We start from the raw sequence: 144,179 nt of genomic DNA on the forward strand, positions 1-144,179 counted from the left end.
TCTTGTCAATGATCTCAAGGCAGCTGGGGCCATAGTCACCAAGAAAACACACTACGCTGTGAAGAACTGAAATCCTGCAATGCCCGCAAGGTCCCCCTTCTCAAGAAAGCACATGTACAGCCCGTCTGAAGTTTGCTTATGAACATCTGAATGATTCAGTGGAGAACTGGGTGAAAGTGTTGTGGTCAGATGAGACCAAAATCGAGCTCTTTGACATCAACTCAACTCGCTGTGTTTGGAGGAGGAGGAATGCTGCCTATGACCCCAAGAACACCATCCCCACCGTCAAACATGGAGGTGGAAACATTATGCTTTGGGGGTGTTTATCTTCTATGGGGACAGGACAACACCAAAAGGATGATGGACGGGGCCATGTACCATCAAATCTTGAGTGAGAACCTCCTTCCCTCAGCCAGGGCATTGACAATGGTTAATCCAGCATGACAATGACCCAAAACACAGGACCAAGGCAACAAAGGAGTGGCTCAAGAAAAAGCACATTAAGGTCCTGGAGTGGCCTAGCCAGTCTCCAGACCTTAATCCCATAGAAAATATGTGGAGGGAGCTGAAGGTACGAGTGACCAAACGTCAGCCATCGAAACCTTGGGTCTGGAAAGAGGAGTGGGACAAAATCCCTCCTGAGATGTGTGCAAAGCTGGTGGCCAACTACAAGAAACGTCTGACCTCTGATTGCCAACAAGGGTTTTGCCACCAAGTATCAAGTCATGTTTTGCGAAGGGGTCAAATACTTATTTCACTCATTAAAATGCGCTTTTCTGGATTTTTTGTTGTTGTTGTTATTCTGTCTCTCACTGTTAAAATAAACCTACCATTAAAATTGTAGACTGATCATTTCTTTGTCAGTGGGCAAACATAGAAAATCAGCAGAGGATCAAATATTTTTTTCCCCCTCACTGTATGTATATCTCCCTTCTCCAATCCCCTAGACCAGGCGTGTCCAAAGTCCGGCCCGTGGCCCAATCGCAGCCTGCGTTCTGGTTTTGAACAGCCTGCCTGGACATATATATATCTTTTGTGGCCCCCAACGATCTCCTAGCACCGGGGCCACAAAAGATATATATGCTGGCTGCCTTGGAGGGACAGCGAGGAGGCGGGACGAGTGCCGTACACACAGGAGTATCTCCTGTTTACACGACAGCCTCTGTAATAGGAAGTCTCATCTCCGGCGCTGCCATTGGACGACTGTTCTACCCATCAAAAGAGGCGGGGCTTTCAATTAAAAAGGCCACGAGAAAAAAACAGTAGTTTTTCCTGTATCTAATATTTTGGCGCTCATCCCGCCCCCTCCCTGTCCCCTCCAATTCTGCAGATGGTTGGGCGTCAATCAAGCTGCACTGATGGCAATGGTGGGTGCTGCATTCCTGGCAATGGGGGTGCTGCATTCATGGCAATGGTGGGAGCTGCATTCATGGCAATGGTGGGGCTGCATTCATGGCAATGTTGGATGCTGCATTCATGGCAGTGGGGGTGCTGCATTTATGGCAGTGGGGGTGCTGCATTCCTGGCAATGGTGGGGCTGCATTCCTGGTAATGGTGGGGCTGCATTCATGGCAATGTTGGGTGCTGCATTCATGGCAGTGGGGGTGCTGCATTTATGGCAGTGGGGGTGCTGCATTCCTGGCAATGGTGGGTGCTGCATTCCTGGCAATGGTGGGGCTGCATTCCTGGTAATGGTGGGGCTGCATTCATGGCAATGTTGGGTGCTGCATTCATGGCAGTGGGGGTGCTGCATTTATGGCAGTGGGGGTGCTGCATTCCTGGCAATGGTGGGTGCTGCATTCCTGGCAATGGTGGGGCTGCATTCCTGGTAATGGTGGGGCTGCATTCATGGCAATGTTGGGTGCTGCATTCATGGCAGTGGGGGTGCTGCATTTATGGCAGTGGGGGTGCTGCATTCCTGGCAATGGTGGGGCTGAATTTGTGGCAATGGTGGGGCTGCATTCATGGCAATGTTGGGTGCTGCATTCATGGCAGTGGGGGTGCTGCATTTATGGCAGTGGGGGTGCTGCATTCATGGCAATGGTGGGTGCTGCATTCCTGGCAATGGTGGGGCTGAATTTGTGGCAATGGTGGGGCTGCATTTATGGCAATGTTGGGTGCTGCATTCATAGCCATGTTAGGTGCTGCATTCCTGGCAATGGTGGGTGCTGCATTCCTGGCAGTGGGGGGGGGGGGTGCTGCATTAATGGCAATGGGGGTGCTGCATTGATGGAAATAGGGGGTGCTGCACTGATTGCAATGGAGGTGCTGCATTCATGCAAATGGGGGTGCTGCATTCCTGACAATGGGGGTGCTGCATTCATGGCAATAGAGGTGCTGCATTCATGGCAATGGGGGTACTGATGGAAATGGGGGTTCTGCATTCCTGGCAATGGTGGATGCTGCATTTATGGCAATGGTGGGGCTGCAGTTTTTTTTCCTTGAAACTTCCCTCTTAAAGTGAAGTTGCGTGTTATACACCAATAAATACGGTATATCCAAAAAACACGCCCGAGCTCATCTCTTCACCACACACAGCCACAAAGGCAAGAGAATTCTCGTTGGGCGGTGTACTAGCGCTCGAACGAACACACTTAGACCGAATTTTAATGGTTCAAAGAATGTCAGGTTAAATGGTCGGCCCTCACACATGTTCACTTCCTCAAATCTGGCCCTCTTTGAATAAAGTTTGGACACCCCTACCTTAGACAAAAAAATGAGCAGTTAACCCGTGCCGCTCATTTTTACCCAGATTTTGGCTCACATTCACATCACATTCACATCACATTCACGATCCCATTCCGATGTCCGCTATTGGCTCAAGAACACAAATCTCTGTGAAGCACGCTATTCCAAAAACGACAAGAAAACAGAAATTTATAAAGTTTATTAGTAATCAGAAGATGGAAATTGTGGCGTGGTTACGTGGCCTGCATGAGACGGACGGATTTCTCCAGCTGTTGGGTTGGTCGCGGTAATGAAATCTCCGGCATGGCGTATTTTTGGTGTATTTTTTGGGGGACGCGCCGTACACAGGACATGAAATAGCTGAGCTTTCATTCAGTAAAAGCGATGATCTATTACCGCCCAGCGCTGTTATTGTAACCCGGCGTTTAGGCGTTGAATGGCCTAATCCTTTTTTAATGACTCCCAGTGTATCCCCCCCCCCCCAAAAAAAAAATCCCGAGCCCAAGTTAACCAAGACGCTCGCCCCCCCTGCTGTTTTAAGGCACGCCCCCGCTGGCGAAGGACGGGGGACGCTGAAAGTGAAATCCATGACGTGTTTAAGAAAACAGCCTCGGTGCCAATCCTCGCAGGACAGCTGGAAGAGGTCGTAGCGAAGTTATATTAATCATCGACTCGCTCCTACCGTTCCCGGCGGGGGGAGGGGGGGACTCCACGCCTTTCGCCAAGCCAGGTTCACAGTCTCTTATTACACATGGAAAAAAAAAAGAAGGGAATTAGACGCGCGGCTAGGCCGTCTCGGAACTCCGCTTCCTTCTCCCGCCTCCGCTGGACAGCACCGCCGTCTTCTTCTGCTGGACCTGCGGAGAGAAATGATTATTCAGAGAACGGTCCGATCTGCTCTGCACAGAGCAACCTTCGCGGTGAATTACCGATATGTTACCGCGCCGAACCTCACTTCTTCCCAGACCATTTATATATAAAAAAAGAATATTTGCCGTGAAGATAGTCAAAGTTATATTGCGGCCATGCTGGTTTAATGAGTGGTGGGCACGGCGCTGCGTTCTGCGTTCAGTTACGCTTGTTTTCCAGCCTGATCCCATGCAATGAAGGAGTTTTCAAGACCCTTAGAGACCCTTAGACTCCTTTCAGACAAGGTGGACCCCGTCCATCCGCCTGCTCAGCGGGGGATCTCTGCACTCAGTGCTGGGACAAGGTCATCTAGACCCCCCCCCACCACCACCAAGATGCATGAGCAATATGTGTCAGCAGTGGCGTCGCTAGGGGGTGGCTTTTGGGGCTATAGCCCCGAATCTTGGGCCCATAGTCCAGAGTCACTGCAGGGGTCCCCAAGGGGAGGCGATGCTCTCTGGAGACCCTGATGTAAGTGGGGGGGGGCTCTCTGGGGACTCTGATTTTAAGGGGAGGCTCTCTGGGGACCCTGATTTAAGGGGGAGGCTCTCTGGGGACTCTGATGTAAGAGGGGCTCTCTGGGGACCCTGATGTAAGAAGGCTCTCTCTGGGGACCCTGATGTAAGGAGGAGGCTTTCTTGGGACCCTGATATAAGGTGGGGCTCTCTGGGGACCCTGATTTAAGGAGGAGGCTCCCTGGGAACCCTGATGTAAGGAGGAGGCTCTCTGGGTTTCCTGATTTAAGGAGGAGGCTCTCTGGGGACCCTGATGTAAAAAGGCTCTCTCTGGGGACCCTGATGTAAGGTGGGGATCTCTGGGGACCCTGATACAAGGGGCAGGCTCTCTGGGGACCCTGATTTTAAGGGGGAGGCTTTCTGGGGACCCTCATTTAAGGAGGAGGCTCTCTAGGGACCCTGATGTAAGAAGGGGCTCTCTGGGACCCTGATGTGAGGAGGAGGCTCTCTGGGAACTCTGATGTAAGAAGGGGCTCTCTGGGGACCCTGATACAAGGTGGGGCTCTCTGGGGACCCTGATACAAGGCGGAGGCTCTCTAGGGACCCGTATTTTAAGGGGGAGGCTTTCTGGGGAACCTGATTTAAGGGGGAGGCTCTCTGGGGACCCTGATGTAAGGAGGAGGCTCTCTGGGGACCCTGATGTAGGAAGGGACACTCTGGGGACCCTGATGTAAGGAGGAGGCTCTCTGGGGACTCTGATGTAAGGTGGGGCTCTCTGGGGACCCTGATTTAAGGGGGAGGCTCTCTGGGGACCCTGAAGTAAGAAGGGGCTCTCTAGGGACCCTGATGTAAGCTGGGGCTCTCTGGGGACCCTGATGTAAGGAGGAGGCTCTATGGGGACCCTGATGTAAGGTGGGGCTCTCTGGTGACCCTGATGTAAGGGGGAGGCTCTCTGGGGACCCTGATGTAAGGGGGAGGCTCTCTGGGGACCCTGATGTAAGGGGGAGGCTCTCTGGGGACCCTGATGTAAGGGGGAGGCTCTCTGGGGACCCTGATGTAAGGGGGAGGCTCTCTGGGGATCCTGATGTAAGGGGGAGGCTCTCTGCGGACCCTGATGTAAGGGGGAGGCTCTCTGCGGACCCTGATGTAAGGGGGAGGCTCTCTGGGGACCTTGATGCAAGGGGGAGGCTCTCTGGGGATATATACACACACAAGTGCATTACTGTATATACATGTGTATGTCCGCCCAAGTGTATGACTTTCTTTACTACACTGCTATGGGCTCTAGCCCCAGATCTTTTGTAGACCTAGCAATGCCCCTGTGTGTCAGCAAACCCTCCCCAAAATAAAAATTGAGCACTAATCTGCATTCTTACACTCTAAGCATACATTTTCCCCGTACAAATGCTCCCCTAATGAAATCCCCCTCCCAGCACAAATCTTTGCCCCCCCATCCCCCAAATCCTCCCAACACTAATGCTCCTCCCACTAAAAAAAAGTCACCCCTCCTAGTACAAATCCACTACCCCTGAAATTTCCCCTACACATCCTCCCCCCCCTCACTCCAAATCCCCCCTCCCCAAAAAAATTGAGCACTAATCTGCATGCTTACCCTCTAAGCATAAATTTCCCCAGTACAATGTACCCTCCCCGCCATCAAGTCCCCCTCCCAGCACAAATCTTTGCCCCCCCATCCCCCAAAACTAATGCCCCTCCCCCAAAAAGTCACCCCTTCTAGTACAAATCCTCTACCCCTCAAATTTACCCTCCAAGTACACATTTTCTTCCCCCCTCTCCAAATCCCCCCCTAGCACATATCCCCCCCCCCCCAAACAAAATTTTCCCTCCTAACACAATTTTCCACCCCCCTTTACCATACCACCTCTTCTAGCACAAACCCCCCTCCTAGTACAAATGCTCTTCCCCCAAGGTCATCTAGAGCCCAGGGCGGACATGCCAAACTATGTCCCCCAAGATGTATGAGTATTATCAGAACCCCCCCCCCCCAAAAAAAACAAATCTGCATGCTTACCCTCTATGCATACATTTTCCAAATACAAACCTGCCCCCGCCTAATGAAATCCCCTCCCAGCACAAATCTTTGCCCCCTATTCCCCCAAATCCTTCCAACACGAAAAGAAATTGAGCACTAATCTGCATTCTTACCCTCTAAGCATACATTTCCCCCCATATAAATTCTCCCCCTAATAAAATCCCCACCCCAGCACAAATCTTCACCCCCACCAATGAAATCCCCCTCCCAGCACAAATCTTTGCTCTCCCATCCCCCAAATCTCCCCAACACTAATGCCCCTCCCCCAAAAAAGTTACCCTTTCTAGCACAGATCCTCTACCCGTCAAATTTACCCTCCAAGTACACATCCTCTCCCCCCAGACTCCAAATTCCCCCTCCTAGCACAAATCCCCCCCAAACAAAAATGTCCCCTCCTAACGCAATTCACCATATCACCTCTTCTAGCCCAAACAACCAAATCCTCCTCCTAGTACAAATTCTCTTCCCCATACCCCCTTCCAACATAAATTCCCCTAAATCACCACTCCTAGCAAATCTTGCCCCCTGCCCCCCCATAAATTGCCCCTCCCACCACAAATCTCCTTCCCCTCAATCTCGCAGTGCCCCCTCCCCCCACCTCACATAAAACCACAGTGCCCAGGGCAGCCACCCCTCTTGCCCACCCCTTGTCCTGACCCTGTCTGTGCTGATCCCACAGTGAGCAGGTGGATGACACATCCGCTATACCGCTACGTCGATTCGTGCACTAGCTTCTGTGGCCAGAGGGGGGAGCCAATCAGCGGGTCACCGCTAGGGTTGCCACCTCATCCCTTTAAAACCGAACACATATTAATTGCACAGTTTCTGTGGCTGATTAGGGTAATAATTAAACTCACTTGGTGCCTTATCTGCATGAAATTAGCCACAGAACCTGTGTAATTCATATGTGTTCGGGTTTAAAGGGATGAGGTGGCAACTCTAGTCACCGCCCGCGATCGTTCCCAGCAGAGACAGAGCGGGGATTTGCCGAAGTAAACAAGGCAGATCTCCGTTCTGACAGAGGATTACACTGAGATCTTGTCTTTCTTCTGTGCAGGGAAGACTGATCTCTGTGTTATCCCAGGCAGCCCATCCCCCCATGCAGTTAGTAAACACACCCAGGAATCTATCCCATAGTTTGTAGGCTCTGTAACTTTTGCGCAAACCAATCAATATACGCATATTGGGGGTTTTTTTGCCAAAAATATGTAGCAGAACACATGTTGACCTAAATTGATGAAAAATTTGATTTCTTTTTAATTCTTTTTTTACTGGGTATGTTTTATAGCAGAAAAATAAAAAAAAAAATTTGTTTTTTTTGTTTGATTTTTTTTTTTTTTTTTAATTTAGGGTCTTTTTTAGTTTATAGTGCAAGAGATAAAAACCGCAGAGGTGATCAAATACCGCCAAAAAAAAGCTTTTTTCATTTTTTTTTTTTTTTACTGGATATGTTATATAGCAGGAGGTAACATTTTTTTTTTTTTTTTCAAAATTGTCGGGTTTCTTTTTGTTTATAACGCAAAAAAATAAAAACCGCTGAGGTGATTAAATACCACCAAAAAAAGCTCTATTTGTGGGGGGGGGGGGGTGAGTTTGTAGACACGATAACTTTTGCGTAAGACAATCAATATACACTTATTGGGATTTTTTTTTTTTTACCATAAATATATTTATATATATATATAGCAGAATACATATTGGCCAAAATTGATGAAGAAATTAAATTTTTTTATTGGATATGTTTTATAGCTTGAGGTAACATTTTTTTTTTTCAAAATTGTCAGGTTTTTTTTGTTTATAGCGCAAAAAATAAAAACCACAGAGGTGATCAAATACCACAAAAAAAAGCTCTATTTGTGGGGCCGGAAAAGGAGTTTGTAGACGCGATAACTTTTGCGTAAAACAATCAATATACACTTATTATTAATTATTTTTATTTTTTTTACCAAAAATATGTAGCAGAATACACTTGGTCTAAATTGATGAATAAATTCCATTTTTTTCATATTTTTTTTTATTAGATATGTTATATAGCAGGAGGAAATTTTTTTTATTTTTTTTTCAAAATTGTCGGTCTTTTTTTTGTTTATAGTGCAAAAAATAAAAAACCGAAGAGGTGATAAAAATACCACCAAAAGAAATCTCTATTTGTTGAAGGGGGGGGGGGGGGTGTCAATTTTATTCGGGTACAGCGTAATTGTCAGTTAAAGCAACGTAGTGCCTTATCGCAAGAAATGGTCTGGTCATTAAGGGGGTGAATCCTTTCGGTCCATAAGTAATAAATAATAAGTAATAATAAGTAATAATCGGTCCATAAGCGCAGTAATAAATAGCAAAAAAATAAAAAATGCCCTGGTCATAAAGGGGGGGGGGGGGTAAAACCTTTCCGGAGATCAAGTGGTTATTATTACGCATTGCACAGTGCGCATGTTGCAGTGTGAAAACAAAGCAAATGGTGCCATCTAGTGTTAGTTTTGTAGAAAGCAAGGAATCAGAACTTCTATAGAAGGACAGAGTAGGCGCTCCTTTTTGCCAAGCTACCGGAATAAACTGGGAAACTTTTCCCCCGGGCACGCAGCTTTTATTTCACTGGACTGTCACTTGTCTGCCCTGATCAACCGGGGCTTATACATCTGCTGTCATAAAGCTAGTAATTGGTTCATTGTTTTCACTCCTTTTTTCTTTTGTTTTTGCTTTTTGTTTCTTTATTATTTTTAGTTTTGCATCTAACAAAATGGAGGTCAACTTCCTTGACATCGGAGAGGCCCTCTACGTCACCAAAAGGGCCACACATTCAATTCAATGAATATTCAGTATCGAGTCCGGGAGGCACACCAGAGGATATAATTAACCGCTTCAGCCCCCGGAAGATTTTACCCCCCTTCCTGACCAGAGCACTTTTTGCAATTCAGCACTGCGCCCACTTTAACTGACAGTTGCGCGGTCCTGCGGCGCTGTACCCAAACAAAATGGACGTCCTTTTTTTCACACAAATAGAGCTTTCTTTTGGTGGTATTTGATCACCTCTGTGGTTTTTATTTTTTGCGCTTTAACCACTTGCTTACTGGGCATTTAACCACTTTCAGACCGGACCAATTTGCTGGTCAAAGACCCGACTCCTTTTTGCGATTCGGCACTGCGACGCTTTAACTGACAATTGCGCGGTCGTGCGACGTGGCTCCCAAACAAAATTGACGTCCTTTTTTTCCCACAAATAGAGCTTTCTTTTGGTGGTATTTGATCACCCCTGCGGTTTTTATTTTTTGCGCTATAACCAAAAATTTTTCCCTCAGTTTAGTCCTATACGTAGTCTTCTACATATTTTTGGTTAAAAAAATCGCAATAAGCGATTATTGATTGGTTTGCGCAAAAGTTATAGCGTTTACAAAATAGGGGATAGTTTTATAGCATTTTTATTAATAATTTTTTATTATTTTTTTTTTTTACTAGTAATGGCGGCGATCAGCGATTTTTATTGTGACTGCGACATTGTCGGGGACCCATCGGACATTTTTGACACATTTTTGGGACCATTGTCATTTATACAGTAATCACTGCTATATAAATGCAGTGATTCCTGTGTAAATGACACTGGCAGTGAAGGGGTTAACCAGTGGGTGGCAGTGTAGGGGTTAAGTGTTCCTAGGGGTGTGTTACTAACTGTGTGGGGGTTGGGCTTTCATTTAGTGAACACTGATCTCTGCTCCAATCACATGGAGCAGAGATCAGCGTCACTAGTTGCTAGGCAGAATGGAGAAATGTTGTTTACACAGCATTTCCTCCATTCGGCCTCTCCGTGAGACGATCGCGGGGATGCCCGCGGCGATCGAGTCCGCGGGTCCTGCGACCGGACTCACGGGGGTCCCGACCAGCGCGGGAGCGCGCCGGCGGCGGCGCGCTCCCGATGGCAGGGCGGCATTGAATATTGGACGTACCTGTACGCCAATATGCCTGCCCGTGCCATTCTGTCGACGTACATCGTCGTGCGCTGGTCGGGAAGTGGTTAAAGCCCCACCCCCCCCCCCCCCTGTCCAGACCAATTTTCAGCTTTCAGCGCTGTTGTACTTTGAATGACAATTGTGCGGTCATGCTACACTGTACCCAAATGAAATTTTTAGCATTTTTTTTCCCACAAATAAAGCTTTCTTTTGGTGGTATTTAATCGCCTTTGCGGTTTTTATTTTTTGTTTAAAAAAAATTAAAAACAACATTTATTTTTATTTTTAAATTTTATTTTTTTAGATTTTGTTATAAAATTTTGCAAACAGGTAACTTTTCTCCTTCATTGACATATGCTGATGAGGCTGCACTGATGGGCACGGATGGGTGGCACTGAAGGGCATTGGTGGTGGGCACTGAGAAGTGGCACTAATAGGTGGCACTGATAGCTGGCAGTAATGGGCACTGATAGGTGGCACTAATAGCTGGCAGTGATGGGCACTGATGGGTGGCAATGATGGGCACTGATAGGTTAAACTGAAAGGCAGCACTGCTAGGTAGCACTGATGAGGCACTGATTGGTACCACTGGTGGGCATTGATAGGTGGCACTTGTGGGCATTAATAGGTGGCAGTGGTGGGCAATGGCAGGTGGCACTTGCAGGCACAGGGGAGGAGGCAGATGGGCCTCCTTCCTCTTCGGGGAACGATGTCCCTTGCACAGAAGCCAGTGATCTGCTTTTTTTCTCTACTCATGCTGCCAGCGTGAGGAGACAAAAAATCCAATTACTGAGCTTTTGTTTACACACGTGATCAGCTGTCATTGGCTGACAGCTGATCACGTGGTAAGGGGTCGGGATCGCCCCCCCCCCCCCCCTTACTCGGATCGGTGATCACCCGAGTCTCGGTGACTCAGTGGTCACAGGAAAAAAATAGTTTTTTTAATATATTTTTGGGGTATATTTATTATAACAAAAAGTTTAAAAAAAGCTTTTTTTTTCAAGATTGTCTCTCTTTTTTTGTCCTCCCCTTTGCAGGGGCACGGGGAGCGCGCAAAGGGGAGGAGAAAAAAAGAGCGACAATCTTGAAAAAAAAAAACAATTTTTTTGACTTTTTGCTATAATAAATATCCCCCAAAAATGTATATATATATATATATATATATATATATATATAAAAAAAAATCCTTAGTTTAGACTGATATGTATTGTGCATATTTTTGTTAAAAAAAAAAAAAAAAAATCTCAATAAGCCTATATTGATTGGTTTGCACAAAAATTATAGCGTCTATCAAATAGGGGATAGTTTTATGGCATTTTTATTATTAATTCATTTTTTTATTAGTAATGGCGGCGATCTGCGATTTTTTTTATCATGACTGCGACATTATGGCGGACACATCAACGCTATTTTGGGACCATTGTCACTTATACAGCGATCAGTGCTATAAACATGCACTGATTACTGTGTAAACAGCACTGGCAGGAAAGGGGTTGAACACTAGGGGGGCGATCAGGGTGTTAAGTGTGTCCTAGGGAGGTGTTCTAACTGTGGGAAGGAATGGGCTACCTAGGACATGACAGATCACTGCTTCCGATGACAGGGAGCGGGGATTTCTGTCACTAGGCAGAACGGGGAAATGCCTTGTTTACCTTGGCATCTCCCCGTTCTAACACTCCACACCGCAATCGTGGGCCGCTGGCAAACATTGAGTTCCCGGGACCCGCGGGCACGCCCGGAAGGCGGCAAATTTAAAGGGACGTACCTGTACGCCCATTTGTCTGCCTGTGCCATTCTACCGACGTATATGTGTGTGTGTGTGGAGGTCGGCAAGCGGTTAATGCAAGGGCTTTACAACCCCTTTAACATCAGGGGCAATCAAAGGGTTAAATGTGTTCCTAGACCAGTGATGGCGAACCTTGGCATCCCAGATGTTTTGGAACTACATTTCCCATGATGCTCCTGCACTCTGTTGTGTAGTTAAGCATCATGTAAAGTGTAGTTCCAAAGCATCTGGGGGTGCCAAGGTTCCCCATCACTGCCCTAGGGGATGCTTTCTAACTGTGTGGGGGATGGACTGACTGGGAGAACACAGAGATCTGTATTCTTGCTTAGCAGGAACACAAGATCTCCATGTTCTCCCCTGTCAGAACGGTTATCTGCCTTGTTTACATAGCAGATCGCCGTTCTGCTTCTCTGGGGAACGATCGGCGGGTTTTCCCCTGTAGGAGCATACTTTAAATAAGAAGAATCGGGAACCACATCAAAAAAATAAATAAATATGGTGATCATGCAAGGAAACACTCACTTCTGCCATTGCTTCCTCCAGCTGCATGAGCTCCTCATAGTGATCCCTTGCTTCCTGTAGAGGGCGCACCATCGCCTCCTCTATCTGTGGGAAAAGCTGCCAAAAGAAGCGACAGAGTTGTAGTGTGCACAGACAGAACAGGAATGTTTAATGAGGCTGGGACAAATACAGTGCTCCCTCTGGTGGTTAATGTACAAATCTAAATATTTAGTGTCATAATAAAAACATGGAACAGCAAACATTTATACATGCGCCGCATCAAATGTTACCATACTTTTTCTTTTTTTTCTTTTTTCTTTTTTTTTTTTCTCTTTAATGTGGTTGTAAACACGTCATTTGGTGGTAAATGGATATCTCCTGGTTTTATTATTATTATTTTTTTATTATCAAAGGAAAACTGGCCTAAAATAGTAAAACAAAATCATTTTTTTTAAAAATGTTGCTGTATATATCTTGTTACTTCCATAACCTACCACCAAAAAACAACCCAAAATAAATTCTCCCACTCCCGACGATCGCAGCGATACCACATATGTGTATGTTATTTGTACCCGTAAATACGGCCCAGAAACGACTGTGCGCGTTTTTCTTTCTTTTATCCTGCCGGAAACCCCCCCCCCCCGACATTTACTGACACCGATACTAATTTAACCACTTCCCGACCGGCGCACGCCGATGTACGTCGGCAGAATGGCACGAACAGGCAAATTGGCGTACCTGTACGTCCATTTAAAATTGCCGCCGTGCCATCGCGCGCGTGCCGGTCGGGACCCCCGTGAGTCCGGTCGCGGGTCCCACGCACTCGATCGCCGCGGGGGTACCCGCGATCGTCTCACGGGGAGGCTGAACGGGGAGATGTGGAAGTAAACAGCATCTCCCCGTTCTGCCTAGCAACAAGTGACACTGATCTCTGTGATTGGAGCATAGATCAGTGTTCACTAACACACAGCCACGCCCCCCCCCCCCCCCCACAGCTAGTAACCCGCCTTAGTTAACCCCTTCACTTCCTGTGTCATTTACACAGGAATCAATGCAATTTTATAGCACTGATTGCTGTATAAATGACAACGGTCCAAAAAATGTGTCAAAAATGTCCGACGTGTCCACCATAATGTCGCAGTCACGATAAAAATTGCTGATCGCCGCCATTACTAGCAAAAAAAAAAATTATTAATAAAAATGACATAAAACCATCCCCTATTTTGTAAACGCTATAACTTTTGCGTAAACCAATCAATAATCGCTTATTGCGATTTTTTTTTACCAAAAATATGTAAAAATATGTAGAAGAATACATATCAGGGAAAAAAATGTTTTTTTATATATTTTTGGGGGATATTTATAGGCTTGAGCCGAGTGAGGGAACGCTGGCCCACACTCAGCTCCATAACATTGGATGATGGAAGCGACGTCAAACGTCACTTCTGCCCAATGAATTGAAAGGGAAATTTTTTTTTTAAGACATTTATTTATTTACTTATTTATTTTATTGCATTTAAGTGTAAATATGAGATCTGAGGTCTTTTTGACAATAAAGAGGTCCTGTCAAACGTCACTTCCGCCCAAAGAATTGAAAGGGGACTTTTTTTATTTTTTTTAAAAGACATTTTTTTTTTTTATTATTGCATTTAAATGTAGATGCGAGATCTGATGTCTTTTTGACCCCACAGCTCACATTAAAGAGGTCCTGTCATGCTTTTTTTTTCTATTACAAGGGATGTTTACATTCCTTGTAATAGGAAAGAAGTGACCCCAATTTATTTATTTTTTATAAAAGGACAGTGTAAAAATAAAAAATAAAAAGTAAAATAAATACGAAAGAAAAAAAATGAAAGCACCTCGTCCCGCTGAGCTCAGGAGCAGAAGCGAACGCGTATACGTAAGTCGCACCCACATATGAAAACGGAGTTCAAACCACACATGTGAGGTATCGCCGTGATCGTTAGAGCGAGAGCAATAATTCTAGCCCTAGAATCTGTAACTCAAAACTGGTAACCTGCAGACATTTTTAAACGTCACCTATGGAGATTTAAGGGTCAAAGTTTGTCGCCATTCCACGAGCGGGCGCAATTTTGAAGCGTAACATGTTGGGTACCAATTTACTAGGCGTAACATTATCTTTCATATCATCAAAAAAAAATTTTTTTAATCCAAAAAAGTGTATTTTTCCCCCAAAAAAGCGCTTGTAAAACCGCTGCGCAAATACAGTGTGTATTGTAATACTGAAAGTATTGAAAGTAATGGCCGCCATTTTATTCTCTGAAAAAAATGATATATAATGTTTGGGGGTTCTAAGTAGTTTTCTAGAAAAAAAAATGTTTAAAAAAAAAATAAAATCTGAGTCTCCCAATGACACAGTCCCCCATTATATAGTCTTCTCATCTCATCAGAGCCCCCCAATCACACAGGGCCCCTGTAGGCAGGTGCAGTCTGATGTCTCAACTGCAGGTGGCGCTCAACCACAGTGGCAAAGAAGATGGGGAGGATGTTATGGGGAATATGGTTCCTCCATGATTTCCTGAATGGATGCCCATGTGACCCTGGTGGCCATCTCGGGCTTGGCAGAGTCTATTTAAGACCCCGGCCCCTGGTGCACATTCAGGTGCAGGTAGTGTAGCAATGGGTCATGGACAGTATTAGTGGCCAAGAGATCCCAGAAAGGTGAAAGCTTAGGGCTTGCAATCTCCTTAGACAACTTCCAGTTTGGGCACGAGACGGCCAGGCCACATTCTGCCCATCCAGACAAGACGCTGGCAGTTCAGTTGAAAGTTAAATTCCTCCAGACCTGCTCCATCTACCGCGCTTCTGGAGCCAAAAATGTAGCTCTGTGATGGGGAAAATCTGTGATGGGGGGGGAGGGCTCTGATCTGATGAGAGGACTATATGATCTGGGACTGTGTCATGGAGAGACTCTGATGTGATGAGAGGACTATATGATCTGGGACTGTGTCATGGAGAGACTCTGATGTGATGAGAGGACTATATGATCTGGGACTGTGTCATGGAGAGACTCTGATGTGATGAGGGGGGGGGGGGGCTGGTGAACAGGGAAGTCTTTAACTCCTTCCCATAACAGTACGCATATATGCCTTTTATTAATTAGGCCTTTTTCCTTTTTTTTATATACATCTTTGTCTTTGCGCAGGGAGCACGCCACCAGGAGTCCTGTATTAACGACCAGGACCCGGAACTCCTGGTCCCGGGTCACCTGATCACTGTGATAGCTTCTGAATGGATATCACAGTGATCAATCACCGTGAAGCCCGCCCCTGTGTTTCCTTTTCTGTGAAGGGAGAGGAAAGATACACTGTGTGTGTGTCTCTCTCCCCCTTGCTTTCTCCCCTCTCTCTATCCCCATCCCCCTCTCTACCCCCCCTCTTCCTCTCTTTCTCCCCCTCCCCTCTATCCTCTCCCTCTCCCCCCTCTCTATCCTCTCTCTCTCTCTCTCTCTCTCTCTCTCTCTCTCTCTCTCCCTTTCCCCCTCCCTCTCTCTCTCCCCCTCCCCTCTCTCTCTCCCCCTCCCCTCTCTCTCCCTTTCCCCTCTCTCTCCCCTCTTCCTCTCCCCTCTCTCTCTCCCCCTCCCCTTCCTCTCTCCCCCCTTGTTCTCTCACCCCCACTCTCTCTCTTCCTCTCTCCCCCCTTTCTCTCTCTGTCCCTCTTTCTCTCTTTCTTTCTCTCTCTCTTTCTCTCTTTCCCCCTCTCCCACCCCTCTCTCTTTCCCTCTCTCCCGCAGCACTCTCTCACCCCCTACTCTCTCTCTCTTCCTCTCTCTCTCCCCCCTCGCTTTCTCACCCACCGACTCTCTTTCTCTTCCTCTCTCTCCCCATCCCCCCTCTCTCTCTCTCTCCCTCCTCTTCCTCTCTCCCCCCTTTCTCTCTCTGTCCCTCTCTCTTTCTCCCTCTCCCCCTCTCTCACCCCTCTCTCTCTCCCTCTCTCCCGCAGTGCTCTCTCACCCCCCTACTCTCTCTCTCTTCCTCTCTCTTTCCCCCCTCGCTTTCTCACCCCCCTACTCTCTCTCTCTCTCCCCCCACTCTCTTCCTCTCTCCCCCCTCTCTCTCTCTTCTTCTCTCTCCCCTTTCTCTCTCTGTCCCTCTCTCTCCCCCCTCTCTCTCTTCCTCCCACCTCTCTCCCCCTCTCCCCCCCTCGCTCTCTCACCCCCTACTCTCTCTCTCTCCCTCTCTCTCCCCCCTTCTCTCTCTCTTTCACCCTCTCCCTCTCTTTCTCCCTCCCCATCTCCCTTTTTTTTGGGTTGTTCTTTGGTGGTAGGTTATAGTAGTAAAAATCAGGAGATATCCATTACCATTTACCACCAAATGAAAGCCCAATTTGTCCTGAAACAAACAAGGTATAATCCACCTGGATGCACAAAGTAGTTGTGATAAGATGTACAGTTTTACTAACACGTGTCAAGGTTGCAAAATTGTGCTTAAGCATTAACATGTTTTACCCTTAGGTGTACACATTCAGGTTAAAAACAACACATTCAGGTTAAAATAGGGGGGGGGGGGGAGGCAAAACAAAAGTTGTATACTGTAGATATAATTTTTTTTTTTATATATATAAATACCGATTTCCCCTTTTTTATAAGTGATCACATCCCCTCTGTTCTCAGCTGCATAAGAGGAGAAGCAGCAGCACACTGAACATGCCAGTAATTGGCTGTGCAGCAGGGGCGTGTTAGGACTAGTCTGATCATTGGAAGAGAGCAGGCTGTGTTCCCAGGACAGCTAGAGAACTGACCATGGTGTGCTCTCCTGCTTAGTATGGTCAATTTTTTATAGGAAAGCAGGGGGACTGGTAGGAACACCAGGGATTTCACATAAAGGAAGCAATACAAAGAGAACAGGAGTCTTTCTCATACAAGTACATGGTTCAGCAGTCACATATCAGGAATATGAAGTGCTGGGGTAACAAACACTTTAATGTATAGGGATATCTCTGATGAGATGGGAAGACTCTTACATGATGGTGGGAGGGGGGACTCAGGTGGGGAGTGTGGGTTCTGATGTTCATTTTATCAACTAGGTTGTCCTTGTTGTTCCCATCAAAACGTCCTATCTTTTTTAATTTGATCAGAACCAGAAAAGACTTAATGAAAAGCAACGTTCCTAGAAAAGACTTAGGAGCACAGGAAGGTTGGTTTGGGTGAGGTTGTGTTTGTGCTCGTGGCCCCCTGGTTAGGAAACCTGGATTTGGACAATCATATCAAAGAAATCCGTTGTATCCACCTAATCTGATCGGTGCACTTCTCTCATACCTTCATCATCGTCTCAAACAAGGGAAGCAGCACGAACTTGATGAATCCAATCTGGGCTTTGGGTTTGGTGACTGTATCTCGGTCCATAAACGGTGTGACCGGAAGACCCTCCATTTTCTCACGATCGCTCTGAAAAAACAGATCATACTACTGATTCTAAATCTGATGCACTGCCTGATGACTGGGTGTCCCGTATGACCCAATTATACCTATAATACAACCAACTCTACTGTACCCGGGGTCATTTTGGGAGGTGCTGTTTGTGACCTTGTCCCTGGACTAAGGATGGAAGTTTCCAGTAGACATGTGCATGCATTTTCGTCCGAATTCCGGGTATTTTCATTATCGTTTTAACAAACGAAAACGAACGTGCAGAATCCGAAAATATCCGACATAAAAAAATGCTTTATTTTCGTTTTTTGTTGTGACAACAGTTTGATATGGATAGGAGATTCGACATGACTCTGACAATAGCGATCTGTGTCCATAGAACCTGTGGTCGAATGTGCCTAACCTTAGCTCTATTAGTCCAAGATTATTCTACATAGAGAGAAAAGATTCGACATTATAGAGACAATAGCAAAAAAGGTTGAATGTGCCTAACCTAACTCTATTAGTCCAAGATTATTCGACATAGAGAGAAAAGATTCGACATAGAGAGAAAAGATTTGACATCGAGAGAAAAGGTTCGACATAGAGAGAAAAGATTCGACATAGAGAGAAAAGATTCGACATAGAGAGAAAAGATTCAACATAGAGAGAAAAGATTCGACATTATAGAGACAATAGCAAAAAAGGTTGAATGTGCCTAACCTAACTCTATTAGTCCAAGATTATTCGACATAGAGAGAAAAGATTCGACATAGAGAGAAAAGATTCAACATAGAGAGAAAAGATTCGACATTTTAGAGACAATAGCAAAAAAGGTCGAATGTGCCTAACCTAACTCTATTAGTCCAAGATTATTCGACATAGAGAGAGAATATTCGACATGAAGATTCGACGAGGCAGTCGCCACGAGCGGACATTTATGGTCAAATGCTCCGCCCATAGAAGAATTCTAATGTTGGTTGACTAGTAATAATAATTAATAAATATAATTATTACTAGTGTCATACAACATTAGAATTCTACTATAGCTTGTAGGTGGAACATTTGTCTGGAAATGTACGATTGCGGCGTCGTACAGTTTAGCTGCTCCGTCGAATCTTCTTAGAACATTCGATAGACACCATAAGCCTTCAATGACAGATTCGACCTTAATTATTTTGGATTTTTGGACAAATGCATTTTTTAACTAAATAAATAAAAACAAATTTCGGTAGTAACTAAATAAATGTATTTTTCGGACGAAAACAAAATTCCTGAAACAAAATATTTCAGTGTGCACATGTCTAGTTTCCAGTGAAGAATGTGTGACCAGAGGAGTGCACTGACCTCGTGGAAGACACTAAGGGTTGGTTCACACTGGGACAACTTGTCAGGCGACTTAGCCGCCTGACAAGTTGCATCCCGTTCTGTACAATGGAACCGTTCTAATCTGAGCAACACAAGTCGCTCCGACTTAGAAAAAGATTCCTGTACGACTTTGGGGGGCGACTTGCATTGACTTCTATAGAGAAGTCATTTTGCAGGTCGCCGCAGCGGTCGTGTGCAGGTCGCCTGAGGCAGTCGCGCTGCAAGTTGTGCTGCCTCAGTGTGAACCGGCACTTAGAGGGTGGGGGGATTTACTAAAACTGGAGCACTCAGAATCTGGTGGAGCTGTGCATGGTAGCCAATCAGCTTCTAACTTCAGCTTCTTCAATTAAGCTTTAACACTAAAACCTGGAAGCTGATTTGGTTTCTATGCAGAGCTGCAAAAGATTTTGCACCCTCCAGGACAATGCTAAACAGCATACCGCGTCTATGACAACAGCATGGCTTTGTAATAGAAGAGTCCAGGTGCTTAAATGACCTGCCTACAGTCCAGACCTTTCACCAACTGAAAATACTTGGCAAATCTTGAAAACGCAAAAAATACGACAAAGAAGACCCAGGCCCGTTGAACAGTTAGAATCCTATATCAGGCAACATTCCTCTACCAAAACTCCAGGAAACTGGTCTCCTCAGTTCCCAGATGTTTACAGTGTTGGTAAAAGAAGAGGGGATGCTACACCGTGCCCCACCCCAACTTTTTTGAGACATGTTGCTGCCATCAATTTCAAAATCTTATTTTTTTTGTAAAATGGTCCATTTTCTCAGTTTAAATATTTGATATGTTTCTATTGTGAATAAAATACAGTGGAACCTTGGTTAACAAGTAACGCGTGTAATGAGTGTTTTGAAAGACGAGGTTTGAGAGTGCTGTCTCACAAAACGAGCAGAATTCAAGCTAATGGGGTGTGCAGTACCGCATTTGGCCAGAGCTGCGGTGGCACCGGTGACACGCGGAACGGTTGGGAGCCGTTCATAAATACTCGGAATCACTCGGAAACACTCGGAAATACTCAGTTCCCGAGTGTTTCAGAGGCTTTCCAAGTTCAGCCGAGCTGTCCCCGAGTATTTTCGAGGCTCTCCTCTGGCCACATGCGGTATTGCATGCAATAGAAGTCAATGTGGAACAAATTATCTTTGTTTCCGTTGACTTCTATGGGGAAACTCGGTTTTATATGCGAGTGGTTTGGATTACAAGCATTCTCCTGGAACGGATTATGCTTGTAATCCAAGGTTCCACTATATAGGTTTATGAGATTTGCAAATCATCTGTTTTTATGTAGATTTTACACAGCGCCCCCATTTTTTCTGGAATCAGGGTCGTATGACCAATGTTAGGAGAGGGTGGAGTCATTCCTGAGACCTCTGCAATCTTGAACTTCAACTTGCGGGCGCTCACTTTTTCCCACCCGCCATTTCTATCCACATGTACTGTGCTTTTATAATATAAACTGTCCTTTAAAGCGTAACTCCACTTTTGTTGAGAAAAAAAAAACATTCACCTCTGGGTGATCTCTGTACATTGCAAGGATTATAACAAACTTTGTAGCAGATTCCTACCTTTTGTTATGCTGAAGAAATCCCTGTGTGTTTGTCTGTGTCTCTGTACTGAGTGGGTCTAATGGGAGTGGCTTCATAATTAACTGTCAGGTGTGAAGCTACAGAGCACTAATGAGGAAATCTGCTGGGCCTGCATCCCTTTAGACGGGTTCCTATTGAAAGTATCTCTCAAAAAATTGCATTTTTGTTGCAAGGGATGCCTGAAATCTGATTTGTATCTTAGGCAGACTTCTGGGAAAATTGGTGAGCCAATCACACAAGCAGGAAATTATGTTTCTGGGAAGTGGTCAGTACACATTCTGTGTACAGGACAAGTCCAGGTGGCCATATTGCAATGTACTCTCAGAAAATTACATTGGCTGCAGATTGAAAAGGAAAGGTCATTTTTAACAACATTCAATTACAAAATGATAAGTGTCGCAATCATATGCACTATATTTTTTCTTTATTTGCTATTTTTTTTTCCCTACGAAAGTGGAGTTACCCTTTAAGGTTTGTCATTATGTCTTTGCATGTGACAGTGTCATGATGTGACATCCAGCTACACAGATATGGCCCAGTTCCCGATGCATGCAGAGTCCTTGGTGCAGCTTCTGTGCTCTGCAGAAGATTGGACTGACCTGCATAAAGTACTCCTCCAGCAGACAGTCCACCCAGGGCTCAGCCACCTCCGATGGACGCACCTCATTGGAGATATCGCAGCATTTTATCAGCATCATCTGCAGCTGAGGGGGAGGAAAGAGTGACATGGAATGTCAGAAGGCCTCCATGATTAAATAGCTTCAACCCTTACAAGGTCCTTGATAGAAGATCGCTTCTACTGCCAGCTTCCTTCAACACTGACCAGCCTAAGAACCTGCACTAGCTCCTCTTTCACATGGGTTTGCCAAGATGACCGTACTCCCGCGGTTCTCAACCCTGTCCTCAAGTACCCCCAACAGGCCATATTTTGGAAATTTCTCTTAGATAAAATAGCTGTCGAAAATACCAAGCCATTGACTCTGCTGACCAGCTTTATGGAGATGCTGATTTCATTTTCCAGCAGGACTTGGCAACAGCCCACACAGCCAAAATTACCAATACCTGGTCACATGATCATGGCAGTGGCGGCCCGTGTACTGAGGCAGCCGCCCCCCCTCCTTCCCTGCCGTTGCCCCTCTATCCATCTATCCTCTATCCATGCGCCCAGCCCCTTTCAGGACGCCAGACTCATGGACTCCTATGGCGGGAGCTGGAGGGGGTGTTTTTTTTTAAGCAGCTGATTAGAGCCAGAGGCTCTAATAGGCTTAAAAAAGGGTGGGCTATGGGCACCCTGATCCCACCCAATTGCGTGACCATAGCAAATAAATTTTTTTATATTTTCACGCTACAATGCCTCCCTGCCAATCAGGAGGCAGGTCAGTGAGACCTGTTTCCCGATTGGCCAAAGCGCCGGGAGATCCTATTGGATGCCCAGTGCTTTGGCGGAAGAGGAGACACAGAGAGCGGAGGAAGCATGAGGAACAGACTCCTCCGCTGCTGCCGCTGCTGCCCGCACTGGAGGAGAGCCTGAGCTGGGTAAGTGCCATACCTCCTACATTTTGCTGTGTGTGCTTTCAGTGCCAGGAGCCGTGAGCCCGCGGGGTGGGGTGCTATCAGAGCCGTGAGCCCCACGCTAGGGGGCGTGGGGTGGTGTCAGAGCCGTCAACCGCAGAGGGGGAAGGAGGAGTGTGCTGTCAAGAGCCGCCAGCCATGGATGGGGAAGGAGGGAGGGTTGTCCTGTCAGAGCCGCAATCCCGAGGGGAGGCGGAATGCTGTCAGATCCGCAAGTGGGGAGGGGAGGGGTATATTTGGTATATACCAAATGCTGACCTATATATATATATCCTATCTGTAATGTTGATCTATATACCCAAGGCTGACCTATATACCCTATCTTTAATGCTGATCTATATACCCAATGCTGACATATATACCCTATCTGTAATGCTGATCTATATACCATCTGTAATTCTGAAGTATATACCTTATCTGTAATGCTGATCTATATACTATCTGTAATTCTGATGTACAGTATATACCCTATCTGTAATGCTGATCTATATACCCAAGGCTGACGTATATACTCTAGCTGTAATGCTGATCTATATACCCAAGGCTGACCTGTATACCCTATCTGTAATGCTGATCTATATACCCAAGGTTGACGTATATATACCCTATCTGTAATGCTGATCTATATACCATCTGTAATTCTGATATATATATATATACCTTATCTGTAAGGCTGATCTATATACCTTATCTGTAATGCTGATCTATATACTATCTGTAATTCTGATGTATATACCCTATCTGTAATGTTGATCTATATACCCAATCCTGACGTATATACCCTATCTGTAATGCTGATCTATATACCATCTGTAATTCTGATGTATATACCTTATCTGTAATGCTGATCTATATACCCTATCTGTAATGCTGATCTATATACCCAAGGCTGACATATATACTCTATCTGTAAAGCTGATCTATATACCCAATGCTGACGTATATATCCTATTTGTAATGTTGATCTATATACCCAATGCTGACGTATATATCCTATTTGTAATGCTGATCTATATACCCAATGCTGACATATATACCCTATCTGCAATGCTGATCTATATACCCCATCTGTAATTCTGATGTATATACCCTATCTGTAATGCTGATCTATATAGCCAAGGCTGACGTATATACTCTATCTGTAAAGCTGATCTATATACCCAATGCTGACATATATACACTATTTGTAATCGTGATCTATATACCCAAGGCTGACCTACATACCCTATCTGTATCCCACTGTTTGGCCACACCCACATTTTTGCAGGTTACTGTCCCCTTGAGGTGTCCCTCATTCTCAAGTTCTAAAGTTGGGAGGTATGCTATAGGTACCAAACGCTGCCCAAGCTTTGCTTCCATAAACCCCCCAGGTTTGTAGTTTTAGACCTTGTATTAGTCCATATTTGACTCCTAGGTTCTAGATAACCCAAACTCACAGTTTTCACATGGTCCTCGTTGGAGAAGTCAAAGTTGGACACAGTCTGTCTAAAGGACTCCAGAATATCTCCATGTTTTGCCATGTCTGTTGCTAGGATCAAACAGATGATTGCCTGCCAGGAAGGGAATGGATGAGAGGTTCAAAAGTTATTCGTTTTGTATTAAGGTGGATCTCCACCTGACACGACATGTTGCCTACCATCCAACCCTTCTCCCCTCTGCTGCAAAAACTGGTCATTCTTTTTTTTTTTCCCTTAATTTTTATTTTTTTTCATACAATAAAGTTCTGGTCTGCCCCCCCCCCCCCCCATGTGCACGCCTAGGCACATGATGCGCACTTTGCCCGTTCTGCCTCCTGGGATAGATGGTGTCACATATCCCAGGAGGCACAGTCCTCCATTGGGAAATGAGGAGGGGGGACATCATCGGGAAGCCACCAGCTTAACTTGAAAGAGCTGGCAGCTTGCCAATGTCGTCACAGAAAAAGATGGCAGCACAGGACCAAGGGGGCGCAGAAAATAAGTAGATCTCAGCAGGACAACACTGGATCCACTGGGCAGGTGAGTACCTTAAATCAGCAGGACCTGAAACCAGGTAAGTAGAGGTTAAAAAAAAGGGAGGGGGAGGGGTTATGAAGATCCGCTTTAAAGGCATGACCTACATTCACATTAAATAAGTATATTATACAGCCTCATAATAAAATAAAGTGAGCTTTTCTACTATGTGTCTATTGCCCTAGTACCAGTCACACTATTAGTTATCTTACATATCTTAGTTACATTTGTTTTTATTCTTATGTTTCCCATGCAGTGTTTAAACCACCACTGAGCAGACTGCCAGATACTTTATTTTTATTAGTGAAAGTCATGGTAAACTTTTCTACCTGCTCCTTGTGTTTTTCACCTTCATAAGAAGTGCACTGATTATGTAGTTTAATTGAGTAATTTGTTGGCCCTGTTCACACAACTTATAGTAGAGAAAATCTCCACATTCCACTGTCAGCATTTTCAGTTTGTGTTTAAATATGAGACATGCAACATTGTACCGCACAGGCTTTAATGCATGACCTCTGTCTGTAGTGTAAGACCTGATACTTCCTATGAAGAAACTATATATCCCACAATCCCTGGGTCTCTCCGTTTACTGCTCTGCAGGTGAGAGCTACACAGTAATTGGATCTGACACAGACACAAACAGGCAGAGCATTCACAGGCACACAGGGGTTGATTTACTAAAGGCAAAAAGACTGTGAAAAGTGCTGTTGCCCTCTGCAAGTGCAGTTGCTCCAGAGCTTAGTAAATTAAGTAAAGCTTCACTTTGCAAAGAATACCCAATCCCATGCAAGTAAAATTAAAATAAACAGCTTACACATGATTGGACAATGGAAGTCAGCAGAGCTTCTGCTAATTTATCTAAGCTCTGGAGCAACTGCACTTTTCACAGCCTATTTGCCTATAGTAAATCAACCCTTGGGTGCCTGTGAATGCTCTGCCTCAGTGGCGGCTGGTGGTTTATTTTTTTGGGGGGCAGCAAACACTCCCCCCAGCCCCGCTGTCAGTCAGTCGGTTGGGTCACCCGCACTACCCATACCCCCATCCCCCATGGGCGGTGTCGGTCGATTGGTCATCCAGCCCCGCACTTACCCCATTTAGGTTATGGATGAGTGACGGGCAGCGGCTTCCATCAGGTCTTCTCCTCCTCTGCATCACAGTGGGTTCCACAGTGCGTCTCCTCCCTCCTCCTCCTAGGCGTCCAATCCAATCGCCTGTCCTTTTCAGCCAATTGGGTGACAGTTCTCAGGACCCACTTCCTGATTGGCCGGGAGGAGGATCAGTGTGGCATAAGCGAATATTAATTTGCTATTGTAACACACCTGGGTGGGCTTGGTTCGCAGTGCTCTGCGCCCCAAGCCCACCCTTTTTTAAAGCCTATTAGAGCCTCTGGCTTTAATCACATGCTTCAAACCCCCCCCCCCATTGGAATACATGCATCCGGCGTCCTGCATGGGGGCCTGGCGCATGGATAGGGGGGCGGCGCCCATGCACCCTTAATGGACGGGCCTTCCCTGCTCTGCCTGTTTGTGTCTGAATCAGTCCCAAGTACTGTGTAGCTCTCGCCTGCACATGATTGGATGATGGAACCCAGCAGAGTTTCTGCTTATTTACTAAGCTCTGGAGCAAATGCAAAGTGTCTATTTACCTTTAGTAAATCAACCCCAAAGTGTTCACTATTTCAGATAGACGATATGCTTAATCGGATTAGCACTCCCACATTTGTGATGCAACACAGAGGGGCATGCACTTGACACTATGGGGTTGGTTTACTAAAGGCAAATAGACTGTGCACTTTGCAAAGTGCAAGGGCAGTTGCTCCAGAGCTTAGTAAACGAGGTAAGGCTACACAAAGAGTACCCAATCATGTGCAAGGAAAAGTAAAAAAAAAAAATTTTTGATTGCACATGATTGGATGATGGAAGTCAGCAGAGCTTTTGCTCATTTACTAACCTCTGGAGCAACTTTCACTAGACATCCACTAGATGTCAGTATAAATGATACTGACATCTAGTGGATGGTCAAAGTGGAGCAGTGGAGAAGCTTTTCATATTTAAAGGCACAATTTTGCTGGTTTTCTGGTGAGTGGATCCCCATAGGGGAGATTTGCCGCACGTGGTGAAGTTTGTGGTGGAAGTTTCCTACAGATCACAGCAAAGACATTTGCATATCTCTCCCCTGCTAATTCATTTTCTCATCTATTGACTTTTTATGAGAGCCTGTTCTGACACATTTTTATGTGGCCAGGAAGCGCTGCTACAATATTCAAAAAAGGACGTTTATTTGGAACTTTTTAATATTGTCTTCACAATACTAGTTGATTGAGGAAAAAAAAAATTGAACGGATGCGATAGATCCTTTTTAGCGAGACCCTCATCAGGCTCCTGCTATATACGTCACCTGTCGGATCTGTTTGAAGGCTTCGGGGGTCACGTTGGAGAAGATGTTATTTTCTGGTTGCGCCAGGATTTGGAACGCCACGGCGCAGTGATGGTTCTCCAGGGGTGATACATCATTATAGCGGATTGCCAGCTCCGTGTGGGCATTGATCTGGTATCTTGTGTGGGCGAGATTTACAAAATAGTTAGATATCTATTTCGAGTAACCAGAATGTGTTCATATTTCTATAATGTCAGCTGGAGGGAAAGGACTACAACTCACGTATTGTTGTACCCGGGGTGGTCCAGATCGTGACACACAGCCGCTGTCATTAAGGCTCCCAACTGTAAAAGCGTCATACGCTCCTGTATGAAGAGGGGAAATTTTTGCGTTGATGAAAGTGCAATAGACAATTACAGGGCCCAGAGGCGGCTCTCCAATTAGGCAAATTAGGCGATCGCCTTCTGCCTCGCGATCGCAGGGGCCTCGCAATCGCCGAATTTGCCTGATATGTGTAAGCGGGTGCCGTGGATCCCCATCCCGCTTGCTCTCCCTGCCGGGAGAATTTTGGGGAAGTGCACCCAGGACTCCATCAGAAAGAGAATCCCACTGCACTGCACCACCAGAGAGAAATCCACACAGCCTAGCACCATCCCTTCTGAAGAAAGACATGAGGTTATTTCCAGAATACAGATCAGGACACTACCCAGCGGAGTCGCCGCAGGCAAACCAGAATTAGCTAACTCCTGATCGGAGGAACCATTGTTGCTGCATCCCCGGTTCTGGTAAGAGGACCGGTCGGCCATTATCTACTGCCATCTATAGGAACTGCCCACCCTGTTATTCTTTGGCCCTGATACTGCCCACACGTCCTATTCACAGTTTAAACATACACCAGGGATTAGAGAGGAAGATTTAGAACTTAGTGCTGGCTCACACTGCAGCGATGTACAACATCGGATGTGATTTGTACCACATTGCAGTGCAAATCACATGCGATCTCTGTGCGATGTGATTTCAGCAATACAGATTGTTTGGCTGAATTCATATGGCATTCGGACCAAACTCACACAGGACCTCTTTTCTGATCTGCAGCAGAATCGGAATGCATGGGTATTCACATCCATGTGATCTGATTCCTGTCCGAATTTGTAGTTTACACTGCGATTATGCAAACTGATTTGGGGGGTGTCATTAACTTTGTATTGACACTCCCAGCAATTTGCATAGGGCAATGTGATGAGGGAACCCACAGTGGATTTGCAGGGTTCCCACATCACTGCAGTGTGAACCAACACTAAGGCTCGGTTCACACTGGTGCGATGCGAGAACCCCGCGAATCCACTGCGGGTTCCCACATCGCACTTAACTCACAAGTGGTTCACACTGCCTTATGTGAACCACTGAAAGTGTCAATACAAAGTTAAAGTGGTGTTGCACAGAAAAAAAAAAAAATCATGAAAATTCCTAAAAAAAAAAAAAAATTGATTATTTTTAACTCACCCCTAAATGTCTGTTGCTAGGGGGTCCCTTGTAGTCTGCCTCCTTCAGTGCCTGGGCTGGTGACATCACTTCCCCTCATCGCAGGAAGGGCTCAGCTCTGTCCCCTCCCTCCTGTCCGTCATCTGGGACACGTGACAGGTCCCAGATGACTGTGTGGCCAATCACGGCGCGCGGCGCCTCTTGCGCATGCGCTGTGGGTGCCCGGCTGTGAAGCCACAGCCGGGTGCTCACAGTTAGAATGCCGGCGCCACCGAGCAGAGGGGGGAATGAGCGGGGATTCGTTCCCCCACATCGCTGGACCCTGGGTCAGGTAAGTGTCCGATTTATTAAAAGTCAGCAGCTGCAGTATTTGTAGCTGCTGACTTTAATTTTTTTTTTTTTAAGGGGAACTCCTCTTTAATGACACCCCTAGATCGGTTCACATATTGCTGTGCAAACTGTCAATTCAGACATGAATCGGATCGCATGGGTGTGAACACCTATGTGATTCGATTCTGGTGCAGACCAAAAAAGGGTCCTGCATGACTTTGGTCCAAATGCGATGCAAATTCAGTCATACTATCTGTATGGCAGAAATCGCATAGCACAGACTTCACATGTGACTTGCACTGCAGTGTGGTGTGGTGTGGTGTGAATCACATGTGAGATTGCACAGCACACTGGTGTGAACCGAGCCTAAAGACTGCCCTATAACTGTAGTGGCCCCAGGGCTATGGCCAGCACTACCATATGGCAGCATAAGCAGCCACCTCAGGACGCCAGGATAGGGGGGCAGTAAAATCAGATTTTTACAGTGCTCTATTTTTTTTTTTTTTACACACTTCCAGCCCCTATAGCAGCTGGGAGTGTGTGTACTTTAGTAAAGCTGACTGTCGCCTTTCATCTGGAAGTGTTACAAGTGGCTGGGAAGCAGCCTATCACTTCCAGTACTGACACGATGTGCAACCCCCTTCATCATGTTTACCGGGCACCACTGTCCCACCTGCAGGCCCAGTGCTGTCATGGTGGGTGGCACTGGGAAGGGTGGCAGTAGCTTAGCAGACCTTCGTCCACTCAGCCACCCTCCTGTACACAGACCGGGAAGTGTCATGTATGACGTCAGGGGTGGGCTGGGCCGAGGGGGGGGGGCAGAGTGGCAATTGCTGCCTAGGCCACTCTAACCTATGTTGAAAACAGCCGAAAGCCGCTGCGTTTTTATTTTTCCTCATGTAGAAAGTTAGTCCACGCTCAAGTTCCCGAACAGGGCAGAGGAAACTACAACTCTGGTGAGCCTGCATTTAGGGACATTGGTGAGGCTGCATTGATGGGCACTGATGTGGCTGCATTTATGGACACCGGTAAATCTGCATTAATGGGCATGGATGAGCTTATTCGGTGGTTCAATGGGCCACTTGACTGGACAAGCTACCAGCCCTCCCCTGTATGACATCACTTCTTGGACCGGGGATAACAGTTGTTGCCATTTAAAGGGGGACCCCACCTTCTCTAATTTTTTCGCGTGCACTCGAAAACCACTAGGAAACCGCTATTCCTTTAGAGACATTTAGATTACAATTGTGTTGCTAAATATTGATTTACCTAGTCTCGTATTGCTTTTTTTGATTTTGAAATAGGGCTGCTTTTATAGATATATTTGTTTACCTTTATTACCTGAGGGCAGTTCTACTCTGCTTTGTAAACTGCACTTTTTGTCATTTATGCAAGTTTCTAATTCTAGACAAATAGTGTCTACCACTAAGCATGTGTGTAATTTCCTATATCCTACAGTAAGGTGAAAGGCACTATACGTTACGTGTGTCTGTACTGATTCAATCAACCAGGTGTGTTAGAGGGGCTGAGGGTTTTCTTGGAGTTGAGGCGCAGAACAGGGAACTCAAAATTACCAGGCGGCTCTTTCGGGGGTAGTGCGACACACATTACCCCAGTTTTCATTGACAGTGCTCAGGCAGCGTTAAGAGCACTGTTTCACTTAAACGTGCCAAACATCTGATCTGCAGCACTTTATTTTAGAGCTGACAGGACATCTTAATGCCGCTGTGTGCAGGCAACGTTAAGAGCCCTGTTACACTCACTTCTCACGTAACCTAAGACACCTGATGTTCTGCCTGGCCAATGAGGAGTGATGTTGCGTCCACGCACGTCACTTTTCCCATCCACCGCACGAGGATCTCAATCTGTGAAGGCCTGCTGTGCAGTTCTAGGGCATCAGTGGGGCCTCATGTCTAGGTTTTGCCTAAGGCCTCACAAAGCCTAGAGCCGCCTCTGACAGGGCCGGCTCCAGCATAAGGCAGCTCAGGGGGCCGCCTTAGGGCACCAGGAGGGGAGCAAAAGCTGTTGAATAACGCCTCCCATCAATAAAAATGCATCCTACACGCTGCGCATGCACAGTACGTCACGTCACTTCAGCTTATTATCCCGATCAGCTGGCGTGATGTATTGACTGGGCATGCGCAGTTCGTCGGATGCATTTTTGGACAAAAGGCAAGCCACGGAGAGCAGAGAGAGAATTTAAATGTAAGATTATGCCTCGCTCTCTGTGCATCGCAACACTGAAGTAAGGGAGAACTCCGCTGGGTACACTGAGGTAAGGGAGAACTCTGCTGGGTACACTGATCTAAGGGGGAACTCCCCTGGGTACACTGAAGTAAGGGAGAACTCCCCTGGGTACACTGAAGTAAGCGGGAACTCCGCTGGGTGAACTGAGGTACGGGAGAACTCCACTGGGTACACTGAGGTAAGGGAGAACTCCGCTGGGTACTGCCAGGGCTGGCTTAGCCCTTCCTTCTCTGGGCTGGCCGCTCAGCTGTCGGCTAATTGCCAGCTCTCATCTCTCTCCACAGTTACCAGCTGCTCCCGATGATGCTCATCTGACCTGCCTACTTAAAGCCTTCCAGCTCACTTCACCTCTGCCTTCGCCTTGGTCACATCACAAGAAACCATCTCCTGTGGTTTGTTTCAAGACTGGCTTGCTGACATCCCTCCTGGCTCCTTATCCTGCTTGCAGTTGCTCTACTTGGATCCCTGACTTCAGGCCTGGCTGATTACCCGATCTGGTTATTGAACTTTGGACTGGCTGACTACTCGATCTGGTTACTGGACTCTGGCTATGCTTGACTACGCTTTTTTCTATTTAACTTTTTATTTTTATTAATAAACAAGTGTGATTTAATTGTACTTCTGTTTCAGTCTGATTCATGGTTTCTGACAGGTACACTGAGTTAAGGGAGAACTCCACTGGGTACACTGAGGTAAGGGAGAACTCTGCTGGGTACACTGAGGTAAGGGAGAACTCCACTGGGTACACTGAGGTAAGGGGGAACTCTGCTGGGTACACTGATGTAAGGGAGAACTCCACTGGGTACACTGATGTAAGGGAGAACTCCACTGGGTACACTGATGTAAGGGAGAACTCCACTGGGTACACTGATGTAAGGGAGAACTCCACTGGGAACACTGCTGTAAGGGAGAACTCCACTGGGAACACTGATGTAAGGGAGAACTCCACTGGGAACACTGATCTAAGGGAGAACTCCACTGGGAACACTGTTGTAAGGAAGAACTGCACTGGGAATACTGTGTACCCAGCGAAGTTCTCCCTTACATCAGTGATGAGATGCACAGAGAGCGAGGCAAAATCTTACATTTAGATTCTCTCTCTCCGCGCGCTCTTCCTGGCTTGCCTCCCATCGAAAAATGCATCCGACAAACTGCGCATGCCCAGTCAATACGTCACGCCAGCTGATCGGGATATCAGCTGGAGCAACGTGACATACTGCACACGCGCAGTGCGTAGGATGCATTTTTCGACAGGATGCAATATTTGGCAGAACAGTCTCTTCTCTCCTAGATGAAGCTTAGGGGTGTACTGACTTTTGTTGCCGGCGGTTTAGACATTAATGGCTGTGTGTTGAGTTATTTTGGGAGAACAGAAAATTTACACTGTTATACAAGCTGTACACTCACTACTTTACATTGCAGACAAGTGTCATTTCTTCAGTGTTGTCACATGAAAAGGTAGAAGAAAAGATTTACAAAAATGTGAGGGGTGTACTCACTTTTGGGAGATACTGTGTGTATATATATATATATATATATACAGTATATAGCTCATCTGCTGTTTGTTGGTGGCATGCAATCCTTATACAGTTAAATAAAAGAGAGGGAAGTTGTATACTGAACCTGTAGCTGGCAGAGGTGAATCATTCCATACATCATTTGGGTCACACAAAAGCAATGGCGGAAGTTGTGAAATGGATTGTTTCTGTAGTTCTCTTGGATACACAACTAAAGCAGATCGACAAAAACAAAAACATAATCACTTACATATATTGAATGATGCTTATTTCATTTCTTACAGGTATTTATGCAATGCAGACAAATAACACCGATCTTCACATACGGCACATCCACCCACCTCTACCCTCAAGAAGCTTATAACTAAAGGTCCCTGTATACCATTCATAAATACACATACCAGGGCCAATTTATACAGGAGCCAATCAACTTACCAGCATAACCCACAGAAAACAAGAAAAGTCCGAAACTACAAATTACCGATGATGGGGCACTATTCCACTCATGGATACCAATAATGGGGCACTATTCCTCTTACTTACATCAATGATGGGGCACTATTTTGCTAAGGGGCACCAATGATGGGGCACTATTCCTCTTACTGACTCCAATGATGGGGTACTATTCTTCTTAAGGACAACAATTATTGGGCACTATTCCTCTCACTGGCACCAACCATGGGGCACTATTCCTCTTATGGACACCAATGATGGGGCACTATTCCTCTTACCGACTCCAATGATGGGGCACTATTCCTTTCCGCTGACACCAATAATAGGGTACTATTCCTACCACTTACATCAATGATGGGGCACTATTTCGCTAAGGGGCACCAATGATGGGGCACTATTCCTCTTACTGACTCCAATGATGGGGTACTATTCTTCTCAAGGACACCAATTATTGGGCACTACTCCTCCCACTTGCACCAACCATGGGGCACTATTCCTCTTATGGACACCAATGATGGGGCACTATTCCTCTTACTGACTCCAATGATGGGGCACTATTCCTTTCCGCTGACACCAATAATAGGGTACTATTCCTCCTACTTACATCAATAATGGGGCACTATTTCGCTAAGGGGTACCAATGATGGGGCACTATTCCTCTTACTGACTCCAATGATGGGGCACTATTCCTTTCTGCTGACACCAATAATAGGGTACTATTCCTACTACTTACATCAATGATGGGGCACTATTTCGCTAAGGGGCACCAATGATGGGGCACTATTCCTCTTACTGACTCCAATGATGGGGTACTATTCTTCTCAAGGACACCAATTATTGGGCACTACTCCTCCCACTGGCACCAACCATGGGGCACTATTCCTCTTATGGACACCAATGATGGGGCACTATTCCTCTTACTGACTCCAATGATGGGGCACTATTCCTTTCTGCTGACACCAATAATAGGGTACTATTCCTCCTACTTACATCAATGATGGGGCACTATTTCGCTAAGGGGCACCAATGATGGGGCACTATTCCTCTTACTGACTCCAATGATGGGGCACCTGTCTTCTCAAGGACACCCATTATTGGGCACTATTTCTCCCACTGGCACCAACCATGGGGCACTATTCTTCTCAAGGACACCCAATTATTGGGCAATATTCCTCCCACTGGCACCAATGATGGGGCACTATTCCTTCCGCTGACACCCATAATAGGGTACTATTCCTCCTACTTACATCAATGATGGGGCATTGTTCCTCTCATGGACACCAATAATGGGGCACTATTCTGTTTAACGGACTCTAATGAAGGGGGCACTATTTCTCTCATTGACACCAATGATGGGCATTGTTCACGGTCACTGACACCAGGACAGTAAATTGACCCTTTGTTTAGAAAGTTTGGAGACCTCTTTGCTATACATCATCCTGGAAGAGGTAACTGACTGCAGATAAGATAGCATCAATAAATAAAGGAAAACCCTTTTGGGGCACCTACCAACCAGCGTTTCAGAGTGATGGGGTTCATGTTAAACTCTCGTACAAGTCCCAGCTCATGATACATAAACTCCAAGCAGCTCAACATCTGTGTGGAGAAAACAGAGGGGTTCATATGCAGGTATGTGGGTTCACTTATAATAACTGCCTAGGCCAGTGATTCTCAACCAGGGTTCCTCCAGATGTTGCTAGGGGTTCCTTCAGCATTGGGCCATTTCTGCCTCTCAGATAAGTTCCCACCGACACCATTGATCTTTTGAGCTATCTGTAAGGGGGTAATTCTTTCCAATGACCACAAGTGTAAGGACCATTCTTCCCACTGACCGTCACACTATTGTATCATGAGTTGTAGATCTCAAATTTTTAGCAGGGGGTTCCCTGAGACCAGAGAACTATTTCAAGGGTTCCTCTGTGTTGAAAAGGTTGAGAGGCTGGCCTAGGCCATGGATGCTCAACCTGTGGCCCTCAAGCTGTTGCGGAACTACAACTCCCATCATGCTTCTGCCTTTGGGAGTCATGCTAACAACTGTCAGCAGCTTGCAATGCCTCATGGGACTTATAGTTCGGCAACAGCTGGAGGGCCACAGGTTGAACACCCATGGCCTAGGCCCAGCCTTTCTCAGTGTTTATTTTTTTCAAGCTCGGTCCTAAGAAGTCCTGAGAAAGAACTGAGGACATCAATTGTGATCAGATGTTTAAATGGTGATGTGGACTGGCCAGAGGTGGCTCCAGGCTTTGTGAGGCCTTAGGCAATTCTGAGACATGAGGCCCCATTCACATCCATAATGGGAAAAATAATTCAAACGATAAAAATGAACTGTATAAATTGTATATATTAAGAGTTTTAAAATCTATGAACTACGAAGTCACTGTTTTATATCATTTTCTCTAACCAAATCTTCTTTAATCAAATATATATATATTACATATACATTATATATTACACACATATTTCTTCATTTACACGAAGGTCAGGTTAATATAACCCAGCCAGCACAGAGTTCCCCCCATATATCAGAATGTCATTAACAATGTATTGACACCCACATCGGTTCATAGAAGGCAGTGTGAACTGCCCGCGGGAGAGATGCGATGCGGGAACCGGCGCTGTAATCGCACTGGTTCCTGCATCACATCAGTGTGAACCCGGGCTAATGGATGGGCTTGCCACTGAAAGGGATGGTCAGACCTGAATGGACTGAAATTGCACTGCACTCGGGTCACATGTGAATTGCACAGTGCGTTCGGTTCTCTCCACAGTGCACTGAGTGTGTCAGACAGCTGGGGAGAGATGTCGGCTGCAATGCACAGTGGGGCTTGCAGAGACACCCCGCACAAGCCGCGGGTATTGCGGGACTCTAATTCACCGGGAATCTGGGTTGAGAATGGATCATATTGCAGGACGGTCCTGGCGAATCATCGAGGTTGCGGTATGGGCAAACTAGGCGGCCGCGAGGCCCCTGTGGGGACGAGGCCTAAGGCGACCACCTAATTTGCCTAATTAGAGAGCCGCCTCTGGCAGACTATAGCTAAGCTTGGATGAAAAACTCAACAGGCTGTGTACCATTAATGTGTACGTACGTATATATAAAACCCACCTCATTGTATTCCCAGCGCCAGACATCGAAGGTGGGCTTCTTCAGGGCATCAATGGTCTCCGATGATAGCGTGTACTGTGGAATCAAGTCAGAAGCATGATATTGGCCTGCTACATATAAAAGTAAAATTCACAGATTTACGGAGAGGGCGATTGCACGCTCTATAGTGAACAGAAGATGCTCTATTGCCGTCTAATTACATTAAAGCTGAAGTTTAGAGGGTTAATTATGTTTTTAAAAAAAAATGATGAAAAGGTGAACTTACACCGTATACCCTCCATGAGGTAATGCAAAGTGTTCGCTAAATGGTGCCCCGTGCCCAGTGAGCGACCTCCTGTGTTCACTAAGGGTCAGGAGCGCGTGCGAAAGGGTGGCTGCGTGGGACCCTGCAGGGCAACAGAGCCACCCAGAAAAGTGCTGCTGCATATCCCTAGTGAAGTGACTGGCCTCAGGTGATACATGGAGATCAAACAAATCCTCCTACATAAGTTGTACCTGTTTATCTGTGGCCTCCTCTTCTCTACATCACTTCCAAGTGCAGAATTTATAAAGCTTGTCTGAGCTGTCAGGGGGAGGAGAGTTAAAGTCACACATTGCAGAGCTCAGTGAGGACAGCTCTGAGCCCTTGTACACACGGTCGGAGAATCTGTCAGAATGTGTCCTATCGGACCGTGTCGTCCGATAATCCGACTGTGTGTGGTATGCATCGGACTGATTCCACCCGAATCTCCGTCCGACCCAATTTTCCAACATGTTGGAAATATTTCCCGACCAACTGGGCCGGACGGACCTAATCCGATCATGTGTAGAGCATTTTCATCGGACCAAGTGCCACGCATGCTCAGATCAAATTCCTACATCAAAGCTATTGGCTACTAGCCTGAATGTAGTCCCATCGTAACGAAATTACGTCATCATGTTCTGAAAGATCAGATTTTTCGCCAACTTGGCCCAACCGTGTGTATGCAACAGTTTCGGACACAATCCGTCTGACTAAATCTGACGGGCAAAATCCGACGGATTTGGTTAGCAAAATCTCCAACCGTGTGTACGTGGGCTTACAGTGGATTGGAGGGAAGGGACACCCCCCCGCCCCCACCACACAGGAACAGAGCTGAGGCTGTTAATCACAGGCTGTGTGCTGGAGCTCCCTCCCCAGTCACCATTTCAATCTTGGTGCCAGGAAAACTTGTCAGAAGTGACTCATTCATATTGCAGAGGAAGGAGGCAGCAGACAGAAATTACTCTTATGCCGCGTACACACAACCGGACTTTCCGGCAGACTAGGTCCAACGGAATCAGTCCGTCAGACAATCCGATCATGTGTGGGCTAGTCCGATCGTTGTTTGAAAAAAAAAAATCTGACGGACCTAGAAATAGAACATGTTTCAAAAAACCGTTCGTCTGTGTTCTAGTCCGATGGACCAAACACGATGCAAGGGAAGCTATTGGATACTGGCTATTGAACTTCCTTGTTTAGTCCCGTTTACGTCATCACATTCAAAACAAACGGACTTATGCCCCGTACACACGGTCGGACATTCCGACCACAAAATCCGTCTGATTTTTTCTGAATGATTTTGTCCGAAACTTGTGTTGCATACACACAGTCGGACAAAGTTGTCGGAAAATCCGATCGTTCAGAACGCGGTGACGTACAACACGTACGACGGGACTGTAAAGAGGGCAGTAGCCAATAGCTTTTGTCTCTTAGTTTATTTGTCTGTCGGAATTGTCTACAAACGATCGGAATTTATGCGATCGGATTTTGTTGTCGGAAAATTTTAGATCCTGCTCTCAAACTTTGTGCGTCGGAAATTCCAATGGAAAAAGTCCGCTAGAGCCCCCACACGATCGGATTTTCTAACAACATAATCCGATCAGAATTTTTCCATCGGAATTTCCGACTGTGTGTACAGGGCATATGTCCGTTCGTGTGTGGCCAAGTCCGTTCGTTCGAAAAGTCAGTCGGAACTCCGCAGAAAGTCCGTCGGGAAGACTGTTGGACCTAGTCTTCCGGAAAGTCCGGTGGTGTGTACGCGGAATTAGTGCTCTGGATTTTTGTCAGGTACACACTAGAGGGATATGCTTTGTTCATATTTCATGTCTGAGGTTTACAACCACTTTAATGTTTAGGGTTTAGTAATACTTCTGATGTACATGTGTGTTGTAATATCTGTTCAATGAATGCAAAAAATACCTTGTTGATCTTGTTAAAAATACAGTACTGTTCTTCTATGTCACTTTTCAGTGTTATCTCAATGTTATCAGGACGTGTATTAGCAATACAGAAAGGGGGAGGGGGGATTTCTGTAGTCCTGTTCTAGGGTCGCAATGCTGCTCCCTCATAGAAGGGTGTTACTGGCAGGATCACCAGGTGAAAACAAAGGGGGAAAAAATCCTGAAAAAGAAAACAAATGCAGCCACCCCATCTAAGGACTGGTAAGTGGAAATCTATTATATTCTAAAGGTTTATTTAAAGAAAAGTTCCTACCCATGTACACATATGGTGGACATGCCCCATCATATGCCCATTTTGGTCTAAAATAGTGGCTTTGATCCACCAAATCACCGACGTCCTTCTCCCACTAGACCCTTGGATCATACTCTTCCACGCTACCTCAAAGCCCATTGGAAGATACAAACGTTTACTGATTCCCCACTTACTCAATACGGCTAAGGCCCTCATCCCTGCCCTCTGGAACCAACCTACAACACCATCCCTGAAAACCTTCATATCACAGCGCCTTGATGCGATTCAGTTCACTTTGTGCGCTATACAAATTATTCATTCATTCATTCATTCATTCATTCAAAAGATAACAGACGTAAACCTCATGGAAGAACTTACCCACAAGGGGTACCACTGAACGTCATACACTAAGTTGGGCACCTTGGTCATCTTTCCTCACCTCTTCCTGCTACAAGGACATTATCTCTTCGACACCTCAGAGTTCATAATCAAACCACGTGATCGGCCCAATCCTAGATCTATCTTTTTGAATACCTATTAATTGCATTGTACTCGTTTTTGAGCTAATTACTCTATATGAATGTTGTCATGTCTGCCAGCCCCCCATCCCTCCATCCCTTCCATCCCAACCTCTCTCCTCTCCTTCTCTTTTCTTTCCTCTCCTTTCACTTTTCCCTATCTCTATATATAGGTATCACATCTATTATTTTATTGTAAGTACTTTCACTATATCCATTCTTCAGAGATTTGCAGGCTCATGGGTTTACCTTCCTCCTCCTTGTCTTATGGGCCACATTTCTCCAACCTTGTGTACCTAAAGTCTCCGGTTTATTGTTAGCCTAATTTACACTCATACTGAGGTTTACCCTATAGATGCATAAGAGCCATGTTATATAATCATTGATATCATTGTAATATTGACCTACTATGCTGATGTATCTTTTTATATACCTATATATCTCTTGTTCAATAAAAAGATATTAAGCAAAAAAAAAAAAAAGAAAGGTTCCTTAAAAACGGGACTTTAGAGGACCATGAACATTAACTTTAGTGTTCATGGTCCTCTAAAGTCCCGTTTTTTGAGGAACCTTTCTTTTACATGTTCTACAAGGGATGTGGACCTGAACCTCGTCTTTCCCATCCAATTAGTCTTATCCGCTGTTCTTCAATTCTAAAGGTTCAAGTACACCTGAACTTTTTTTATCCTTGAATTTTTGGTCAAAGACGTAACATTTGTCAGATTGGCACATCCTCCAGGCCTAAAGGTATTTATAAACACCAGACATGAGGTTGTTAACGTACCTTAGGGTAGCTTGGGACATCTTTACGGGGGTTCATTCGGACTTCCACAGATTGGTAACATCTGCAAGGGCAGTTCAGTCTGTTGGGATGATATCCATAGAGGAAAAGATGATATCGACCAGATGAAGGGGTCAGATAACATTCTTAGAAAACATATGTTGGAGGTATGCATTTTTGTTTACTACGACCACCGATAAGTAACAATGTGGGCCTACATAATTCCCCTTCCTTGCCTCAACAGTGTCCAGGAGCCCCAAAAATTGGACATTCTATTGTGCTAACATTGTACGTGGTTGTTGCCTCAATCCCTACCCCTTTTGTGCCTCACCATTGACCCCCTCATTGTGATGGGTAGTCTCACTGACCAATAATGAGACAGAGAGCATGTGGCAGAGACCACAACCATAGTGGCTTGAGTACTGTTTGCTTAAGGCCGGCCATACATGGTTCGAATTTCAGCCAGTTCAGCAGGAACCGGCTGAGATTCTAATCATTAATGGGCAGGCTAAATGTACCAAGTTGATCAATCGATCAACTTGAGTACAACCAGCTCACCAGATTTGCAAGCGGCTGCTATAACCACTGTCTTCTCCTGGCGTGGTCGGCTTATCCATTTGACCTTTGTTAATTTTTGGATGCCCATCCTCCAGACACATAGAATGGTTTGACAATAGGATGTGGATACCCTCCCCCCAACCCTCCTTGCTCTGTTTGAAACATAGATGAGGACGTGCCTTTATCTTCTAACTGATTTGTCCATCTAATTGAATCATGGATGATTATTGATAGGGATGGGCGAACGGTTTGGCCCGAGCATAAGTTCGGGCCGAACTTTCATTGTTGGGGCGTTCGGCGAATAGCTGAACAAACGGGTCATTCGACTGTTTGTTCAACTCCCCCCAAACCGATCACAATGCATTTCGGGGCTGAACAGAGCATTGCAAGCCCTGATTGGCTGAAGCAGTGGAAGCTTCCGCCAATTAGGACACAGTCCGCACAGAGCACTGTCTGAGTCATGATTGGACACTGTCATCATGACTTTATCCAATCATGGCTCATTCCAGCCCCACAGTATAAAAGTATTCTTTCAATGGCAGCCATTTTCAGTGTGATTTTGGCGTGGAGATAGAACAGGGCTCTGTTCAGTGCTATCAGTTAGTTAGTGTGCCATACTGTGCTATTTTGCTTCAATTGTCAGTGTAGAATATTAGTTTAGTGTCAGTCTAGGAATAGTTTGAGTGTAGTGAGGAGGACCATCATTCAGCTTTGCATAGTGTGCAGCTAGAGTAGGGACAGCTCAGATAGTTTCAGTGTAGTGTAATGAGACTGTGTCAACAATCTTGACATTAGTGTATAGCTAGAGTAGGGACAGTTCAGATAGCGTCAGTGTAGTGATGGCTGAACACCGTCTATTTGATTGTGTTACTGCCAGTTTAACGCCATTTATTTCTGTGGGCGTTACTGCCAGTTTTACATCATATAGTTCTGTGTGCGTTACTGCCAGTTTAATGCCATATCACTTTGTGTGCATTACTGCCACTTTAACGCCATATAGTTCTGTGTGCGTTACTGCCAGCTTAATTAAATATCGCTTTGTGTGCACTACTACCAGTTTAACGCCATATAGTTCTGTGTGCGTTACTGCCAGTTTAACACCATATAGTTCTGTGTGCGTTACTGCCAGTTTAACGCCATATCGCTTTGTGTGCATTACTGCCACTTTAACGCCATATAGTTCTGTGTGCGTTACTGCCACTTTAACGCCATATAGTTCTGTGTGCGTTACTGCCAGTTTAACGCCATATCGCTTTGTGTGCATTACTGCCACTTTAACGCCATATAGTTCTGTGTGCGTTACTGCCAGTTTAATGCCATATCGCTTTGTGTGCGTTACTACCAGTTTAACGCCATATAGTTCTGTGTACGTTACCGCCAGTTTAACAGCATATAGTCCTGTGTGCGTTACTGCCAGTTTAACGCCATATCGCTTTGTGTGCATTACTGCCACTTTAAAGCCATATAGTTCTGTGTGTGTTACTGCCAGTTTAACGCCATATAGTTCTGTGTGCATTACTGCCAGTTTAACGCCTGGTGCGAACCGAACAGGGGTCCGTTCGGTTCATCCCTAATTATTGAGGGCTTTTGAACACCTTTTGTATATACCTTACCATATGAGAATCTCCTGCCCTTCCCCACTCATTGTCAGGGCTGGGCTCAGCCCTTCCTTCTCACAACTGGCCGCTCAGCTGTCGGCTAATTGCCAGCTCCCATTTCTCCACAGTTACTCAGCTGTTGATGATATCCTGCTCGTTAGTCCTGCCTACTTAAGCCATCCAGTCCAGAGGATCTCTGCCTTCGCCTTGGTCAACATTACAGAAAATTTCTCCTGCGGTCCTGTTCAAGACTTGCTTTGCTGACATCCCTTCTGGCTCCAGATCCTGCTTGCTGTTCCACTACATTGATCCCTGACTTCTGGCTTTGCTGACTATCCGTTCCGGTTACTGAACTTTGGCTATGTTTTGACTACATTTGTTCTTTTTACTTTATTATTAAAGAAGTGTGATTTAACTTTACGCCTGTCTCTGCCTGATTTCATGGTTTCTGACACTCATCTGTAGCATTTGAGTGAATCTATGGTTTTAATACAATGGGAATTATTGGCTTTATCATGCTGTTCATCATATGTCTTCCTGAAGAAGATCTATCAAAATGCATCGAGTTTACATGTAGATTGTATTGGATCTAAACAATTACCGTATATACTCGAGTATAAGCCGAGATTTTCAGCCTCTTTTTTGAGGCTGAAAGTGCCCCCTCGGCTTATACTCGAGTCATCGCTGTCTGACTGCTCGATCAGCGTATCGAGCAGACAGACGGCGGACATTAAAATTCAAAAGCCGCGCCTCCTTCTCCGCCTCCGCCTGTGATAGGCGGAACACTGAATTTCCCAGCAGTCAGTGTTCCGCCTATCACGGACATCCGTTCATTCTCATACTACGGACGAGTATGAGAGGATGTCCGTGATAGGCGGAACACAGGCTGCTGGGAAATTGAGTGTTCCGCCTATCACAGGCGGAGGACGGAGGCGCAGCTTTTGAATCGTAGAATGGCCGCCGAGAAGAGCGGCGATCCATCGGCACGACACGGGACGGAGGAGGCACGGGACAGAGGAGGCACGGGACACCGGAAGGCACGGGACAGAGGAGGCACGGGACAGAGGAGGCTCGGGACGACGGCGGCTCGGGACGGAGGCTTGGGACACAGGTAGGCTAGTGTTCTCCACAATCTTTTGTCCTTTATTTTGTTCTTCGGTCCCTGGAATTTGTTGGCTTGGTTTCCAAGGAGACCAAATTCCAACCAGCATTTTTTGGAGCCGATGTGAGCAGAGATTGTGCTAATGTTAACACTTACTTTTCCTGAAATATAATTATATTATATTTTTATTATGCAAGAGGAACTTTTTTTATATGCTTTCATGCCCTCTATAGATGTGCAAATTACCATGGATTCCTTTTAATCTCTAGAGTCTTGATTTAACAATCCTAATGGGTTAACATGTGGAAAATGTAGTAAAATGTATTGTTTCTTTTGATTTCCAAGTTGACAAACATTTAAATATGACCTTTGCATAGTACTACTACTATTATACAGGATTTATATAGCACCAGCAGTTTGTAGAATGCTTTACAAAATGAAGGCAGACATTAGTTACAATACAAGAGGAATCAGAAGGCCTTGCTCAATATTTACAGTAGATAGGTTTATTGACAAAACTAAATAATTCTGCCACAATACAAATTGACTTCTTTATGTAGCATGTTATTCTGTATATATGGACCCTGTACAGTAACATTTCTCATTGTGTATTCTGGCTTTAGTTATAATTATTTGTTCCTATTCTGTATACAGTACACACACACACACACACACACACACACACACACACACACACACACACACACACGGATGGATGGATGGATACACACACACACACACACACAGGGATGGATGGATGGATGAATACACACACACACACACACACACACACACACACACACAGGGATGGATGGACGGACACACAGGGATGGATGGATGGATGGATGGATGGATGGACACACACACAGGGATGGATGGACGGACACACACACAGGGATGGACGGACACACAGGGATGGACAGCCATGTCTCACCCTCGGCTTATACACGAGTCAATAAGTTTTCCAGTTATTTGGGGGTAAATTGGGGGCCTCGGCTTATATTCGGGTCGGCCTATACTCGAGTATATACGGTACTTGAATCCTAAGTTCAGTATTTTACTGTTTGTTTTGTTTATCATTAAATGTTATAACAAAATGTATGTTTTTTTTTTATATACGCAGTCCTTTCCTTGTCATCTATATGTTCCTCTAAAAATCTTTGGCTACTACTATTGTTGTTTGTATATGTTATACTTAGGGACTAGGACATACAGTATCTCACAAAAGTGAGTACACCCCTTACATTTTTGTAAATATTTTCTTCTATCTTTTCATGTGACAACACTGAAGAAATGACACTTGTCTACAATGTAAAGTAGTGAGTGTACAGCTTGTATAACAGTGTAAATTTGCCGTCCCCTCAAAATAACTCAACACACAGCCATTAATGTCTAAACCACTGGCAACAAAAGTGAGTACATCCCTAAGTGAAAATTTCCCATAGACACCAATATTAACCACTTCTCGACTAGTGCACAACGATGTACGTTGGCACAATAGCACGGGTGGGCAAAAGGTCGTACCCATACGTCCCTCCGTCATGCCGTGGGAACGTGCCCGCGGTCTCGTGGACTTGATGTCTGCTGGTGGCCCACGATCGCAGCGTGGAGAGGCAGAACAGGGAACTGTTCTGTAAACACAGCATTTCTCTGTTCTGCCTAGTGACATGTCAGGAATCCACTGCTCCCTGTGATCGGGAGCAACGATCTCTATCATGTCCTAGGTAGCCCACCCCCCCCCCCCTACAATTAGAACACACTGAGGGAACACAGTTAACCCCTTGATCGCCCCCTAGTGTTATCCCCTTCCCTACCAGTGACATTTATACAGTAATCAGCGGCTATTTTTAGCTCTGATCGCTGTATAAATGTCAATGGTCACAAAATAGTGTCAAAAGTGTCTGATCTGTCCGCTGCAATGTCGCAGTCCAGATAAAAATCTCAGATCACCGCTATTAGTAGCAAAAAAAAAAAATTATAATAAAAATGCCATAAATCTATCCCCTGTTTTGTAGACGCTATAACTTTTGCGCAAACCAATCAATATACACTTACTGCGATTTTTTTTTTTTATACCAAAAATATGAAGTAGAATATATATTGGCCTAAAGTGAGGAAGAAATGTGTTTTTTTATATATTTATTGGGGATATTTATTATAGCAAAAAGTGAAAAATATTGCTTTTTTTCCCAAAATGGCTTTTTTTTTGTTTATAGCGCAAAAAATAAAAACCGCAGAGATGATCAAATACCACCAAAAGAAAGCTCTATTTTTGGGAAAAAAAGGACGTCAATTTTTGTTTGGGAGCCACGTCGCAGGACCACGCAATTGTCAGTTAAGGCGACGCAGTGCCGTTTCGCAAAAAATGCTTTGGCCATTAAGGGGGTAAAAATCTTGCGGGGCTGAAATGGTTAAAGACCGGGAGCAGTGCCATGCCAAGTTGACCAAGATTTCCCATAGACGTCAATGTGTCCGTACTTGCTGGTATACGTAAAGCGGGGTATGCCTGTATCTCTCTCATCTATTCACAGAGACGGAGTGCGTGCAGCGCACTCCCAGTACAAAGGGAGTTACTCAAATATGCGGTCCCACGGAAAAAAAAAAGCCCAGTCCAATGGGACTGCATATATAGTGCAATTCCCTGTGACACAAATAGTGCATTGTCCCATGTTGCTAAGTGCTTTCTAACCATAGTTATGAGGTCCGACCTGCCTCCCTCCTCCCCTGCCGTGGCCGATCCAGCGGCAACTTTCAAGGAGATTCATAACTCCAGCTTGTCTTGGCTCTAAATAGTTTCCACAAACAAAGAAACAGCGGCAAGAGGAGTGCAGACGGAGGGAGGACGTGCCAGGACCTGCATTCCTCTTGCCGTGGCAGGAGAGGAAGGGGGGCAGGTCGGACCTCCATAACTAGGGTTAGAAAGCACTAAGCAACATGGGGCAAAACATGATGATAGATCTTCTTTAGGTGAGACGTGCGCTGAAATCACATGACTATCTCAGCTGTTCCTGGAAAAAAGCCTAACTCCCTCCCCTTACACTGCAGTAGGCTCTTTATTGGCCTTTCAGGAGTTTTGGGGTGCCCGGGAAAAGCTTCACATAAACAGAAACAGTCAAGATTTGCATATCCTTTCATCTGCCTATGTTATGGTTGCCACCTCATCCCTTTATACCCAAACACATATTAATTACACAGGTTCTATGGCTGATTAAGGTGGTAATTAAGCTCCACTTGGTGCCTCATCTGCATTTAATTAGCCTCAGAACCCGTGTGATTCATAGGTGTTCGGGTTTAAAGGGTTGAGGTGGCAACTCTAGCCTATATCCTGCAAAATGCTGACCATTTTGCCACCATTTTCACTGAAGATTACATCTACATTTGTGTATTATATGCTCAAGTCTGTGACCCTCTTCTTTCCCTAATAGGCTATCTCAGTGGTTGTCAACTTATGAGCTAAAGGGGGCCACAAATGTGGCCCCTGACATCACCAAAGCACCATACGTAATGTTCAGTATATGCAGGGCCGTCTTTAAGGCAGAGCAAAAGGGGCATCTGCCCTGGGCCCTGTCATTGTTGTAGGGCCCTAAGAAGCTGCCTCATACTTGCCAACTATCCCAATATAAATTCCCTTGTCCCTTGAAGTTTTAGTCCTGTGCTGTGTCCCGATATCTCAAGGTGAAGTGCTGCTACTAATGCTGCCCAGCTCTGCCCTATTGTTGTGTACAGCTGACTCACCTTTAGACCCTGTGTTTACATGTAATAACCGGCATTCATATGTAAATAGTGGCAGCATTACTAAGTAAATAGATGCGTCTGGCAGCATTGATATGTAAATAAAGGTGGCATTCATATGTGTATCATGCTCCCCTGCAGTGAGGAGATGATGTGCTGTCACCTCTAGCAACCAATCGGTGAGCAGTATTACTTTACAGTAATCACTAGCAACCAATTAACAAGCAGAAATGATTTGCTGTAACCTCTAGCAACTTATCAGTGAGCCGTAATGTGCGCTGTAACCTCTAGCAACCAGTTATTAAGCAGTAATGATGTGCTGTAACCACTGGCAACCAGTTGCAATTGCTGCCTGATCTGATACAGTAAACTGATTTTAAGTCTAGCTGCTATTTATTGTATGTCTCAGAGCAGGTGGAGAGCAAAATTGCATGGTTGGGGGGGGGGGGGCCCAAGAAATTTTGTTGCCCAGGGTCCAACCAATATTAAAGACGGCCCTGAGTATATGTAATGCTTGAGAGGACTTTCAGAGACTGCAGACCTAATAGAGGAGATGAGGGTCGGAGAGTGAGGACATTGTTGGTGGGGATATGCTACAGAAGACAGTACGGAACTGGGAACGTGTTACATGAGGCTAATAGAGATCAATGCTATTACCCTAATCAACGTTTCCACTACAGACTGCTAAGGTCCAAGGGCCACACATCATGTACCAAAGGGCCACAGGTTGGGCACCAGGGGGCTTTTGAAACAGACAACACATACAGTGGCAGGAAGATGCCGGGAGGTGGACAGAGCACCACTATCCAAGTTTTAGTTACAATTTGCGTAATTACTAGGTCTGCGGTTTTGAACTCCTATGGCCACACACACCTGGAAACCCTGGTTTACCAAACAGCAAAAACATCTGCAGGTTTGCTACTGTACATGTATAGGGTAGTTTATTTTTGTGAAGAGGGTTAAACCATTGGTTGAAGGAAAGTGACACCTCTGGACATTTAGGTAAGGGCTACAAAAGGTAAAATGAGAGGTTTGGAAAGACACTTTTTATGTACATTTTCAGATCACGCCCTAGTCTCATTAATTTCCAGTGTTAGGTATTTCATAGGACAAGACTTCCTCTCACCTGTGGTTCCTCTTTTCAAGTTCATCCCGTAGCTGCCTCAGCTCGTTCTTACACGTGTCAATGCTGAGAACTTTCTGACCTTCAACTGCCAAGACGAAACAGGGAAGGACTGAGAAGAGTCTCTATACATCATTGTCTGATGCTCACTATGATTAGGCCAAAGCAGCCTCCTTCAGGTCATTACTTATTGCTCGTATATACTATATTACCAAAAGTAATGGGACACCTGCCTTTACTCGCACATGAACTTCATCGGCATCCCAATCTTAGTCCACAGGGTTCAATATTGAGTTGACCCACCCTTTGCAGCTATAATAGCTTCTACACTTCTAGGAAGGCCGTCCACAAGGTTTAGGAGTGTGTCTATGGGAATATTTCTCAAATCCAGTCCTCAGGCCCCCCCAACAGGTCATGTTTTCAGGATTTCCCTCAGATGAAACGGCTGTGGTAATTGCTAAGGCAGTGAAACTGATCAAATCACCTGTGAAAAATAATGGAAAACCTGAAAACATGACCTGTTGGGGGGGCCTGAGGACTGGATTTGAGAAACACTGGTCTATGGGAATGTTTGACTATTCTTCCAGAAACGCATTTGTGAGGTCTGGTACTGATGTTGGACAAAAAGGCCTGGCTCGTAGTCTCCCCTCTAATTCATCCAAAAGGTGTTCTATCAGGTTGAGGTTAGGACAGTCAAGTTCCTCCACCCCAAACTCGCTCATCCATGTCTTTATGGACCTTGTTTTATGCACTGGTCCAAATCATTTGGTGGAGGGGGGATTATGGTGTGGGATTATTTTTCAGGGGTTGGGCTTGGCCCCTTAGTTCCAGTGAAGGGAACTCTTGAGGTGTCAGCATACCAAGACATTTTGGACAATTTCATGCTCCCAACTTTGTGGGAACAGTTTGGGGATGGCCCCTTTCTGTACCAACATGATTGCGCACCAACGCAAGGTCCATAAAGGCATAGATGAGCGAATGTGGGGTGGAGGAACTTTGCCTCAACCCAAGAGAACACCTTTGGGATAAATTAGACCAGAGACTGTGAGCCAGGCTTTCTTCTCCAACATCAGTGCCTGACCTCACAAATGTGCTTCTGGAAGAATGGTCAAACATTCCCATAGACACACTCCTAAACCTTGTGGACAGCCTTCCCGGAAGAGTCAAAGCTGTTACAGCTGCAAAGGGTGGGCCAACTCAATATTGAACCCTACGGACTAAGACTGGGATGACATTAAAGTTCATGTAAGTATAAAGGCAGGTGTCCCAATACTTTTGACAATATAGTCTATGTGTCACTAGAGGAACAGTTGTATGAAGTAGTAGCATAAATGGAAATTCCACATGGTGACACATTGAGGGGGATTTACTAAACTGGTGAACAGAATCCGGAGCAGCATTTCATAGTAACCAGGTTTTATTGTCAAAGCTTAATTGAACAAGCTGAAGTTAGAAGCAAATTGGTCACAGGGTTGCCAACCGTCAGAAAATTTATGGACAGTTTTGATTTTTACAACCATTTGTAAATATCAGGGCTGATAATTTGTCATGGTGTATTGACTATTTTATTACAAACGTTTCTATTGGAAGATCAAGTTGTATACAGATTATGGCAGACAGATTTATCGACATTAAATAGGAAAACTCCAACATAGACATGTTCTACAGAAAGTGGAACTGGATACGGGAAATCTGTTATCTTTACATAAATTTTAGTGAAAAACGGAATAGGAGAACAATAAAGTGAGATAAATAATGGATATAATCGTAATAAAAGCTTAGTAGAGAAATAGATCATCAGAACCAGTACTTGTCCGTTACCTAATACACAGAATCATAAGAAGGGTTACAAAAAAGGGGTATCCCAGTGTTCCCATTTCTTGTCAAACCGATGCATGGTGTCGTACAAAGTATGGTGGATTTGCTCCAATAATTTGATCATCTCCATCCTGGCCAACACCTGTGACCAGAAAATGGAGGAGGAGCGCCAATTTAGTGCAGTCACCCAGTGAATGGCCACAAAAAGTGTGCGAATCAATCTTGCACATGGAATGGGAAGTTGGAAACATCTGGGATGGAGGTAAAGAAGAGACACATTCGCAATGTTAATGTTATATGGCGACCCTGCTATGGAGGATGCTCTCGTGGCTGCTTGTTGCCAAATAGGTTGAAGGTGTTTCCAACTCCAAAAAAATAAGGATAAAAGAGCCTAAATCTGGGCAGCCACGAAAACAATGGGGAGACGCTGTAGGGTAAAGGGAGTGGAGCTTTGTAGGTGTCAAATACCATCTGGTGCGAAACTTAATTGCAGTCTCACGAATAGCGATCTCATATTTTTTAACATGTTTTCCAACATCTCTTCCCACTCAAGAGGTGTGAAAGTGAGACCCGTATCTATCTCCCATTTGATCATTGGCTTCATTTTTTTCTGCGAGAAATATTTAATTGAGATATCGATAGATCCGTGAGGTTAGCTGTATTGGCTTTTTATGTGTAAACCAATCAAATTACTTGTTATGGGTATTGTCAGTGTTTCCGTATCGTGTTTATACTGTTTACATGTAGCACCCTGGTGTTTAGGCAGGGTTGCTAACAAATTTAGTTTGCCAGGTAGTAATTGCCCTTGCTAATTGTTTGGAGATCCACTGACTTTCCCCTAATTCTGGAATTGCTGCACTTTCCTCTTCTGTCACTAGGTGGCATTGTGGCTGGTGACATTAGATCAACATGGGCATAGCAAGGACAGATCAAGAATGGATGGGGTGTCCCAGCCAATAGGTAGGGGTTTCTTTAGTCCCTTAGCCTGCTGAGAGAGCCTATTTATTTGGGTGGAGTCAGGTGATCGAGGGTTCTGTGCTACCTGGATGGCTGTCTGGGTGGACGTGTGTTATGTAGTCCCGGGCTGCTAGGTCAGAAGCCTGAGGCCTATCCCGGGGACACCTGGCTGCTAGGCTGCCTCAGGCCTATCCAGGAGTAGGAGAAGCAGCGTAGGGTTGGGACTACAAGATTGGCGTCCAACCGAGTCGTGAAGGCTCAGCCGGATGGGGGAACCAGTTGTGGTTGGGGGTAAAGGGGAAGCTGTCGCCACTAAGGGACCATCCACCTTGTTACCGGAGACTACATTGAGTAAGCTTGAGCAAGTAACAGAGCAGTCTTCTCAACAGCCTGGGACGGAGGAGAAGTGGGAAAACTTTGGCGAGTGCCCAACCAGAAACCCAGCAGGTTAGCGGGGGTGACACTTGAGGAGTAAACAGCGGGATAGCTGTGGAAGAGCTCAGGAGATCTGGTGACGACTGGGAAGTCTAGTGAGAGACCTTGAAGACCTACAGTGGGATACTTGGAGATAAGAAACGGACTGTTCTATGTTACCAAGAGTTATGTACAACTACCTTTAGTGACTGTTACAAGTTCAGTGCCATAGCAGACAGCAGCCCTACCTATACAGACGTGGCATCCAGCTGGAGGCCTTTCCCTGTATAGCTGTCTACCTATAGTGTCTTTGAGTCTTTAACATTGCATCTACCTAAGGGTGTCCTGGCCTTAACCCGCGCTCCCACAGTTCTTGTTAAGAGACAATAAATCTCTTGTTTGCATTCAAAAAGTGACTGGCGCCCACCAGTTCATCTTGCATTACTCCCACCATGCCTGGTAACCCACTCTACAAAGGACGTCAGCTCTCCCTAACTCTTGAGGTCACCATTAGGCATCTGGGGGCCTGGGACTTTGCTACATACATATCGATTGTCTTTGTTTTTAATAGGAATTCTGCCTTTTTTTTTTTTAGGTTATCAGTAAAAAATGTGCTCCGTCAGTAACTTTTCCATGTTGTGTCAGTAAAAAAATTCTGCAGGAGGTTGGCAACCCTGATTGTTTACTATGCACAGCTGCACCTGATTCTGTGTTCCTCAGTCTTAGTAAATCTCCCCTATTGCTTTCAAACAATAAAGAGTCAAAACTATCACACTTTGATGTATGCACAATGTCAATGGGAACGCAAATGCTTTGAAGGAAGTCAACTGGAGGTCAGAAGAAGATCAATTTCAGATCACATGCACTTGTGAAAGACCTTCGATGGAACTAAATCTATTTTTTTAAATCTTATCTAAGAATTTTTCGTTCAAATTTCCCACCATTAGTGGGCTGCAGCAACAGCCAATTTACAGTGCCTTGCAAAAGTATTCAGCCCCCTTGGCTTTTTACCTATTTTGTTACATTACAGCCTTTAGTTCAATGTTGTTGTTTTTTATCTGAATTATATGTAATGGATCAGAACACAATAGTCTAAGTTGGTGAAGTAAAATGAGAAAAATATATACATAAAACTATTTTTCAGAAATAAAAAAATGATAATTGACATGTGCGTATGTATTCACCCCCAGTTGTCATGAAGCCCATAAAAAGCTCCGGTGCCACCAATTACCTTCAGAAGTCACATAATTAGTGAAATGATGTCCACCTGTGTGCAATCCAAGTGTCACATGATCTGTCATTACATATATACACCTTTTTGAAAGGCCCCAGAGGCTGCAACACCTGAGCAAGAGGCACCACTAACCAAACACTGCCATGAAGACCAAGGAACTCTCCAAACAAGTAAGGGACAATGTTGTTGAGAAGTACAAGTCAGGGTTAGGGTTAAAACAAAATAAAAAATTAAAATTAAAGTAAGGGTTAGAAAAAATATCCAAATCTTTGATGATCCCTAGGAGCACCACCAAATCTATCATAACCAAATGGAAAGAACATGGCACAACAGAAAACCTGCCAAGAGAAGGCTGCACACCAAAACTCACGGACTGGGCAAGGAGGGCATTAATCAGAAAGGGCAGCACAGAGACCTAAGGTAACCCTGGAGGAGCTGCAGAGTTCCACAGCAGAGACTGGAGTATCTGTACATAGGACGACAATAAGCCGTACGCTCCATAGAGTTGGGCTTTATGGCAGAGTGGCCAGAAGAAAGACGTTACTTTCAGCAAAAAACAAAACAGCATTTTTTGAGTTTTCGAAAAGGCATGTGGGAGACTCCCAAAATGTATGGAGGAAGGTGCTCTGCTCTGATGTATGGAAGAAGGTGCTCTGGTCTGATGTATGGAGGAAGGTGATCTGGTCTGATGTATGGAGGAAGGTGCTCTGGTCTGATGTATGGAGGAAGGTGCTCTGGTCTGATGTATGGAGGAAGGTGATCTGGTCTGATGTATGGAGGAAGGTGCTCTGGTCTGATGTATGGAGGAAGGTGATCTGGTCTGATGTATGGAGGAAGGTGATCTGGTCTGATGTATGGAGGAAGGTGATCTGGTCTGATGTATGGAGGAAGGTGATCTGGTCTGATGTATGGAGGAAGGTGATCTGGTCTGATGTATAGAGGAAGGTGATCTGGTCTGATGTATAGAGGAAGGTGATCTGGTCTGATGTATGGAGGAAGGTGCTCTGCTCTGATGTATAGAGGAAGGTGATCTGGTCTGATGTATGGAGGAAGGTGATCTGCTCTGATGTATGGAGGAAGGTGCTCTGCTCTGATGTATGGAGGAAGGTGATCTGCTCTGATGTATGGAGGAAGGTGCTCTGCTCTGATGTATAGAGGAAGGTGATCTGGTCTGATGTATGGAGGAAGGTGATCTGCTCTGATGTATGGAGGAAGGTGCTCTGCTCTGATGTATGGAGGAAGGTGATCTGCTCTGATGTATGGAGGAAGGTGCTCTGCTCTGATGTATGGAGGAAGGTGATCTGCTCTGATGTATGGAGGAAGGTGCTCTGGTCTGATGTATGGAGGAAGGTGATCTGGTCTGATGTATGGAGGAAGGTGATCTGGTCTGATGTATGGAGGAAGGTGCTCTGGTCTGATGTATGGAGGAAGGTGCTCTGGTCTGATGTATGGAGGAAGGTGCTCTGGTCTGATGTATGGAGGAAGGTGCTCTGGTCTGATGTATGGAGGAAGGTGATCTGGTCTGATGTATGGAGGAAGGTGCTCTGCTCTGATGTATGGAGGAAGGTGCTCTGGTCTGATGTATGGAGGAAGGTGCTCTGCTCTGATGTATGGAGGAAGGTGATCTGCTCTGATGTATGGAGGAAGGTTCTCTGGTCTGATGTATGGAGGAAGGTGCTCTGGTCTGATGTATGGAGGAAGGAGCTCTGGTCTGATGTATGGAGGAAGGTGCTCTGGTCTGATGTATGGAGGAAGGTGCTCTGCTCTGATGTATGGAGGAAGGTGATCTGCTCTGATGTATGGAGGAAGGTTCTCTGGTCTGATGTATGGAGGAAGGTGCTCTGGTCTGATGTATGAAGGAAGGTGCTCTGGTCTGATGTATGGAGGAAGGAGCTCTGGTCTGATGTATGGAGGAAGGAGCTCTGGTCTGATGTATGGAGGAAGGTGCTCTGGTCTGATGTATGGAGGAAGGTGCTCTGGTCTGATGTATGGAGGAAGGTTCTCTGGTCTGATGTATGGAGGAAGGTACTCTGCTCTGATGTATGGAGGAAGGTGCTCTGCTCTGATGTATGGAGGAAGGTGCTCTGGTCTGATGTATGGAGGAAGGTGATCTGGTCTGATGTATGGAGGAAGGTGATCTGGTCTGATGTATGGAGGAAGGTGCTCTGGTCTGATGTATAGAGGAAGGTACTCTGCTCTGATGTATGGAGGAAGGTGATCTGGTCTGATGTATGGAGGAAGGTGCTCTGGTCTGATGTATGGAGGAAGGTGATCTGGTCTGATGTATGGAGGAAGGTGCTCTGGTCTGATGTATGGAGGAAGGTGCTCTGGTCTGATGTATGGAGGAAGGTGCTCTGGTCTGATGTATGGAGGAAGGTACTCTGCTCTGATGTATGGAGGAAGGTGCTCTGCTCTGATGTATGGAGGAAGGTGCTCTGGTCTGATGAGACTAAAATTGAACTTTTTGTCCATCAAAGAAAACGCTATGTCTGGCGCAAACCCAACACAACACATCACCCAAAGAGCACCATCCACTGTGAAACATAGTGATGGCAGCATCATGCTGTGGGGATGTTTTTCAGCAGTCGGGACTGGAAAACTGGTCAGAGTTGAGGGAAAGGTGGATGGTGCTAAATACAGGGATATTCTTGAGCAAAACCTGTAGCACTCTGTGTGTGATTTGAGGCTAGGACGCAGGTTCACCTTCCAGAAGGACAATGACCCCAAACACACTGCTAAAGCAACACTTGAGTGGTTTAAAGGGAAACATGTAAATGTGTTGGAATGCCCTCGTCAAAGCCCAGACCTCAATCCAATATAAAATCTGTGGTCAGACTTAAAGATTGCTGTTCACAAGCGCAAACCATCCAACTTGAAGGAGCTGGAGAAGTTTTGCAAGGAGAAATGGGCAAAAATCCCAGTGGTAAGATGTGGCAAGCTCATAGAGACTTATCCAAAGCGACTTGGAGCTGTGATAGCCGCAAAAGGTGGCTCTACAAAGTATTGACTTTAGGGGGGTGAATAGTTATGCACATTGACTGTTTTCTGTTATTTTGTCCCATTTGTTGTTTGCTTCACAATAAAAAAAAATCTTCAAAGTTGTGGGCGTGTTCTGTAAATTAAATGATGTAAATCCTCAAACAATCCATGTTAATTCCAGGTTGCGAGGCCACAAAACACGAAAAATGCCAAGGGGGGTGAATACTTTTGCAAGGCACTGTACTTGCGGCTATCGAATTTAAGTAATCGGGCATGTTTGAAATTCGATTTTCCAATCAGTGATCGGAGAACCGTGCGAGAAATGTAATCGAAAAAGGAAATGCGCAAGAAAAGAAAATTCCCGCAAGGAAAAAAATAATCCCAGCCACGAAAAAATTATTTTCTGCGGCAACATGAGGCGAAATTGAAGGCTTGGTTGGTCAAATTTTTTCGAAAATCAATGGTGGCCACATCTGATCTTTTTCGAAATTGGACCCATGTATGGCCAGCCTAAGGAGGGTTTCAAACTGATTGAACATGCATATTAAGGTATGGCATTCAGCCAACTGACACAAGCCCAAATATATTTCCAGTAAAGAGTACAAATATCTCACCTTCAACCCGTCGTTCCAGGACCGTGAGCCGATCGCAGACCTCTCTCTTCAGCTCGCTGATCCGAAAAGCTCTGGAGAAAGAATAAAACAGTCAACAGGTTGTTGCCACAGAATAAAATAATAACTGTAACAGGGGCGGACTGACCATTGGGCCACTCGGGCACTGCCTGAGTGCCCCATGCCACTAGGGGGCCCCATCAGGGTTGCCAGCCTCAGTAAAACCAGGGACAGTATGTAAAAATCTGTGGTTTTTTTTTTTTTTACATCTGTCTCTGAAATCTCCCTTAGCGACATCCTTTTGGTCTAAAAATCCTGAGATTATAGCTGCCCCACCTCTCCAGTACCTTCTCAGCCAATAGAAACATGTCTGTGTATACTGTGTGATTGTATACTGTGTGTGTGTGTTTGTGTATACTGTGTGGCACCATAATCTCCTATTGCCCGGGGCCCCATGAGTTGTCAGTCCGCCCCTGAACTGTAACCATCTGGATAGTGTACATGTGTACAGTATCATCAAGATAGGGGGCGCACACACAGGCTTGCCTTGGCTGTGCTGTGATTCAGGACAGGACAAGCCGATCAGCAGGTCCCAGCCAATGATTTATGTCCGGGACCTGCTGATCAGCTTAGCGAATCATAGTACAGAGCCCTGTGTTTAACCGATTCTCGACCAGCGCACGACGATGTATTTCGGCAGAATGTCACGGACAAGCAAATGGGCGTACAGGTACGTCCCTTTAAATTTCCCGCCGCCGGTCCGGGACCTCCGTGAGTCGGGTCGCGGGTCCCGCGGACTCGATCGCCGAAGGGATTCCCGCAATCTTCTCACGGGGTGGAAGAACGGAGAGATGCTAATGTAAACAAGCATTTCCCCATTCTGCAGTCACAATAAAAATCGCAGATCGCCGCCATTACTAGTAAAAAATATAAAAATATTATATAATAATAATAATAATAATAATATATAATATATTATATTATAAAAATGCCAAAAACTATCCCCTATATTGTAGACGCTATAACTTTTGCGCAAACCAATCAATATACGCTTATTGCGCTTTTTTTTTATCCAAAAATATGTAGAAGAATACGTATCGGCCTAAACTGAGGAAAAAAAACATTTTTTTATATATTTTTGGGGGAAATTTATTAGAGCAAAATGTTTGTTTTTTTCAAAATTGTCGCTCTTTTTTTTGTTTATAGCGCAAAAAATAAAAACCACAGAGCAAATTTCGATTTAGTTTTAGTCTTATGCCGCGTACACACGTTCGGAATTTTCGGCCACCAAAAGAACGATGAGAGCTTTTCATCGGAAAATGCGACCGTGTGTACGCTCCATCGGAATTTAGCTGGCCGAATTCCCGACCAGCAAAAATTTGAGAGCATGTTCTCAATTTTTCTGACGGAAAAAGTTTCTATCGGAAATTCCGACCGTCTGTGGCAATTCCGATGCGCAGAATTCCTAAGCATGCTCGGAAACAATTGGACGCATGCTCGGAAGCATTGAACTTGATTTTTTTTCTCGGCTCGTCGTATTGTTGTATGTCACCGCGTTCGTGACGGTCGGAATTTGGTGTGACCGTGTGCAGGCAAGACAGCTTGAGCGGAATTCCGTCGGGAAAACCATCAGAGCTTTTTCCGACCATAATTCCGATCGTGTGTACGCGGCATTACTCTTAGGACTAAAATTGCATTTTAGTTTTAGTCGTATTCAGTCGACTAAATCTCCAGTACATTTTAGTCGACTAAAACTAATTTTAGTTGTCTAAAATCGAATGGGTGTAATTAAATTTTAATGCCTTCGTTAACAATTTTCTACAATTTGCAAACTCATTATATACTGCTGGAGGGAGAAAATCGAATATGTTATTTATTATTACATTGCGGTATGAACATGCACTGCAGACCAGTGTTCATTTTGAAGTCAAATTTCAGTTTAGTTTTAGTCTCAGTCTTTTGACTAAAATGCCATTTTAGTTTTAGTCCCATTTTAGTCTTTTGACTAAAATGTCATTTTAGTTTTAGTCGTATTTTAGTTGACTAAAATAATATTAATTTCGTCGACTAAAATGTTTTAGTCATTTTAGTCTACAGAATTAACACTGTTGCATATATCATTGTATGACTGCGCAGTTACCACTTAACTTATTAAGGACCGCCTCCTGCACATAAACGTCGGCAGAATGGCACAGCTGGGCACAATCACGTACCGGTACGTGGCTCTTTAAGTGCCCGGTCCTGAGCTCCGTGAACCTGGCCGTGGGACCAGCGGACCCGATCGCCGCTGGTGTCCCGCGATCGGGGTCACAGAGCTGAAGAACGAGGAGAGGTCTGTGTAAACAAACCTCTCCCCGTGCTTCCTACTGTGGCTGTCACCGATCGTCTGTTCCCTGTTATAGGGAAAGACGATCAGTGATGTCACATGCCAGGCCACGCCCCCCTACAATAAAAAAGAAACACATAACGTCACACATAACCCCTACACTGCCCCCTAGTGGTTAACTCCTTCACTGCCAGTGCCATTTACACAGGAATCAGTGCGTTTAAATAGCAGTGATTGCTGTATAAATGACAATGGTCCCAAAAATGTGTCAAAAATGTCCGATGTGTCCGCCATAATGTCGCAGTCACAATAAAAATCGCTGATCGCCGCCATTACTAGTAAAAAAATATATATTAATAAAAATGCTATAAAACTATCCCCTATTTTGTAAACACTATAACTTTTGCGCAAACCAATCAATAATCGCTAATTGCAATTTTTTTTTACCAAAAATATGTAGAAGAATATGTAGCGGCCTAAACTGAGGAAAAAATTTTTTTTTTATATATTTTTTGGGTATATGTATTATAGCAAAAAGTAAAAAATATTGAATTTTTTTCAAAATTGTCGCTCTATTTTTGTTTATAGTGCAAAAAATAAAAACCGCAGGGGTGATCAAATACCACCAAAAGAAAGCTCTATTTGTGGGGAAAAAGGACGCCAATTTTGTTTGGGAGCCACGTCGCACGACCGCTCAATTGTCAGTTAAAGCGTCGCAGTACCAAATCGCAAAAAGGGGCTTGGTCCTTTGGCTGCAAACTCGTCCGGGGCTTAAGTGGTTAAAGGAGCACAGTGCTGAATAGCAAAAAAATGGCCTGGTCATGAAGGGGGTAAAACCTCCTGGAGCTAATGTTTTGTTAATGTGAAAATATATTTAAAGCGGTTGTATACCGCTGGCCTTTTTTTTTTTTCCCCCTGCAAAGTAAAGTCACAATGTGCTAGTATGCATCGCATAACCATGATTGTAGAGAGGGTTAGAAAATATAAGCAGACATTTAATTGGCTGTCAAAAACAGAGCCAGGGGCGGATTGACAACTCATGGGGCCCCGGGCAATAGGAGATTATGGGGCCCCTCGGGCAATAGGAGAAGATTATGGGGGCCCCGGGCAACAGGAGAAGATTATGGGGCCCCCGGGCAATAGGAGATTATGGGGCCCCCAGGCAATAGGAGATTATGGGGCCCCCAGGCAATAGATTATGGGGCCACACAGTATACACACACAGACACAATATACACACACAGTATATACACACAGAATACACATACACACACTGAAAACCTGTGGCATGGGGCCCTTGGGCAGTGCCAACATGAATTTTCCTGTCTCTGTTGGTCTCTACCTTGAAAATTCCTCAGAAACCTGAGTCAGAATGTTCTGGAAAACGTCTTCTTTGTCTGGAAGAAAAAAAAAATATATATATATATATATAAAGGTGGTATAAATCTTAAATTATGTAAAAATAAAACATTGCTTATTATTTTTGTAAATATCGTCTGCTAATGAAGCTTTAGAATGATTTTCACATGTCCTCTGGAGACTGCTTAGTCCATTGTAAACATACATCAGCAGACAAAAGTGACATTTTACAAACACGATCACATGACTCATTGATCGTTACTCATCCCTTATCAAACAGATCAGTGTAAAGTTTCAATCAGAGAGAGACGGCCACAAGGCAGGCTGCTATTATAAAAACGTATAAACCAAAACTGACCAAAAACCATTAGGCCCAGCTCACATCTAGTGATCTGGAATCACGGGCTGAACCTTCGCCATCCTGGACGCATTTAGAAATCTCACTGCAGTTGGGGGGAAAACACGAAAATAGGAGCCAATTGTGGCAAAACCGCACCACATTTGATGTGCCATTAAAAAGTAACTGGTGGGTGGCATTGCTGGGCATCACTGATTTTATTAGTTCTATAGTGGTGCCAGTCAGTGCCCATTTGTGGGCACTGATTGGCATTTGTTGGGCATAAGTTGGCACATGTGGATGGCCAAGGGAATGTACCTGGCCATCCACATGTTAGGGGCTTCCCTGGTGGTGCTGGCGGCTTCCCTGGTGGTCCAGTGTGGGCATCCAAGGGGGGGCTGTGCTGATAAACAATCAGCGCAGACACCCCCTGTCAGGAGAGCCAGCGATCGGCTCTCCTCTACTCGTGTCTGTCAGACGCGAGTGAGGAAAAGCCAATCAATGGCTCTTCCTGTTTACATAGTGATCAGATTTGATTGGACACGGCTGATCACATGGTAAAGAGCCTCCGTTGGCTCCAGCTGTTATCCTGCTGGATGTCATATGACACCCAGTCAGGATAACTGAACCACCGCCCGGCCGTCATTCTGCTATAGGCCGGGTGGGAAGTGGTTAAAGTATTCCTTTACAGCATATCAAAACCCAAGAAAAATATCTATTATATTGCAGCTTACAAATCCTAAGATATGGCGGCTGCATTTTTTTTGTTTTTTTTTAGGCCTTTTTTCCTTTATTTTGCCTTGATGATCATGCTGGTAACATACTTCCTGTCTCAGGGTGACAACATGTTTATGGAAAAAACATGCAAACTCCAGAAAGGTAGTGTTGTGGTTGGGATTCGAACCAGCAGCCCTTTTGCTGCTAGGCAAAAATTGCTAACCACTACACCACTGTGCTGCCATTGTGTATACCACCACACCACTGTGTATACCACCACACCACTGTGCTGCCACTGTGTATACCACCACACCATTGTGTATACCACCACACCACTGTGTATACCACCACCCCATTGTGTATACCACCACACCACTGTGTATACCACCACACCACTGTGTATATCACCACACCATTGTGTATACCACCACACCACTGTGTATACCACTACACTACTGTGTATACCACCACACCACCATGCTTCCACTGTGTATAACCCCACACTGCTGGGTATACCACTACACCACTGTGTATACCACCACACCACTGTGTATACCACTACACCACTGTGCTGCCTCTGTGTATACCACCACACCCCTGTGTATACCACTACACCACTGTGCTGCCACTGTGTATACCACCACGCCACTGTGTATACCACTACACCACTGTGCTGCCACTGTGTATACCACCACACCACTGTGTATACACAGTGGTAAATGAGAGTCCACTCCCACCTTCCTCCTCCATGCCCGCTAACCAGCTAAACACAATGGGGGCAGAATATTACATTTAGATTAATGGAGGCTTTACCTCCCTCTTATTCTAAGACATGGGCTGGAGGGGGTGTGACACAGCCTATGACCGGCAAAAATCTGCCCACACCGTGTTATTGCCAAAAAATAACAAAGATTCGATTCCAAATATATATTTGTATGACAATTTAAAACAGTTTGCTGTTATTAATTATTTGTTTTTACTCTGTATTCCAAAGGCTTTTTTTTTTTTTTGGAACATGTGATCAGCAGCAGAGGACTAGAAGCTGTGCCTGCCACCGTTTCCCTGCAGATAGGCTGGGAGAGAGCTGGGTCATGTGACCGCTGTATATTGATTAGGAAAAAGGGACTTAGATTTTTTTTTGGTTTTATTATAATAATTACAGTGACATTAATCATCTATATACAGAAAGAGAAGGGTCAATGTAAATTACACTGTGTGTCAGACTTCAGTACATTTTTTTTTCTACTTGCAGCGCTGGGTTCCATGCACCAAAAACCAACATGCTGATATTATTGGTGCTGTTCCCTCCATTCAGTTTAGGAACACCTATATATAATATATATAAACATTACCTGATCTCTGAAACGCAGCTTGAGGGACGATTCCATAAGGGGAGCTGAAGAGGGTAAACGATTAGACATGAGACTAAGGTTCAGTTAGCAACAAATCAATAACTTTACAATATATACAACATTTTATTCATTTGGATTATGATAGATGAAGTTTTAAAAAGCATTCTTGCTCTGTGACTCCCCCACCCGAGCGAGCATCAACAAACACAAATTTGTAATAGTGATTTATTCACCAACTATAGTGGAACTTTAGTTAAAAAAAACAAAATGTCCAGAAAAAGCAAAAATAAAAAAGTCCCGTGCAGTAATTCCTTATTACAACTGAATGTCGGCGGTCTTCCAAGTTATATGACAGTCAAAGTAACCCAACCCACTTCCTGTGAGCCCAGGCTGTCATGGACCCGCCCCCCTGGCAGTCTGGGCTCACTGTACTACTCACTGTACTACTCACACATCAATTCATGAACGCTACTTAACCACCTCAATACCGGGCACTTCCCCCCCCCCCCCCTTCCCGAACAGGACAATTTTCAGCTTTCAGCGCTGTCGCACTTTGAATGACAATTGCGCGGTCATACAACGATGTACCCAAACTACATTTTTATCACAAATAGAGCTTACTTTTGGTGGTATTTGATCACCTCTGGGGTTTTTATCTTTTTCGTAAGAGCGAGACTACGCATGCTCAGAAACGAAAGGACACATACAAAACCGTTAAACACATGATTCTCGTACGGCAGAATTCAACTTCAGAAGTGACATCACTTCTGAAGTTGAATTCTGTCATAGGAGAATTTTTCTATGTTGAGTAACCTCTTCACTTTCGATATGAGACTAGCATGCAACAAAAATCGGATGAAAATTCGTCTGATAATCTGATCGTGTGCACCAGGCTTATTGCCGCGTACACACGAGTGGATTTTCTGTCGGAAAAATTTTGGATGGTTTTTCCCGACGGAATTCCGCTCAAGCTTGGCTTGCATGCACGCGGTCACACAAAAGTTCTCTGAGCTTTTAACCGTCGAGAACGGGGTGACGTACAACACTACGACGAGCCGAGAAAATGAAGTTTAATGCTTCCGAGCATGCGTCGAATTGTTTCCGAGCATGCGTAGGAATTTTGCGCGTCGGAATTTGTACAGACAATCGGAACGTTTTCTGACTGAAAAATAGAGAACCTGCTCTCAATCTTTTGCTGGTGGGAATTCCGCCAGCAAAAGTCTGATGGAGCATACACACGGTCGGAATTTCCAACCAAAAGCTCACATCCGACTTTTGCTGAAGGAATTTCCGATCGTGTGTACGGGGCACAAATCTTTTGCTGGCAGGAATTCCTCCAGAAAAAGTCAGATGGAGCATACACACGGTCGGAATTTCCGACCAAAAACTCACATCGGACTTTTTCTGGGGGAATTTCCGATCATGTTTATGGGGCATTACCCTCTTACACATAGCTAAAAAGATCAATGTGTCAATTGGAACTTATCTGAGAGGCAGAAATTTCTCATTGCTCAAGGAACCCCCTAGCAACCTCCATAGTCACCAAGAAAACAGTTGGTAAGACACTACGCCGTGAAGGACTGAAATCGTGCAAGATCCCCCTGCTCAAGAAAGCACATGTCTGAAGTTTGTTAATGAACATCTGAATGATTCAGAGAAAAAGTGGGTGAAAGTGTTGTGGTCAGATAAGACCAAAACCGAGTTCTTTGGCATCAACTCAACTCATCTTGTTTGGAGGAGGAGGAATGCTGCCTAGTATGAGTCGAAGAACACTATCCCCACCATCAAACATGGAGGTGGAAATCATTATGATTTGGGGGTGTTTTTCTGCTAAGGGGACAGGACATCTTCACTGCATCAAAGGGACAATGTACTGTCAAATCTTGAGTGAAAAACTCCTTCCCTCAGCCAGGGCTACCCCAGTCCAGAATCAGGAACAGGCAGCTATGGTCTCACGAGTGAACCCGGAAACACGTGACATCAACATGTTAAGTACCCTTCCCCAGACTCCTCAGCGGGGGCCAGGCGCACCCACTGATTGGCTCCGGGGAAACTGATACCTAAAGCGTCCAACCAGGCCTGGTTCTGGGCCTGTCATGTGCACCTAACTGTACACATGACCAGGCAGAACTCTAACACAGTCCAGCCAAACTGATGTCAAAGTTAAGCCTACATAATCAACCCTCAGAACCCCTTTACTGTTCTGAGGCAAAAACAAAATGACAGACACCTTGTTCAAAGTGTCACCGCTACACCTGTATCAGTCAAAGTAGCTCCCGGGAGTCTCAGACCCATCAGACCTTCTGCTGATGGCATACGCGGTCCCATGCTGGGTGGCATTCACGGAGCTCAGAACATTTTCGCATCAAAAGTTTCTTTCCTTCGCGTTCCACACAAAGCAACCTGCTTCTTCCTCTCCCGCAACACACTCACGCGGTGCCTCGTGCAGGGAAGGGAAACAGGCCAGACTCCTCCCACTAGTTCCTTCGGCTGCGCAACTCGCGGGCCTTTTCCAGGCTCCTCCTACGCTTACACGCCAACAGTGGAAGTCCACCATTACACAAGATGGCCTAGTAAAAAAAACACAACCCTCTGTCCTATATTCACCACATGTACAGTTCTTTCGAGGGGTAACGGTAAATCCCGGACTGCGAGCCCCCCCATGTAGCACTAACCCCCGAAGGAGCTGCTGGTTTGATTGGGCTTACCGTTACCTTCTTCTCCTCGATTTGTGTCTAGGGGTTTCCCGTGGTAGAGGGCCCAGTAACTTTAGAGAGTGACGACAGATCCGCGTAAAGGGATTTTTATTGCAAAAAAACGTAGACAACGAACAGTCTCTTAAAATAGGATCAGAGGGTTAGGAAGGAAGTTCAGGTACTCTTAGTGTCAAAGTCAATAATGAAGGACTTATTTACTTTGACTAAATCCAGAGAATAGCCATTCACAACTGGATGTTCACTCAAGTTGGATAGTCCCTCTCTCACAAGGCCTAGAAGCCAACAAGATGCTTTACTCAGGAACAAGTCTCTGCCACAGACGTTGTTGTAGAACATACAGGAACAAGTCTCTGCCACAGACATTGTTGTAGAACATACAGGAATACGTCTCTGCCACAGACGGTGTTGTAGAACTTCAGGAAACTAAAACTTGTGGAACACTCATGTGATACCTGGATCTTTCAGCCAGCTTGGCGATACCCACGAGACAGGATTCACCTAGGTACTTTAGCCCCACCAGGCTCTTGCTAAGAAGCCAACCCGTACACGGCCTTCTTCTGAAGAGTCCAGCCCTGGATATCTACGAAGTTACTGAGCCTCTCCAACTACCAGAGATGGCACCGGACCACCTCGGAATCCTTCTTTAGTTTCCTTGCCTTGGGCTAGCCAGCCCAGAGACAATAAGTCGGGTGGATCCGCACCCCAGGCCATAGCCTTCCTGGGGGCTGGTCAGGAGGACCAGGACCATGGAGTCAGAACATACTTCTGGACCGGAAACCCCGAACCACGTGACATCCGCATCTTAAGTACCCTATCCCAGAAAGCACAGCAGTGACACTCCCACTGGGCGGGCTCCGAGAGAGAGTAAACTTAAAGCACCCAACTAAACTGTGGTTCCATGCCCGCCAGAAGAGACAGTGCCCCTTGTGGCCAGACTGAACATCCTATAGTCCAGTCAGACTGATGCTGAGGTCCAAATTTAGAACAATTGTACCCAAACCAAACTGCAGTTCAGGTGTAACCTTAACTTTCAAAAAAACACAGCACGTGCTCTTCAGGAGCCGGCGCTACACATAATATAGAGCTGTCCCTACGTTTTTTCCAATGGTTGAATTTAAAAATATATTCAGTTAGCCAAATTTAAAGCATGGCATAGAAGTTTACTTTCTTATTGTGATCCTAAGAAACTGATGTGTGCGCCATTCAGGCTAATCCCCAGTCCATTGCTGTAAATAACGGTTGGGGAAGGAGCTCCTCCAGAAAACAATATGTAGTGAAGTTGATGAAGCAGATCCACTAGTGCTGGTGTATTGCAACCTCAGCCTGGGCTCAAACCAGGCCACGCCCCCAATGCATTTTACTCCGACCCTCAGAGCTTAATTATGAGGATCAATGCCCCATGATTAAGCTCAGAGAGGTGGCGCGAAACGCGCAGGACGTGGCCAGATTGGAGCCCAGGCTGAGGTTGCCGTACACCATCACTAGTGGGTCTGCTTTGATATTTGGCTACAGGGACATCCACTTCACTACATATTCACTTTCTGATTACTATCTATGGCTTACCTGATACAAACACTGCTAGAAACTTTTTAAGGCATAGCATTATATGGCACATCTACATTTTTTACCATGGAAGTCCAACAGTAGCACAAAGAAGACGTTTCATCACGTTCGAACTGCTCTGCTGACGGAAAATGACCTGCGAAATGTCAAGTGGTATAATTATACACAGATATAAGATCAGGAAGGGCAAGGCCCAAAAACAAAATGGGAGAACAGGGACTAAGTGGTAAACAAAATAGCCTTGCAAAATCGTAAAGTGTATTTAAATGCAAAAACAATCATGTACATTGCATCCGGAAAGTATTCACAGTGCTTCACTTTTTCCACATTTTGTTCTGTTACAGCCTTATTCCAAAATGGATTAAATTCATTATTTTCCTCTAAATTCTACAAACAAAATCCCATAATGACAGCGTGAAAGAAGTTTGTTTGAAATCTTTGCAAATGTATTACAAATGAAAAAAGGAACAAAATCCCATGTACATAAGTATTTACAGCCTTTGCTCAATACTTTGGTGAAGCTCCTTTGGCACCAATTACAGCCTCAAGTCTTTTTGAGTGTGATGCTACAAGCAGAGGCGTAGCTTGAAGCTTGTGGCCCCCGATGCAAAAGTTGACCTGGGACCCCCCCCACTACCACCCACCACTTTCACCACATGTGCAGATACACCCACCACACGCCAAGATACTCAAAGTGGCTTAAGAGTTTAGAGTTCCCAGATAGTGATGGCCGAACAGTTCGCCCGGCGGTCGTTTCGCGGCGAATTTCGGCTGTTCGCGGTCCGCCAGTTCGGCGGACTATTGGCTTCGTTCGCCCGGCGGACACTTCCGTGTTTTTACTGTGTAAAGGAACTTTGACCTGATGACACATCCATCATGGGGTACAGGACAGCCAATTGAGACATTACAGCACAAGGTCACTTGGACATTCCCCCTAACCTATAAATACACCCGATCCGGCGGCCATTTTACATTCTTTCTTCTGTCACTATAGGAAAAGGTTGCTGTGTGGAGTAGGGACAGATAAATCGCTAGCTATTTGGTACACTAAAGTTCTTTTCAGGACTGGTATAGGTGTTAGGTGTATATAGGTTTGCTGTGCTACTGACTGTTGCAGCAGCCTGAGTGTCTTTTGTCAGTTTAGAGAAAGGGACAGAGCGCTGTGTCTGCTGCTATTTTAGGGACAGCCAGATTAGTCATCATCATCATCATCATCATTAGCTGTTACTATCAGGTCCACAAAAGAGCTATTCCAGTAACCAGTAATTGTTCCAGTCTCCTCTTTTTTTCCAGTTTGTATAGGGACAGGAAGGAAGCAGTGTGTCAGGCAGTGAGGGTCAGTTTAAAGAGTTGCTGTTACTATTAGTTCCACAAAGGTTCTTTTCAGGACTGGTATCAGTGGTACGGTAATAGGCTTGTACACGTATAATATTCTTTCTTCCAAATATAGAAAGAATATTATACTTGACTGCTGCCCTTCTGCTGCAGTCTGCTAATCATTCACAACTCACTTGTTCCAAAAAGCTCTTTATCAGGACTGGTAACTTGGTCTGTGTAGGGTGCTACAGTACATAGGGTTGAGTGAGGTACAGTCTGCTGTTCTGTAAGGACCGCTATCGGTCCACAATAGATAGGGTTGAGGTGCACCACTGCTGACCGCTGCCCTATACAGCAGCAGTCCTTCAGCAGTATAGGGACTGACGTACAGTCTGCTAATCATTCACACACAACCTACTTGGTCCACAAAGGTCCTTATAAGGACTGGTAACTTGGTGAAGGGTGCTACAGTACATAGGGTTGAGTGCGGTACAGTCTGCTGTTCTGTAAGGACCGCTATCGGTCCACAATAGATAGGGTTGAGGTGCACCACTGCTGACCGCTTCCCTATACTGCAGCAGTCCTTCATTGGTATAGGGACTGACGTACAGTCTGCTAATCACTAACACACAACCTGCTTGGTCCACAAAAGTTCTTATAAGGACTGGTAACTTGGTCTAGGGTGCTACAGTACATAGGGTTGAGTGAGGTACAGTCTGCTATTCTATAAGGACTGTTATCGGTCCACAATACATAGGGTTGAGGTGCACTACTGCTGACCGCTGCCCTATACTGCAGCAGTCCTTCATTGGTATAGGGACTGACGTAAAGTCTTCTAATCAGTCACACACAACCTGCTTGGTCCACAAAAGTTCTTATAAGGACTGGTAACTTGGTCTAGGGTGCTACAGTACATAGGGTTGAGTGAGGTACAGTCTGCTATTCTATAAGGACTGTTATCGGTCCACAATACATAGGGTTGAGGTGCACTACTGCTGACCGCTGCCCTATACTGCAGCAGTCCTTCATTGGTATAGGGACTGACGTAAAGTCTTCTAATCAGTCACACACAACCTGCTTGGTCCACAAAAGTTCTTATAAGGACTGGTAACTTGGTCTAGGGTGCTACAGTACATAGGGTTGAGTGAGGTACAGTCTGCTATTCTATAAGGACTGTTATCGGTCCACAATACATAGGGTTGAGGTGCACTACTGCTGACCGCTGCCCTATACTGCAGCAGTCCTTCATTGGTATAGAGACTGACGTAAAGTCTTCTAATCAGTCACACACAACCTGCTTGGTCCACAAAAGTTCTTATAAGGACTGGTAACTTGGTCTAGGGTGCTACAGTACATAGGGTTGAGTGAGGTACAGTCTGCTATTCTATAAGGACTGTTATCGGTCCACAATACATAGGGTTGAGGTGCACTACTGCTGACCGCTGCCCTATACTGCAGCAGTCCTTCATTGGTATAGGGACTGACGTAAAGTCTTCTAATCAGTCACACACAACCTGCTTGGTCCACAAAAGTTCTTATAAGGACTGGTAACTTGGTCTAGGGTGCTACAGTACATAGGGTTGAGTGAGGTACAGTCTGCTATTCTATAAGGACTGTTATCGGTCCACAATACATAGGGTTGAGGTGCACTACTGCTGACTGCTGCCCTATACTGCAGCAGTCCTTCATTGGCATAGGGACTGACGTAAATTCTTCTAATCAGTCACACACAACCTGCTTGGTCCACAAAAGTTCTTATAAGGACTGGTAACTTGGTCTAGGGTGCTACAGTACATAGGGTTGAGTGAGGTACAGTCTGCTATTCTATAAGGACTGTTATCGGTCCACAATACATAGGGTTGAGGTGCACTACTGCTGACTGCTGCCCTATACTGCAGCAGTCCTTCATCGGTATAGGGACTGATGTAAAGTCTGCTAATCACTCACACACAACCTACTTGGTCCACAAAAGTCCTTGTAAGGGCTGGTAAGGTATATAGGGTGCTACAGTACATAGGGTTGAGTGAGGTACAGTCTGCTGTTCTGTAAGGACCGCTATCGGTCCACAATAGATAGGGTTGAGGTGCACCACTGCTGACCGCTGCCCTATACTGCAGCAGTCCTTCAGCAGTATAGGGACTGACGTACAGTCTGCTAATCAGTCACACACAACCTACTTGGTCCACAAAGGTCCTTATAAGGACTGGTAACTTGGTGAAGGGTGCTACAGTACATAGGGTTGAGTGAGGTACAGTCTGCTGTTCTGTAAGGACCGCTATCGGTCCACAATAGATAGGGTTGATTTCTAAAAATGAATGAGGCATGGATCTCGGAAGGAATTCAACACATGTGACCAGTAGACCATGTATATGTCTATAAACTATTTTTTTAATCAAGCACACAGACCTTCTTTCTTCATTTGGCTCACTTCCTTGTCCCAAAAAAGCACACCGTACTATATGCCCCTACCCTCCTCTTTGAAGAGGTTGAGCGGTGTCATATTTCTACTGGGGCTGCTTATGAGGGGATCACACCATCCCTGTGCTGTGCTGACTTCCTCCTGGGGGTTCTTATTATGAGGGGATCACACCATCCCTGTGCTGTGCTGACTTACTCCTGGGGGTTCTTATTATGAGGGGATCACACCATCCCTGTGCTGTGCTGAGTTTCTCCTGGGCCTGTTTATTATGAGGGGATCACACCACCCCTGTGCTGTGCTGACTTCCTCCTGGGGGTTCTTATTATGAGGGGATCACACCATCCCTGTGCTGTGCTGACTTCCTCCTGGGGGTTCTTATTATGAGGGGATCACACCATCCCTGTGCTGTGCTGAGTTTCTCCTGGGCCTGCTTATTATGAGGGGATCACACCATCCCTGTGCTGTGCTGACTTCCTCCTGGGGGTTCTTATTATGAGGGGATCACACCATCCCTGTGCTGTGCTGAGTTTCTCCTGGGCCTGCTTATTATGAGGGGATCACACCATCCCTGTGCTGTGCTGACTTCCTCCTGGGGGTTCTTATTATGAGGGGATCACACCATCCCTGTGCTGTGCTGACTTCCTCCTGGGGGTTCTTATTATGAGGGGATCACACCATCCCTGTGCTGTGCTGACTTACTCCTGGGGGTTCTTATTATGAGGGGATCACACCATCCCTGTGCTGTGCTGACTTCCTCCTGGGGGTTCTTATTATGAGGGGATCACACCATCCCTGTGCTGTGCTGAGTTTCTCCTGGGCCTGCTTATTATGAGGGGATCACACCATCCCTGTGCTGTGCTGACTTCCTCCTGGGGGTTCTTATTATGAGGGGATCACACCATCCCTGTGCTGTGCTGAGTTTCTCCTGGGCCTGCTTATTATGAGGGGATCACACCATCCCTGTGCTGTGCTGACTTACTCCTGGGGGTTCTTATTATGAGGGGATCACACCATCCCTGTGCTGTGCTGAGTTTCTCCTGGGCCTGCTTATTATGAGGGGATCACACCATCCCTGTGCTGTGCTGACTTACTCCTGGGGGTTCTTATTATGAGGGGATCACACCATCCCTGTGCTGTGCTGACTTCCTCCTGGGGGTTCTTATTATGAGGGGATCACACCATCCCTGTGCTGTGCTGACTTACTCCTGGGGGTTCTTATTATGAGGGGATCACACCATCCCTGTGCTGTGCTGAGTTTCTCCTGGGCCTGCTTATTATGAGGGGATCACACCATCCCTGTGCTGTGCTGACTTCCTCCTGGGGGTTCTTATTATGAGGGGATCACACCATCCCTGTGCTGTGCTGACTTACTCCTGGGGCTGCTTACGGTGCTGCTGTCAGTGCTGTATATCACGGTGCTGGTGTGAGTGCTTAATGTCACGCTGCTGCTGTCAGTGCTGTATATCACGGTGCTGATGTCAGTGCTTAATGTCACGCTTCTGATGTCAGTGCTCTCTATCACGCTGCTGCTGTCAGTGCTGTATATCACGGTGCTGATGTCAGTGCTTAATGTCACGCTTCTGATGTCAGTGCTCTCTATCACGGTGCTGCTGTCAGTGCTGTATATCACGGTGCTGATGTCAGTGCTTAATGTCACGCTTCTGATGTCAGTGCTCTCTATCACGGTGCTGCTGTCAGTGCTGTATATCACGGTGCTGATGTTAGTGCTTAATGTCACGCTTCTGATGTCAGTGCTGTTTATCACGGTGCTGATGTCAGTGCTTAATGTCACGCTTCTGATGTCAGTGCTCTCTATCACGGTGCTGCTGTCAGTGCTGTATATCACGGTGCTGATGTCAGTGCTTAATGTCACGCTTCTGATGTCAGTGCTCTCTATCACGGTGCTGCTGTCAGTGCTGTATATCACGGTGCTGATGTCAGTGCTTAATGTCACGCTTCTGATGTCAGTGCTCTCTATCACGCTGCTGCTGTCAGTGCTGTATATCACGGTGCTGATGTCAGTGCTTAATGTCACGCTTCTGATGTCAGTGCTCTCTATCACGGTGCTGCTGTCAGTGCTGTATATCACGGTGCTGATGTCAGTGCTTAATGTCACGCTTCTGATGTCAGTGCTCTCTATCACGGTGTTGCTGTCAATGCTGTATGTCACGGTGCTGGTGTTAATGCTTTATGTCACGCTGCTGATGTCAGTGCTCTCTATCACGGTGCTGTTGTCAGATGACTCTATCACGGTGCAGGTGTCATTGCTGTATGTAACGCTGCTGGTGATCATCTCCTGCACCCTCTTCTTTGCCTACCCTGGTCCCTGACCTTCCCTCTCCTCCATTGCCTTTATGCGCTCCACAGTCCTGAATTGTCACAACAATTTCCCATATAAAAAAAGAATGCTTGTAGTTATCGATCCCAAATTCACCTCATACATGTATTATGTCATTGGCCATGTGGTGGGACTATGTTTGCCCAGCTAATAATTATTTTGTGGCTGCAAATTTGACCTAAAGGTTTGCGAAGTTCGCCTCCCATTGAAGTCAATGGGGCCCGCCGCAAACTTTCTGTTTCGCGAACTATCGGCCGCGTTCGCGGTCCGCGTTCGTGAAACGTCCCGTCGGAAGTTCGTCCATCACTATTCCCAGAGTTCCTCCTTATATTAGAGGACAGGGATCACCCCGGAAGAATCAGAGGACAGGGATCTTTTTTTTTTTTCTGACCACAATGTGCGACCACGTAAGCGCAACCCCCAATGATCCCATGGGATTTCCATTCGGGATGTGGGGTCTGGTGCTCCACCATAGGGACCCGTGGGTTGTTCTCACGGTCCCCTCTGGTATTGTCTCAATCCGATGTATCGGAATGCTGCCCCTCTGTTCACCTCCGCAGATCGGGGAGGAACTTTTGAGGTGTTCCTCCTATATCCGGTGCACGTCTGTTTGTTACGGTGGCCAGACGTTCTGTTTTGGTACACGAACGTACACACGTCCACTATGCGAGGACGCTGCACGTTCGGGTGTAGCGTCGTGACCGACCGAACGCATTGTAGGAGACGTTGGTCGGGTAAGTGAACGTCACTTCCGTCTAGTGCGGAGTGGCGTCACTACCGGGACGGATGTATATAAAAGGACACACGTGGCTGGTGTCCATGAATGGCGGCCATCTTACACAACAAACAATATGATAGGGGTGAATGGGCTGAATAGTCTGCCTTTTTGATTCCCCCTCTTACCTTCCTTCTTTACCCAGTGGGAACTTGGTCCGTTTTCATTGCACCTTGAGGTAATTGGTCTACATAACCTTATATATCCTTCTCTTATTTTTACTGGATATATTTCTTTCATCTCTCTTAACTATTATGGTGGGTTTCTTAAAGCACTATTAATAGTTTAGTCTTAGCATACACTGCACAATTTCTCTTACTGGCTCTCTCCTTTTTTCTTTGTTGTTTAAATAATTGACGTTTCACCTAAAATAGTGGGTCCTTTATATCCTCTCTCACTTTCAAGGATATTTTTTTTTTTTTTTAATGTCTTTGGATATCTATATAAAATCCTAAAAATCCCCACTTTTATGTTTTTTCTTTTATCTATACAGCTTAGGGGATACTAAACAGTATCCATCATCGATCCTACCTCTGTTTACTTACGTCTCAAGAATATTTATTAAAGCGGGAGTCCACCGGGACTCCGCGTTTTTTTTTTTTTTTTTTAAAAGCCAGCAGCTACAAATACTGCAGCTGCTGACTTTTAAATAGTGACACTTACCTGTCCAGCGCGCCCGCGATGTCGGCACCCGAAGCCGATCGCTCGCTCGGCTGCCGGGTCCCGCCGCCATCTTGGGTATGGGAATCAGGAAATGGAGCCTTTCGGCTTCATTTCCCGGTTCCCTACTGCGCATGCGCGAGCCGCGCGGCGCAATCCGGACGGTCCCCGCTGCCTCTGGGAGCTGTGTGTTTCCCAGCAGGCAGCGGGGCACTTGCTGAAGGGGGCGGGGCATTGCGGAACGGGGGCGTAACCTACGCTCGTTCCGCAGACAGCTAGCCCGGAAGTGGGTGCAGTTACCTGGATTATCCAGGTAACTGCACCCCCCTCCCCCCTGAAAGGTGCCGATTGTGGCGCCGGAGGGGGGGAGGGATCAGATGAGCGGAGGTCCATTTTAGGGTGGACCTCCGCTTTAAACACTGAAGATTTGAAACCTTATGAGCCCAATACACCTTTAAAGTGATTTCACTAAGCTCAAAATCTATACTTATATTTTTTTGCTCAACAATTACCCTTTTTTTTTTCCCCTTGTGGAGAAATGGTTGTGTAATCAATCGTACCAACTTCCCCAGTCTCCTTCGGAAATGGTGGTCTCTCTATATGGGACACACTCTATGAAGGAATGTAAGTATTGATGGCTTGACACTATATGATACGAAATAGGAATGTTATATCCGCCCCCACATTGTGGTTCCAGAAAAATCCCCCCCTTTTCTCCCCCCACACCCCCTCCCTCCCCTTTCCTTTTTTTTATTTATTTTTTATTTTTTTTTCATTTTCCCCCTTTTTTTGAAACACCTCAGTACTCTGATGGGTGATATAATGAATTATGTTATATATATTTGGATATATGTATTTTAATGTATGCTTATATATGTGTTGTTTAGTACTTTATATACATATATGTTTTTTTCCTTTTTTATTTATTTATATTCTCTCCTTATAATTTAGAACATTGTTATCAGCTCCTGAAGAAGCGTCATCGCAGACGCGAAACATGTAGAGCACCAAAAATATATGTAATTGCTGACTGTATGGTTGATATCCTTAATTCTATATTTATATAGATACATATTTTGTTTTTTCCTTTTTGGAAATTTGAAATGGATCTTACTGTTTTTGATAGGATGTCAATTAGGTCTTAAATGTGTAGTTACAAGGAGGAAACATTTCCTTTTTGTGTGTAAAAAGGAAATTGAACTCTTTATTTTCTGTTTTTATTTTTTGTTTTAAAATAAATAGAAATAATTCCTTTTGAATATACTGGTTGTGTCTACAACTTTCTTTATGCCTAAAAAGTCCAACTGAACCCACATTTTTTCTTTTGAGGTCTTTTATGTGAAGGTTCTTTTATTTTCATTTTTTATTTTTCTCCCTTACTCCCCCTTTTCCTTGTCAATATTTACATTCACAAAGTGATAACTAGGACGTGGCATTTTATTTATCAGTGTATCCACAGACACCACCCTGTGATAGATACACATTTGTTCTATTTTAAATATCAGAGGACAGGGATCACCGCTGGAGAATCAGAGGACAGGGATAACCCCTGAAGAATCAGAGAACCATGAGCATCGCTGGAGAATCAGAGGACAGGGATCACCCCAGGAGAATCATAGGACAGGGGTCACCCCTGGAGAATCAGAGGACCATGAGCATTGCTGGAGAATCAGAGGACAGGGATCACCACTGGAGAATCAGAGGACAGGAATCACCACTGGAAAATCAGAGGACATGGATCACCACTGGAGAATCAGAGGACATGGATCACTGCTGGAGAATCCGAGGACATGGATCACTGCTGGAGAATCAGAGGACAATGATCACTGCTGGAGAATCAGAGGACAGGGACCCCTGGCAGGTCACTTGGCAGAGCTCCTTTCCCATCCCAGCACTGTATACAGCTCCTCCCTCCACAATACACAGGGCTGAAATCACATTCCTTTACACACAGTCTATCAGCCTTCACAGGGTGTATCTGGCTTTTATGTTGCCATTCTGACCTGTGAAATTCTCTGGTCGAAACGGCAGTGTAGTTGCAGTAGGCAGATACACCCTGTGCAGATCATGGCTGACTGGCTGTGTTGTAAAGGAATGTGATTTCAGCCCTGCGGAGGAGGAACAGTATAGAGTGCTGTAATGGGAAAGAAGCTCAGCAGCGGGACTTAGCATTCAGGGTGGAGGGGGTGGTCAGGGGGGCTTTGGGGGGGGGCGCAACTTAGATCTGGGGGGACAATGTGAAATCTGGAGCCTGCAGCCCCTTCGGGAAGTGTTAAGGGATTTGTTTTAGCAATTTCTGAAGGTTTCTCTGTCAGTGTTAGCAGGTGTTGGGGGAAGGTCCCCCCCCGAGGGTGTGTCTTTTCCCCAGTTGTCAGGGAAGTGGGGTAAGTAGACATCCCCGGGTGGGGGGGTACAGAGATTCCCAGTTAGTGACTAGAAGACACTGAGCAGTGTCATACCTCACCAGTGACATCGGTCCCATCGTGGCTACAGGACGGCACTCTCCTCCTCTTAACTCTGTTACCATTCCATGTTGCCAGCACACAGCACAGACACTTCCCCATCCTAGGCTGTTCTCACCTCCTGCTCCTCTCCATTCAAGAAATGGCTCACAGCTTCTCCCCAGCCAATGGGAACAGAGTGGTGTGGACTGTGGAAGGCAAAGTGAAAGCCCAGTACTGGAATGTGGCTGTGGGGCCCTAGGGCATATCGGAGCTGGGCTTTGTGGAGGATATGATAATATGACAGGGAAGCTGCAGGGGCCCCCTGGAGCTAGGGGTGGTGTTGCGATTGTGACCCCTGCAACCCCTTATGCTACGCCCATGACTACAAGCTTGGCACACCTATTTTTGGGCAGTTTCTCCCATTCTTCTTTTTCTCAAGCTCCATCAGGTTGGATGGGGAGCGTCGGTGTACAGCAATTTTCAGATCTCTTCAGAGATGTTCAATCGGGTTCAAGTCTGGGCTCTGGCTGGGCCACTAAAGGACATTCACAGAGTTGTCCCGTAGCCACTCCTTTGTTATGTTGGCTGTGTGCTTATGGTCGTTGTCCTGTTTGAAGATGAACCTTCACCCCAGTCTGAGATCCAGAGCGCTCTGGAGCTGGTTTTCACTGTATGGGTGGTATTAGCCAGTTGATGAGCGGTGTATGGTTTCCTCCAGACACGACGCTTACCATTCAGGCAAGAACTCAATCTTTGTTTCATCAGACCAGAGAATTTTGTTTCTCATGGTCTGAGAGTCCTTCAGGTGCCTTTTGGCAAACTTCAGATGGGCTGTCATGTGCCTTTTACTGAGAAGTGGCTTCCATCTGGCCACTCTACCATACAGTCCTGATTGGTGGAGTGCTGCAGAGATGGTTGTTCTTCTGGAAAGTTCTCCTCTCTCCACAGAGAAACGCTGAAGTTCTGTCAGAGTGAACATCGGGGTTCTTGGTCACCTCCCTGACTAAGGCCCTTCTCCCCCGATCACTCAGTTTAACCAGGCGGCCCGCTCTAGAAGGAGTCCTGGTGGTTCCAAACTTCTTCCATCTATAGATGATGGAGGCCACTGTGCTCATTGGGACCTACAATGCTGCAGAAATTGTTCTGTACCTTTCCACAGATCTGTGCCCCCATACAATCCTGTCTCTGAGGTCTAGAGACAATTCCTTGGACTTCATGGCTTGGTTTGTGCTCTGACATACACTAACTGGGGACCTTATATAGACAGGTGTGTGCCTTTCCAAATCATGTCCAATCAATTAAGTTTACCACAGATGGACTCCAATCAAGTTGTAGAACATCTCAAGGATGAACAGTGGAAACAGGAGGCACCTGAGCTTAATTCTGAGTGTCATGGCAAAGGAAGTGAATACTTATGTACATGGGATTTTTTATTTTTAATACATTTGTGAAAAGATTTTTAACAAACATCTTTCATGTTGTCATTATGGTGGATTGTTTGTAGAATTGTGAGGAAAATAATGAATTTAATCCATTTTTGGAATAAGGCTGTAACATAACAAAATGTGTAAAAAGTGAAGTAAGTGTATCTACGGAAAGAGACATGTTGGTCACCCTGGGCTGTTCTGATTTGGACCACAAAAAAGTATTTCTCTATTTCTAAACATATTAGTATTAGTACTGTACATGAGTAGTTCAAAGAAGATAACTTGGAAGGAAAATATGGTTTGTGCATACAGTTCAATGCACAGTAAGTGACAAGGTCACTGCATTTCCATCAAGGTCAATAGGTATTTTCTATACTTGCTGAAAATGTCCTTAGTCTGAAAAATGAAAATGAATGCAGTCACCACATCTAAGGACTGGTAAGCTGCAATATAACACATATTTTTATTTTTGGATTTAGATATGTAAGCCAGCCATTCTCAACTAAGGTTCCTTCAGAGGTGGCTAGGGGTTCCTTGAGCCACGGCTGATTGACCTTCCATGTGATGGTGCCACCATAGCTCCAAGTCTAACGACATTTGGCAAAGCCAGTGGCATGACCAGGGCCGTCTTTAATATTGATTGGACCCTGGGCAAAAAATTTCTTGGGCCCCCCCCCCCCATGCAACTGCTCTGAGACATACAATAAATAGCAGCTAGACTTAAAATCAGTTTACTGTATCAGATCAGGCAGCCATTGCGATTGGTTGCCAGTGGTTACAGCATATCATTACTGCTTAATGACTGGTTGCTTGAGGTTACAGCACACATTACAGCTCACTGATTAGTTGCTAGAGGTTACAGCAAATGATTTCTGCTTGTTAATTTGTTGCTAGAGATTACTGTTAAAGTAATACTGCTCACTGATTGGTTTCTAGAGGTTACAGCACATCATCTCCTCACTGCAGGGGAGCATGATATACATATCCCTCCATCCTTCCTCCTCAGTTATCCCTCATCATGTGTTCTAGGAAGTAGACCAACTTCCTGTCTGGAGGTGAAGAGGGAAGGAGAGGACGCTGGCGTGGCCTGTTGCTTGTTCGCCGCTTCTCCGCTCCCTGTTGTTTCTCCGCTTTGGTGGGCGGGTTCCAGCCAGCGCTTGTGTGTTCCACTTGTGTGTCCTGTGTCGGGCTGGAGACGAGGAGGGGACGAGGGGAGGACGAGGAAGGAGGAGCCCTATGACATCTGTTGCCAGCTGAGCGGCCGGCCAGTCGATTCCAGAGCCATTGATCAGGCGGGCAGCCGAACGGCCGAGTATTCAAAGAGCCGAGCGGCCGATTATTCAAACAGCCGAGCGGCTGAAATCAGCTATCTGGAGATGTGGAAGGAAAATGGAGTGACGAGGAACAGCTGAATACTATCACTGGCAGAGAAACTCAGTAGCAGAGTGTTTGAATGGCTGAGCAGGTCCTCTCCCTTAGGCTACACAGTTTTGTTGCTCTTGTTTGAACTTGGAAGCTGGTAAGCAGGTGCGGGGACTTGGATTATATTTTTTTAATTCTGCATTTTCCTTACTGTATTTTGCAATTTTTCACATAAACTGGGAACAGTGCAATTCTGGAAGGACTACAGTGTATTTGGCCTAAAATGAACTCCTGCACTATGTGGTAGCTATCCAGGGTATAGATTAATATAACCCTGATTGTATTTTATTTGTATTTCTTCATAGACATTTCGTGCATTGCACTTTAGTGCTACGGATATTTATTTTGTGCTTTTAAAATGCTGCCATTGGTACCATTATTACGTCTGAGTTATTCAGTTAAACAGCTGATGAATTATACCAGTTTTTTGGCTCCACCATGTATTGCGGTGATTAAACAGCTGGGACTACTCCGCCGCCCACGTTATATCCATAGAAGCTCTCGGCGAAAGTTTGTTTGTTCACAGACTAATCATACCATCCCGACTCTTTGGTCAGCAATACGAACTGTTACTTCACGCATGCGTCAGCGGCGCGCTGGTGATCATCAGTTATGTGGTTTAAACATTTCTATGGCAACATCGCTTGCTGAGTTGAAGGAGAAACGTGGGGTCGATTTTAGTCTGTTGCGACCGGTGCGAAGATGTGTTGCGTTTTCAAGTAGCAAAATTGAACTTTTAAATGCACAATCTATCACAAACAAATCGTGTTTTATTCATGATCATATTCTGGATAAATGTTTGGATTTTATGTTCGTTACAGAGACTTGGCATCAGCCAAATATTTTTTCTTCTTTAAACGAGAGCTGTCCTAAAGGGTATAGTTATCTTGAAATAGCCCGTAGCACAGGGCGAGGTGGGGGCCTGCTAGTTATCTACCGCAGCCATTTGGAGCTATCTTTGCAATTAGTACCAGATTTTGTGTCATTTGAATGTCTTGCTTTTAAATGTAAAATTCCTTTCCCTGTGTTGTTCATTCTTGTTTATAGGCCACCGAAAATTAGCTCATCATTTACTGCTGAGTTGTCAAATCTTTTAACAACCTTTTGTATATCAAATGTAAATGTTATTATTTTAGGAGATTTAAATATTCATGTTGATACCCCTTCGTGCCATCCCGCAGCGGAATTTCTTCAGCTGCTGGATTGTTTTAATTTAAAACAACTCGTTGATGTCCCCACACATACTAGAGGGCATACCTTGGATCTGGTCATTACGAATTTTGCTCCTTTGACTAATTTGCAGGTGTATGACCTAGGTGTGTCAGACCATATGGCTATTTCAATGGATTTGATATCATCATCCAGTTGTTATAAGCCCAAGCGGGACATTTGTTTTAGAAACTTAAAAAATATAAATCCTGAACTTTTGGCAATGGATTTTCAGCATCTATCTACACAATTTTGCTCTGTTGATGATGCGGTGGCTTATTATAATAGCCAGCTTAGCAGTCTGTTGGACTTTTATGCCCCACTTAAAACGAGAGCTGTTATTTTTACTCACTCAGCCCCGTGGTATACAGATGAGCTTCGTAAGATGAAGGCAGTGGGGCGGGTTCTTGAACGGCGTTTTCGAGCCTCTGGCCTCACTGTCCATAAACAAATTTACCGGGAGCATCAACATCTATATGCACAGTCCCTTAAGGAGGCTAGGTCGCAGTTCTATTCTAAAGTTATACAAAATAGTTCAGGAAATTCTAAGCAGCTCTTTTCAACTATAAATCAATTGCTTAAGCCAAATTCGCCATCGACTACTGCTATTTCGGAAGAGCGGTGTAATGAATTTATGGATTTTTTTAGATCCAAGATTGATCATATCCGTTCCTCTCTGTCTGGTCCTTTGGCTCAAACTGTCCATTTAAACTGTTTTGTGCCACGACAAATGGATCATTTACCAGAGGTGTCATTGGAAGAGGTACAGGGTATTGTTAAGCGAATGAAGCCCACAACCTGTTCCTTGGATCCTTTTCCAACTCCACTGGTAAAAACGTATGTTTTAGTTTTAAGTCCATTGATTACTGCTGTTGTTAATTACTCTTTTCGAACTGGCCATGTTCCTTCCATTTTAAAAAGTGCTGTTATTAGACCACTGCTTAAAAAATCCACTTTTGATCCGGAAGTCCTTTCTAATTATAGGCCTATTTCTAATCTTCCCTTTTTATCTAAGGTACTTGAGAAAGCAGTTGCAAGTCATCTTCAGGATCATCTCAAGCATAACAGCCTTTTTGAAAAATTTCAATCAGGCTTTCGTTTTGCTCATAGTACGGAGACCGCTCTTGTTCGGGTTACAAATGATCTTCTTATGTCATCTGATGCCGGTTCTCCGTCTTTACTTATTATGTTGGATTTGTCAGCTGCGTTCGACACTGTCGATCATGGCATTCTTTTAGATAGTCTTCGTGATAATGTTGGACTAAAAAATTTAGCCTTCAGTTGGTTCGAGTCATATCTTACAGATAGGATTGAACAAACTACATTGGGTCATTTTAAATCTAAACCGCATATGGTTACCTGCGGAGTTCCCCAAGGGTCAGTGCTTGGCCCGATTTTATTTATTCTATATCTTACTCCCTTGGGCCATATTATAAATCGTTATAATATTTCTTTCCATTGTTATGCTGATGATACACAGCTTTATGTAAAAGCTGCAGCTGAAACTCCTTCAGTGCAGTCACCCCTATCAGTCCTTACCGCCTGTCTGGAGGAGATAAAGGAGTGGATGGAACAAAATTTCTTGCAACTAAATAGCTCCAAAACTGAGTTTATTATGATTGGAACATCTCACCAGATTAAATCATCGCTGATAACAAGTATTGCCTTTTCAGGCTCTAAAATTCCAGTTTCGTCTGTTGTCACTAATCTTGGTGTAAAAATGGATTCCCAACTCACTTTTGAAGCTCATATAAATCAAGTATGCAAGACTTCTTTCTACCACCTTCGTAATATCTCTAAACTTCGTCCTATCCTTTCTTTTTCCGATGCTGAAAGATTGATTCATGCCTTTGTCTCCTCCAGGCTGGATTATTGCAACGCACTTCTCATTGGGATTCCGAGAAAGAGCATGCAGAGGTTGCAATACGTTCAAAACTCTGCAGCGAGGATCCTAATGAGAGTGCGGAAGCATGAGCATATCACTCCAATTTTAAAATCTCTTCATTGGCTGCCGGTCTCTACAAGGATTGAGTATAAGGTCTCTCTTCTTGTGCATCAATGCATATATGGACAAGCTCCACCTTATCTTAAGGAACTTCTTAGATTGCAAAATCTACCGCGTTCTCTTCGCTCAACTAATTTGAATTGTTTAGAGGTTCCAAAAACTAGGTTGAAAACCATGGGAGATAGGGCTTTTTGTGCTGCTGCCCCACGTCTGTGGAATGCTTTGCCTGATAGTCTGAGGGTTTCTCAGTCTACTGAAAATTTTAAAAAGGGGTTGAAGACTTTTCTTTTTAGCAAATGTTTTGTAAATTAAGCGGTTTGTTTGTTTTTATTGTAATTATGTAGCACTTTGAGGTCTTTTGATGGAAAGTGCATTATAAATAAAATTTATTATTATTATATTATTATTATATGAATGCCACCTTTATTTACATATCAATGCTGCCAGCCGCATCTATTTACTTAGTAATGCTGCCAATATTTACATATGAATGCCGGTTATTTACATGTAAACACAGGGTCTGTAGGTGAGTCATCTGTAGACAACAATAAGGCAGAGCTGGGCAGCATTAGTACCATCACTTCACACTGAGATATCAGGACACAGTACAGGACTAAAACTTCAAGGGACAAGGGAATTTACACTGGGATAGTTGGCAAGTATGAGGCAGCTGCTTTGGGCCCCACAACAATGACAGGGCCCAGGGCAGCTGCCCCTTTTGCCCTGCCTTAAAGACGGCCCTGGCCATGACAACAGTGATCTTTTTAGCTGCATGTAAAGGTGACAGTCTTTTGATGGATCATTAATGTAGGAGCATTTCCTGCAAACCCTGGATGAATTTATTTTAATAGGGGTTCCTGTAAAACCTAAAAATTAAAAACTAATGCTTTTCCCCTTTTCCTTTCTATTTTATCCTCCCCCCTCTCTTACAATCTTATCTCCCTCCTACTTTCCCCTACACAGTTTTCTCTTCTTAATCCCTCTTTGGTTTCACTGGAGATAGTGATCATCCTTTAAGGAGATTGTGATCACCCTTTTAGGAGATAGTGATCATCCTTTTAGGAGATAGTGATCACCCTTTTAGGAGATAGCGATCACCCTTTTAGGAGATAGCGATCACCCTTTTAGGAGATAGTGATCACCCTTTTAGGAGATAGCGATCACCCTTTTAGGAGATAGCGATCACCCTTTTAGGAGATAGCGATCACCCTTTTAGGAGATAGCGATCACCCTTTTAGGAGATAGCGATCACCCTTTTAGGAGATAGTGATCACCCTTTAAGGAGATAGTGATCATCCTTCAATTCTTAACATTTTTGCACTAATCCCATTTCATCCCACTCATTCCCACTCATCCTCTCCTTTTTTTTTTTGAGTGGCTCTACTGGCATTACTCGTGATTATGCCTGTTGAAGTAGGACCCTTTACAATGGTTTACATCTTTCCGTGTGTGTTGTGATATCATGTAATCTAAAATGTAAATTGGTAGATTTTTTCATTCTGCTTCCTGTGAGAATTTGTACCACTGTTGTTTGTTGCGCTATCTTTAAAACTTCATAAACATTACTTTTAAACATTACCAAAAAAACTAAAACGAATGCAGGCATAACATCTAAGGACTGATAGGCTGCAATTTAGGGCCCCTTTCACATGGGCGCCTCCGTCAAGCGGAATCCACTTGCGCAGCGGGGGATCTCTCTGCTCATCCCCGCTGAACATGTGGATGACAGGTCCGTGTCCACTATGCAGAGCGGACACAGACACAGTCCTGCTCTCCTCTATAGGTGGTCGGAGGGAAACGGACCGCCTGTCCATTGCCATCCCATGCGGTCCGCCAGTCGGAAGGGGAAAAGGTCCACCATCCATCTGTTTTTGGTAGACAGGATTGAGACAAGTGTCCTCCGACATTCGCTGCTCCATAGAAGAGACTGGAGGGTCTGATCAGGTCCGCCTAAACAAACGTCAGGTGGACCTGATCGGAACGGCAATGTAAAAAGGGGCCTAATACATATTTCTATTATTGTGTTTGGATATCTTTTAAGCCAACCATTCTCAACCAGTGTTTCTCCAGAGGTTGCTAAGGGTCCGTTGAGTAGACATGTGCGATTAGTTTCGTTATGAATCCAAATTTTGGAGAAATTTGAGTAATTCATGCGTAAAATATTAATGTTTAAAGTATCCAAAATAATGTAACAACACAACAAATGATCCAAATGGTTTTGGATTTATTTGTTTTTATTCCAGTGAGCATAGCGTGAATATTTTAACAAGATTATTTTTTTATTGGGGTTGAACTTGAGAAACCATTTGCTTAATTTGTATGTGCGCAGCCCAACAAACAAAGTCATTTGGGAATAAGGAAATTAATTCAATGTAATAGCATAATGAATCAATACGTATTAATTCTGATTCATTAATTTTATTCGGATGAGAGCGGAACGATAGTCTTTGACTCTTGGATAATCAGCCGATTCTTTTTGCTTTAACATTTTTCATTATTATAAAAAAATGCCCTACATATGAAATGGAAACATATTGCAATAAATATAGTAAGGTATAAAAGTGAAATAAGATGATTCCTACTTAGCCCTTGTACACACGGTCGGAGATTCCGACAACCAAATCCGTCGGATTTTGTCCGACGGATCTTGTCCGAAACTGTTGCATACACACGGTCGGACAAAGTTGTTGGAAAATCCGATCTTTAAGAACGTGATGACGTAATTTCATTACGATGGGACTACGTTCAGGCTAGTAGCCAATAGCTTTGATGTAGGAATTTGATCTGACCATGCGTGGCACCTTGTCCGATCAGAATTCTCTACACATGATCGGAGCATTTTGTCGGAAAATATTTCCGGCAAGTTGGAAAATTTGGTCCGACGGATATTCCGATGGAAACAGTCCGATGCAGACCACACACAGTCGGAATATCCGACAACGCGGTCCGATAGGACACATTCCGACGGAATCTCCGACCGTGTGTACAAGGGCTTATTGTGTTTGGGTTGGATTTGAGGTGGATTCATCAGAATCATCGAATCACAATAATATAACAAATTAATCCATTATTCCATTTGTTACTTTCGGTTGCACAAGATTTCAGTCAATATCATCCAATCAGCTCCTTCCATTTCTCTTTGTGGGTCGGACTAGCAGGGATATAGCCAATCTCCCGATATAACAAAAGAATAACAGAACTTCCGAAACTATGAAAATGATTCAGAACAACGAATAAAGGAAACTAATCTGAATAACGAAACAAATTTTGAAAACAAATCTTAGTAACAAAACTATTTTGACGAGATGAAATGATTTACTTAACGAACGAAAGCGGGGGAAAAAACAAATCTGTCACGCACATCTCTAACCTTGGACTGTAAGCCCCCTTTACCAATATGTAATGAATGCAGGTGTCAGATCCCTGCCCTCCTCACTAACTCGCGATGAAGGACAAACATTGGGGACAAAGTCTAATTGACTTCCCATGTGATGGTGCTTGCATAGTTCCAGATCTAACGCCACTCGGCAGAGCCATCGGCATCACGCCAATAATCTTTTTAGCTGCTATAGAAGTGGCATTCTTACCTCCAATGTAAGGGACACTAATCGTCAATGTAATGGGGCATTTTCCCATAAAAAAAAAATCCAATTAATTTATTTTAGCAAGGGTTCCCCGAGACCTGAAAACTATTTGAAGGGTTCCTCTGGAGTAAAAAGGTTGAAAAAGGTTGCTTTAAGCTGTCCATTTATTTTCAGTGGTCATCAAGATTACATTTTGCCATCAACACAAAAGTTTTTAAAGACTATATTGGACTCACCTTCTGCACCTTGCCGTCCACCTCCACGTAGATTGTCTTCTGTCTGTTCGTCGAGGCTGCCGATCCCATCGCTTGAACAAATCCCAGTATAGTCTTCTCGATTTTCACTTTCACGGATCTGTAAAACTCCAGGAAGCCTCAGAATCTCATTACCTCCAGATAATGAGCAGGAGAAACAGAGGGGGTGGTGAACTCACACTTGCAGTTTGGCGTGTTTATCAAGGCTTTGATCATTCATCATTAGCATTGGCAGATGCACTTAAAAGGGGTAGAGAGAAAAGGTGTCATTATTTGCAGCCTAGCTCCTCCAATGTATTTGGTTGCCATGACAGAGAGGGTGTTATAAGCCCGCTCAATACAGACACCTGGGACCTAGGCATCCACCGCTTTCCACAGGATCAGCATCTGCTTCAGGAACCGGAGATACAGGTCAGTTCCCTCTAGTGCACATCCGAAGCACAATACATTCAACATGTCCTGAACAGTATAAAATGATCCCCATCCCCCATTACAATTAATTAAAACCTGTCCCAAAATACATATTTAGGATAACAGTCGATCGGGGTCTTCTGGATTTGGTTTCAGAGATACTAAAACAGTTTTTTGTCAAGTTTATTTCTTATTTCAGCTATAGTTTTATATATTTTTTTACTATACTAGATAAACAATCTTACTTTTACAAATAAACATTTGGTAGATGACAAAGGATTCCCACAATGGGTTAGCTCAGTGGTTAATAGACAGTATAGACCAGCCTTTCTCAACCTTTTCAACACAGAGGAACCCTAGACATAACTTTCTGGTCTCAAGGAACCCCTGCTAAAAATTATTCTATATACATTAGTGTGTTGCTCAGTGGGAACACTTGTGTTCATTGGGAAGAATTGCCCCTTACAGATAGCTACAAAAATCAGTGGTGTCAGTGGGAACTTAACTGAGAGGCAGAAATTGCTCATTGCTCAAGAAACCCCAAGCAACCTTTGGAGGAACCCTAGAGTTCAATGGAACCCTGGTTGAGAAACTCTGATCTGGAGCAGTGATCTCCAAACTGCGGCCCTGAGGCCAGGTGTGTCCCTTTGCTTGCCTCCATCCAGCCCTTGGGGCACTATTCCATCCACAACTGACACTAATGATGGGGCACTATTCCTCCCACTGACACCAAGGATAGGATGCTAATCCTCCCACTGATATCAACAATAGAGCACGATCCATCCACTAAAACCAATGATGGGGCATAGTTTACTTCCACTGATGCTTGGGCATTTACTACTCCCACTGGCCACAGTTTGGCCCCCATAATGTCTGAGGGACAGTAAACTGGCCCTTTGTTTAGAAAGTTTGGAGACCCCTGGTCTAGGGGAAAACACCGTTCCAAGTGCTTATGTCCTCCATGCAGTCTCAAAAAAATACCCATTGCTTGCCTACCAGTGTGCCCTTACTCAATCCACTGAGTATCAAAGGAATGACAGCCCCACACTGATGATGTCAATGAAGTAAAAGCAACTTTATTGCTTTTATTATTATTGTATTATTACTTTTCTTGATCCAAAACATCCTGCCTTTAAGCTGCTCCGTCTTTTACCCATATGGACTTAATCATAAAGACCAGTGATTCTCAACCTGGGGTAGGCATGCCCCCATATGCCAGAGAATTCTTCAAGTGTTGCTTCCAATATGGCACATCATCAATCCAGTCTTATATTTAAAATGACAGGTCCGGTGAAGACTGTAATGATGACCATATAAGTCCTCCACGGGATACCATTATCCCCACAGCCTATATTTAAAAAAAATTGATATTATCAACCAGAATATTTAAAGCTGAAATGGTTGTATTTGAAATAAATGAAGTATTCATAAATACAGAGCTGCATTCAATTGTGTCTTTCATATATGCCTGGAGTTCAGCTTTAAAGTGAACCTGGGCTTTGTTTATGCAGGGCAAAGCAATAGGCTTACTTAAAGTGGTTGTAAACCCTTACAACACACTTTGACCTACAGGTAAGCCTAGATTAAGGCTTACCTGTAGGTCCAAGAAATATCTCCTAAACCTACACGGTTTACGAGATATTTGCAGAAAGACAGGCACCGCTGTCTACGGCGCATGCGCCATAGACAGCGGCGCACAGGCGCACTGAGCGCGACGCCCGTCAACAGCGATATGCCGCGCATGCGCGGGAGTGACGTCATTGCGGCTTCGCCAAATGACAGCGGCGGAGCGGCGAGACCCACCGAGAAGGTGGATGCGCCGGACTACAGGGGACAGCGGTGACGTCGCTGGCTCCTGTGTCAGGTAAGTGACACATAATGGGCTACTATGAGATGCATAGTAGTCCATTATGCTTTACCTTTGTAGGGAATGAAAGACGAAGTAAACCCATCAGGGTTTACTTCCTCTTTAATTGGTCATTTGTTTGTACTGTTGGAATACTGGTGAGGGGAGGCGCTGGACTCCTTTGCTGCCATAGTGCTATGTGTTGGGTGTCCAGTGCCTCCCTGTGCCTTTAAGGAGGGGTGGCCCCCCTCCAGGCTGACCTGCCCTCTGCTTATCCATTATAATGCATGTACTTCCACTATGGAGGCTCTCAGAAATGTGTAGAGTTAGGACTGCGGATAACAATGGGGTGCCTTGTCGCAGCCTCTGCAGCTTACAGATTTATTTTGCAAATGTGTGCTAACTAAACCCCTGTTTTTAAGGCAAACTGTTAGATAGGTTAATCAACCACTTCAACCCTGGAAGGATTTACCCGCTTAATGACCAGGCCGTTTTTTGCTGCACGTAATTTTAACTGACAATTGCGCGGTCGTGCGACGCTGTACCCAAACAAAATGTACGTCCTTTTTTTCCCCCCACAAATAGAGCTTTCTATTGGTGGTATTTGATCACCTCTGCTGTTTTTATTTAAGTAAAAAAAGACCAACAATTTTGAAAAAAAAAAAATATTTTTTACTTTTGGCTATAATAAATATAAGAAAAAATGTCTTTATCAGTTTAGGTAAATATGTATTCTTCTAAATAATATTTGGTAAAAAAAAAAAATCGCAATAAGCGTATATTGATAGGTTTGCGCAAAAGCTAGAGCATCTTCAAAATAGGGGATATATTTATGCCATTTTTATTATTTATTTTCTTTTTTACTAGTAATGGCAGCGATGTGCGATTTCTTTAGCGGACACTTTTTTGGAACCATTGGCATTTATACAGTGATCAGTACTATAAAAATTCACTGATTACTGTGTAAATGTCTCTGGCAGGGAAGGGGTTAGCACTAGAGGGCGATCAAGGGGTTGAAGTCGTTGTACACCCTGTACAACCACTTTTACCTACAGGCAAGCCTATATTAAGGCTTACCTGTAGGTGCTGGAAATATATCCTAAACCTCCACGGTTTAGGAGATATTTCCGAAAAAGCCGAGCGCCGAAAAGTATGGCGCATGCGCCAATGTCATCGGCACATGCGCACTTTAGAAAAGGCACATTGTGCTGTTTCTAATAGGGATAATGCCGTGACTGGCGGCTCCCGCATGCATGAGTGACGTCACGTGACTCCGGCCGGTCACAGAGCTGTGGCGAAGATGGAGGCTCCCTGCTAGTGGGGACAGCGGTGACATTGCAGGCTTCGGTTTCAGGTAAGTGACACATAATGGGCTACTATGCGATGCATAGTAGTCCATTATGCTTTACCTTTGCAGGGAAATAAAGAGGAAGTAAAACCCACCAGGGTTTACTTCCTCTTTAAGTGTTCCCTAGGGAGGTGTTTCTAACTGTGGGGGGGAGGTGACTGACAGGAAGTAAAGAGAGATCGCTGTTCCTGATCACTAGGAACAGCAGATATCTCTCTCTACTTCCCTGACAGAACGGGGATCTGTCTGTTTATATTGACAGATCCCCGTTCTAACTCTCTGTGGAGCGATCGCGGGTCACTGGCGGACATTGCGGCCGCCGACCACATGCATCGGTTCCAGGGTCGCACGAGCTCCCTATAGCCCTTAAAGCAGCCGCCGTACAGCTATGGCGATTCACGCAGGGGAACAAACTAGCTGCCATAGAACCACGGCGGATGGTCAGCAAGTAGTTAACATCTGTTGAGATTCAACATCAGCCACATGGGGTGCATTGCTTTTAATTAGTTGGCCATCTCAAAGGAACCCATTTGTTATCAATGTCTTCTGCCCTACAACCATCCATTTCCAGTCTTCAGCAGAAGCAATTGTAGAGCTATTAAGATCACCCAAGGTTGGTCCAGCAATACAGACTTATTGCTGGTGTGTGACAGATTGGGCTCAGCGGAGGTGTTTCTTCTGAACTAGTTTCCATCTCTAATCTTAGGACAGGACAAAAGCAAAGATTTAAAAAAAAATAAAAAATGGCTTCTGTGAAAATGTTCTAACTTGTCACGGGAAACACTACAATTTTTTAATCTTTGGTTTATAAACAGGAAGTGTGTTGGGATGGGAACTATAAATACATACTCTCCAGAGGGAGGGCTCATACTGTTGTATTTGGAATAATTGCTTCTTCTCATGAAAACCCATTTACAAATCTCGTTAGTCCATCCAGCAATGTATATTAGAACAATTAGACAAGCTGTAACGAGATGTAATCTTCATCACCTCGACCTCCCAGGAGACTCGAAGGGTCAGTCACTTCTAATGAGCCACGACCGGGAATAGAACCATCCAATAACAAAAATACTATATAATATAAAAATAGAAAAAAGCTTTATTATACATAATAATTAAAATAAATTCAAATTTTGAAGTTACAAATACCTATACCAATACAATAATTAGGGGTACAGTGTCAACACTTGGTCAATTAATTCAAATTGAAATATACTTGGCTGTCCAAGTGTTGACACTGTACCCCTAATTATTGTATTGGTATAGGTATTTGTAACTTCAAATTTTTAATTTATTTTAATTATTATGTATAATAAAGCTTTTTTCTATTTTTATATTATATAGTATTTTTGTCTTTGCACTCCCCTTTTGAGGGGGACATCCCCTTTTCAAATTGACTGTACAGCACCGCAATAGTCCCGCTCTGTTCTTTTTCTTTTTTCATTTGACTAATTTGGGATGAGGTGCGTTGATAATTTTTTGCCCGACCTGGTTTCTCTTCTTTCTCTGTTTGCTCAAGTCCAAGCTTCTCAACCAGTGTCACAAGTCCCCATAGGGCAGGGGTGTCGAACTCCATTTCATTGTGGGCCGAATCAGCATTATGGTTGTCCTCAAAGGTCCGGTTGTATCTAAGCCCCTGTACAAACGGTCGGAGATTTCGACAACCAAATCCGTCGGATTTTGTCCGTCCGATCTTGTCCGAAACTGTTGCATACACACGGTCGGACTAAGTTGTCGAAAAATCCGATCATTCAGAACGTGATGACGTAATTTCGTTACGATGGGACTACGTTCAGGCTAGTAGCCAATAGCTTTGATGTGGGAATTTGATCTGAGCATGCGTGGCACTTTGTCCGATCAAAATTCTCTACACATGATCGGAGAATGTCCGATCGAACCAGTTGGTCGGAAAATATTTCCAACAAGTTGGAAAATTGGGTCCGACGGATATTCCGACAGAATCAGTCCGATGCATACCACACACAGTCGGATTATCCGACAACACGGTCCGATAGGACACATTCCGACGGATTCTCCGACCGTGTGTACAAGGGCTAAGACCATATCAATTTATGAAGGGCTTTTTTTTTTTCTCTCCGAATAGGTGCAGGAACTCAACCACGCCCCTCACCAAACCGCATCGAACAACGGGTGTGGCCAAATTGCATCAACAGTAGGAGGATCTTAGGAAGGCGCAATAAGTACCAGCAGTGCATTATGTGCAGAGTTCAGTGGTGCCCTACGTATAGGGTGCAAGAATCTGTTCTTTCACAGGCTATTTTACATCTCTTCCACTTCTCCCCAAGGGTGTGAGGGCAATGTAAAATGGCCTGGAGGGGCGGATTAAGCACACGTTTTGACACACGTGCCCAAGGGGCACTTATGCTTTCAAAAATAGCACTAGTATAGTGCAAAAATAGCACCTAGTATAGAGGAGCTTCGGCCCATTACCATATTACACAGCCCATGAAGATTCCCATAAAGGTACTCATCAAGGCATGGAGTTTAAAGCTCCCTGTGTCCTCTCATCACTGGTCACTGAAGGGGTTACTTCTTACCGTCGGCCTCTATTCCACCTTTATCGTGACGCAGGGCCCTGGGAGTGATGTAGTTCAGTCACACACACTGGATCATGAAAAGCAGAACTCGTTTATTTTGCTTGTCACACCCTCTTAAGTAGAGACCGACCGATATTGATTTTTTCAGTGCCGATGAGATACCGATATTTCGACCATCTCTCCTGCCAATAGCTGTTATTTTGTACATTTAAGCATTGTTTTTTTTAGACTGCCATTTTACTTTTTTTTTTTTTATCACTGTTATTGCTCTCACAAGGAATGTAAACATCCCTTGTGACGGTTATGCCCAGTACACACGATCGTTTTTTCCGACAACAAATGTTGGATGTGAGCTTGTTGGTGGAAAGTCCGACCGCGTGTATGCTCCATCGGACATTTGTCGTCGGACTTTCCGCCAACAAATGTTGGCTAGCAATTTTCCGCCAACAAATTTTTTATCGTGTGTGTACACAAGTCCTTGAGACAAAAGTTCATGCATGATCGGAATCAAGTACGAGCCAGAAGCGCTCGGTCTTGTAAAACTAGCGTTCGTAATTGTTAGCCAATATTTGTGTGACCGTGTGTATGCAAGAGAAGTTGGAGCCGACAACCTTCGAACAAAAATCCACGGTTTTGTTGTCGGAAAGTCCGATCGTGTGTATGGGGCATAATAGGCAGTTACAGGTACTCTTTATGGAAAGATCGAGGGGGTCTATAAGACCCCAAACCCCTCCTCTGTCTGCACTTCAAAGTATTCAAAACGTCAAGATCAGCGTTTTTTTAATACTTTATTTTTTAAAACTGGCGCCTTTAAGATGCCAGTAATCAGGGAAGTGATGTCATGACCTCGCTTCCGGATTATTAGATCTGAGACGGCGGATCAGACGTGCCCGGCTGGTTGCGGTGGGACGGGAAAGCCCAGGGGAGCGGCGGAAGGAGGGGGGAACGTCCCCTCCCGCTGTTTGTATTAAAAGCCGAGCGGCTGCTGAGCCTCATAAGTTGTTATTACAATAAAGCTGACCATCTGCTCTAAAGAACGGTACCACCCCGGCAAAACCCCTTGAAGCAATATCGGTAATATTGGTAAATTTTTTGACCGATACTTCTAAAAAAGTGAATATCGGCCGCCGATAATCTTAAAGGGGTTGTAAAGGTTTGTTTTTTATTTTCTAAATAGGTTCCTTTAAGCTAGTGCATTGTTGGTTCACTTACCTTTTCCTTTTCGATTTCCCTTCTAAATGTTTTTTTTCTTTGAATTTCTCACTTCCTGTTTCTCCTCAGTAAGCTGTTCTGGCTGACTAAACACCGCTCGGAAGATGGTGTGAAGTTTACTTAGTTAGGAGAAACAGGAAGTGAGAAATTCAGACAAAGAAAAAAAACATTTAGAAGGGAAATCGAAGGAAAAGGTAAGTGAACCAACAATGCACTAGCTTAAAGGAACCTATTTAGAAAATAAAAAACAAAGCTTTACAACCCCTTTAAGTATACAAAGACATATGGGTGTTAATATTTCTTTCCACCATTGAGGGGGGTACTTCCCAAAAGTATACATTCAATAGTGGAACCCCCGCATATCATACAAGCTGATACATAGTGCATGAACAGGACATGACAATTAATACTTATTTATACTTTTCTGCCTGGCAACTAAACAGGCAAGAATCAGGCCTATACACAGAAAGGAGAAGTAGCAATGTCTTGTCTCTTATGATGCTACTTAAATGTAACCCTATCCCTGTCAAATAAGTAAGCTATAGGAGAGAACCAAAATTTTAACCTTTACACAACCTCCCTTTTGTCATGAAGTGAACAGTCACAGTTTCTGATTCCAATATGCATCATCCTGGATTGCTTTCCTATAAATGCATTGGCCTCAGGACCGCTGATAAGGCAGTACAGCCAGCCCTCCTGTACTGGACCCGGGCCGCATCAGTTCAAAAGGGGGGGGGGGGCAGGCATCTGCTGAGCAGGAGGGCCGGCTGTACTGTGTTTGTGCAGATACCGATCCTCTTCTGTCTCCCACTGCAGCGCTGACAGCTTCTCCTCCTCTTCCTCCCCCTGGTTGCACTGCAAGGCGATTGGTTCTAGCACATGCGCCCCTTCCATCTGCTGCCTGGTCCCCTTTGTGTGCCCCTTTTACCTACAGCACACGGGAGGGGCGCCATTTACTGGCCCCTTCCTTTCCCGAATGAACCCAGTGAGCGACTGGTACCAATCACTCTCGTGTCCATTCACCACTGAAGCATAGTAAACTTACTATGCTTCAGTTTGTGAATGAGCAGGAAGCCTCAGAGCGCTTCCTATTCATTCATCTGGGTAGGTAAGGCTGTAGAGAAAGGAACTAATAAATCTGTGTCCTCAGTCACTTTCACCTGGGAGTAAATCACCTGGATTGTAAATTTAAAACCACCCAAGATTTTCCAACGCGTTTCGATTCATTTTAGTCTTTTTCAGGGGACAATAAGGTGGGAATAGACATAATTAACCAGAAAACTGTAGTGCGTCTCAAGGGTCCCAGTGTGGAGGTCAGCTGAGGTGAAGTGAGGTGAAATATTCTGAACAGGGGGACAGACAGGAAACCAAAAGTTACAGGGGTGTGAACCCTTCCCTATGCTACACAAAATGCTTAAAATCGTTTTTTTTGGCAGGAGCTACACTTAAAAAATGTACCTGTTCCAACTTTCAAACAGACGCAACTTAAGAAACCTACAGACCCGATCTTGTTTCTAACCCCGCGAACGCCTGTATATGTTTTTTTCTGTTTCTTGCACAAAGATTCTGTTATACATTAGACTAGGAATTGGACTCTATAGACCAGAATTAACATTTTTAATCTTTATTTCTTTGTACAGATAAACTTTTTCTATTTTTATACAAAAATTATAGTTGGCTTAATTTTTATTGCTGAAACAAAATCCCACGAGAGGTACTCTTTTGCCACGTGCACACGGCCAGAATTTCTGATGTGTATATATATATATATATATATATATATATATATATATATATATATATATATATATATATACACACACACAGTTTTCTTCTGTTTCTTTATAAATCCAGACTATAGTACTACCTGTCTACATATTTAACAGCATAAGGTTGAATACTTTTTAACTTCACGTGACAAGCATATAACAGATTTAAAATGCAGCCGTATTTGTCTGTCCAATATTTCATAAACATCTAGGTCTGTTTAGTAAACATTTATAATAATATTTCATTAATACACACCTGTAAAAATGTATGCATCGATGTTTATATATACTTTGTATTTAATTTTCACTCATGTAACTGTATAAATCTATGTAATATTAATGTTCTATTTGTAGAATCTACACAATATCATATTGTGCCACTTTCAAGGCCCTGACGAAGCGGCCTTGTCCGCAAAACGCGTAGGCCACAACTGTTAAAATTGGAGATTTGCACACCCTAAATCCAAATCAATCGTATTAACTGTAATGTACTGCAGTGTCAGAGGCACAACTAAAGTCCCATCCAGTTTTATATATTTTTCTTAGAAACATTGTTGCATATCTTTACGGGATGGTGCCTCTGTAGAAGTATTGTTACTTCGCGTTCGCCCCACCCCGACTTATAGCCAGAATTACAACACTACCATTAGAAGACATTAGTCTCCTTTAAGGATGTCCTTGACCAAAGGATCGATTCAGATCTAAAAAAATCTTATGAGGCAGCAGGAGGGGCATGAAAACCAGCGTTGGCTCTGACCTTGATCTTAAGAGCCACTAGGCTGTGGTCGGACAACATCAAAACAGCCCTCAGACAGGGTGTGGGCTCACAGGAAACCATCAACTGGATGAATTGAAATTGGCCTCAGATTTCAAGGCAGAGGCAGCCATTGATGTTTTAAAATGTTCCTCCAGAGCTATGCTGTACTCCATCACTGCCAGAAGAACGTTATGGCTAAAACCATGGTCGGCCGACCCAACATCAAAGCAATCTTGGTGTTGTATTCCATATGATGTATTCCTCTGTTTGGGGATAAAATGGATGTAGCAATCACCAAAGTCACAGGAAAAGCGGTTTATTTCCCCAAGACAGAAGCAGGAGGAAGAGATTTGCTACATGCCCAGCTGTCAAGCAGAGAGCAAAGGATTCCAGAGCGTACTGCCCAGGTAGGGAGTACAGAAGAGGTTGAAAGGGCTTGCAAGCCACTTTTTTGCAGTTGGGGAAACCTAAAGCCTCAACATCCACGGTTGAGAGCCAGAAGTCTTTTTGACTTCCTATCCACCCAAACCGGTCCAGTGGGAGCGTTTGCCCAGGTTTGGGTGGAAAATTGCATAGACCAGTATCCATAGTCCTTCAAGGGCATTTGTGGTTTCAGAAGTTCAGAAGGCGCCAAAATTCCAACCTCCAAGGAGAAGGAGGAGGTCCTTCTTCAGTATGTTCAAATTCTTATTTTTCAACAAGCAGTAGTGCTGGTTCCCGGACTTGGAAAAACACTCAGGTTTTTATTCCCCAGTCTTTTTGGTCTCCAAAAAGTCAGGGGGTTGGAAGACTGTGCTGGGCCTGAAGAAGTTGAACACACATCCATGTGGAGCATTTCAAAATGGAGTCTTTAAACACAGCAATTCTATCAGTACAACCAGGGGATTGGATGGTCTCTATAGACCTCCAAGATGCATATCTTCATATATCTATCCAGTAACAGTTTCAGCCATTCTTTTGATTCAAATTAGGCGACTTACATCTCCAATTTCAGGGCCTTCCCTTCGGGATCTCAACGGCACCCAGGGCCTTCACCAAGGTGCTAGTGGCAATCTTAGCTCCTCTTCGAGAGAAAGGGATTCGGGTGCTACATTATTTAGACGATATCCTGATTTTATCCTAGCACAAAGAGAGCCTAGAAATACATATGCGATTGGTCCTAGACAGGCTGATCAGGTTCGGGTGGCTGATCAATTACTCCAAAAGCCAGCTCACACCTATGCAGGAGATGACATATCTGGGAGCATTCTTCAACACTCCAGAGAAAGCAGTTTCACTCCCATCAGAAAAAATCCCTGTACTTATAGGGAAAGTGAAAAGAGCACTGGCGAGCCACTCCATGTCAGCATCAGATTGTCTTAGCCTGCTCGGGTCCCTTTCTTCATGTATATCCATGGTAAAATAGGCCAGGTGGCATCTATGGGAGGTTGCAGCTGGGTTTTCTGACACAGTGGAGGAGGAATCACCTGGAACAGAGGATATTGATCACGTCCACAATGAAGTCCAGCCTCTGGTGGTGGACAAGGCCATCTAACCTTCTGGTTCATTGTACCCTTTGTAATGGACGCCGTGGCTGGGTCCTGGAAGGACGCTATATTTCCCCTCTGTTTGGGTTGTGCTCTCTTTAAGGGAATAAAATTGATTAACCCACCTGTTAAGGCAGTGTCTTTAAAAAGCAAGACAGGAAGTTGTAGATGGGTGTGGAGGAGTGGAGAACACATGGTGGATGGTGTTTGTTCTGGGTTACAGCAACTGAAGTGGACAGCAGTGTCCTGTTTGGAAGGCTCCTGGCAGGGGAAGCTACCTGCCAGCAAGATCAAGCTCTGTTTGGATAGAGACAGCTATTCTGAACTGTGCAAGTCGGTGAGACTAAAAACTTTTTCCTTTGTGTTTTTGGCTGCTGTAAAGTGATTTAAGTTTAATAAACCCTTTGTTGTGAGCAAAGCCTGTGTCCTGCGATCTACCTGGTCCCCCGAACATTACAAGTGGTGCTCGAATGCGGGCAGGACAAAGTAACAGGCGTTTTTCTTGCTATTTTTTTTTTTTTTTGTGGATTTGAACTGACATTTAAAGGGACAGTACAGTGAATTTATGTCCTGGGTTAAAGCTGCACAACTGCGGAAAGCTGAAACCATGGAGGAGCTAATTAAACAGCTGTCCTTGGCGATTATACAAGCGCAGAGCCGCCATGAGGAAGCTAATCAGCGCTTAGCAACCCAGCTGGAGGTACAAAAAACGCAGCTGGAGGTACAAAAAACGCAGCACAACGAGGCACTGGCTTTGCAGCAAGAAAATACTCGCCTGTTGGTGGCCCAGTTAGCAGCCCAGCAAGCGACCCAACAAGGGGTTATGCAGGATCAGATGGCGGCCTTAAAAGAAGCAGTGCAGCAGCTTTCTCAGGGCCGTTAACAAGTGGCCGTTGCCCCTGGCAACCAGGTGACCATAAGGGCAAGCCATTTCTTGCAGAAGTTGTCCCTGAGTGATGACGTAGATGCGTTTCTGGCAACATTTGAGAGGACGGCAGAGAGAGAAGGGTGGCCCCAGGACCAGTGGGCCAGCTTAATTGCTCCTTTCCTCACCGGAGATTCTCAAAAAGCCTATTTTGACCTACCACCAGAAGATGCTAAAAATTATCAAAAACTAAAGGCAGAAATACTGGCTCGGTTGGGGGTGACTACGGCCGTTCGGGCCCAACGAGTGCACCAATGGAAGTATCATTCAAACCGGCCACCGCGATCTCAAATGCATGACCTGGTGCAACTAGTAAAAAAATGGCTGCAGCCCGAAGTGTTGTCTGGCCCCCAAATTGTGGAGCGGGTCATGCTGGACCGATACTTAAGGTCACTGCCAGATGACCTTCAACGGTGGGTCAGCCATGGAGACCCCAAAACCGCGAACGGCCTTGTTGAGATGGTGGAGCGATATACAGTGGTGGAGGATCTGCTTGGCCCCACCAAGCGTCAAGGGCCCAGTCTGCCACGGCCCTTCCGACCAACTGCCGCCCTTCGAAAGGATGTCCCCAGGAGCCCTGGAACCAACACCCCGGAAGGCCAAGAGTCACACTCGTTACCCCCTCAGCGACCTGTTCCTGATCGGAGAGGAGGGGATGTACAATGTTGGCGATGTCATGCCTGGGGCCATACCCGGGCCCACTGCCCATTGCAGGAAGAACCCATGGAATGCGGGGTTCTTCGGAGGGGGTCTTTTTATGCCCATAAATCGTGTACAACACATCTTGACCTTGGAGAGAGGAATTTTGAGTGTGAAGTCCAAGTGAACCACCACCCTGCATGGGCCTTGCTGGACTCTGGAAGCATGGTAACCCTGGTTCACCCTAGAGTAATTGGGAAGATCGGTCCGGTAAGCAAAATTTTGCGGGTTGTGTGCATTCATGGGGACACTAGAGAGTACCCTCTCATCTCGGTGTCCATCTCCACAGCATGTGGCACTGGTACTCAAGAGGTGGGGGTGGTAAAGAACTTGGTACATGACGTTATCATAGGACGAGACTGTCCATTATTTGCAAAACTTTGGAGACCTCGCGGACTACTGGACTTTGTTAAAGAAGAATGGGAAAGTGAATCAATTCAGCATAAAAGTGTTCTTGAATATGTCTCTCAAATGCAGGAGAGGATCCAAACTGTGATGCCGCTAGTTAAGGAACACTTACAAAAAGCCCAGGAGGCTCAACGACAGGTCTATAATAGGGCAGCCAAAATTAGGAACTTCAAGTGGGGGATCGAGTAGCAGTGTTGATTCCCACTGTGGAAAGTAAATTCTTGGCCAGATGGCAAGGCCCTTTCGAGGTTGTAGAAAAAATGGGAGAGGTAAATTATAGAGTCCACCAACCAGGCAAGAGGAAACCCTTCCAGATATATCATGTAAACTTGTTAAAGCCCTGGACAGACAGGGAACCAGCGACCTCCCTGGCTAGTACAAAACTTGAGCCTCGGGTTGGGGTGGAGAGTGTCCAAGTAGCAAATACCCTGTCTAAAACCCAAAGTCAGCAGGCAAAGGAGTTCTTGCAGAGAAATAAAGAAAAATTTTCAGACTTACCCGGGCTCACTAGTGTCGTAGAGCATGATATTGTCACAGAACCAGGAGTCAAAGTTTTTGTCCGGCCCTACCGCATCCCAGAGGCTCAAAGGAAGGCCGTTTCAGAGGAAGTAAAAAAGATGTTAGACCTAGGGATTATTGAGGAATCACAGAGTGAGTGGTCGAGCCCGATTGTGTTGGTACCGAAGCCCAACGGGACTCTGCGATTCTGCAATGATTTCCGGAAACTTAATGAAGTTTCCCGGTTTGATGCCTACCCTATGCCCCGGGTAGATGAGCTTATCAAGAGACTAGGTCCAGCCAGGTATATCACTACGTTAGACCTTACCAAGGGGTATTGGCAAATACCGTTGACTAAGGCTGCTAGAGAGAAAACTGCTTTTTCTACCCCAGAGGGATAATTGAACGAGAGTGTCTGGCCATTAAGTGGGCTCTGGAATCCCTCAGATATTACCTTTTGGGGAGGAAGTTTAGGTTGATTTCTGACCATGCCCCTTTAACATGGCTGAGACAGGGAAAAGGGACTAATGCCAGGGTTACCCGGTGGTTCCTGGCACTCCAGGAATTTAAATTTGTGGTGGAGCATAGGCCCGGGAGACTGCATCAAAATGCAGATGCCCTCTCCCGAGTCCATTGTTTGAGCTCCACTGTTGCCTCCACCTCCTTGGCGTTGGGGCACAGGGGGGGATATGTAATGGACGCCGTGGCTGGGTCCTGGAAGGACGCTATATTTCCCCTCTGTTTGGGTTGTGCTCTCTTTAAAGGAATAAAATTGATTAACCCACCTGTTAAGGCAGTGTCTTTAAAAAGCAAGACAGGAAGTTGTAGATGGGTGTGGAGAACACATGGTGGATGGTGTTTGTTCTGGGTTACAGCAACTGAAGTGGACAGCAGTGTCCTGTTTGGAAGGCTCCTGGCAGGGGAAGCTACCTGCCAGCAAGATCAAGCTCTGTTTGGATAGAGACAGCTATTCTGAACTGTGCAAGTCGGTGAGACTAAAAACTTTTTCCTTTGTGTTTTTGGCTGCTGTAAAGTGATTTAAGTTTAATAAACCCTTTGTTGTGAGCAAAGCCTGTGTCCTGCGATCTACCTGGTCCCCCGAACATTACACCTTGGACCCATCACGTGGACCATTCTTACGTCATACGGAAGTCGGTTGGGTTGGGGATCATACTACCAAGACCAGTTAGTACAAGGCAGATGGCAATTCAATTTGGAAGAAGTAATATCAAACATCTTGGAGCTAAGGGCAGCATGGATGGCAATCATGCATCTAGCCACCTCCCTCAGAGGCAATTCCGTACTTCAGGTGGACAACAGAGCGGCAATGGCCTATGTCTAGAACCAGGGGGGAACACACAGCAGGTCCCTATTCAGCAAAGTAACGCCCATTCTAACATGGGCCGAGAGGAATTTAATCAACCTACAGGCCTCATATATCCCAGAATCAGTGGGGAACACACAGCAGGTCCCTATTCAGCAAAGTAACGCCCATTCTAACATGGGCAGAGAGGAATTTAACCAACCTACAGGCCTCATATATCCCAGGGCCCGAGAATCAGTTAGCCGATCATCTTTCAAGATCATTCAGTGACAACAATGAATGGTCTCTGAATCCGAGTCTTCCTCTGGATATGCCAACAATGGGTCACTCGCCAAATAAACCTCTTTGCCTCCCCACTCAGTACAAAGATGCCTCTGTTCTTTTCAAGATTCCCGTCTCCGACGTCAGCAGGTGTAGATGCCCTAGTCCAGCCATGGAACTTTCAGAGTGGATATGCGTTTCCTCCGACCCCTCTGATACGGAGGTTTCTCCAACGTCTGACAACAAAGAAAGTCACAATCTTGGCAGTGATCCCATATTGGCCAAAAAGACTGGTTCACGCTCCTAGTCAGGATGTCCCTGTGCAAACCGCGTCCCCTTCCACGCATGGACAACCTTCCGTCTAAGGAAAATTTCTCTCACCCGCACTCGGAGATCCTAGAGTTGAGAGCCTGGAAGTAGAGCGGAAGAGGTTGGGCGAGTTAGGATGCTCGCATAGTGTTATCCAAACACTACTACAGGCAAGAAAATCATCCACTAATTCTACCTATTACAGGGTATGGAGAAAGTTTACAGAACTGGCAGAGGCTAACCATTTTGAACGCAAAGTCCAAAATATACTTCTCTTCTTGCAGAATGGATTGGACTTAGGTTTGGACCTGAACACACTTAAGGTCCAGATCTCAGCCCTTTAAGCTCTAACGGATGCACGGTGGGCATTAAAACCTCTTGAAGAATTCTTTTTGAAGGCAGTCCTAAGATTGTGACCTCCCAGGAAAACGCTATACCCCAAATGGGATTTAACTATTGTACTTTATGTCCTATCAAATCCTCCTTTTGCTCCCATACAAGAATGCACCTTGGATGATATTTCCTTGAAGGATGTCTTCCTGATCGCCATCACTTCAGGTTGCAGTGTCGGAGATCCAAGCACTAGGATCACAGGAAAACTACATCACCATTTTTCCCCAGACAGGGTAGTTTTGCAGCCCATTCATCAATTCATTCTTAAAGTGCCTTCAGTCTACCATCTCAACCAGGAATGGGCTCTTCCAGCATTCGGGGAGGACCCAGCCTCCTCAAAAAAACAGCAGTGTATGTAAAAACACACCGCCATACAACCGGGTATTCTCAAAAGGAGAGATCCCAAACACTGCAACCTTTTTGCGGAAGTAATGCAACAGTGCATTAACAAACAGTACTGCGTTTTTATCGACAAACCAGGAAAAATCTCAATTGCAACTACACGGCCGCCTGCAAAACTTTGCGGCCAAAACAGGCATCAGCCGATGCACTGACGGCTACCTTGTAAAACCAGGTCGCCGCCATACACACCTGAGCGACCGACGCTTGGTGTCGGAAGGCCCAAGACGTTCCGATTGCCCTTGTATAGTGAGTCGTGCCCGGAAAGGGGGGCACCTGCCCCTTCAAGGCATAGGCTTGTACTACAATCTGTCTGATCCACCTAGAAATGGTGGCAGACGAGACTGCCATACCCTTCTTTGGACCAGCCACGGAAACAAACAGCGAGTCTAACTTCCGTAAAGGGAGATGTGGCAGACAAATACACTTTTAGAGCCCTAACCACATTGAGAGCGTGAAGGGCCACCTCTTTGGGGTGCTTTGGCTTAGGACACAACGATGGCAATACAATGTCCTCATTATTTTGAAAGGCCGAGACCACCTTAGGTAGAAAGGACGGTTGCGGAGGCAACACCACCTTATCCCTGTGGATGACCAGATAAGGCAACTTGCAGGACAAGGCCGCCAATTCCGAAACCCTCCTGGCCGATGTTATGGCCACTATGGCCCTGATATTCTCAAATGGCGGCTTTTGAAGCACCGACAACACCAGGTTCAAATCCCACGGAGGTAACGGTGGACGCACCGGAGGGACTACAGTCGTATCCCCTGAACAAAAGGTACTCACTAATGAATGAGACGCCAGGGGTCGCTGAAAAAAAAAAAAAAAAAAACACAGCCAGAGCTGAAATTTGCACCTTAATGGTGCTCAACGCCAACTTCTGGTCTACACCTTGCTGAAGAAACAGCAGGATCCTGGATATAGAAAAGGAGCATGGATGCCACCCTTTCTCCTCACACATGGAGATATAGGCCTTACAGGTACAATGATATATCTTCCGTGAAGATGATTTCCGCGCCCTCAACATAGTCGGGATCACCGAGACCGACAGTCCCCGGTTCCTCAGCACCTGGCTCTCAATAGCCATGCCGTTAAAACCAACGATGGTAAAGCAGGGTGAAAGACTGGACCTTGAGATAAGAGGTCCTCTCACAGCGGCAGCCGCCAGGGAGCGTCTGCCACCAGACGCACCAGGTCTGCGTATTAGGGACACTGAGGCCAATCTGGGGGCCAACAGGATTACTGAGATCCACTCGGCTTCCACTCTGCGCAGCAGGCGTGGCAAGTTTTAGCGGAGGAAAGGCGTAGATCAGCTGGTACTGATCCCACGGATCTCTTGTCCTGGACACGAATCTCGGCACCTTCTGATTGAGGCGGGAGGCCAATAGATCCACATCTGGTGTGCCCCATTTCAGGCACAACTGCCTGAATATCTCCGGATGCAATGCCCATTCTCTGGGGTCAGCATCTGTCGACTCAGATAGTCCACCTGCCAATTTTCCACCCCCGGGATGTAAATGGCCGACAGGGCCGGAACGTGTCGCTCTGCCCACCGAAGTATGTGAGCGACCTCTCGAGCAGCGGCTGAGCTTCTTGTTCCCCCTTGGTGATTTATGTACGCCACAGCCATGGCGTTGTCTGACTGTATCCTGTTCGGACGCCCCTGAAGACACATCGACCATGTGTGGAGACACAGCCTGATCGCTCTCAATTCGAGCAGAATGATTGGAAACTTGGATTCTCCTGTCGACCAGAGGCCCCGAGCCAACTGAATCCCCATCACTCCACCCCAGCTAGATAGACTGCCGTCTGTAGTGATCACTGTCCATTTCAGAGGAACAAACTATTTTCTGGAATGAATCACCGGGGACATCAACCACCAGATCAGGGAGTCCCTGACTGGCTGGCTCACCTGGATCTGTCGATCCAGGGACAATGGAGATTTGTCCCATTTTGTCAAGATCTCCTTCTGCAGGAATCTGGTGTGGAACATAAGGTACTGCCTCGAAGGAGGCTACCATGAGCCCCAGTACTCGCATACAAAAGCGGAGCAACAACCACTTGCAGATCATCAGTTTCATCGCAGATCTGAGAGTCTGCAATTTTTCTGAAGGGAGAAAGACCCTCACTTCCCTGGAGTCCAATAGTAAACCTAGGTACTCCAGACGCTGGGTCGGTACAATCACTGACTTCTTTAGGCTCAACAGCCACCCAAATTCTCGCAGGGTCAGCATGGTGATCGCCACATCCTCCTCTAATTCTGAGGCGGAAGATGCTCTCAGGAGATCGTCTAGGTAACCCACGATCGCGATCCCACGTTGTCGCAACAACGCCAACACTGGAGCCAGTACTTTGGTAAAGACTCGGGGGGCTGATGTCAGGCCAAAAGGGAGCGCCACAAATTTGGCAGTCGGGGACGCCCACTACCAAACGCAGAAATTTTTGATGCCGAAGGAATATGGGTATGTGCAGGTACGCATCCTGGATGTCCAAGGACGGCAGGGAGTCCCCTTGATGGAGTGCGACTACTGACCGAACTGATTCCATTCGAAACCTCTGCACTTTTACAAAGTGATTGAGGGCTTTTAAGTCCAAGATCGGACGTACTCCTTCCTTCTTGGGAACCACAAAGAGATTGGCGTAGAACCCCTGGAAGCATTCCAATTCCAGAACTGGTACAATCACCCTCTGATCCAGCAAGTCCCTCACGGCGAACCAGGGATGCTGGAGGGGAAGAATCTGTTTGGCGGCCAAGAGAGAATCTCTTGTAGCCTGTGGAAATCAGGTCACAAACCCATTTGTCAGATAATCGGGAGGTCCACCGGACTGCAAACTCCCAAAGGCGACCCCCCCCCCCCACCCGAGATGTGGGTGGGGCAAACCTTCATGCGGTAGCTCATTTGTTCACAGGCTTGTAGTTCCAGGGACACTTCTGACCGTCCTTGGCCATCCTGTCGGGCTGGGAACGGTTTGTCGAAACACCGGGCGGACAAAAAAAAGCCGCTTGTGAGCAGAAAGGGGGCCCTTGCCTGCAGCGTGGCTCCTTAGCCTTCCTGGCCTGTGGGCGTAGTGTACTCTTACCACCCGTGGCATTTTTAATAATGTAATGCAACGAAGCTCCAAAGAGCCAGTCACCAAGGGAGGGAAGATCCATCAGGGCTTTCTTGGACGCCTGGTCAGCATTTCAACCAAATCAGGCGCCTCAGCACCACAGCTGACACTGAAGCCCTGGATAACAGAGGGAGAGGATCCAGGGGAGCGTCACAAGACGTACTCAAGGCCTTGCAGTAGTTGGTCTGCTAGTTCCACGCAGACAGGGGAGGCCTGTTGCTCCCCCAGTTCGCAGTGCAAAAGTTTTGCCTACTCATTGAGTGTCTGCGACACCAGTTCGGATGCCAGTACAGGTCGCACGGCTGACCCCACAACCGAAAACAAGGAACGAGCCACCACCTCAGCCTTCCTATCCATGGGATCCTTGAATGCAGGAGTCCCCTCAACCAGGATCGTGGTCGCATCATTTAACCTAAATACGGGGGGGCGCGACGCATGACCGGAGGACCACTTCTTGAGAAGGCTTTCCTCAAAAGGTTAACGCACCGCCATATTTTTGGGGACCGAAAAGGTCCTTTGTGGCTGACCCCATTCCCTTTAGATGAACTTGTCAAAATAAGTCAAATACGGGAACACCTTAGGTGAACGTGCTGGTTTGCGGGACCCAAAAGGGACCTATACATCAGCAGAGGGATCCGCTGGCTCCTGGATCTTCAGGGTATCATGTACAGCTGTGATAAGTGCTCCAACAAGCGCTTTGTCACGCTTGGACAGGGAATCATCCTTATCTGATAGGTCAGAGCAGGGCAGGGGTCACCAGCTGCAGAAGGGCCCGAGTCTGCATCAAAGCTCTCCCCAGAAGGGAGGGGGGGGGGCCCCTTTTACACACACCTTTGCTTCCACGCACCACCTCTATTTTTGCAACAAAAGAGTTCAGGACCGCCGTCGGGGTGTCCATGGGCACAGCGCTAGCCGCAGGTGACACAGTTGCAATAGCCTGGATTTCGGGGGAAGAAAACACCAGTTTCTGAAGCCATACTGACCCTACCGCCTGAAAGGGGACTTAGGACAGTGAAGGTCCCACCCTCCTGTTTTCCTAGCCAGACTCACCACCCTGGGGTGTTCTGTGATGGTTACTAGCCATGCCTGTAGTCCCCAGGTTACCAAGTTGCAGAGGGAAGAAACTGTCAGCAGCAACTGTAGAAAAAGAGGGGTGAAACGATCTGCAGAGCTTGCACCAGTGTTCAGGGAATGGCCAACCAGCATCCTGTATACACAATGGACACAGGAAGCAGCATGTGATAGCACATGGCATGCTGTCACAAGAGAACTGTGGTGAAAAGAACGCTCTGGCTTTTAAAAAAAAAAAAAAAAAAACCCGCCAATGCAACTAATATGGCCGCTGAGGCTCACAAGGGGAGCCTGCTTTGCCCTCAGCCAAAATGGCCGCCGGACAGCGCCATGGGGTGACAAGAAAAAACCCAGAACAGCGCTGCCTTCAACCAGCAAAAATACCTCCACCGACCCCTTTTGGGACCAGGACCATCGCTAGCCGCACAGACCCCCTACAGGTGAGAGACCCAGTGAACCCCATACACATACCGTCCGCAGCACATGCAGCCACCCCGTGGTGGGGGGGGGGGGGGAAGCAGAGGGAAGATAGGGACGCAGAAGAGAAGTCAAAGACGATATCTGCCCCTTGGTGCTTAAGACAAGTTTCCGATCCACGTCTCGCTATTTAAAAAAAAAAAAAAAAAAAAAAAAAAAAAACAGGATCCTGGAAATAGAGTATGTGCACAGACGCCACCCCATCTCCTCCCACATGGAGATGTAGGTCTTCCACGTACGAAGGTAAATCTGAGAAGATGACTTCCGTACCCTCAACATAGTTGATATTACTGAATCAGACAGACCTCAGTCCCTTAGCACCTGGCTTTCAACAGCCATGCCGTTAAAGCCAGTGATGGTAAAGCAGGATGAAGTATTGGACCTGGCGACAGAAGGTGCTCTCACATTGGCAGTCGCCAAGGAACATCCACCACCATTTGTACTGCACTAGACACCAAGGCCAATCTGGGGCAATTACCAGAATTCCTTCTACCACATCTTCAAGAATGGAGGCCGAAGTTTGAAGGGGGGGTATAAATCAGCCGATAATGCCCCCCATGGAGCCAACGCATCCGCCCAGGGATCCTTTGACCAGGCCACAAACCTCTGTACCCGACGATTGAGTCGAGAAGCTAGGAGATTCACATCTGGCATACCCCACCATAGGCAAAGGAGCAGAAATACATCTGGATGTAGCAAACATTCCCCTTGGTCCAGCATCTGACAACTTAGGTAATCCGCTTGCCAGTTTTCTACACTCAGAATGTACACAGCCGACAGTCGGTACACGCTGCTCTGCAGGATGTGCGCAACCTCCAGTGCTGCAGCTAAGCTCCTTGATGGTTGGTATACACCACGGTGTTGTCAGACTGGATGCCCCCGCAGCCTCTGTGGAGAGGCACCGCCTGATTGCCCGAAGTTCCAGGGTCCAGCAACCATGGGCTGACTACGCCCCAACCCCCCCCCAACCTGGCGTCCGTTGTGATCACCTTCCAATAAAGAGGACTAAACGACTTCCCGAACCAAAGGACTGGCGAAGTCAGCCACCAGAGCAGGGAATCCCTGACTAGCTGGCTCACTCGATTTTGACAATCAAGGGATAACAGATCAGTACCATTTTGACAGGATCTCATTTTGCAAGACTCGTGTGGCATAGAGCATACGGCACCGCCTTGAAAGTGGCTACCATGAGACCAGGGACTCACATCCATAAACACAGCAACCACCACCTGCAGGACAACAACTTCACCACAGCTTGAAAAGTCTGCAGCTTGTCCGAAGGGGGGGGAAAAAAAAAAAAAAAAAAAAAAAAAAAAGGCTCTCGCCTCTGAGGAGTCCAGAAGCAGGCCCAGGTACACCAGGCGTTGAGACAGCACCAACACAGACTTCTGTAGGTTCCGTACCAAACTCCCACAGAGTTTGCATGGCGATTGCCAAATCCTTCCTCAATTCTGAGGAATAAGCTGCCCTCAGTCGTCCAGGTAACCCACGATTGCGATCCCTCGCAAAGCCAAAATTTGGGCTAGCACTTTGGTGAAGACCATCTGTGCAGACACCAGGCCAAAAAAGGGAGAACTACAAATTGTTAGTGCTAGTCTTCTGATGCATATGGGGACAAGCAAGTATGCGTCCTTGATGTCCAGGGATGCCAGAAAATCTCCCTGATGGAGTGTAGCAACCACTGAGCGAACCGATTCCATCCTGAACCTTTGTAGGTTCACAAAGCTGTTGAGGGCCTTGATGTCCAGGACCTGACAGACCCCTTTCTTCTTTGGGACTACAAAAAGATTGGAGTAAAATACCTGAAAACTTTGGACGTTGGTACAGGTACTATCACCCCCACGCAGCAGGTCCTTTACTGCCCCAAACAGGGCCTCCCAAGGAAATGGAACCTGAAGGTTGGAGGGGAAAAAAAAAAAAAAAAGGGGGGTTTGCTGTGGGAGCAATGTATTCTTACCCCTAGTAACATTCTTAATGCCATCCAGCGAGGCTCCAAGTAGCCTTGCTCCCTGGGAGGGCAAGTCCACCAGTGCTTCGTTAGATGCCTGGTCTGTAGACCAGCATTTCAGCCAAATCAGGTGACGTAGCATTACTGAGGCCCCGAGCAAGAGCACATCACAGCCACTTAAGGCCCTGCATCAACTGGTTCACCAACTCCACGCAGACCAGGGAAGCCCGTTGCTTCACAAAATCGCAGTGTAACAATTTAGCCCATTCTATAAGCATCTGCCACACCAGGGTCATGGCTAACACTGGCCACAATGCTGACCCCACCACCATAAACCTGGACCGGGCAACCACTTCAGCCCTTCTATCAGGACTGAAAAGGCCCACTGCAGTTTTCCACACCACTTGTAAATAAACATCAAAAATAAGTTAGGTAAGGAAACACCTTGGCCGTGTGGGCCCCGAAAGGGACCAGCGCCTCTGTAGATGCCCCCGCCGTATCCTCACCACTGTAATAAGTGCCTACAAGCGCCTTTTATTGGCATTGACCCGGAAATAGCATGGGGAGGAGGGAAGCAATAGGGAGAAGGGATAGTGTGAGACCCTCTAGTTGACCTTCCAGGGAATGCCCAGCTGCTCCACCCTGCTGAAACAGGTGGAACCATACTTGCCCCTCCTGCAGAGACTGCTGGACACATTCCAGACAGACCCATCACCCGAGCAGTACGGGGTGGCTGCCGGCCATAGCACACAGACAGCAGTAGCCCGGTCATGTGTGCCCCCGAGCATATAGCTCACCGGCACCCCTGGATAGACAGGGCATGTTGTGGCCGACCCAGCACGTAGCTAGGGCCTGCTTACATCTGATGGCCAGGCTGGGGAGATCTACATTATCCAGCAAGCCGTCGAGTGTAGCTTACATGAATCAAAAGGGCAGGGGAAAAAAAATAAATAAAAATAAAGTTTCACAGGATCAATGGTCCCACTGGGAGCCAGGTCCTTCTACACTAGGCAGAAAACAAACAGCTGTTGGATGTGTGATATTGCTGCATTTCATAATAAATCTTAGTTTACATTAATAGGAAAATGGCTAGAAATTTAGTATTTTGCAAGTCTCATCATTTTTCACTCAACTAAATTTCATGCCCATGAATGTGTTTTTTTTTTTTTAAAGTCACTGTATGAAAATCTCTATAGGAAAAAAATAAAAATAAAAAATAAAATAAAAACTGGCGCCATGACATATGGATTACCCATATTAATAAAAGACCTGCTCTAAAAAGAAGAGTAAAACTTTTGCAGTAAGTAAACTGCACTATAAGAAAACCATTTTGCACCAAGTTTGAAATGTTTATTTCACATGAAAGCATTCTAAAATATACAGGCTTAAATTTTGCTAGGAATGGTAAATTTTGTAAAATAAAACTAAAATTAAAGGCCACTTCTGTGGAACAAAAACAAGCATGTTAGCGGATACAATAAACTTTTGAAGTGTTTTATTCAATACAAAAAAAAAAAAATAAAAAAAGAAAGGGAAAAAAAAAAAAGCACAAAGGAAAAAGATGAACTTGTTGTGTTTACTGCTTTTACAAAAATGAACAAAACCAGTTATCGCAGTCAATATCTAGGCAAACAGAACAGCACACTGGCTAATACATTGGCTTTTTTTTATTTAAAGGCTACACAGTAATGAAAGGGGTGTGTCAAGTTTGGATCTTAAACAGTATAGTAACAATACAAGGACACGCACATTCCTTCAAAGGTTACATATTCCCAAAGTGTTCCATTCTAACACCACTGCAATCTTTTGGGAACTGCATTCCTGGAACTGCAACCTTTAGCGGATTTCTGGCCCAAAATTCATTCAAGTTCGTGTTACACTTCATTTGAGCGCACCAAAAAATAAAAATAATTAAAGGAAAAACCTCCATGTTAGCCTGAAAAGCTGATCACATCAGGTCTTTAATTGCAACCTGGCAAATGTCTTAAAAAAAAAAAAAAAATGAAAGACAATATTGAGACAGGAGAGATAAAGGATGAATTAACTGTATTTACAACTTGATTGAAGAAAGTGGGGGGGGGGGGGGGGGGGCTGCTTTAGAAGTCTAGTAGTTTTTCTGAAAATTTCCAACCATGCCACTGGCTTTCACAGTGCTGTAAAATCCTAATACCTGTGAGCGGTTGGGATAACCATAATACATACGATAAAGCAGGAGTGACGTTTCATTGGAATGGCACATTTAATAGTGTAAAGTTTTGTTGAACAAAAAAAAAAAAAAAAAAAAAAAGGTTTCTCCAGTTCTGCTAACCCAAATGTATTTTTTTAATCAAAAGAACCAAATTCAGTTTAAAGCAAACCTGTCACAAAAGAAATGTGAAGTCTGTCTGTTATTCCGACCCTTGCAGACACCAAGTCTAAACCCCCCCCACAAACATTCAGACCAGGGAAAAAAAAAAAAAAAAAAAAAAAAAGGATTTTGGGTCAATGTCTAGCAGCTCTGCTTAACAGCCAGGCAAAAAGCATCTTCAGGAGAGTTGATCAGTGGCAACCTCCATGATTCTTCCTGAAAGGTTTCCTTTAACAACTGCACGCTGGCTGCCCCCAGGCCCTTTTAAGGGGGTTTGCTATGCCGGGAGGCAAGGCTTGTGACTAATGATTGGCTGAAACACGTTTGGAAAGGCTAAAATCGCAAACAGCGATGGGGGAACTTTCAGTGAGCCATCATTCATAGCCAGGAGCGCACGCTCTCGGCACAGCATTGTCGATGCCAACGCACGCAAATATATATGGCCACTCAGCGCCAAGAGGTTAAGGGAAACATGTCATGATTATAGAAACAGTTTGCAGGTCTGGAGAACCCCAACTGAAGTGTCTCATTGACTTGTAACAGGTAACACTAGTACAAGCGCTGTTATCCTGTCAGTGTTGTACCAAATTACATACATGAACAAGGCTATAACAAAACAAAAAAACAAACTTCATATGAAATTATATGCTTTCAGAAATGAAACATTTAAAGGGCAAAATCTTCCATCGTAAGCGGCAGATGGAGTTTTAACAGTACTATGATTGGCGCTTCTATCAATAAAAATGACAGAAGTGGAGCTTAACAGTAATATACAAAACTAAATTTGACCAACTGCAAAGAAACTACAAAAATAACTGGAGAGATCTTTACATTAGAACTTTATAGTAGATGTTTTCCCCGAACTCTCCATCCAAGAAGAAAGCGTTTACAGAGTAACAGCACCTGTCCAGGTGGAACATCTTAAACTGACTAGAGAAATGTGTGCGGCGACCAAATGGTTGTCGTGACTTCAGGGGGATTTTTTTGCATATAGGTGGAACTTCAGGAGGCATTGAACAAAAAAAGATACAGGCGAATGGAAGGAAGAAAAAATAAAAAAAAATAAAAAAAATAATAAAAGGGAAAAGCCCTCCAACAACTACATTTCCCTCTGGAAAACCTCCACTGCCAAAGACATCCACTCACTCATGTTCCAGTGACAACCTATCACTCAGCTATTGAAAAAGGAAATAGGGAAGGACTATAATAAAATCTCCAGTCATTTGCGCAGTTGATACTTCGTATGAAGACACATGCGCATGTCCACTTGGATTAGATGAAAAAAAAAAAAATCGGGTTGGATCTGGGCAGGAAGGACTTATTCTGCATCGCCGCTGTTCCTTACAGACGATACGCTCTCGCTGGTTGTGCTCATGGGGGAACTCCGCTGAGTCGAGCTTTCGTTCTGCTGATCTTCATCCAGGCCTGCTTCGCTTGCGAGGCAAGTAAACTTGCGATCTCCAAAGAGCAGGCTGAGTCTGGCTTCGAAAAACGACTGCAGCTCGATGATTGACTGAACCACCGCTTTGTCCTGTAGGGATATACAAAATTTTCATTACCGCAGGGCAGTGAGGTGTTGCATTTCAGCCACAAGTGAAAACAGTTGCAGGCTTTTAAAGTGGTAGTAAAATTGTGTCTGCCATTTCTACCTACAGGTAAACCTACCTGTAGGCAAAAAAATGATATCAAACTGTGCACACGTAGAGATTAAAAATGGAGCAGCCATTGACATTACTGACGCATGTGCGGGAGTGAAATCACCATGGCTCAGACGGCCGGCATCCACAAACCCAGGTGAAGATGGAAACCCTGTCAGAGTAACACTGGAGGGCTTCGTTTTAAGGCAAGTCTCTAATAACGTGCCAGTACACGATGCATACTAGCACATTATGACTGCCTTTTAACCCAATACACAGGTTTGAATCTTTAAAAACAGAATTAAGGCTAACCTCTGCAAGCTTGCTGATATTTCTGAACATCAACCAGACATCTTTAACAAACTCATCAGGGTTGGTGTAGAAAGGAGCGAGCTTCTGCTGCAGCTTGGCTCGAATAAGTGTTAAGTCGATCAATGGGGCATCATCCTGAAAAAAAAAAAAAAAAAAAAAAAAAAAAAAAACAGCAAGACAGGACATTTAAAAGCAGTAGTAAAATTAAGGGCATAATTTGCTAGTATGCATACTAGACATGCATGAAGACTTGTTATAACTAGAGATGTGTCAGAATTTTGGGCTAAAATGGCGTTAGGCGTTTAGCCGTCAGGAGGAGGAGAAAAAAAAAAAAAAAATATATATATAAATAAATAAAAAAGGCACCAAAAACACGGTGCTTATGGTGTTTTTCATAGGTTGGGGGCAGAGGTGAACTTCCACTGGGCACCACCCACCCCCCAAAAAAAAAACGACATGCCAAATGTGTAATGTCAAGGGGTCACAAGTTCTTTAAGCGGAAGTCACTACCCCTTTAACCACATGCCAACCTGACCACAGCCAAAAGACGGCTACAGCAAGGTCTGCTTATTCTGGCAGGACGTCCTCACAGAATGTTGATCTCATGCGCCCCCCTTGGGGTATGCTCCCGCAAACATCCGTGACCGCTTGATCGCTCCGTCATGACGGAGCGATCACTTGTAAACAAACCCTCCCTCACCGATCTGTACAATGCAAGGGGAGAGATAGTTTTTAGCAGCACTGTGGGCTGGATCTGTTCAATACCTTGACAATACATTTTAACAGGAAAAAAAAAAAAAAAAAAAAAAAAAAAAAGGTTTATTTTTTAACTAAATTCTGTCTATTTATAGCACACAAAAAAAACCAGCGGTGATTAAAGAGGAAGTAAACCCTGATGGGTTTACTTCCTCTTTTTTTCCCTGCAAAGGTAAAGCATAATGGACTACTATGCATCGCATAGTAGCTCATTATGTGTCACTTACCTGACACAGGAGCCAGCGAAGTCGCCGCTGTCACCTGTAGTCCGCCGCATCCATCTTGGTTGTGGCGTCTCTCGCAGCTCCGACGAATGACAGCGGAGAAGCCGCGATGACGTCACTCCCGCGCATGCGCACGGGAGTCGCGTCTCGGAGCTCCGACGCTGCCATTCGCCGGAGCCGCGATGACGTCACTCCCGCGCATGCGCACGGGAGTAGACAAATTTGGCAAATCCATTCTTGGACTTGCCGCATTTAGTGCGCCTGCGCGCCGCTGTCTACGGCGCATGCGCCGTAGACAGCGGTGCCCATTTTCGGGCAAATATCTCCTAAACCATATAGGTTTAGGAGATATTACTTGGACCTACAGGTAAGCCTTAATCTAGGCTTACCTGTAGGTCAAAGTTGTTTGGAAGGGTTTACTTCCATTTTAAATACCACCAAAATCTCTATTTGTATGAAAAAAACAAAAAAAAAAAAAAAAAAACCACAAATGTCATATGGGTACAGTGTTGCATGACTAATTGTCATTCAAAGTGTGAGCACCAAAAGCTAAAAATTGGTCTGGTTAGGAAGGGGGGTTTAAGTGCCCAGTGATCAAAATACAAAATCATACCTATTGCCGCAGTTATGGGTAAATTCAGGAGGTATTGGCCTGCAACAGTAACTATATACTTACCGCTCCAGTTGAGAGTCTGTGAAAAGGCCGGCACGGCTCATGGCAAAATAGTTCCAGCAGTACACGTTCACACTTCTGAAATGACAATTGTGAAAAAAGTGTTCAGAATGCTAGAAATCACACAGGCTGCAAATCACAACTGCTGAACCCAGAAGTTACTTTATTTTTATTTGAGGTTAATAAAGCCCCCCCCCCCCCACACACAAATCTGTCTTTTAGTAATTTCCCTGAGGCACACTGTACATGTCTGCAGCACAATCTTATCCCCATACTCCACCAGACGGAATACGAGGCCCATGAGCTACAGGTTTCTGTAGCAGCCCATTGGCCAGCATCCACCAAGGAGTGGGCGGAGCTGAATTTGACGAGGCTGCACCCCCAGAAGTTACTTTTAAAGAATATAAAGCAGTCTGTATTGCTCGCTATATGTTCAGGGACAAAAAAAAAAAAAAAATTAAAAAACCCACACCATCTTGGGGTCCCGAGACAGATAAAATAATAATTTACCAAATTTTTTAGTGGTTCCCATTAGGGGAAAAAAAAAAAATTCAAGCACCCATCCAATGCTAGGTCTAGCTGAGCCGTTTTATATCAGTCATTTCTCAGTATATGACACAGGGGATATGTCCCCACACCTCCGGAAAATAACGTTTTTAATCGGAGGTGTGGGAACCTTGCAGAAAGATAAAAACGCCATATAGATTGCACTTAATTGCCTCCCACATAGTGCAGTGGCGCTTACTCGTTTACACTGCTATGATTCACTGTGGAGGAATGGCCATGCAGGTTTTCAATTATTTCAAGTGCAAAATAAGGGGACCGCATAAGATTTTGAATTAAAATATACTTCACACAAACCTTCTGATCAGCTGCTGACATGTCAGAGGGATTAGCGTCTGCTGGAACGTCTCCTTGAACAGTCTTTGGAAAATCCTGGCACAGCATACACTTCCACTCGCCACTAGACAACATACATTAGTAAGCTACTGAATGCATTGTATTACTGCATGTACACTTTCCCCATCAAAAAGGTCCTGGAGCAACCTTTCTGGTCATTAGATTGAGAGATTTAGTGAAGAAAAAACATGCGGGGGATGAATAAAAAATAAAAATTGTGTGAACAACTATTCCCGAATTGACCTTTAGCCCCCGTTCACATCGTTAGGGGGGGCGATTTTACTATAAATCAGTGCATGAAGACAGATGTCTTTCAAATCACACGAAAGAAAAATGCGGGTTTGAAATCGTGCGAGTTCAGCTGAAATGAAAGTGTGAACGGGGGGGGGGGTGGGGGTGGGGCGGAGAAGCCAGCCGACTTCCCATTCATTGCCGCCGTCCCCCAAAACAAACAACTTTCAGTTGACAGCAACACCTACTCACAAGCAAGCAGCTTGGGCCCATTTTTCTCTGTATGCCATGTGAATGTAACCACATGACCTCTGAAAGATTCACCATGTACTCTGCTACATTTTTTTTTGGAGCAAAAAGAAAAAAAAAAAAAAAAAAAAAAAAATCCTTGATGAGCACATGATTGTAGACATTAGAACGTTTGTGTAAGCCAAACTATGGGATAGATTTATGGAGTAATTTCTTTTTTTTTTTTTTTTTTATAAAAGTAATGGCGGCAATTAGAAACTTGTAGCAGGACTGCGATATTACAGACAATCGGACACTTTGTGGAAATAAGTGACACCAATACAGTGATCCAGTGCCAAAAAGATGCACCATCACTGTACTAATGACACTGGCTGGGAAGGGGTTAAACTAGTGCACCCAAAGGGTTAACAGGCAGATCTGTTCCAGACTTAGCAGGTATCCAGTGCCCGGCACCCATAGATTGGCTTCTGCCCTGAAACACAGCAGAGGTGGGGCACCCCTTGCATGCGGAAATGCATAATTTCAAGATTCCGCACAGGCAAGCCACCCTGTAGCGGTAGAACTGCCATGGGGTGGTCTTTAAAATGGTTAAATTGTTCCTTACCCACCCATACTTGCACTAAAAAATGCTTTAAAACTGGGAAAAGCTTTAGTTCTCTTCCTTCCAGATTTTCAGAGCTCAGCTACATAGTTTTAGCACAACTGAATAATTTACTTCTAAACAAGTTTTAAAACAACAATACCTTGCTACTTCAACAGCAGGCAGATGGCAGTCTCTGTGGAAGCTGTTTTTACACTGACCACATGTAATCAGTGTCCCATCTTTCTGGCAGACCTTACAGCGAGCGGCAGAGCCAGCGTCTGATAACCCAGTGCTAGCACCTGGAGTGTCTGAAGCAACGCCATCGCTGGCTGCACTTGCTGGGCGAGCTGCAGAAGCACTTTCAGGCAGGCCATCAGGTCGCACTTGAGGTTTTTCCTCATTGGATTCACCTGTTGGGATGCTGATGCCAGTTTCCATTGCCTCTTCCTGCCAAAGAAAACAATTGAAAGTTATATGTCTTTCACATACAAATTGGGGCAACTTCACGAGTACCAAAATTGGTTAACTAAATGCAACAATTGTTGGGCACAGAGACTTACAGGTTATATTTTACTTACCTTTACAATAGGATCTCCACCTGCTGCTGCCGCTGCAGCGGCAGCAGCTGCATTCCCCCTCTCAATTACAATTAGATTATAGTCCTCTGTGGTGTTTCCAGGAAACACTTTAAAAACTGGGGGTTGCGTAGCTGGACTAAGATCAACATCCAAACGCTCCAAGCTGACCCTAGGAACTTTCTTCAGCTGTTCATTATCACCTCCCTCTGAATTACGCCCCCTTTAGAGAAAATATATACATAATTAGGCTTTACAGGACAGCAACCATTGGTCATTTAGGCGTATAATGTATGATCTGATAAAAGAACTTTACCTTTTTTGACCAACAGAATCTAACCCAGAAGATTCGCCCTCTAGAAGAGAAAAACAATGTTAAAAATCTCACACAATACAGCTTACCTGTACCAATGGCGCAAGTCACTGGAAAACGAACACACCTGCAAAGTCATCTTGAATAAAGTTACCTCTCCCTTGACCAGATCTGGACCGGTTCTGTACCATTGGACTGAAGTTAGTAAGGGGCGTCAGCACTTGAGAATTAGAATTATGCGACGATGGCAGCACACCAGTTTTGTCTGATACAATCTTTCCTAAAATAAAAAAAAAGTGCATTTTTTTTATAACCTGCCAAAAATTGGAATCCAACTGGATTACATTTTCAGACTTCTAGGACTAATTCACATGGGCGTAATTAAGTGCATGTCCATGCGAAGGGCTGTGTTTACCCACTTGGAATGCACAGGCGTTTTGTGCAGCCAGTCACATTTAAGTCTACTGCACAGACAGCTTTTACTTCATCATCTGTAGGTGTGTATCCCTGAATGCAAACAGGGAGATTGCAGACACAACCACAGCCATGAGAGTCATTAGGAGCAGCAGCTGCACCCATGTGTGCCAATAGACACAAATAGGAGTGCCTGCACTCAGATGTACGGACAACTGTGCATCATATGCAGCCAAATACAGCCCTTTGCATGAAGGTATGCTTAAGGAAGCATGTGTGAAGGCCATACTCTTCAGATGTTGACTGGCCAGCAGTCACTCTAGTGTACATTGCCAGATCTGGCTGAAGTATTTAGGGGGACTGCAGTGGTGAGCTACATACTGAAGGTTTTTACCTTCATGTAAAGAATGCGTGAAGGTAAAAAACCTTCAGGCTGTACAATTACTTGCAACAAGACATTCCGTTATTGAAAAGATTGTTGCACAAGCTGTTGAAAAGCTATTGCTAGAGCTGATTTTATCAATCGCTCCATTACATCCTCTACCTACATAGCAACCACATCTTGACTCACAATTAAAAGACACCCCCCATAGTAGACTTACAGACCCAACTTCCCATACTAGGTCTTTGGATTCTTTCACCTAGGGAATGGTATCCACTGCAGATGGAAACACTTTGGAGGGCACAAGCCAAAAAGATTGCACAACCCTATAATGTGGGCCATAACATGCACTACACTACCCAAACATAGTAGTGCCAGTAAACCATTTGCCTTTTCCATGAAGAGGATAAATGCTGAAAGCAGGTCTCGACAAATCCCAGGCGCCAGGGCGACTAGAAATTGTGTCCTGGTGTCTGGGTTTTTGTCATCCCATTCCCAGGTGTGCAATTCCTATTGCCCAACACCCCAGACATGGAAATCCTGGTCAGCTGGTTGCCACATTCACAAAAATTATACTTATTGTAGGAAAGCTTTACCAAAGAACTCAGCGTGTTTTGTCCAGGTTTCAGAATCCCACTGAAATCTCAGATCACCTAATGGTTCAACTGGATCTACGGCAACCTTCAGAGAATGGTGCAGCTGAAAGTAGATCTAGAAGAGACAAAATTAATTTGTTAGTGTATGATGGGTCAAGTAGGTACATAGTCCAAAGAAATTAAAATCCACCTACCATTTTTTTGGAAAGCAGCAAAGCTGTGTTATTGCTGCTCTCAAGAGCCCAGGAAGCAAATCTCAGAATGTGTTCTTGCTGTTTCTGTAGCTTAGTCATATTCCAGTGCTGCTTTTCTAGTTTATCCTGATGTCCTTCTGTCACTTTCTAAATACAGAACCAAATTGACAAATTCATGTTAAAAAAAATAAATAAAATTCCACAACTACAACAGTTTGAGATGCTAGGTCTACTATAAAACATAACCCATGGGCACAATAGAGTGAAGCCAGGCACCGTTAGATTTTGCTCATTCAGCCCTGCAGAATGAAATAAATCACTTGGATAAGTGGGGGGGGGGGGGGGGGGGGGTAAGGTTTTATCAGCATGTTGGGGGGGGGGGGGGGGGGGATGGAGTATGAGGAACCAGAGAAGGAAAGATTAAAGCTGATTAAATCTACGCCTATGGGGATGAACTAAGTTTGTCTGCACTGGATTTTGTTATATTGATAGTAATTTGCACTTTTTTCATATGAATTATTGGGTACTATATGCAGCGTCTGTTCTCTTCACTTGTGAATGATATTAAGCATTCTTTTGCACAATATTCTACACAGCATTTGTGAATGGCTTAATCAAGCATCATTTGCACAGCAATTGTTTGCATACTTTGCACAATATTTAGAACTTTATTTTTGTGTCAGTGGACACCTTGCACTTAGCACTTTTTCATCTATATGTACGGATTCAAATATTTGTAGCACAGTGGTTAAATAGGAAATTGATTTGAGCGCACCATTATTAGACAGACATTTAAGATTAAAGTGGAGTTAGACCCAAAAGTGGAATTTCCGCTGGTGGGGGGGGGGGGGGGGGGGGGGGTTCAACATAGCTTTGAAACATACTGAAGCGAAATGGGGGGGGGGGGGGGGGGGGGCGGGGAGGGAAAAAAAAAAAAAAAAAAAAAAAAAAAAATCACACACACCATGACTGTCACATGAGCAGACAAACCTGCATATCGCTAACAAGTAGCTTTCCACGCTTGTTGAGCTCTTTCATGATTTGTAAGATGGCCATTTTCACATCTACCTGTAGCCTTTTCTGCATATCAATCACTTGACGAATCCTGCAAACCAAAAATTTAAGATTAGCCCCCAGATTAATGAGCAAAAAAGTTGGCAAAACCGACTAGCAAAAAGCAACAGAAGGGTATATTGCCATAAGCTAGAGTAAAAAAAGCCGGAAGACGCATCTAGGATTTGGTAGTCTATGTATTGGTGTGTCAGACATCCTTGCCCTAAGTGGCTTGTACTACCCCATTTACTAAAATTTTAATTCTAAAGCCGCGTACACACGGGCGGACTGGATGGCCAACTTAGTCCGTCAGACAATCCGACGGACAGTCCGTCCTACTTTCGAATGAACGGACTTGACCACACACGGATGAACAACCGTCCGTCGAAAGCTTGCGCGATGACGTGTACAGCACGTACGACGGGACTAGAAATAGGAAGTTTAATACACAGCAATGCAACCTTCCGCCGTGTAAATCCTGAGCATGCGCCATACTTAGTCCGTCGAACTAGCCTACTCACGAGCGGACTGTCCGCTGAAACCAAAGTTGGACGGACAATATTACGGAAATTCCGAAATACTTAGTCCGCCGTACTGCACGCTGAAAAAGTCCGCTGAAGCCCACACACGAGCGGACTGTCCGCTGAAATGTGTTTCGACAGACTAAGTTGGCCAGACAGTCCGCCCGTGTGTATGCGGCTTAAGATTTACAGTCTGGTTTATTGGCTACAGGAAAGAAAACAAAGCTATAAAAAGCAGCAACAGATTCTAGAAATATACTTACGAGTTACGAACATCCTTAGTAGATTTCTGAAGGGTAGTATGTTTTTCTCCAAGTCTCTTCACAAGAGCAGACAAGATTTTACGCTGATTCTTGACAGCATCCTCAAAAAATTGATACCTGGAAAGTTTAGACCATTTTCAATTCACTTATAGAATACTATATAACCGTTTGCCAATAATTACCATTGTCAAAAGATATTTTTAAAGTTAAAGAGGAGCTCCAGGGATTTTTTTATTTTTTTTTAAAGTCAGCAGCTCCAAATACTGCAGCTGTTGACTTATTAGGGCACTTATCAGTCCAGGAATCCAGTGGTGTCCTCCCCAAACCAATGCCTCAATCAGGTGCTTGCCATCTTGTCTAAGGTAAACCAGCAGGCAAGCCTTGCAGCTTCACAGTCGGTTGCCTACTGTGCATGGGTGAAGTTCGCTGCACTTTGTGATTGCCCCGGCTTCAGGGGGGGGGGGGGGGGGGAGAGGATGTGAGTTAACTGTAAACAGCAAAGCAGAATGTGTACACAGCTCTGACGGTGCAGGTAATGATGCTGAAAATGGGGCTTATTGTGGGCATTAACTTTATTAAATGTTTTTTAAACCTGTAGGGACAAGTACACATTCTAAAAAGGTCATGCAGGAAGTGCGCTTTTACCAAAATAGATGAAGTACAAAAATGAATGCTTACTGGTGGTCCTTGTGTCCCTGTAGTTGGCAGTCACGGCAGGTCAATGTGTCACAAGTATCACAGAACAGCATGAGAGGCTCCTGCTTATGGACTGGGCAGAATACAGTATGTTCTGTCTCCTTCTGGGATCCACCTAATAGAAGTAGAAAAGTTTTACATACTTGGAAACTCCAGCTTAACACCTCAAAAACTTAAATAAAAGTCAATATTCTACAGTAAAATGGACCATGGTCCAAACCAGAGATCACAGGCTTGTCAGAGCAGCCAAGCCTGTCCAGAGCTACCAATCTACCTGGAATGAGACCAAGGCCATTCGCCTAGGACAGGATGGCAAACCTTGGCACTCCAGATGTTTTGGAACTACATCCCCATGATGCGCAATACTGAAAAGTGCATGAGCATCATAGGAAATGTAGCTCCAAAACATCTGGGGTGCCAAGGTTCACCATAACTGCCCTGGGAGGATATTGGCATTGCAGCAGAAAAAGTCAAGGGACAGCCTTAATATTCCAAGATGGTAAGACATGCTACTTTAATAAAAACTCAAACCCTGTTGAGACACTAAATAGACCAAAAACGTTTGCAGCGTTTCCTTTTAGGTCTCCTGCGCCACCCCCCCCCCCCCGAAAGCAGCATTTGTTCAGAATGAGTCATAACACTATGAATCTTTGACGCTAGACAATGTGCAAAAGAATGAGGAGGCATTACTTACAACACAAAGGTGTTGCTGGGGGTAAAATTCTAAGGTTTTGGAAGAAAAACTACATCTGGTTACCCAAATCCTTCTCATGATGCTTACGAAAATAAAAATAAAAAATTTAACGGAAACTTGTTACCTTTGACTTTGACAGTATGATCCTTGGTATACTTGACTCGCTGATGGGCTTCCACACAAGTCTCGCACAGCCATTCAGTGCACTCCACACAGTAACTATTAGCTATGGCATTGTCCTCACAGCTGGTGCACCTCTGCATTACAAAAAATTAAATATTAAAATCTCAAACTTAAACAAAAGGATGTGAAGTGTTAAAGGGGTTGTAAACCCTCTTAAAACCTGTCATACTTGCCTCCACTGTGCAGTTTTTTTGCACGGGGGGGGGGGGCGCGACCCACCTATTCTGGGGTCCCCCGGTGGTGCTGGTAGCTCCTCCCCGCAACGGGTGTCCACATCGGAGAAGCTCTCTCCTTGGTGGACAGCTGTGCGGGCTCTCTCCCGAGTCCTTTGTGTATTCACACAGAAAGAGGGACTCCATGTCCCCCATGTCATTGGATTTGATTGACAGCAGCGGGAGCCAAAGGCTGCACTGCTATCAACCTATGCAATCAAGAGCCAAGACAACGAGCCGAGAGGGTGAGCACCTTTTCCGTGTGGGAAATATGGGTGATTAAAAAAAAAAAAAAAGAAGAAAAAAAAAAAAAAGAGGTTGTGTTCGGCTGGTCGGTGACAGAAGTTTTCACCTTAACGCAAAAAAAAAAAAAAAAAAAAAATTATAAGGGTTTTACAACCCCTTTGAATATAGTCAAACTGCTCGGAACTTTTAAAGTGGTATTAAAAGCAAAATCTAAAAATTCTCATTTCAAAAGTTTGCCTATTAAGCCAATATTTCCCCAAAGAAACTTGAAGTACTAACAGTGCATGGTTTAAGAAACAAGAAAATTAGCAGGCTCTGTCAAGTATAATCATATGCACTTCCAACTGCAAATCAAAGCAGCAGAGTACTACTGAGATGTGAAAAAAAGTTTGTGAATTAGAACTAAAAAAACGTATTTTATTTTACAGGAGTAAGTAGGAAATTAAAGCAGAGTTCAGAAGAATGAAATGGCTGCAGAGGCCGTGGATAGTAAAGATGTGGCTCAGTCGGGCGACAGTCTCATGCAGACCAGTTCCAAGCAGCCAACTACACGCTGACAAATCTCAGAAACGTCACAATCTGCATTCGGCTCCCATGATACAGCCGAGGTCTGTACCCCTGCGCGGCTCATCATTGCCACTTTAAAGAAAACGTCAAACGACTAGAAAAAGGTTTTTGAATCTAAGCTGCCAATACTAAGAATCTGCTACTACAAAGACCAGAAAAAATAAAATAAATAAAAAACAAACCACATAAATTTTGCATCTAGAGACCTGAATGTGATGGACAGTATGACAGAGGCAAGGCAGAGCCAAGCTGTCTCAGGAACAGTGTTCGGCTGGTCAGTGACAGAAGTTTTTTTTACCTTAATGCGAAAAACACAAGGGTTTAGAACCCTTTTAAATAAAGTCAAAATTGATGGGAACTTTTAAAGTGGTATTAAAAGCAAAATCTAAAATGTTATAGCTTACCAATCATTAGATGTGGTGGCTATATTGGTTTTTGATGAGGGTTATAACCCTCCCTTGCTCCATTCACAAAAAAATATATATCTATATACCTATAGTTCTACAGCCAGGAATGCAGTCCTGACAGCTACACATTGTTCTTACTGTCCATTTATCTAGGAGGATGGATTATATTGCCCGCACAAGTTGCTACTTTTTAATCACATTTTAAAAAAAAATTGTCTTACGTGAATAGTCTCTGCTGCTTGACCGGATGCTGAATCCTCTCTAAGGAAGTAGTTTTCAACTAGGTCCCTCTGTAAGCACTGATTCTTACACACTGGACAATTAACCACAGCTGGGGGAGAAAAACAAAAACAAAAACCCACATTAAGCAAACACCAGAATTTAGCACAGAACATCTTATGTACATTATTATTAACACATGCTCAAGTTCCAATAACTTTCAAAATACTAAAAAGGTGTTAACATAATTCAGCTGTAACATTCTCCTTCAGTTTTACCAACAGCTATAGTGTGCAAAGACATGTGCAACACCTGAAGGTATGAGCCCACGACTCAGGATCTATGAATACTTTGTCTGTGCCTTGTACAATTTTGACAAGTATAAAGCCACGTCCACACGACACATTAAACAAAAAAAAAAAAAAAAACCATGCTGCATTTTTCTGCACCGCAAATCAGTGCACATAGACGCACAGGGAAAGAAAATAGGAAGCGATCTCACAGGACAAATTCAGATAGCAAAATGCATAGATACATAGAAAGAGAAAAAAAATAAAAAATAAAAAGGTGTGTAGACAGTTTCTAGCGTGAATGGGCTTTGTGGGCACCGTTATCGGTCCAAAACATTGGAAGCACAATTACAGGTATTTCTGTACTTAACTTTAAGGACCTAAAACATGTGGAAATTTGCATATATTAAATGCACTAAGCTTTTTTTCCTGCCTTAGCATATAATGTTAAGAGGTTGCGATTGGGTTTAGAGCTACTTTAGATGGCCTGGTATGCGGCATACATTTCAGGGTGGACACTAATCTGATTTTTTTTTTTAAATCATAACAATTTACTTTTCTCCTTTATCCCATTGTTTTGCAAATCAATGTACACTACAAACTGATTGAATCCATTTTGATAATGCTGCTTTACTAACCCAACAGTTTATTCTAAATAGGAAACCTTCATTTAGTTTGCAAATATTAACCCTTTCATGACTAAGCCTATTTTTGGCATTTACAAGTTAAAATCCATATTTTTTGCTAGAAAGTTACTTGGAACCCCCAAACAAAGATTTTTTTTAATAATACATATATATGTGTGTATCAGAGACTCTTGAGAATAAGACGGCGATTGTTGCAATATTTTAAACGCAACTTTTTGGGAAAAGGGACACTTTCATGAATTAAAGAGCACCTGTCACTTCAGATACATCATGGCAGCGCCCGTTAGCGGGCATCCACTCACCTGCTGCCGCCATGTCCTTCAACTTGTGTCACTGCCGCATCACCAGCCGTCCCATTAAAGTAAATGGGACTGTCGGTGAGTCCACAGCGGGTCAGAGGAGGAGCCACTGCGGGGGACTGATGACAGCTGCTCTTTAACCACTTGCCGCCCGCCCTATAGGCAATTGACGGCTGCAAAGTGGTTTCATAATCCTGACCGGACGTCATATGACGTGATCAGGATTATGAGCCGCTGCGCGCGGCGATCGTTGTTGCGGGGTGTCAGTCTGACACCCGGCAACTACGATCTCGGTAAAGAGTCTCCGATCGGCTGCTTCTCTGACAGGGGGGGGGGGGGGTCTGTGCTGATCGATTATCAGCACAGCCCCCCCGAGGATGCCCACACTGGACCACCAGGGAAAAGGTAATCCTCCCTAGACCACCAGGGATGCCAGTCAGCACAATGGGTGCCAATCAGTGCCCACAATGGGCATCACTGATTGGCATGCATTACTATAGTATAACACCCGTGCCGCCTATCAGTGCCCATCCGTGCTGCCCACCCGTGCCAATTTGTGCCACCTATCAGTGTCCGTCCGTGTCGCCCATCAGTGCCGCCTATCAGTGCCACTTCATTGGTGCCCATCAGTGCAGCCCCATCAGTGCCCATCAGTGAAGGAGAAAACGTACTTATTTACAAAGTTTTGAAACTGAAACAAAAAAAAAAAATTCTCAAAATTGTCGGTATTTTTTTTATTTGTAGCGCAAAAAATAAAAATCGTAGAGGTGATCAAATACCACCAAAAGAAAGCTCTATTTGTGGGAAAAAAATGATAAAAATTTCATTTGGGTACAGTGTAGCATGACCGCGCAATTGTCATTCAAAGTGCGACAGCGCTGAAAGCTCAAAATTGGTCTGGGCAGGAAGGTGTTTAAGTGCCCAGTATTGAAGTGGTTAAAAAGGATTTAAATCAAGCCATTTTACTCCACCTTGATGCCATTACAAATCTACAACAGTTCTGAGCTTACACATAAAAGACTGCATAATATTCAGCTACTTTCACACTGAGGCGTTGGTGGTAAAGCGACACTATTTGGCCACTGGCGCTTTTAACCCCTGCTATCGGCCAAAAAGGGTTAAAACCGCCTGCAAAGCGCCGCTGTCCCATTGATTTCAATGGGCAGGGGGCGGTGTATAAAAGCGCTGTAAAGATGCTGCTTGCAGGACTTTACCATCCTGCAAGCACACCGCTCCAGCGTGGAAGCACTCTGGCTTTCACACTGGAGACAGGAGAGGCTCTTTACAGCGGGCTATGCATGCACCATATTTTTGCGCTGTAGCACCTCAGGGTTAAAGTAGCCTTCATCTCAAAAGCTCGCCTAGTAACTAAGCCAATATTTTCCCAAAGAAACTTGAAGTACTAACAGCTCATGGTTAAATAAGAAACAAGTAAATTAGCAGGTTCTGACAAGTATAAACAATCATATGTTCTCCCCTCTGCAAAGTGTGCACTACCGAGATCTGAAAAAAAAAAGTTTGTGAATTGGAACTAAAACTTCCTTATTTTACAGCAATAAGAGGAAATTAAAAGCAGAAAGTCCAGAAGAATGAAATGGCTGCAGAGGCCGTGTATAGTAAAGATGTGGCTCAGTCGGGCGACAGTCTCATGCAGACCAGTTCCGAGCAGCCAACTACACGCTGACAAATCTCAGAAACATCACAATCTGCATTCGGCTCCCATGATACAGCCGAGGTCCGTACCCCTGCGCGGATCATCATTGCCACCTTAAAGAAAAGTCTAATAGAAAAAAGACAAGGACAAAGATTTGTAAAGCTACACTGCCAATAAGAACCTGCAAAATAAAAAAAATAAAAAAAAACACACAAATTTTGCACCTAGAGACTTGAATGTGATGGACATTGACAGAGGCAAGCTTTCTCAGGAATGGTTGAGGTTTTGCAACAATTTTAGTTGATCATTATCCGAATGCCCCTTTCACACAGGCCGTCCGATTGGCTTTTTTTTTTTTTTTTTTTTAAAGGCGGACCCGACTGGCCCTTGCACACTCCCCTATGGAGCAGGGGGGACGTCAGCCGGCAAAGTGTCCACTGCACATCCACCACTATCTGATCCGGTCCACAAAATCCAGACGGGCGGTGGTACCGTTTTCTGGCAGATTGGTTGAAAAACAAAACCAGCGGTCTGTTTGCCCTCCTCTCCCCCCCCCCCCCCCCCACAGAGGAGAGCGGGACTGGATCTCCACTCTGCCCAGTGAGCGAAGACCTGTCATCCACCTGCCTAGCGGGGGATCAGCAGAGCGATCCTCTGAGCAAGCCGAGTCCACCACACAGAGGCACCCGTGTGAAAGGGGCCTAAACCTACTTGGCATTCAGTTTTCACTGAAGGCAAGCCGGGTTTATGCATCTCCCCCCCCCCCCCCCCCCATCATACAGCCAATGTGAATAGTACAAAAAGTGCTGGGCCTTCTAGGTCATCATGGGACACTGGTGTGGCTTTGAAATTGTGCTATAGTACTACTTTAGCACGATTTCAAAGCTGCAGATCAGTGCAATTTGCACTGCCGATCTCACTGCATCGAGACTTCATTTAACAGAAAACTACACAAATCACATTGAGATTGGGGGGGGGGGGGGGGGGGGGGTGCAAGAACCTTTCAAAATTGCTGTGACATGAACAGTTCCATTGTCAACAATGGTTATCCATTCACTTCTGGGCTTTCAACTTTCCATTGAATACACAGGTCGGGTTTGGAAATCGATTTTTGTCTATACAAATCATAATTTTGTGAAATTGATATCATACTGCATTTTTCTGAGTGTTTGATTTTTGTCTCCAATTTTAGTGATTATAGACATAAAGACTGATATCAATTCTCCTGAAGAAGCCCTATTCTGTATGGCGAAACATGTAGAGACTAATCAGCTTTGCAAACATCTTCGTGTGCCTTGCAACTTATTCTTTAAAAAAAAAAAAAAAAAAAAAATTATGAATACATAGAATATTCCAATAAAAATATATACTTTTTTTATATTTTGACTTGTCCTTGTGCTTTGAAAGTCCCACCAAAACGTTCTAGATATTCTATCAAGGGATGTGGCGCTATAAATGGTTTCAATATTTCAGCTTTTATATTCAAATTTTCTGTCAACAATGGTGGGGGACTTGCCATGCGTTTTGGAACTGTTAAATTGAATAGCTTATTGCACCAGTGTGAACCAGGGCTTAGGGAGCAAACAGGGGGCTGTGTGGGTATGTTATGGGAGTGCAATTGAAGACCAATTGAGCTCTTGGCATTAGTAAAACCTGCAACAAGCCTCTAACTGAACAATGGCTGTGAAACAAGTCACACTTAATGCAAGCTATAATACATCTTTCACCAATGTCCAGATTTTAGCAACTTCCTGCCTGTAGGACGTCATATCACACCTAGGACTTGAAGTGGAGATAACAGGAGGATGACTGCAGCTACAGGTATCTTGGAAATCTTCCTGCGATTCTCTACAATGTAAAATCCATCCTAGTGGCCGATTAGCCACTGGATTGTCTTTAAAAGCAGGAGGGTGTGCATCCTCTCCCACCGGCACTTCTAGGGAGCCTGTGACGCGATCTTGCGGTGCTACCATAGAGCTGGCCATGGACCAGATGGTCTCCAACCATCTCTATGACCTTGGGAGGCTGGAAGAGATGTCACTTCCAGCTCTGGCACTGCTATTTTTTCCCTGGAAAGCAGCGACCAATTCCCTCCCGTCTCATGCTGGCCAGGATAGAGTAGAGCTTTGGGGTCTTATAGACCCCAAATGTCTCTATAAAGAGGACCTGTCATGCCTTATTTCTACCATTAGCAAAGTTTACATTTCATGTGATGGAAATATTAAAAAAATAAAAATAAATGTAAAACATCCCATTATGCTCACGCTCAGAAGTTATTGCATATGTAGGTCACATCCACACACAGTTGTGCTCACAAGTTTACATACCCTGACAGAATTTATAATTTGACCATTTTTCAGAGAATAGGAATGAGACAAACTTTTCACTCATAGTTAGTGTATGGCTGAAGCCAAACTGTTTACTCATTAAAACCTAATGGCAACAAAACAACCCTGAACAAAAGTTTACATACCCTGGTGATTTTGGCCTGATACATGCACACAAGTTGCCACAAAGGGGTTTGAATGGCTATTAAAGGTCACCATCCACATCTGTGATCTGTTTGCAACCAGTGTATGTGTATGGTCAATGAGTTTCTGGACCCCTGACAGACCCTTGCATCTTCCATGCAGTGCTGCACTGACGTTTCTGGATTCCGAGCCATGGGAAAAGCAAAGGAATTGTCAAAAGGATCTGCAGGAAAAAGGTAGTTGAACTGTATAAAACAGGAAAGGGATCTAAAATGATATCCAAGAAATTGAGAATGCCAGTGTGAGTGTTCAAACTCTAATCAATAAGTGGAAAACGAGGCGTTCTAATGAAACCAAGCCATGGTCAGGTAGACCAACTAAAATTTCACCCACAACTGCCAGGAAAATAGCTCTGGATGCAAAGAAAAAACCCACACAAACAACTTCAGGTGAAATACAGGACTCTCTGAAAACATGTGGTGTGGCTGTTTCAAGATGCACAATAAGGAGGCAGTTGAAGAAAGATGGGCTGCATGGTTGAAGCGCCAGAAAAAAAAAACATAACTACACAAATGCCACAAAGTATCCCACTTACAAAGCAGCACAGAGACAGGCCCCAAACCTTCTGGCACAAAGTCATTTGGAGTGATGAGGCCAAAATTGAGCTTTTTGGCCACAACCATAAACACTACATTTGGAGAGGAGTCAACATGGCCTATGATGAAAGTTACACCATTCCTGTGAAACACGGAGGTGGAGCATTGATGTTTTGGGGGATGTGTGTGAGCTACAAAGGCACAGGAAATTTGGTCAAAATTGATGGCAAGATGAATGCAATATGTTATCAAAGAATACTGGAGGAACATTTGCATTCATCAGCCAGGAAGCTGCTCATGGGACATACTTGGACATTCCAACATGACAATGGTCCAAAACACAAGGCTAAGTTGACCTGTCATTGGCTACAGCAGAATAAAGTGAAGGTTCTGGAGTGACCATCTCAGTCTCCTGACCTCCATATAATTGAGCCCCTCTGGGGAGATCTCAAACATGCAGTTCATGCGAGACAGCCCAAGAATTTACAGGAATTGGAGGCTTTTTTTGCCAAGAGGAATGGGCAGCTTTACCATCTGAGAAGATAAAGAGCCTCATCCACAAATACCACAAGAGACTTCAAGATGTCATTGATGTTAAAGGGGGGCAATACATGGTATTAACGGTAAACCTTTGACCAGGGTTATTTGGGTAGTTTTTGTTGTCATTATGATTTAAAAAGCAAACCCAGTTGATTGATAATAAATGGCTTCAGACAAACACTAACCATGAGTGAAAGAAAAGTTTGTGTTATAATTCATATTCTCTGAAAAATGGCCAAGAAATCAAATTCTGCCAGGGTATGCAAACTTCTGAACATAACTATGTAAACTGTATGCACCACATGTGAGGTATTGCCGCAAGTGAACATTAAAGCAAGATAATCTGTAACTCTAAACTGGTAACCTGTAAAAAACGTTAAAGCATTGCCTAGAGAGGTTTTTAAAGAGGAAGTAAACCCTGATGGGTTTACTTCCCCTTTCATTCCCTGCAAAGGTAAAGCATAATGGACTACTATGCATCGCATAGTAGCCCATTATGTGTCACTTACCTGACACAGGAGCCAGCGAAGTCACCGCTGTCCCCTGTAGTCCGGAGCTTCCATCTTCTCGGCGGGTCTCGCTGCTCCGGCGCCCCCAAACCTCTTCTAGCACATGCAGCAGGTTTGAGGACACCAAAGTACATAGTACCACAGTACGATGCAGGGTGATCTGATAAAGTAATGCTTGCACTACTTTTTCCATGTTGCAGTACGTTCGGCAGCCCATTGCAATAAATGGACCGTCAATACAGGGACTGCAGTCCATTGTGAACCGACCCTTATAGGACTACATGGTGACTTCCCTTTATAAACTGCTGCCGTTAGTCACGCAGGTACTGTCTGGGGTAGGACCACTGCACAAATTTACAGCTCCTCTAGTGAGGACAACACAAGTCAGTCAAGTCAGTGAAGCACATCTTTCTGGTTTTCCCTTGCAGGATGCAGCAACAGTTCTACAGCATACACAAATTATACCGATAGGCTGTCATGTACAATAGCTCCAGTTTCTAAATCTCACAGGATGCACATGGTGCAGGTGTGGATTGTTTTACTAAAACCACTTACCCTTTGTGTTATGCTTAGATATAATAGAGGGGCTGCCAGTGACAATTTGTAACATTTTATTGTCCAATAGTGGTAGAGGGGGGGGGGGGGGGGGACTGAGCAGAGCTGCAGATGACAGAGGCATTTAAACTGACCACAGTGATTGGGACTCAGCAGCCATGATTAATGTGGTCAGTACACGGGGGGGGGGGGGGGGGCTCATGTACACTACTGCTGGTAAATGGATGTTTTAGGAGAAGTTGGGCATTTTTTTTACAACTGCTCCTGAACTCCCACCAGGGCAGCCTCATCAGCGCAGTTCAATGAAGGAGAAAAATGACCTGTTTGCAAAATGTTATAACAAACTATTAAACATGATTTTTTTTTGCATCTTTTTTTGTTTGTTTAGCAAAAAAATAAAACTCCCAGCTGTAATTAAATACCACCAAAAGAAAGCTCTATTTGTGGGGAAAAAAAAAAAAAAATGATAAAAATGTCATTTGGGTACGGTGTTGTATGGCCGCGCAATTGTCATTCAAAGTGGGTCAGCACTGAAAGCTGGTCTGGGCAGCAGGGGGGTTTAAGTGCCCAGTAAGCAAGTGGTCAATCTTCAACACCACTCATGGGGCATTGGGGGTTCAGTTTTGTAGTTTCTCCATTTGGCCACTTTCACATGAGCCAATGAAAGTTTTTTTTTTTGCATATGTCATTCGGGTATATAGGAGGCAGCACTCAGCATTCTGGATTTACAGCGCTTGAACTCAGGCATCTTGTGTGCACGTTGCCTTGACCAAGAGACAGCCACAAAAGATTCCTATAGGTGTGGATCAAGCCTCAGATTTTAAAGCTAGCTATACACGATATACACTTTATGCATGCTGGGTATTGAGCCGCAATTTGTGCAATTCCGCCATTACTTGTGTGGGCAGAGCGCACATCAGCCAGCCTGTAAAACACTATGAGCAACCTGGATGGTGCACCGAGTGCTACCAACGTTAAGCACGGAAGGCGCCCAGGGAAAAATATCCAAAAAGTAATCGCTTGTTTTTTTGGGGTATTTGTCCCAGGTCACATACAGGTCATAGCCTGAAGTGGTCCATACAAATGGCACAAAACTCCATATTGTCATGCACGGGGCTAAGCCAGACACCCAGCATGCACAAGGCCTTAAAGCGGCACTTCCTTACACCTCAGGTTGGTGGTTTCACCCCACCCTTTGGGTACCACCATTATGGTGCATGTGTGCCAACAGGCTCTAACCAGCCTTTGGATCTTGGCAGAGCCCCGGGGCCTGACTGATCACATCAATCAGTCATTGTGTTCATCCCAATCCTGACCAATAAACTTTCACACTGTGCATTACAATCACTGACCAAGTGTTTATGGATTAGGGATTAACAGTATAATAGTTTACAGATTAATAATTGGGATGAACATTGGACAACAGTTTATTGATCAGTGATTGGGATGAACACAATATTACAGTTTATTGATCAGGATGAACACAGTAAAATTATTGATCAGTGTTTGAGGCGAAAATAGTTGTGTTTATCCCAACACTGATCAATAAACTAATCACACAATGTTCATACCAACCACTAAAAACTACAATGAGATTCTCCTCTCCCCCCCCCCCCCCCCCCAATCAATCTATGACTGTTTCTCAACTCCAGTCCTCAAGGCGCCCCAACAGGACATGTTTTCAGGCCCTCCTTTACTTTGCACAGCAGATTTGATCAGTTTCACTGCCTTAGTAATTACCACAGCCGTTTCATCAGAGGGAAATCCTGAAAACATGATGTGTTGGGGCACCTTGAGGACTGGAGTTCATAAACACTGATCTATGACACTGCATTTCAAACACCCATCAATAATCACCATCCATCTCGATCACCCATCAAGCTATCGCACTGTCCATCCCAATCACTCAATCCATTAGAGAATGTTTATCCAATTCCAGAGCCCCTCGGCCCATTTGCACACAACTTCTCACCTAGAGGTGATTACGGCAGGAAGCGCTGCTATGCAGTGAGAACAAAAAGACTTAGAAAAAATAAATAAAAAAATATCACACTGGTAAGAAAGGGTAAGGGGGAGGAGGAAGGGAGGCCCAACATTCACCTTTAGGGTGAAGGTCCACTCACCATGCAACCTGATTGCACAATCGCATTCAGCTCTACTATTAGGCAAAGCAGAATTTAAACCATATATTCTGCAGCTTACCAAATAGATGTGGTGACTGCATTAGTTTACTGTCATTAGGCTTTTTCCCGGTCTTCACCTGATGATCTGACCAGTAACACCTCCTGTATTAGAGCGCCCCCCCCCCCTGGGGGAAGGCAAACAGGGGACACATCAGCATTGTCAGTCTGGGGAGAGGAGGGTGTTATTGTACTATCAGATTTAATTACAGATTGAAAACCAACTCCAGCTCACACTTTATAATCAGTTAAACCACTTCTGGGAAACTTGAGGGTGGGGGCCCCCCCGCCTTTGGTTTGAGCCAATCACACAAGCAGGAAATGTTTCTGGGGAGTGGACAGTACACTGTACCGAACAGCTCACGGTAGCCATATTACAATGTATTCAGAAAATTACATTGACTAGATTAAAATTGACAATTACAATACGTGTTGCAATCATATGCAGTATATTTACAATCCCCCTCCCCCATGAAAGTGGAGTTACCCTTTAATTGAACAAGCTAGGGGTAAAAAGTTGATTGGCTACCATGTACAGCTTCACCAGATTGTGTGTGCCAGCTTCAGTAAATCAAACCCATTGTGCCCTTAGATCTACAATCAACTATAGGTAAAGAAGCGCTCAGACACACGCATGGAAATGCAGAGCACTAAAGATACACTTATGTGCATTGTAGTGCGAATGATAACGCCCACATTCTCATCGCCCATGTTGCTGGGTTCGGTTCAGGAGAAGTGGGTGGCACAGCGACCACCTGGAGGCATCACAGATCAATAAGTATTTCTGTCAGACCACCACGGGTCAACAAGTACCATTCAAAAAGTTTGTAGAGAACGATCACATCGGACCAGGTACAATGTTTCCAGGTCACGCTGGACCTCAGTCAGGCATCAGATTAGGGCTGAAAAAACGAATAGATTATTAAAATTAATCGATTACCATTTTCATAATCGATTAATCAGCATTAACAAAATGGGGTTAAAGTTAAAATGGCATACACAGTATATCCCCCCAATGGCATATAGAGTATATCTCCCCTCCAATAGTATATACAGTATATCTCCCCTCTAATAGTGTATATAGCCTCTAATAGTATATACAGTATCTCTCTTCTGTCTGTTATTCTCAGAGTGGATTAGATATTTTGCTCCCTAACCATATAGTTGGTTATTTATCTTTACCACTGCATATAGAGATATTTAAGAATAAATTGCCTTTTTTTTAACTTTCATATTAACTAAATTATACACCACACCCTTTTTTCCCGGTTATTAACCGATCAATTGATTAATCGAAATAATAATCGGCCAACTAATCGATTATGAAAATAATCGTTAGTTGCAGCCCTACATCAGATGAAGGGGTCCTGCGTGGCTCGGGAAACGTTGCACTTGGTCCATTGTGATCATTCTATCAAACTTTTGGATGGTACTTGCTGAGCTGGCAAAAATGCACACTGTAGTGATCGGGCCCCTTAAATCCACAAGTATGGATACCAAAAATAGTGGATGAACCCCTCTGCACACGGCTACATACTCTTCCCAGCAAACTTTGCAACTAGGGTTGTACCCCCAAACGTATTTATTTTTTTTAATCGGAGAGAAAAAGTTCTGATACTCAAGTACTCGCCGATAGCGATCATTTGAGGTGCGGCCTGATGCCATGCAAAAATGAATGAGCTCAAATCACAGCAACTTGAACAGGAATGTGATGAGACTCCTGTCCGAATTGCATGCGGTTGCCTGTCTTTCCCTCCCCCCCCATTTGAAATAAGGCAGAAGTCACCGACAAGCCTGGATTCACATAGGAATCGCACTGCATTCTTGTTCAAAGTGAAGAAATGTTATCAGCACACCAAGGATTCCTTGAAAGGGCCCAAAGATAAAAAAAATTGTGGTCACGTAACATACAGCAATGTTTCAGAGCCACGTAGGGCCCCTTCGTCAGGCAAGGGTTCAAATTGCATGCGATTTTTTTCAGCATTTTTTTTATATTTATCTTGTATGGAATTAAATAGTACCGCAAAAAGGTATTAGCTTTGGGTATCAGCATTTGCACAAGTACATAGTTGAAGGTAAATCTAAAGGAAATTGAATAAGAAAACTGTACAATATGTGGGCAGCTTAAAAGGGTTATAAACCCAGTAAGATTTATTTTGTTGCCATCCATGTCCCATTGCAGAGATTTCCCTTCACCGCCCCCCCCCCCCGGTCACCAGAAACCGTGTCCCCCACTGGAAAATGTCCCCTCTTACTTTCCTGACGACAACCCAAAGTTTGGGATTTCATTACTTTCACCAAAAATGGCAAACAGGACTAAGAGAATCTGGCACAGACAGCAATAAAAACAGGATTGTAATACCTCTCTCCACTCTATACAAAACAAAAAAAACGTTGCCTTTAGTTCTATTTTAAAGCCAACTATAAGTAAAGGACCAAAAAAAAAAAAAAAAAAAAGGAATGCACAGAAACATGGAAACAATGCCGTGATGGAACATTGTGTATGTTGTAATGTGAATGGGCCCTTAGATCTACAATCAATGTAAGGTAGAGAAAGGGCTCACCCCAACGATTACAGAATGGATGGTTTGTACACCTGAACATTTAAAAAAAAAATGGAATGCACAGAAGCAAGATGCACACCTTTCTATGCGAGTTGTAGTGTGCATAAGTCCTCGGGTATACAACCCACCGATTAGATGAATGGCTCACAATTATTCGTGGAATGAATGTGTTCTTAGATCTCCAATCAACTAAAGGGAAAGCCGCCGCCCCCCCCCATTACTGATGGCTCACCCTTCTGCATGGAAACAATGCACAGAAACAAGATGCACTACGCACACCTTTATATGAGTTGTAGTGTGAACAGGCTCTTATATCTACTACAGATAGTTAAAGTGGTTGTAAACCCTTACAAACCACTTTGACTTACAGGTAAGCCTAGATTAAGGCTTACCTGTAGGTCCAAGAAATATCTCCTAAACCTATACGGTTTAGGAGATATTTAGTAAAAGACAGCCACCGCTGTCCACGGCGCACTGAGTGTGCCGCAGACAGCAGCGTGCAGGCGCACTGAGTGTGCCGCTGCTAACAGCGATATGCCGTTAGTGGTGGCTCCCATGCGCAGGAGTGATGTCATCGCTGCTCCGGCACTGTGAGTGGCCAGAGCAGTGATAGCCAGACGGAAGATGGATGCTCTGGACTACAGGGGACAGCGGTGACTTCGCTGGCTCCTGTGTCAGGTAAGTGACACATAATGGGCTACTATGCGATGCATAGTAGTCCATTATGCTTTATCTTTACAGGGAAACAAAGAAGTAAACCCATCAGGGTTTACTTCCTCTTTAAAGGGCCCACCCGTTTACTTCCTCTTTAAAGGGCCCACCCCTTATTACAGATGAAGGGATGGCTCACACTCCTGCAAAAAAAAATGCACACATTTCTATGAGTGTTGTAGTGTGAGCCCTTAGCTCTACAATCAATTAAAGGTAGTTAAAGGTCCCAACCAACTGATAAATGGATGGCTCACAATTACGAATGGGAAAAATGCTATGTACAGAAAGATGCACTGTGCACACAATTCTATACACGTTGTAGTGGGAACGTGTTCTTAGGAACTGCAATCAAATAAAGGTAAAGGGTCCTCCGCACTGATTACTGAGTGGATGGATCTCCCTTCTGTATGGAAACAAGATACACTGCACACCTTTCTATGAGCGAAACAGCTATCTGAAATACATCTGCTATAAAAAGGAGTACCACATCCCCAGAAAGATAGAGAAACCCCCTAGATGTGGGACTTTATAGGTACTACCAAATTCACATACAAGTGTTGTATGTGAACATGGTAGTACCTATAAAGTCCCACATCTAGGGGGTTTCTCCATTTTTCTACCTTTCTATGAGTTGTAGGGTGAACGGGCCCCTTAAATCTACAATCTACTATAGACTAAGGGGTTCACCCTATTGATTAGTGATGTATGGTAAATAGGAATGCACATTTTTATGTGCGGGGTATAATTGGGCACTCGGGTCTATAATCAACTAAAAAGTTAAAGGACCCACTTATTACAGATGGATGGTTCACACTCCTGCATGGGGGGGGGGGGGGGAAAGCACACCTTTCTATGTGTGTTGTAGTGTGAGTGGGCCCTTAGAGCTACAACTAAAAGGTCGTTAAAGGGTCCTCTCCACCAATTACTGGTTCAGAGTACAGATGGAGTGGATGGGTCACCCTTCTGCATAGAAGCAATGCACAGGAACAAGACGCACTGTGTGCACATCCTTACGAGTTGTAGTGTAAGACCCCTTTCACACTGGGGAGCTTTAAAAAAAAAAAAAAAAAAAAGCGCCTGTAAAGTACTTGAAAGAAGCCTCAGTGTGTAAGGGGGTCTAAGATCCACAATCAACTATATGTAAAGGGCATAAAAAACAGCAGGCAAATTTGTACGCATGGCACAGTGTGAACAGACACTCAGATCTACAATCCACTACAAGTAAAAGGCCCCATCTACTACCAAACAAAGGACCCCTAGCACCCCTTAACAACCAACCAAAGAGTCCCCTACCACCAAGCAGTGTTCATTTTGGTCTTAAAGCAGAGGTCCACCCTAAAGTGGAGCTTCCGCTCATTGGAATCCTCCCCGTATCTGCACCCACTTCCGGCATAGATATCTGCAGAAGCTATGCCCCTTTCGGCAGGTCCCCCGCTGTCTGCTGGGAAACACACGAATCCCAGAGACAGCGGGGACCATCCTTATTGCGCAGCGCGACTCGCGCAGTAGGGAACTGGGAAATGAAGCCGAAAGGCTCCACTTCCTGATTCCCACACCCAAGATGGCGGCGGCAGCACCCGAGAGACGATCGAGAGATCGGCTTCGGGTGCCGACATCACGGGTGCGCTGGGCGGGTAAGTGTCCTTATTTTAAAAGTCAGCAGCTGCAGTATTTGTAGCTGCTGGATATAAAAAAAAAAAAAAAAAAAAAAAAAGCGGACTCCCGCTTTAAGACTAAAACAACATTTTAGTTTTAGTCCCATTTTAGACTCTGTCGTATTTAATCAACAAAAATCTCCAGGACACTTCAGTAATTGCAATTTAGTATTACTCACAGTCTTGACTAAAATGGCTTTTAGTTTTAGTTGTATTTTAGTCTTCTCAATTGTTTTAGTCAACTAAACCAGTATTCATTTGGCCGACTAATGTTTTAGTTGACTAACACTGCCACCAACTAAACACCCCCCCCCCCCAACTAAAGGGCCTGCTTATACTTTATCTACACACACACACACACACACTAACTTATAGTACAGGGATATGCAATTAGCGGACCTCCAGCTGTTGCAGAACTACAAGTCCCATGAGGCATAGCAAGACTCTGACAGCCACAAGCATGACGGGATTTGTAGTTTTGCAAGAGCTGGAGGTCCACCAATTGCATATCCCTGCTCCATTGGTAGGATGATATTAGTTAAGATGATATTGGATAAATGGGCTGTACTTTGTCCCCTCTCTGGAGATTTCAAAGGTTGTACAATCAGATCGTACAGTGTGTGGGGTCGCCTGTAGAGGCGGGGGGAGGGGCCGTTCAGGATCAGCACACCATAAAACACATTCGATTGGCCGCTCCATTACAATACGGCCTCTCAGTCCTGCATCCAGCACGTGGGGGTGTGTCACGTGGCCCCGGGCTGGTTGCTATGGGAGATGGCGGGCCTATACACAATAACAGTGTGCGGCGTGCCCGGCCTGTAGGGAAGGCCCGTCCCCCGGAAGCCGCTCGGCTCTTTGTTCCGCGGCCTCGTGGTGCCGGGCGGAGGAGGAGGGGGGTCGGGCCGCACGGCATGCCGGGATATCCCGCGCTCTCTCCGGGTCTTACCTGCTTCGGGCTCGGCGCTGCTGTCGGCGGGCTCGGGGCTCAGGCAGTCGCGGCACACGGAGTGCAGGCAGGGCAGCAGCTGCGGCTCCCGCTCGGTATTCAGTCGGGCCTGGCACACCCCGCAGTTCTCCAGGGACTCCGGTCCGTCCGCCTCGGCCCCGCCGCTCTCCCCGTTATTGGTGGTGGCGGTAGCCGCGGCGGCGGAGACTGAGGCGGCCGCGCTCCTCTTCTCGCGGGTGGCAGAGGCCGACATGGTCTGTCCTCAGGCGGGCGGTATAGGGCGAGGGGGCGGCTGGTTCTCCGGCTGGCGGATGGATACGGGGCGAAGCACCTCTTCTTCACACAGAACCGCGCGGAAAGAAGAATCCCCCGAACACACCGACCGGAGGAACAATCAATAAAGAGTGCGTGCCCTCTCGGCGTGATGGCGTCACACGGACGGGAAAAGGGGGCGTGGACAAGGCTCCAAGGGCGCCAAGTGCGCGGCAAGCTGGCTGAGGGTCCGGAACTACTTTCTGATCCTAAACTCCCTCCGCGCCTCACAGAGACCGCATCACCCCAGTCACAGGACAGAGCGCGCCCTTTTCTGTGTGACTGGAAGAACACAGGGTGTTATTCGCCTATCAATACTGTGTACACCCCAATCACTGATCAATACTGTGTACACCCCCATCACTGATCAATACTGTGTACATCCTCATCACTGATCAATACTGTGTACATCCTCATCACTGATCAATACTGTGTATACCCCATCACTGATCAATACTGTGTACACCCAAATCACTGATCAATACTGTGCACACCCCCATCACTGATCAATACTGTGTACACCCCAATCACTGATCAATACTGTGTACACCCCCATCACTGATAAATACTGTGCACACCCAAATCACTGATCAATACTGTGCACACCCCAATCACTAATCAATACTGTGTACACCCCAATCACTGATCAATACTGTGTACACCCCAATCACTGATCAATACTGTGTACACCCCCATCACTGATAAATACTGTGTACACCCAAATCACTGATCAATACTGTGCACACCCCATCACTAATCATTACTGTGTACACCCCCATCACTAATCAATACTGTGTACACCCCAATCACTGATCAATACTGTGTACACCCCCATCACTAATCAATACTGTGTACACCCCAATCACTGATCAATACTGTGTACACCCCCATCACTAATCAATACTGTGTACACCCCAATCACTGATCAATACTGTGCACACCCCCATCACTAATCAATACTGTGTACACCCCAATCACTGATCAATACTGTGCACACCCCCATCACTAATCAATACTGTGTACACCCCCATCACTAATCAATACTGTGCACACCCCAATCACTAATCAATACTGTGTACACCCCAATCACTGATCAATACTGTGTACACCCCAATCACTGATCAATACTGTGTACACCCCAATCACTGATCAATACTGTGTACACCCCAATCACTGATCAATACTGTGTACACCCCAATCACTGATCAATACTGTGTACACCCCAATCACTGATCCCTGCATTCTGAGCGCAACAAACATCTTAATCCTGCATCCTGAGCACAGCGCACACCTGATCCCTGCATTCTGAGCGCACTGATGTTCCCTGCATTCTCTGCATAACGCACTCCTAAACCCTGCACTCTCTTGTAATACGTAGTTTATTTTTGTACTGAGTAAAAATATAGTGATCTTTGACTTTATTAGTGCTGTTCAAGTAGATCTCCATCTCTGGAAGGTTGTCTTCTGCTGCTCTTGGGGGACCCTGGTTGAGAGAGGTTGCTCTATTGTGCCCACCTTTCAGTTGATTTACCCAAAATGTAAAAATGTGGGAGCCCTGGAAAGGGGGTATCTCCTCTCTGGACAGGAGACCTGGGAAGACTTGGAACAGGGATCAAAACTTGTCATTTCCACTAAGGATAAATTTATTCCAATCAAATTTCTTCCCCGGGTGTACTTTACTCCCTCAATGTTCCACAAAGTGTTCCCTGAGCGGGACCCTCACTGTCCCCGTTACAGACTCCAACCGGGGTCATACCTGCATATTTTCTGGGATTTCCCTTCTATTGTGTCCTATTGGAAGGTTATCTTTGATGAGATAAATCTTGGGTCACAACTTACCAAATCGCCCACTGCTTCTTTGGCCCTATCGGGGATTCCAGATGATGAGCAGCGCTCCCATCATTCTAAATTACTAACATTATATCTCCTCTATTATGCTAAGAGAGAAATTCTGATGAAATGGTTGTATCCTCGTCCCACCTGAAGTGTCCTCTTGGGAGGTTATGGTGAACGTGGCTCTTCCCCTGTATAAAATGTCATATATAAACTGGATGTCCGTGGAGATTTGAAAAAGTATGGTCCCCTTGGACCCTGATCAGAAAATTATCCCACTATGACAAGGTCCCCAGAGAGCCCCCCACTTAAATCAGGGTTCCCAGAGAGCCCCCCTTACATTAGGGTCCCCAGAGAGCCTCTTCCTTAAAATCAGGGTCCCCAGAGAGCCCCCCCCACTTGCATCAGGGTTCCCAAAGAGCCCCCTTACATTAGGGTCCCCAGAGAGCCTCCCCCTTAAATCAGGGTCACCAGAGAGTCCCCCCTTGCATCAGGGTCATCAGAGAGCCCCCCTTGCCCTTGCATCAGGGTCCTCAGAGAGCCCCCCCCTTGCACTAGGGTCCCCAGAGAGCCACCCACTTACATCAGGGTTCCCAGAGAGCCCCCCTTACATTAGGGTCCCCAGAGAGCCTCCACCTTAAAATCAGGGTCCTCAGAGAGCCCCCCTTACATTAGGGTCCCCAGAGAGCCTCCACCTTAAAATCAGGATCCTTCTTCTTGTGAAAAAAAAATCAGGATACTCAGAGAGCCCCTCTTTGCACCAGGGTCCCCAAAGACCCTCCCACTTACATCAGGGTTCCCAAAGATCCCCCTTACATTAGGGTCCCCAGAGAGCCCCCCACTTACACCAGAGTCCCTAGAGAGCCTCCTCCTTAAAATCAGGGTCCCCAGAGAGCCTCCCCTTGCAACAGGGTCCTTAGAGAGCCCCCCATTACATCAGGGTTCCCAGAGAGCCCCCTTTACATTAGGGTCCCCAGAGAGCCTCCCCCTTAAAATAAGGGTCCCCAGAGAGCCTCCCCCTTGCATCATGGTCCTCAGAGAGTCTCCCCCTTGCATCAGGGTCCTCAGAGAGCCTCCCCTTGCACCAGGGTCCCCAGAGAGCCCCCCCACTTACATTAGGGTCCCCAGAGAGCCTCCCCCTTAAAATCAGGGTCCCCAGAGAGCCTCCCCCTTAAAATTAAGGGTCCCCAGAGAGCCTCCTCCTTAAAATCAGGGTCCCCAGAGAGCTCCCCCACTTACATCAGGGTTCCCAGAGAGCCCCCCTTACATTAGGGTCCCCAGAGAGCCTCCCCCTTAAAATCTGGGTCCCCAGAGAGCCTCCCCCTTGCATCAGGGTCCTCAGAGAGCCTCCCCTTGCACCAGGGTCCCCAGAGAGCCCCCCACTTACATCAGGGTTCCCAAAGAGCCCCCCTTACATTAGGGTTCCCAGAGAGCCTCCCCCTTGCATCAAGGTCCCCATAGAGCCCCCCACTTACATCACAGTCCCCAGAGAGCCTCCTCCTTAAAATCAGGGTCCCCAGTGAGCCTCCCCCTTGCAACAGGGTCCTTAGAGAGCCCCCCACTTACATCAGGGTCCCCAGAGAGCCTCCCCCCCTTAAGGACCCCTGCAGAGACTCGGGGCTATGGGCCTCAGATTCAGGGCTATAGCCCCAAAAGTCACCCCCTAGCGACACCACTGGGTATAACTAACTTTGTTGCACTGTCTACTGGTTCTGTGGTGGTCATGATTGCCTGTCAAGATAGGCTATGTGTGTATGTTCCCTTATCTAACATTGTACAGAACTTTGTTTTGTATTTAGAAAATAGATTTGGTTCAACTAAGCAGAATAAGCACCCATAAGAGTAGGCACCACATCCCAA

The 144,179-nt window shown here is 45.1% G+C and overlaps 2 protein-coding genes and 3 non-coding genes across 6 annotated transcripts; all 5 read right to left on the reverse strand.

Annotated features, from left to right (window-relative positions):
- Nucleotides 1-3,161: 3,161 nt before the first annotated feature.
- Nucleotides 3,162-86,222, reverse strand: PDE9A (phosphodiesterase 9A). Its single transcript, XM_077456172.1, has 17 exons — nt 85,842-86,222; nt 66,071-66,141; nt 61,726-61,769; nt 59,303-59,357; nt 55,638-55,708; nt 47,625-47,709; nt 39,512-39,590; nt 35,737-35,811; nt 34,140-34,226; nt 32,284-32,388; nt 26,884-26,966; nt 26,623-26,779; nt 23,671-23,784; nt 21,262-21,366; nt 17,609-17,737; nt 12,352-12,447; nt 3,162-3,545 (listed from the first exon to the last, which is right to left on the reverse strand). Exons 1-17 carry the CDS (start codon nt 85,908-85,910, stop codon nt 3,474-3,476), a joined length of 1,497 nt encoding a protein of 498 aa, XP_077312298.1. The 5' UTR covers nt 85,911-86,222; the 3' UTR covers nt 3,162-3,473.
- A 24,395-nt stretch (nt 86,223-110,617) lies between these two features.
- On the reverse strand, nt 110,618-140,597 carry TRIM28 (tripartite motif containing 28). Of its 2 annotated transcripts, none has more exons than XM_077458201.1 (16): nt 140,175-140,597; nt 124,560-124,669; nt 122,848-122,980; nt 122,012-122,144; nt 121,334-121,450; nt 120,487-120,601; nt 119,497-119,643; nt 119,303-119,417; nt 118,065-118,190; nt 117,914-117,953; nt 117,601-117,820; nt 117,183-117,469; nt 115,921-116,023; nt 115,063-115,137; nt 113,407-113,541; nt 110,618-112,988 (listed from the first exon to the last, which is right to left on the reverse strand). In XM_077458201.1, the coding sequence occupies exons 1-16, from the start codon at nt 140,425-140,427 to the stop codon at nt 112,776-112,778; spliced, it is 2,322 nt and encodes a 773-aa protein (XP_077314327.1). In that variant the 5' UTR covers nt 140,428-140,597; the 3' UTR covers nt 110,618-112,775. The 2 variants fall into 2 exon arrangements, with proteins under 2 accessions (XP_077314327.1, XP_077314326.1); XM_077458200.1 differs by having other exon boundaries at nt 118,038-118,190; nt 140,175-140,596.
- On the reverse strand, nt 115,304-115,437 carry LOC143934721 (small nucleolar RNA SNORA5). Its single transcript, XR_013263359.1, has one exon. It is a non-coding gene; the product is annotated as a small nucleolar RNA SNORA5 (small nucleolar RNA).
- Nucleotides 123,862-124,004, reverse strand: LOC143934726 (small nucleolar RNA SNORD94). Its single transcript, XR_013263365.1, has one exon. It is a non-coding gene; the product is annotated as a small nucleolar RNA SNORD94 (small nucleolar RNA).
- On the reverse strand, nt 127,418-127,560 carry LOC143934725 (small nucleolar RNA SNORD94). Its single transcript, XR_013263363.1, has one exon. It is a non-coding gene; the product is annotated as a small nucleolar RNA SNORD94 (small nucleolar RNA).
- Nucleotides 140,598-144,179: the final 3,582 nt, after the last annotated feature.

Source organism: Lithobates pipiens, unplaced genomic scaffold (genome assembly GCF_037356315.1).
Source record: "Lithobates pipiens isolate NorthernLeopardFrog02 unplaced genomic scaffold, aLitPip1_a1.2 Scaffold_27, whole genome shotgun sequence".
Taxonomy (NCBI): domain Eukaryota; kingdom Metazoa; phylum Chordata; class Amphibia; order Anura; family Ranidae; genus Lithobates; species Lithobates pipiens.

Coding starts and splice junctions, on each gene's coding strand:
- PDE9A (XM_077456172.1), bottom strand. CDS start 85,910: ATGGGATCGGCAGCCTCGACGAACAGACAGAAGACAATCTACGTGGAG. Junction 59,358..61,725: donor AGCTGCGTTTCAGAGATCAG/GTAATGTTTATA, acceptor TTTTTCTTCCAG/ACAAAGAAGACGTTTTCCAG. Junction 3,546..12,351: donor TGGAGGAAGCAATGGCAGAA/GTGAGTGTTTCC, acceptor TTCTCTCCGCAG/GTCCAGCAGAAGAAGACGGC.
- TRIM28 (XM_077458200.1), bottom strand. CDS start 140,427: ATGTCGGCCTCTGCCACCCGCGAGAAGAGGAGCGCGGCCGCCTCAGTC. Junction 117,954..118,037: donor TATTCAAGATGACTTTGCAG/GTGTGTTCGTTT, acceptor TTTCTCTTCTAG/AGGGCGAATCTTCTGGGTTA. Junction 113,542..115,062: donor ACAGACTCTCAACTGGAGCG/GTAAGTATATAG, acceptor TTTTTTTTTCAG/GATGATGCCCCATTGATCGA.